The sequence below is a fragment of the Salmo salar genome, chromosome 17, assembly GCF_965601325.2.
Source record: "Salmo salar chromosome 17, fSalSal1, whole genome shotgun sequence".
Classification (NCBI taxonomy): domain Eukaryota; kingdom Metazoa; phylum Chordata; class Actinopteri; order Salmoniformes; family Salmonidae; genus Salmo; species Salmo salar.
The window spans coordinates 83,450,141-83,594,319 of record NC_138307.1 but is presented as its reverse complement, the minus strand read 5'-3'; the positions used below and the strand labels follow the sequence as shown (position 1 = coordinate 83,594,319).

Below are 144,179 nucleotides of genomic sequence, written 5' to 3'. Positions count from 1 at the left end.
ACAGCTGATTAAACCGAGGAGTATTTCTGTCTGTAATATACCCCTTTTATTGGGAAAACATAATTCTGATTGGCTGGGCCTGTCTCCCCAGAGGGTTGGCCTGGCTCCCAGGTGGGTGGGCCTATGCCCTCCCAGGCCCATCCATGCCTGCGCCCCTGCCGAGGCATGTGAAATCCAAAGATTAGGGCCTAATGAATTCATTTCAATTGACTGATTTCCTTATATGAACTGTAACTCAGTAAAATCGTTATATATATATATATTATTTTTTGATATTGCTATATGAATGGATTAACTTTTTAAATGTTAGCTAACTAACTCAAGCTTGTTAGCTAGCTAGCTAGCTCAAAGGACAATCAAACTCCCTCCATAGAAGCAGCTCATTCTAGGTATAACTCTATGGACCTAATTCAGATAATGCATGTCATAAAGATTTCCTAACGCTTCAAGCCTCCTCCTCAACCCTCTCTCGCTCTCTCCCAACCTGCAAAATTTCAGTCACATGCCTTCCCAGATATAATTTCTTGATGTGATCACAACAGTCTTGTGTTTTCTTTGAAAAGATGGGCCTTGCTGAGAATAGAACATTCAGTTTTCTGCCTCAGTGTGGCGCTGTTTAACGCAAAAATCTTGGTTATTTTGTGACCAGAAGAAAACAACTTATTTTACTCCACTAGAGATTGAAATAAATGTTGTTTCTTTAAAAAAAGATGGGCCTGGCTGACAACAAAATACATTAAGGGCACATCTCTTTATTTACAATGTCGGTTGTCATGGTTAACACAAAGGCAGGACAATATGGCAGCCAGCATTGTAAATAAAGAGATGTGCAGAAAGGTAATCAGCCTCCGTGTCCGTGGATCCTTTCCCCTTAATGTAGTTGTAATGTTAGCCAGGCACATCTTTTCAAAGACCATTTATTTAAATCTGTAGTTGAGTAAGGAGTCTTGCTTCAGTCCTTGTATAGTTTCCACTTGTTGTTACCTGGTTAGTAACCAACCACCATGGATAACCACATGGAGAATAACGTGAGGAAACAGTCAAGGTCAGACAGAGACATCTTTTTAAATATATATATTTTTTTTCAATCTCTAGGTACAGGTGTCTTCTTTTTTTAAAGCCCATAACCATCTGTGAGAGGTGGATACTTTTGTTTCAACGTAGATTTGTTTAAGACGACCCAGAATCACTCTGTGTGACCCTGATTTAGCCCACTGTAAAAATTCACATGGGAGAGTCCGTATATAACTGAAAGCAAACAAAAAAATTGTCCTTGAAAAAACTGAAAGCTTGCAAAACAAAGAACACGGACAAAAGGTCAAGTTTCAATTGACTGTTTCAACAGCTCTGGAACTTTTAGTGTCCAGTAGATTAGAAGGAGAACATTTGGTTCATGCTGCGATTTGGATGTAATTCCATCCTTTAAAGGCCCAATGTATCTGTTTTTATATCAACATCAAATAATATCTGGGTAACAATTGAGTACCTTACTGTAATAGATTACCATTAAAATGCGCAAAAATAGCATTATAGCAAATGTCTGGGTTTTGGCCCGAGTGGGGAGTGGAAAATGGAAAACTAGTTGTTATTGGCAGAGGGGTTTTGATCTCTCTTTGTTATTGGTCTACTAATCAGTTTACTGCATGGTGATGTCACCATGGGAAGCTAAAAGTCCCGCCCATGCAAACCTGCTGATTAGAAGGTCCTGTGTAGATTGTATTTTCAACCTGCAACTATCAGGAAATAAAACGGATTAAAAAAATACAACTTTTACAGTGTTAGTTTCATCAGCTGTTGTACAATATGATCCAAAACACAGGAAAACTGCTTTTTGACTGCACACAAACGTTCTCTTCACACCTCACACTCGCTTCACCTTTTCACACTAATCTTCCTTATCAACAGGTTGTCTTTGATTCTCCATAAGTCTGTTTGACAGAGTTATGGAGAATCAAAGCCTCAGGCAGCCTTAGGGCCATGTGGCACAGTGGTCTAAGACACTGCACAATTAGCCCAGCGTTGGCTGGGGTAGGCCGTCATTGTAAACAAGAATTTGTTCTTAACTGACTTGCCTAGTTAAATAAATAAAAAACATTTAAAAATATGACACAGTTGATGTCTCTCTGGCCTCAGACAGCCTTATGACATCGTTGACGTCTCTCTGGCCCCTCAGACAGCCTTATGACACAGTTGACGTCTCTCTGGCCCCTCAGACAGCCTTATGACATCGTTGACGTCTCTCTGGCCCCTCAGACAGCCTTATGACACAGTTGACATCTCTCTGGCCCCTCAGACAGCCTTATGACACAGTTGACATCTCTCTGGCCCCTCAGACAGCCTTATGACACAGTTGACGTCTCTCTGGCCCCTCAGACAGCCTTATGACACAGTTGACATCTCTCTGGCCCCTCAGGCAGCCTTATGACACAGTTGACATCTCTCTGGCCCCTCAGACAGCCTTATGACACAGTTGACGTCTCTCTGGCCCCTCAGGCAGCCTTATGACACAGTTGACATCTCTCTAGCCCCTCAGGCAGCCTTATGACACAGTTGACATCTCTCTGGCCCCTCAGACAGCCTTATGACATCGTTGACGTCTCTCTGGCCCCTCAGACAGCCTTATGACACAGTTGACGTCTCTCTGGCCCCTCAGACAGCCTTATGACATCGTTGACGTCTCTCTGGCCCCTCAGGCAGCCTTATGACACAGTTGACGTCTCTCTGGCCCCTCAGACAGCCTTATGACACAGTTGACATCTCTCTGGCCCCTCCGGCAGCCTTATGACACAGTTGACGTCTCTCTGGCCCCTCAGACAGCCTTATGACACAGTTGACGTCGCTCTGGCCCCTCAGACAGCCTTATGACACAGTTGACATCTCTCTGGCCCCTCAGGCAGCCTTATGACACAGTTGACATCTCTCTGGCCCCTCAGACAGCCTTATGACATCGTTGACGTCTCTCTGGCCCCTCAGACAGCCTAATGACATTATTGACGTCTCTCTGGCCTCTGAGGCAGACTTATCACATCGTTTACGTCTCTCTGGCCTCTCAGGCAGACTTATGACATCGTTGTCGTCATCAATCGTCGTCAGTAGGACAAGACATATCATATCCTTCAACCTTCAGACACCTGTCACACAGAGACCTGTGGGACTGGGACCATCAGCCATGGGAGAACTGCATGTGACTGTGGCCCAAATGTCTCTGGTCAGAAGTAGTGGATTATATAGTCACATAGGGCTCTGGTCAAAAGTAGTGGATTATATAGTCCCATAGGGTTCTGGTCAAAAGTAGTGGATTATATAGTCCCATAGGGCTCTGGTCTAAAGTAGTGGATTATATAGTCCCTTAGTGCTCTGGTTAAAAGTAGTGGATTATATAGTCCCATAGAGCTCTGGTCAAAAGTAGTGGATTATATAGTCCCATAGGGTTCTGGTCAAAAGTAGTGGATTATATAGTCCCATAGGGCTCTGGTCTAAAGTAGTGGATTATATAGTCCCTTAGTGCTCTGGTTAAAAGTAGTGGATTATATAGTCCCATAGAGCTCTGGTCAAAAGTAGTGGATTATATAGTCCCATAGGGCTCTGGTCAAAAGTAGTGGATTATATAGTCCCTTAGGGCTCTGGTCAAATGTAGTAGATTATATAGTCCCTTAGGGCTCTGGTTAAAAGTAGTGGATTATATAGTCCCATAGGGTTCTGGTTAAAAGTAGTGGATTATATAGTCCCTTAGGGCTCTGGTCAAAAGTAGTGGATTATATAGTCCCATAGGGCTCTGGTCAAAAGTAGTAGATTGTATAGTCCCATAGGGCTCTGGTCTAAAGTAGTGGATTATATAGTCCCATAGGGCTCTGGTCAAAAGTAGTAGATTGTATAATCCCATAGGGCTCTGGTCAAAAGTAGTGGATTATATAGTCCCATAGGGCTCTGGTCAAAAGTAGTAGATTATATAGTCCCATAGGGCTCTGGTCAAAAGTAGTGCACCATATATGGAATAGGCTGCCATTTGGGATGAAGCCAGTGGTTTACCTGATACACACCCAACTCAAATTGAAGGTCGGGGCTGTGCAGCCCTTAGGGCTAGCAGCAGTTAGCCTGGTATGTATCCATACTGAATGCACTCACTGTTGTTAGTAGTGAAACAGAGTGAGGTTTCAGGCTAGACCAGTATAGCAGTGTGAAGAGGAACAGAGTGATGTTCAGTCTGGGTTTCAGGCTAGACCAGTATAGCAGTGTGAAGAGGAACATAGTGATGTTCAGTCTGGGTTTCAGGCTAGACCAGTATAGCAGTGTGAAGGGGAACATAGTGATGTTCAGTCTGGGTTTCAGACTAGACCAGTATAGCAGTGTGAAGAGGAACATAGTGATGTTCAGTCTGGGTTTCAGACTAGACCAGTATAGCAGTGTGAAGAGGAACATAGTGATGTTCAGTCTGGGTTTCAGGCTAGACCAGTATAGCAGTGTGAAGAGGAACAGAGTGATGTTCAGTCTGGGTTTCAGGCTAGACCAGTATAGCAGTGTGAAGAGGAACATAGTGATGTTCAGTCTGGGTTTCAGACTAGACCAGTATAGCAGTGTGAAGAGGAACATAGTGATGTTCAGTCTGGGTTTCAGGCTAGACCAGTATAGCAGTGTGAAGAGGAACAGAGTGATGTTCAGTCTGGGTTTCAGGCTAGACCAGTATAGCAGTGTGAAGAGGAACAGAGTGATGTTCAGTCTGGGTTTCAGGCTAGACCAGTATAGCAGTGTGAAGAGGAACAGAGTGATGTTCAGTCTGGGTTTCAGGCTAGACCAGTATAGCAGTGTGAAGGGGAACATAGTGATGTTCAGTCTGGGTTTCAGGCTAGACCAGTAGAGCAGTGTGAAGGGGAACATAGTGATGTTCAGTCTGGGTTTCAGGCTAGACCAGTATAGCAGTGTGAAGGGGAACATAGTGATGTTCAGTCTGGGTTTCAGGCTAGACCAGTATAGCAGTGTGAAGGGGAACATAGTGATGTTCAGTCTGGGTTTCAGACTAGACCAGTATAGCAGTGTGAAGAGGAACAGAGTGATGTTCAGTCTGGGTTTCAGGCTAGACCAGTATAGCAGTGTGAAGAGGAACATAGTGATGTTCAGTCTGGGTTTCAGGCTAGACCAGTAGAGCAGTGTGAAGGGGAACATAGGGTGTGACCCCTTTTACTGGCAACATAGGACGTACCCCCACTCTGAATATTCCACTGATTAATTCAGTGTACATTCACAAAGTACAACAGCACTGGGACAAAACCAATTTCAACACCCTGAACTAACACACTGGAACCACAGTATGTATTGATAAGGGCAACACATCAGACAATATAAATGACTGCACCGCACCAGTATCTCTAAGGATTTTAACCGGACGCTGAGATGCTTCGTCATTCGCTATGGACACAAACCCCTCGAAAATGAACGGTTCGTAACTGCGGTTGGGTACTGAGACTTTCAAACTACATTTACCCTGAGGCACCTGTTTCGTTTCAGACCTCACAACCGTACGAATTAGCCCAACACCTGTTGGCGGCTTGGCACGAAGAGGCATCCCTTGTTTTGCGTTTTAGCAGGAAGCAATCATTAATCATATGTCCCACTTTATGACAGTAGAAACAGGGACGCTCATTTTTCTGGCGTGCTTGATGTACTGCTGGTCGACTAGGACTAAAAGTAGGCAACTCAGTGGCTCTACTCTCAGTATGAGCCGAAAACACGCTCTTGTGCGTCAACACAAACTGGTCTGCCAACACAAACGCTTCTGACAGGGTGGATACTTTCTGTTCGTTTAGGTAAACTACCATGCGTTCGGGTAAGCAATTTTTAAACTCTTCCAACCAGATTAACTCCCGGAGAGAGTTGAAATCAGTTACCTTGCTAGCAGCAGGCCATTTATCAAACAGATGTCCCTTGTCTCTAGCAAATTCCGCATAAGTCTTACTAGAAGACTTTCTATGAGACCTACATTTCTGTCTGTATGCCTCAGGAACAAGCTCATAGGCACGAAGAACAGTAGCTTTGACCACTTCATAATTCAAACTGTCTTCAAGAGGTAGCGCTGACAAAACCTCTTGGGCTTTACCAGTTAATTTACACTGAAGTAATAAGCACCACACCTCTTCAGGCCATTTCAATGCTACGGCTATTCGCTCAAACACACAAAAATAGGAGTCAACCTCTGACTCTCTGAACAAAGTTACCAAGGCAATTCGCCTAGTAATGTCAAACGTGTTTACAGCTGGTGAGGACGGCTCACTAACAGGCACAGCAGGAACAGAGGCTAGCCTCACTGTCTCTGCCTCCAGTTCCATCTGGCGCATTTTGAAATCCATCTGCCGCTATTCTCTTTCTGCCTCAATTTTACACATCTCCAACTGGAGATTCTCTCGCCTAATTTGGGCTCTCTCTTCTGCCTCCAGTTGGAACTGTATCGCTCGGACATCCCTCCTGGCATCACCGGTTGACAGTGGGCAGAGGGGATCAAAACGGGGCAATGTGGCTGGAGCTTTAGCCTCGCCCTCAGACACCGAGGGGCTTACCGGAGCCACCACATCCCTTACAGGGGTAGTAGGATCAGGCAGCGGTAACACCAGCACCTGCTCTTCTAACAAAATATGTAACACTAGTTTCTTAACCTCCGCCTTAACTAAACTGTGAGAAATAGATAATGAATAATGGTCTGCCAAGGTCATTAAATCAATTTTACGACACTTGTCAAACACCTCCCAGGAAGGGTTATCCAAAGAGGATTTCACATCAAAAGTAGCCATCTTGAACTACTACACCAAAACACAAGAGCTAACCAATAGCAAACACTAATGCTATGACGCTCAACACTGAACTAACCACTATAACAATCTGCACGAGCAGTATGGGCGTCAGTAATGACAGATCCCGGATGAGCCCCCACTTATGTTACCAATCCCTTTGGCCCTGCAGTCTAGGGGGGATGGCAACGAGACCCGTAACATAAATCAATGCAAATTATAACAGTGAAAAAGTAACAGTGAGAACAAATAACCACAGACAATTACAGTCTACCGTCAAACTCGAATGGTTTATTTATAAACACACGGTAATGGTGTGTGAGAAAAGGGGCTGAGCTGGACCCAAGCAAAGAAACAATCATCCAAAAACACCCCTAAACTAGACTAGCCTACTTCAGTACAGCTAACTAACTATCCAAAAATACAGAGGGTGGTCCGCCCAGTTCTAACTAGGGTACTTAGACAAAGTATTCCTACGGGTAATGTATGCCCATGGGCGATATGTTCAGTCTGGGTTTCAGACTAGACTAGTAGAGCAGTGTGAAGGGGAACAGAGTGATGTTCAGTCTGGGTTTCAGACTAGACCAGTATAGCAGTGTGAAGAGGAACAGAGTGATGTTCAGTCTGGGTTTCAGGCTAGACCAGTATAGCAGTGTGAAGAGGAACATAGTGATGTTCAGTCTGGGTTTCAGGCTAGACCAGTAGAGCAGTGTGAAGAGGAACATAGTGATGTTCAGTCTGGGTTTCAGGCTAGACCAGTATAGCAGTGTGAAGAGGAACAGAGTGATGTTCAGTCTGGGTTTCAGACTAGACCAGTATAGCAGTGTGAAGAGGAACATAGTGAGTCTGGGTTTCAGGCTAGACCAGTATAGCAGTGTGAAGAGGAACAGAGTGATGTTCAGTCTGGGTTTCAGACTAGACCAGTATAGCAGTGTGAAGAGGAACAGAGTGATGTTCAGTCTGGGTTTCAGGCTAGACCAGTATAGCAGTGTGAAGAGGTACAGAGTGATGTTCAGTCTGGGTTTCAGACTAGACCAGTAGAGCAGTGTGAAGAGGAACATAGTGATGTTCAGTCTGGGTTTCAGGCTAGACCAGTATAGCAGTGTGAAGAGGAACAGAGTGATGTTCAGTCTGGGTTTCAGACTAGACCAGTATAGCAGTGTGAAGGGGAACAGAGTGATGTTCAGTCTGGGTTTCAGACTAGACCAGTATAGCAGTGTGAAGAGGAACATAGTGATGTTCAGTCTGGGTTTCAGACTAGACCAGTATAGCAGTGTGAAGACGAACATAGTGATGTTCAGTCTGGGTTTCAGACTAGACCAGTATAGCAGTGTGAAGAGGAACAGAGTGATGTTCAGTCTGGGTTTCAGGCTAGACCAGTATAGCAGTGTGAAGAGGAACAGAGTGATGTTCAGTCTGGGTTTCAGGCTAGACCAGTATAGCAGTGTGAAGAGGAACATAGTGATGTTCAGTCTGGGTTTCAGGCTAGACCAGTAGAGCAGTGTGAAGGGGAACAGAGTGATGTTCAGCCTGGGTTTCAGGCTAAACCAGTAGAGCAGTGTGAAGGGGAACAGAATGATGTAGAGCTGTCACGTCCTGACCAGTAGAGGGTGTAGTTGGGTCAGGACGTGGCAGAAGGGAGTGTGTGTTTTATTGTTTCATTGATTTTGGCCGTGTGACTTCCAATCAGGCACAGCTGTAGAGGGTTGTGGTTGATTGGGAGTCACACATAAGTTGCCTACGTGTCCTTTGTGTTTCGTGGGTAATTGTTCTTGTCACTGTGGTTGCACCTGACAGGACTGTGTTGGCTGTCAGTTTTTGTTGTTTTTGTAAATGCATAGTGTTCGTGTATTAAATATGACGAACCCTAACTCCGCCGCATTTTGGTCCACTTCTTCCATAGACAGCCGTTACAGAATTACCCACCAACACAGGACCAAGCAGCGGAAGAAGGCTGGCGAGGTAAGGGAGACCGAGAGGCACCCCCAAGAATTTTTTTGGGGGGGGCACAAGGGGAGTTTTGCGGGGCAAGAATGGAGCCCCAGGCCAGCTCCCCGCACTAGCATGGGGGTGCGTGTTCACAATCTGGTACGCCCAGTACCAGCACCACGCACCAGGCTTCAAGTGCGTGAACCCAGCCTCGCCAGTCAACAGTCGCCAGAGCTGCCCGCCAGTCAACAGTTGTCAGTGCTGCCCGCCAGTCAACAGTCGTCAGAGCTGCCAGCCAGTCAACAGTCGTCAGTGCTGCCCGCCAGTCAACAGTCACCAGAGCTGCCCACCAGTCAACAGTCGTCAGAGCTGCCTGCCAGTCAACAGTCGTCAGAGCTGCCTGCCAGTCAACAGTCGCCAGAGAGGTCAGACTGCGCTGAACTGCCGGAGTGGCCAGACTGCGCTGAACTGCCGGAGTGGCCAGACTGCGCTGAACTGCCGGAGTGGCCAGACTGCGCTGAACTGCCGGAGTGGCCAGACTTCGCTGAACTGCCGGAGTGGCGAGACTGCGCTGAACTGCCGGAGTGGCCAGACTGCGCTGAACTGCCGGAGTGGCCAGACTGCGCTGAACTGCCGGAGTGGCCAGACTGCGCTGAACTGCCGGAGTGGCCAGACTGCCCTGAACAGCCGGAGCGGCCAGCCTGCCCTGAACAGCCGGAGCGGCCAGCCTGCCCTGAACTGCCGGAGCGGCCAGCCTGCCCTGAACTGCCGGAGCGGCCAGCCTGCACTGAACTGCCGGAGCGGCCAGCCTGCCCTGAACTGCCGGAGCGGCCAGCCTGCCCTGAACTGCCGGAGCGGCCAGCCTGCCCTGAACTGCCGGAGCGGCCAGCCTGCCCTGAACTGCCGGAGCGGCCAGCCTGCCCTGAACTGCCGGAGCGGCCAGCCTGCCCTGAACTGCCGGAGCGGCCAGCCTGCCCTGAACTGCCGGAGCGGCCAGACTGCCCTGAACTGCCGGAGCGGCCAGACTGCCCTGACTGTCCGGAGCGGCCAGACTGCCCTGACTGTCCGGAGCGGCCAGACTGCCCTGACTGTCCGGAGCGGCCAGACTGCCCTGACTGTCCGGAGCGGCCAGACTGCCCTGACTGTCCGGAGCGGCCAGACTGCCCTGACTGTCCGGAGCGGCCAGACAGCCCTGACTGTCCGGAGCTGCCAGACTGCCCTGACTGTTCCGAGCTGCCAGACTGCCCTGACTGTCCCGAGCTGCCAGACTGCCCAGACTGCCCAGACTGTCCCGAGCTGCGACTGCCCAGACTGTCCCGAGCTGCCAGACTGCCCAGACTGTCCCGAGCTGCCAGACTGCCCAGACTGTCCCGAGCTGCCAGACTGCCCAGACTGTCCCGAGCTGCCAGAGTGGCCCGACTGCCTGGAACGGCCAGAGCCTGAGCCGCCTCCAGGATAGGTGGGTTGGGGAGGGAGGGTGTAGCACAGTGCCGTCGGTGACGGCAGCCACCCTCCCTTCCCTCCCTTATTGTTTAGGTGTTCTTTTTTGTTGGGGATTTTCTTGTGTTTTCCTTTTTTAGGTGCATCCCGGGGTCTGCACCTTGAGGGGGGGGGGGTACTGTCACGTCCTGACCAGTAGAGGGTGTAGTTGGGTCAGGACGTGACAGAAGGGAGTGTGTGTTTTATTGTTTCATTGATTTTGGCCGTGTGACTTCCAATCAGGCACAGCTGTAGAGGGTTGTGGTTGATTGGGAGTCACACATAAGTTGCCTACGTGTCCTTTGTGTTTCGTGGGTAATTGTGCTTGTCACTGTGGTTGCACCTGACAGGACTGTGTTGGCTGTCAGTTTTTGTCGTTTTTGTAAATGCATAGTGTTCGTGTATTAAATATGACGAACCCTAACTCCGCCGCATTTTGGTCCACTTCTTCCATAGACAGCCGTTACAGAATTACCCAGAGGCACCCCCAAGGTCTGGGTTTCAGGCTCGACCAGTATAGCAGTGTGAAGAGGAACATAGTGATGTTCAGTCTGGGTTTCAGGCTAGACCAGTATAGCAGTGTGAAGGGGAACATAGTGATGTTCAGTCTGGGTTTCAGACTAGACCAGTATAGCAGTGTGAAGAGGAACATAGTGATGTTCAGTCTGGGTTTCAGGCTAGACCAGTATAGCAGTGTGAAGAGGAACAGAGTGATGTTCAGTCTGGGTTTCAGGCTAGACCAGTATAGCAGTGTGAAGAGGAACAGAGTGATGTTCAGTCTGGGTTTCAGGCTAGACCAGTATAGCAGTGTGAAGAGGAACATAGTGATGTTCAGTCTGGGTTTCAGGCTAGACCAGTATAGCAGTGTGAAGACGAACATAGTGATGTTCAGTCTGGGTTTCAGGCTAGACCAGTAGAGCAGTGTGAAGGGGAACAGAGTGATGTGCAGTCTGGGTTTCAGGCTAGACCAGTATAGCAGTGTGAAGAGGAACAGAGTGATGTTCAGTCTGGGTTTCAGGCTAGACCAGTATAGCAGTGTGAAGAGGAACAGAGTGATGTTCAGTCTGGGTTTCAGGCTAGACCAGTATAGCAGTGTGAAGAGGAACATAGTGATGTTCAGTCTGGGTTTCAGGCTAGATCAGTGTGTGATATGTGATTGTGGCAAATCATATCAAATTGTATTAGTCACATGCGCCGAATTCAACAGGTGTAGACCTTACAGTGAAATGCTGAATACAACAGATGTAGACCTTATAGTGAAATGCTGAATACAAACCCTGAACCAATAATGCAGTTTTAAGAAAAAAATAAGTGTTAAGTAAGAAATAGATAAGTTAAAGATAAAAGTAACAAATAAGGCAGGGAGGAAGGACACACACTCTGCCTGTCTGTCTCTCTCTCTACATCTCACACACACACACACACACACACACACACACACACACACACACACACACACACACACACACACACACACACACACACACACACACACACACACGTCATGGTTCCAACGAAAGAGAAAACACAGGCATGGCATGTGGTTTGGCCTGATGGTAATCCAGTGGTTAATTACAGTAAAAGTTTACAGAGATTCTGGATCAGGGAAACAATAGGTACTCTAATGCAGTGGGACTTTTCTCTGCCAGCGAACGGCTCAGTTCATTATGACAGGATACAGAGCTGGCCTTCTATATCAGTTCATCATGACAGGATACAGAGCTGGTCTTCTATATCAGTTCATTATGACAGGATACAGAGCTGGCCTTCTATATCAGTTCATTATGACAGGATACAGAGCTGGCCTTCTATATCAGTTCATCATGACAGGATACAGAGCTGGCCTTCTATATCAGTTCATTATGACAGGATACAGAGCTGGCCTTCTATATCAGTTCATTATGACAGGATACAGAGCTGGCCTTCTATATCAGTTCATTATGACAGGATACAGAGCTGGCCTTCTATATCAGTTCATCATGACAGGATACAGAGCTGGCCTTCTATATCAGTTCATTATGACAGGATACAGAGCTGGCCTTCTATATCAGTTCATCATGACAGGATACAGAGCTGGCCTTCTATATCAGTTCATTATGACAGGATACAGAGCTGGCCTTCTATATCAGTTCATTATGACAGGATACAGAGCTGGCCTTCTATATCAGTTCATTATGACAGGATACAGAGCTGGCCTTCTATATCAGTTCATTATGACAGGATACAGAGCTGGCCTTCTATATCAGTTCATTATGACAGGATACAGAGCTGGCCTTCTATATCAGTTCATTATGACAGGATACAGAGCTGGCCTTCTATATCAGTTCATCATGACAGGATACAGAGCTGGCCTTCTATATCAGTTCATCATGACAGGATACAGAGCTGGCCTTCTATATCAGTTCATTATGACAGGATACAGAGCTGGCCTTCTATATCAGTTCATCATGACAGGATACAGAGCTGGCCTTCTATATCAGTTCATTATGACAGGATACAGAGCTGGCCTTCTATATCAGTTCATCATGACAGGATACAGAGCTGGCCTTCTATATCAGTTCATCATGACAGGATACAGAGCTGGACTTCTATATCAGTTCATTATGACAGGATACAGAGCTGGCCTTCTATATCAGTTCATTATGACAGGATACAGAGCTGGCCTTCTATATCAGTTCATTATGACAGGATACAGAGCTGGCCTTCTATATCAGTTCATTATGACAGGATACAGAGCTGGCCTTCTATATCAGTTCATTATGACAGGATACAGAGCTGGCCTTCTATATCAGTTCATTATGACAGGATACAGAGCTGGCCTTCTATATCAGTTCATTATGACAGGATACAGAGCTGGCCTTCTATATCAGTTCATTATGACAGGATACAGAGCTGGCCTTCTATATCAGTTCATCATGACAGGATACAGAGCTGGCCTTCTATATCAGTTCATTATGACAGGATACAGAGCTGGCCTTCTATATCAGTTCATCATGACAGGATACAGAGCTGGCCTTCTATATCAGTTCATTATGACAGGATACAGAGCTGGCCTTCTATATCAGTTCATTATGACAGGATACAGAGCTGGCCTTCTATATCAGTTCATTATGACAGGATACAGAGCTGGCCTTCTATATCAGTTCATTATGACAGGATACAGAGCTGGCCTTCTATATCAGTTCATTATGACAGGATACAGAGCTGGCCTTCTATATCAGTTCCTTATGACAGGATACAGAGCTGGCCTTCTATATCAGTTCATTATGACAGGATACAGAGCTGGCCTTCTATATCAGTTCATTATGACAGGATACAGAGCTGGCCTTCTATATCAGTTCATTATGACAGGATACAGAGCTGGCCTTCTATATCAGTTCATTATGACAGGATACAGAGCTGGCCTTCTATATCAGTTCATCATGACAGGATACAGAGCTGGCCTTCTATATCAGTTCATTATGACAGGATACAGAGCTGGCCTTCTATATCAGTTCATTATGACAGGATACAGAGCTGGCCTTCTATATCAGTTCATCATGACAGGATACAGAGCTGGCCTTCTATATCAGTTCATCATGACAGGATACAGAGCTGGCCTTCTATATCAGTTCATCATGACAGGATACAGAGCTGGCCTTCTATATCAGTTCATTATGACAGGATACAGAGCTGGCCTTCTATATCAGTTCATCATGACAGGATACAGAGCTGGCCTTCTATATCAGTTCATTATGACAGGATACAGAGCTGGCCTTCTATATCAGTTCATCATGACAGGATACAGAGCTGGCCTTCTATATCAGTTCATTATGACAGGATACAGAGCTGGCCTTCTATATCAGTTCATTATGACAGGATACAGAGCTGGCCTTCTATATCAGTTCATTATGACAGGATACAGAGCTGGCCTTCTATATCAGTTCATTATGACAGGATACAGAGCTGGCCTTCTATATCAGTTCATCATGACAGGATACAGAGCTGGCCTTCTATATCAGTTCATCATGACAGGATACAGAGCTGGCCTTCTATATCAGTTCATTATGACAGGATACAGAGCTGGCCTTCTATATCAGTTCATTATGACAGGATACAGAGCTGGCCTTCTATATCAGTTCATTATGACAGGATACAGAGCTGGCCTTCTATATCAGTTCATTATGACAGGATACAGAGCTGGCCTTCTATATCAGTTCATTATGACAGGATACAGAGCTGGCCTTCTATATCAGTTCATTATGACAGGATACAGAGCTGGTCTTCTATATCAGTTCATCATGACAGGATACAGAGCTGGCCTTCTATATCAGTTCATCATGACAGGATACAGAGCTGGCCTTCTATATCAGTTCATCATGACAGGATACAGAGCTGGCCTTCTATATCAGTTCATTATGACAGGATACAGAGCTGGCCTTCTATATCAGTTCATCATGACAGGATACAGAGCTGGCCTTCTATATCAGTTCATTATGACAGGATACAGAGCTGGCCTTCTATATCAGTTCATCATGACAGGATACAGAGCTGGCCTTCTATATCAGTTCATTATGACAGGATACAGAGCTGGCCTTCTATATCAGTTCATTATGACAGGATACAGAGCTGGCCTTCTATATCAGTTCATTATGACAGGATACAGAGCTGGCCTTCTATATCAGTTCATTATGACAGGATACAGAGCTGGCCTTCTATATCAGTTCATCATGACAGGATACAGAGCTGGCCTTCTATATCAGTTCATCATGACAGGATACAGAGCTGGCCTTCTATATCAGTTCATTATGACAGGATACAGAGCTGGCCTTCTATATCAGTTCATTATGACAGGATACAGAGCTGGCCTTCTATATCAGTTCATTATGACAGGATACAGAGCTGGCCTTCTATATCAGTTCATTATGACAGGATACAGAGATGGCCTTCTATATCAGTTCATTATGACAGGATACAGAGCTGGCCTTCTATATCAGTTCATTATGACAGGATACAGAGCTGGTCTTCTATATCAGTTCATTATGACAGGATACAGAGCTGGCCTTCTATATCAGTTCATCATGACAGGATACAGAGCTGGCCTTCTATATCAGTTCATCATGAGAAAATCCAGAGCCTTCTTCACAAATTATTCCCTCACTGCCTGAGTTTAGGCCCTCTGGTTACAGAATTCATACTTGTGTTGGGGGACAATAAAAAGGGGGGAAATTAGCAATTCTTTCAAAAGCTAGGATTCAATCCAATTGGCGATAGATTTTCATACAAATATTCTCAAATCTGCATAAAGAAAATATGCCCATTTTCCCACCAGTGGTGTGTTTCCACCAAACTGACTTGTTGTGGATAAACTTCAGTGTGTGATGAGGTAGTGCACCAAACTGACAGCTCCTGACATGGTGATATATTCTCTCTGTTGTCTGCTTGTTAGAAGGAACCTGACATGGTGATGGAGTATCTCTGTTGTCTACTTGTTAGAAGGAACCTGACATGGTGATATAGTATCTCTGTTGTCTGCTTGTTAGAAGGAAGCTGACATGGTGATATATTCTCTCTGTTGTCTGCTTGTTAGAAGGAACCTGACATGGTGATATATTCTCTCTGTTGTCTGCTTGTTAGAAGGAACCTGACATGGTGATATATTCTCTCTGTTGTCTGCTTGTTAGAAGGAACCTGACATGGTGATATATTCTCTCTGTTGTCTGCTTGTTAGAAGGAACCTGACATGGTGATGGAGTATCTCTGTTGTCTGCTTGTTAGAAGGAACCTGACATGGTGATGGAGTATCTCTGTTGTCTGCTTGTTAGAAGGAACCTGACATGGTGATGGAGTATCTCTGTTGTCTGCTTGTTAGAAGGAACCTGACATGGTGATGGAGTATCTCTGTTGTCTGCTTGTTAGAAGGAACCTGACATAGTGATGGAGTCTCTCTGTTGTCTGCTTGTTAGAAGGAACCTGACATAGTGATGGAGTATCTCTGTTGTCTGCTTGTTAGAAGGAACCTGACATGGTGATGGAGTATCTCTGTTGTCTGCTTGTTAGAAGGAACCTGACATGGTGATGGAGTCTCTCTGTTGTCTGCTTGTTAGAAGGAACCTGACATGGTGATATATTCTCTCTGTTGTCTGCTTGTTAGAAGGAACCTGACATAGTGATGGAGTATCTCTGTTGTCTGCTTGTTAGAAGGAACCTGACATGGTGATGGAGTATCTCTGTTGTCTGCTTGTTAGAAGGAACCTGACATGGTGATGGAGTATCTCTGTTGTCTGCTTGTTAGAAGGAACCTGACATGGTGATGGAGTCGCTCTGTTGTCTGCTTGTTAGAAGGAACCTGACATGGTGATGGAGTATCTCTGTTGTCTGCTTGTTAGAAGGAACCTGACATGGTGATGGAGTATCTCTGTTGTCTGCTTGTTAGAAGGAACCTGACATGGTGATATAGTATCTCTGTTGTCTGCTTGTTAGAAGGAGCCTGACATGGTGATGGAGTATCTCTGTTGTCTGCTTGTTAGAAGGAGCCTGACATGGTGATGGAGTATCTCTGTTGTCTACTTGTTAGAAGGAACCTGACATGGTGATGGAGTATCTCTGTTGTCTGCTTGTTAGAAGGAACCTGACATGGTGATGGAGTATCTCTGTTGTCTGCTTGTTAGAAGGAACCTGACATGGTGATATAGTCTCTCTGTTGTCTGCTTGTTAGAAGGAACCTGACATAGTGATGGAGTATCTCTGTTGTCTGCTTGTTAGAAGGAACCTGACATGGTGATGGAGTATCTCTGTTGTCTGCTTGTTAGAAGGAACCTGACATGGTGATATATTCTCTCTGTTGTCTGCTTGTTAGAAGGAACCTGACATGGTGATGGAGTATCTCTGTTGTCTACTTGTTAGAAGGAACCTGACATGGTGATGGAGTATCTCTGTTGTCTGCTTGTTAGAAGGAACCTGACATGGTGATATAGTCTCTCTGTTGTCTGCTTGTTAGAAGGAACCTGACATGGTGATATATTCTCTCTGTTGTCTGCTTGTTAGAAGGAACCTGACATGGTGATGGAGTCTCTCTGTTGTCTGCTTGTTAGAAGGAACCTGACATGGTGATATATTCTCTCTGTTGTCTGCTTGTTAGAAGGAACCTGACATGGTGATATATTCTCTCTGTTGTCTGCTTGTTAGAAGGAACCTGACATGGTGTTGGAGTATCTCTGTTGTCTGCTTGTTAGAAGGAACCTGACATGGTGTTGGAGTATCTCTGTTGTCTGCTTGTTAGAAGGAACCTGACATGGTGATATAGTCTCTCTGTTGTCTGCTTGTTAGAAGGAACCTGACATGGTGATGGAGTATCTCTGTTGTCTGCTTGTTAGAAGGAACCTGACATGGTGATGGAGTATCTCTGTTGTCTGCTTGTTAGAAGGAACCTGACATGGTGATGGAGTCGCTCTGTTGTCTGCTTGTTAGAAGGAACCTGACATGGTGATGGAGTATCTCTGTTGTCTGCTTGTTAGAAGGAACCTGACATGGTGATGGAGTATCTCTGTTGTCTGCTTGTTAGAAGGAACCTGACATGGTGATGGAGTCTCTCTGTTGTCTGCTTGTTAGAAGGAACCTGACATGGTGATGGAGTATCTCTGTTGTCTGCTTGTTAGAAGGAACCTGACATGGTGATGGAGTATCTCTGTTGTCTGCTTGTTAGAAGGAACCTGACATAGTGATGGAGTATCTCTGTTGTCTGCTTGTTAGAAGGAACCTGACATGGTGATGGAGTATCTCTGTTGTCTGCTTGTGAGACGGAGCCTGACATACTGATAGAGTCCTGGCTTCAACATTCTCTTTGATGTCAGAATCTTTGTCTTCAGCCTTCTTCTCATTAGCAGTTGTGCAGGAGAGATACCTACTCCATCCAGGGGTGTGTTTCTGTACTCAAGGAGAGCTGTGTTAGGATCTCCGTTGCTGTCTCGTGCTTTTTTCAACAGGTTCTTCACAGTCTGAACTGCTCTCTCAGCTTGGCCGTTTGACTGTGGAAATCTAGGGCTCAACGTGACTCACCAACTGTCTTCTGTTGTCGGAGCACAAAACGTCGGTCACCCCATGCCTTGCTGAGATCGACTTTAGTGATGTAATGATGTGTTAACTTGTTGTTCCACTGAGCTTGGAGATTTCTGGGTATTTGTGAGTAGTAATCCACACATAGTATATATTCTGTGTCGTTGTAATGGAAGAGGTCCACTCCAACTTTGGCTCAAACTCTCTCTGGGACTGGATGAGATATGAGCGGTTCTCTTTGATTGTTGTTTTTTGTGTGTTGCAGACTGCACATTTTGTTACAACATCTTCAATCTGTTTAGCCTTGCCTGGCCAGAACAGAACATCCCTTGCTTGGTCCTTACATTTTACGATTCCCATGTGTGCTTCATGGATTTTTTTTCCATCATTTATTCTCTCATTATCTGAGGAACAACAAGTTTTGAACTTTTGAACAGCAGTCCATCTGAGTATGTCAAGTCCTCTCTGAAGGTCTGGTAGTGCTGTATTTTCTTTGCAACTTTCCCTCTCGTGTCTGGCCATCCTTTTTTAATTGTTTCTGTGACCAGTTTTAACTCTTCATCTTCTGCTGTTGCTGTTTTGAATTGCTGCAGTTACTCTTCTGAAACATGAAGTTGATGAACGATGTAGTTTACATCCAGCTCACCATCTAGCAATTTCTCTCTCTGTTCCTTCAGGTATGCTCGGCTCAGTGCATCAGCGATCTGCATCTCGTTTCCCTGGTTTGTATGTCACATATAGGCTGTATCTCTTTAGTCTCATCAGCATTCTCTGCAGTCTGACTGGTGCTTTCTGGAGCGACTTCTTGAAGATTGTTTCCAAGGGTTTGTGGTCTGACTCCACCTGGATCTGGTTTCTATACAGGTATTGATGAAACTTCTCGCAGCTAAACACAATCGCCAGAAGCTCTTTTTCCATTTGAGCGTCTCTCTTTTGACAGTCCGTGAGGGATCTTGACTCATGTGTGATTGGCTGACCATCTTGCAGGATCACAGCTCCCAAGCCTTCTGAGCTTGCATCCACAGAGAGAGTCAGTGTTTTTTTTCTTCACGTCGTAGTACTTTAACACTGGCTTATTGCTGACGAGTGTTTTCAAGCTTCTGAAGCTCTGTTCCTGTGCAGACTCCCAGTGCCACTGAATGTCTCTTTCCAGCAGTTGTGTCAGTGGTGCGCTGACATCTGAGAGATACTGCAACATTCCCATGGAACCTCTGACGTGCATTGTCCTCTGGCTTGTATTTCTCGGACCTTCTGGGAGTCTGGTTTCAGGCCTTCTTTGCTAAACACATGTCCACTGTAGCGAAATTCTTTTCATTCTGATTTTGCTCTTATCCTTATTCAGTTTCAAGTTGAGGCTTCTCAGTCTGACTGGTAGCTGTCTCAGTCTCCGGTCGTGCTGATCTGTGTCATCACCCCAGACAAGAATGTCATCCATGATGTTCACGACACCTTCCAGACCTTCCAAATGCTGTGCGAGGCACCTCTGGAACACCTCTGGAGCGGGACGCGATTCCGAACGGCAGCCTCTTGAATGAATACCTCCCAAACGGCGTATTGAACGTGCAGAGTCGGGAGCTCCCTTCATCCAGTTGGATTTGTCAGAATCCTTGGTTTGCATCAACTACTGAAAATACCTTGGCGTTAGGCATTTCAGCAACTATCTCTTCAATGGTACGTAAAGGATCATGCTCTCTCTTGATCGCTTTGTTTAGATCCTGTGGTTCCATGCATACCCGTATTTACATTTTTTTGCTTGCTGATTGTCACCAAGCTGTTTACCCATTCAGGAGGCTCAGTCTGCCTGACGACAACATCCATGTTTTCCATGCGGTTCAGTGTAATAAGCCTGTGTGTAGCTGGTGTAGAGGAGTCAGGCGCAGGACAGCAGATATGAGTAATAAACGTAATTTACTCAAACAATCAATAATACAACGCAATAATCTAGCCCACAATAACGGACCGTATTACATAACAAGCAATCACTCACAAACAAACATGGGGGAGAAGAGGGTTAAATAATTAACAAGTAATTGGGGGAATGAAACCAGGTGTGTAAGACAAGGACAAAACAAATGGAAAATGAAAAGTGGATCGGCGATGGCTAGAGGCCGGTGACGTCGACCGCCGAACGCCGCCCGAACAAGGAGAGGGACCGACTTCGGCGGAAGTCGTGACATTCAGTTCCTTTTCACGTTTTTCCTTTTAGTGCTACAGGCACTTTTCATGGGTGAGCGAACCACTGGTGTGACTTCTGGATCTATTTGTATATGATGAACTCCTGACGCACATCCAGGTCCTGTGTATACATCTTCATATTCAAAATGGCCGTCTCTGTCTTTTGTTCAAGCTTTAATATTCTCTCTATTAATCCCATTTCTTCCAAGTATCTACAGGTGCATCTTGTTCTATCACTTGAAATTCCATTTCAAACACTTTCTCTTTGTATCGACGTTTGAGCGTTTTCTTGCCTTTTGTCTCCATCTGGTGGCCAGAATACATCACTAGCGTTCAGTTGGATTTTTGCATGGAATCGCCACTCACTTTCATTTCCAGCATTTTCAAGTCTCTCAAGGACAAGACACTACACTCAGCTCATGTATCCAGCTTAACAGGAAGTTTCTGATTGTTTATTTTCAGTGTTTCTGTCCACTGCTCTTTCTCAGTGTTTTTTTCTCATTGACATTCACTAGCTGAGCTGCACACTTTACCTTCACTCTGCTTCACTTCCATTGTCCCAATGTCCCAATGTTCCCATTTCCTGCTGTCCTCTCCCTGTCAATGTCGTGGATCCTCCGGTTTTCTGTCTGTGTGTGAGGAGCACATTTTGGCGTAGTGATTTTTTCTGTGACATGCTTTTGCATACCGTATGCTGGACACTTGTTTGATTTGTGTTTGTACCCACAACGTGAGCATTCTCCCTATGACCTCTCTTTTACTAGCTGTTGCACGGTCTTTGTCTTTTTGCCATTTCTGTGTTTTCTTTTGCTTCTGCACCTTGTGAACGGTCACCTCGACTTCATCATGAAGCATTTTCTAGCTGGCTCATTTCAATAGCACGGAAAATGTATATTGCTCTAGCTAGCAGGAGATCTGGTTCTCTGAGTAATCTGCTTGGTCATGTTTCGATTCCATACGAAATTCTATCCCTTTGTCAATGACTCTGTAAGTTGTTGAAACTCAGTCTTTTGCTTTATGTTTTAGATCACATAAGCATCAATTGTTCTAAAAAAGATATGTCTCAGGTACGTCAGATTTGTTTCTTGGCTCAGAGTAAGTTCGGGAAAAACTTTTTTTTTTTAATACATCCAAGTCAAAAGTATTGAATGCCTTGATTGCATCATCTCTGGCTATGTGGCACATTTAACTTTTTTTGGATTTCTCTGAGATGCCACTGGCTGATGATATACAGGTTGAATTTCTGGATCCACACTCTCCAATTTTCGGCTACATTTCTCTCTAGGTTCAGAGTAGTTGGTGGTCTCATTTGGGCTAAATTTCCCTCTAGGTTCAGAGTAGTTGGAGGTCTCATTTGGGATAGATTTCTCTCTAGGTTCAGAGTAGTTGGAGGTCTCATTTGGGATAGATTTCTCTCTAGGTTCAGAGTAGTTGGAGGTCTCATTTGGGATAGATTTCTCTCTAGGTTCAGAGTAGTTGGAGGTCTCATTTGGGATAGATTTCTCTCTAGGTTCAGAGTAGTTGGAGGTCTCATTTGGGATAGATTTCTCTCTAGGTTCAGAGTAGTTGGAGATCTCATTTGGGATAGATTTCCCACTAGGTTCAGAGTAGTTGGAGATCTCATTTGGGATAGATTTCTCTCTAGGTTCAGAGTAGTTGGAGATCTCATTTGGGATAGATTTCCCACTAGGTTCAGAGTAGTTGGAGATCTCATTTGGGATAGATTTCTCTCTAGGTTCAGAGTAGTTGGAGGTCTCATTTGGGATAGATTTCTCTCTAGGTTCAGAGTAGTTGGAGATCTCATTTGGGATAGATTTCCCACTAGGTTCAGAGTAGTTGGAGATCTCATTTGGGATAGATTTCCCACTAGGTTCAGAGTAGTTGGAGATCTCATTTGGGATAGATTTCCCACTAGGTTCAGAGTAGTTGGAGGTCTCATTTGTTCCATGTTTCGTAATGTTGAGCTTTCCTTGTATAACTTTTTAACTTCTGACACCATGTAATATAATAGCCTGCTGAGGCAGGACTGCGGGTAGAAGAACCACGTTTATCAGATGTCATGGGTCAAGTGCAAGTACAGATGATCACATGAAGTAATTAGTAACAGCGCCACCCTCAGGCGCTCCAGGTAAGTACATGTACATACATACATACATACATACATACATACATACCATTGAACTACCTTGTCGATGAAAACAGGAAGTAATGACATCGCACCTAAAAAAAAAAAAACATTTTTCGTAAAAACCAACAGTGCAGAGTAAAAATGTAGTGGTTGAAATGTTTCCAATACCATTTAGACAAATTGTGCATTAATAAATTGGCGATAGCCTGTATGCCCTCCCACCTCTGTTTTATGTCTAAGATAGCCTGCGAAAACCAGCATTGATAGAATGCAATAATTGACTAATATTTGCCATATTCTAATAATTCTCATGTGCCGACGTATCGCCAAGGTCCGTGGTCGCCATGGTGAACCTTGGAATAATTGGAATGGCGAAAACTTTCCAGCCAATCAGAAAAGCAAGGCGAAGCAATTCAGGCATTCTTGAAAGTCAGGACAATCCTTGTTCTGCAAAGAAACATTATTGTTATAGTTAAAAACATTTATATTGCAAGATGTAGGCATTTAGAATGAAATGTGGAGTGGAGCATTATAGTGCCCCTCTTACCTTCAAAATGATTCGGCAATCATCATTTATTAATTTATTCGAAGTTTCCATCATCATTTGTTGCAATAAAGAAAGTTTGACAGCAGAAAACAATCCACTCCTGTCAAATGGATCATTTTTTTTGTCAATCTTTACAAAAATTATCCTGTATGTAAAGTATAAGTAGTTTTCATATACAAACGTCATATGTCCAAACTCAGAATCAAATATTCTTCCCCAAAAATAACATGGTTACTGTGGTAGAACGTTTATTTTGATTGGAGATTTTCTGCATTTATTAGAGTCCCATCAGGAAGCCTGGTTTCAGATGTGTCCATGTAAACAAGATTATTAGGGGATTTGTTACTTTTTCAAAGATTGAAAACTGTTTTAATCGAACTATTATATTAATCAGACTATCCACAATAACCGCATTACTGTGTGCATGTAACCCTACTCATTGCTTTTGTCTATTAAACCTGGGTCAATGGAAACCTGCCTGGTGTCTCTGAATAAAAATGTAGGATAAAGTCTGCTAGAATTTGTTAGAATTAACCTATAAAGCTTTTGTAGTTGTAGGCTAGATAATGTAGAGATGTGTTTCTCCATTTAGTAAGTGTATGTGATCTGGATAATCATGTTCTGTAGCCTATTGATCAGCAACTGATCATGGAGAGAAAGGTAGTGGCGTCAAATTCACCGACCTGCAGGGGAAGCCCACAGGGATCCCACCTTCTAATCTCCCAAATGGCATCTTATTAGTAGACCATTTTTATGCTATATATATATATGTTTTTAAACCCTATCAAACCTTAACACTTACCTTAACCTTCACTTCAAAATGTGACAACTTCTACATTTGACAACTTCCAAATTTGCATTTGGAGCAACTTCCAAATTGTACGTTTGGACAAATGTGGATAAACGTCCAAATGGTAAAACCGTGAGATCATGTTGAGTTGAGAAGTGTTTAGCTCCGCCTCGCCTCTGCTGCTACTGTATAAAACCTGCCGTGTTAATATAGTGATAATGCCATACAGGGCGGTGTGCAGGCAGGCAGGGGACCTAACGGTGTAATGTGGTCGGGGGGAGGGTTGATCTATCGACTAAGATACCAAACGAGCGATTTGGACTTTAAAGAGTTGTTATGAATGCGGTCGGACAGACGAGGGTGACCGCGGTGTGACTTCCAGAGACGTCTTCACAGAAGAAGTTGCGCGCACACAGCGAGCTGCAGAAAATATACATTGGGCAATAAGGTAATTTAGAATGTCATGTGAATAAGTTATAAGTTATTTGGGGGGGAATTTAGTATAATTTGATGTATTTTAGACATGTTTATTGATGGCCTAGTCTACACTTCTATATACACGTTTTATTCCGGCCTAAAAATAGGAATTGCTTACAAAATGTTGTCATTTAGATATCCATGAAATGTATAATATGGTTATCATTTTAGATAAATGCTAAACCTAGTGTAATGTGAATTGAGAACCGTAACGCCAGGTAACCGCACACGGCGCTGTCCGTTGACGTTATTACTGACTTCAGTGTGGTGCGCGTGGCTACTATGTCCTCGTGAGTTTTTCGTTCATATTTGACGGTGTATTTATTTTAAATCCGCTTAACCTTTTTTTCCCCCCTTAAACTTCGTTTTGTGGGTTAGGTTGTCACTGTCCCGTACGAGACGATGTTTATTTTGGCGCTCTGCCTGTACCTCGGGAAGTTGGTGTCGTCCGGTGTCAGTTTGGAGTTCCGTTATCACAACACCGTGGAGGTGGAGAGATACCTGCGGGACGTTAACAACACCTTCCAGTTCACACACCTGCACAGTATCGGGAAATCTGTCGAAGGTGAGAACACAGACTATATGTTGTCTTGAAATGTAATATTGGAAATTGTAATTCACTATTTGATATGCCTCAGTTTAGATTAGATTTTGTCACCGGTGAGAGCCCAGGACAATTTCAACTTTAATAACAACATTTTGAAAGTGTGTGGAGCTCTTTGTAAGCACACTGGAGATTTATTTTGATGATATAGATTTATTATAGATTTATTTTGATGATATACCAGAACTTTTTTGGAATCATTCAGCAGTGTTTACCAGATTAAGTAAAATACCGTTGGAAATTAATGTGGACAATTTATATTCCTAAAATGTAATTTGAAAATGATGCTGTCGCTGCTTCCTGTTGACCAGACATATTGATAAATAGCCCAATGTCAAAATACAGTTTTAAAGTGTCCAAATCAATAACCAATGTGCATAAACGGTTAGTACATTTTATGTTTTCAGTATATCACTATCTACACATACAACAATAGTAATCATATTACTTCCATATATTTTTTGAATGGGGACCTTATAAACTGTACATGCATCCAAAAGCCCTGTTTTGTCAAGTCACTCATTGATTAGGGAGGGATATGCACTGTTGAAACTACCACAACTCAAAAAACACATGACAACTGGATATATATTTTACATCACTGGTTAGAGGACAACCAGCAGAAGAAGTCAGCTACATTTTGGAAATGTTGTTAACTATATTTGTAAGTCGCTCTGGATAAGAGCGTCTGCTAAATGACTTAAATGTAAATGTAAATATTGTGTTATGCCATTACATGTTATACAGATGTATGTAACAGGTTCATAGGCTGCGACGGAATCAGTCTTCCCCTCTCACAAGAGGACTCTTTGTAAACCGGGTCCCTGCCTGCCTGCCAGCCAGCGACTGCAGCTGGCAATTTAAATGCTCGTGAAGACTAGCCTAAACAGACTGTTAATATATCATCCTGACCACTGCTCCCAGCATCCTGCTCCCAGCCTCCCAGCGGCTAGTCCTCCCCCCCCCCAGCGGCTAGTCCTCCACCTCCCCAGCCTCCCAGCGGCTAGTCCTCCACCTCCCCAGCCTCCCAGCGGCTAGTCCTCCACCTCCCCAGCCTCCCAGCGGCTAGTCCTCCACCCCCCCAGCAGCTAGTCCTCCACCCTCCCAGCGGCTAGTCCTCCACCTCCCCAGCGGCTAGTCCTCCACCCCCCCAGCGGCTAGTCCTCCACCTCCCCAGCGGCTAGTCCTCCACCCCCCCAGCGGCTAGGTCCTCCACCCCCCCAGCGGCTAGGCCTCCACCCCCCCAGCGGCTAGTCCTCCACCCCCCCAGCGGCTAGTCCTCCACCTCCCCAGCGGATAGTCCTCCACCTCCCCAGCGGCTAGTCCTCCACCTCCCCAGCGGATAGTCCTCCACCTCCCCAGCGGCTAGTCCTCCACCTCCCCAGCGGATAGTCCTCCACCTCCCCAGCGGCTAGTCCTCCACCTCCCCAGCGGCTAGTCCTCCTTCTCCCCAGCGGATAGTCCTCCACCTCCCCAGCGGCTAGTCCTCCACCTCCCCAGCGGCTAGTCCTCCACCTCCCCAGCGGCTAGTCCTCCACCCCCCCAGCGGCTAGTCCTCCACCCCCCCCAGCGGCTAGTCCTCCACCCCCCCAGCGGCTAGTCCTCCACCTCCCCAGCGGCTAGTCCTCCACCTCCCCAGCGACCTGCTCCCTAGTCCTCCCTCTGGTCCTACTCCCTAGTCCTCCTACTCCCACGGAAGTGAGGAAGACATGTTGTGGATTTCAAAGAACAAGCCTGTCTAGAATGCAGGGTTTTTAACCATGGGTCTGGATGGATGCTTTCTGGACCCCAGAGACAATAGGACAGAGACTGCTCAATGGTCATCATGCCATGTCTGCAGTGGTGGCACCAGGAATTCTTCACTGGGCTAGCTATGGGGCAGCTTGGTAGTTGCATAGGGGTGCTTGCAACTCACGGTTACGGCCGCGAGTTGAGACGGTAGCAGAGTGATGTCGACCTTGACAACCACATAACGTGTATGCTGGCTTGCTGAGCAGTCGGAGCTGGTTCCTGACAACAGGGTTTTGAGAGAAATAAATGTGTCAACTCATCGCTATATACACTGAGTCTACAAAATATTAGGAACACCTGCTCTTTCCATGACATAAACTGACCAGGTGACAGTTATAGGATCCCTTATTGTTATCACCTGTTAAATCCGCTCCTCCCCTTCTACAGGGGCTGGTATCGTAGACCCTGTAGATGAAGGGGAGGAGACCGGATAAAGAAGGATTTTTAAGCCTTGAGGCAATTGAGACATGGATTGTGTATATGTGCCATTCAGAGAATGGGCAAGATAAAATATTTATGTGCCTTTGACCGGAATGTGGTAGTAGGTGCCAGGCACACCGGTTTGTGTGTCAAGAACTACAAAGCTGCTGGTTATTTCACGCTCAGGTTTCCTGTATCTATCAAGAATGGTCCACCACCCAAAGGACATCCAGCCAACTTGACACAACTGTGGGAACAACTGGCGTCAACATGGGTCAGCATCCCTGTGGATGCTTTGGACACCTTGTAGAGTCCACGCCCCAAAGAATTGAGGCTGTTCTGAGGGCCAGCTGGGGGATAGCAACTCAAAATTAGGCAGATGTTCTTAATGTTTTGTACACTTAGTGTATATTGAAGGTCAGGATGCTATCGCAGCCCCTGTAGGTCAGGATGCTATCGCAGCCCCTGTAGGTCAGGATGCTATCGCAGCCCCTGTAGGTCAGGATGCTATCGCAGCCCCTGTAGGTCAGGATGCTATCGCAGCCCCTGTAGGTCAGGATGCTATCGCAGCCCCTGTAGGTCAGGATGCTATCGCAGCCCCTGTAGGTCAGGATGCTATCGCAGCCCCTGTAGGTCAGGATGCTATCGCAGCCCCTGTAGGCCAGGATGCTATCGCAGCCCCTGTAGGTCAGGATGCTATGCTATAGTAGATGGTCATACATCAATACTAAGACCTCGGAGGAGGAGGAATGGGCTCCTCAGAATAATTGATCTTTCAACTGAGGAATTTGCACTTTTATGTGTTACAAGAAATCTATCACGAGTCCCAAATCGTTGACGTTATTGATTTTCATTTGAGTATTTCACTCTCAACCCATAACGGCTGAGTGGGGAAGAGGAATCAATGTGTTGTTGAGCCTGCATGTTATAATTCTATCCATACAGTATGGAGCTGAATCAGAAACCACATGACAAGGGAAGTACAGTCAGCACCATATATCACTGACATGTGGCACCACGGCATAATCATGGCCAGGGAATGTTCCAGAACACGTCACCTGACCAAGAGAAACTCTGGGCTAGAGCCAGGGAGTGTTCCAGAACACGTCACCTGACCAGGAGAAACTCTGGGCTAGAGCCAGGGAGTGTTCCAGAACACGTCACCTGACCAAGAGAAACTCTGGGCTAGAGCCGGGGAGTGTGCCAGAACACGTCACCTGACCAAGAGAAACTCTGGGCTAGAGCCAGGGAGTGTTCCAGAACACGTCACCTGACCAGGAGAAACTCTGGGCTAGAGCCAGGGAGTGTTCCAGAACACGTCACCTGACCAAGAGAAACTCTGGGCTAGAGCCAGGGAGTGTTCCAGAACACGTCACCTGACCAAGAGAAACTCTGGGCTAGAGCCAGGGAGTGTTCCAGAACACGTCACCTGACCAAGAGAAACTCTGGGCTAGAGCCAGGGAGTGTTCCAGAACACGTCACCTGACCAAGAGAAACTCTGGGCTAGAGCCAGGGAGTGTTCCAGAACACGTCACCTGACCAGGAGAAACTCTGGGCTAGAGCCAGGGAGTGTTCCAGAACACGTCACCTGACCAGGAGAAACTCTGGGCTAGAGCCAGGGAGTGTTCCAGAACACGTCACCTGACCGGGAGAAACTCTGGGCTAGAGCCAGGGAGTGTTCCAGAACACGTCACCTGACCAGGAGAAACTCTGGGCTAGAGCCAGGGAGTGTTCCAGAACACGTCACCTGACCAGGAGAAACTCTGGGCTAGAGCCAGGGAGTGTTCCAGAACACGTCACCTGACCAGGAGAAACTCTGGGCTAGAGCCAGGGAGTGTTCCAGAACACGTCACCTGACCAGGAGAAACTCTGGACTAGAGCCAGGGAGTGTTCCAGAACACGTCACCTGACCAGGAGAAACTCTGGGCTAGAGCCAGGGAGTGTTCCAGAACACGTCACCTGACCAGGAGAAACTCAGGGCCCTATAATGTAAGAACCAACCGACGGCCCATCCAGTCTCTTGGGTGTTAGCATACTGTATGTGCATACAGTGAAGCTCCAGAGGGAAGTGTGGTCCTGCTCTGTGGGTTCTGCCCAAACTGGACTAGAGGAATGTAACGCACCTCTCCTCTGAGTTTTGGCACTCTGCGTCCCAAATGGAGTCCTATTCCCTATGTAGTGCACTACTTTTGACCTGAGCCCTATGTGCACTACATAGAGAATAGGGTATAATTTGGGACATAGTCTTCCTCTTACAGAGTGTCACGGATACTTAGGGCAGGAGGAAAGAGCAGAGTCAAATGCAGGAGACTATTGTCCAATAGTGCCGAAGTTTATTCACACCCAAAACACTCGGTGGTCAAAAGGCACAGGGAGCGTATTCACACCCAAAACACTCGGTGGTCAAAAGGCACAGGGAGCGTATTCACACCCAAAACACTCGGTGGTCAAAAGGCACAGGGAGCGTATTCACACCCAAAACACTCGGTGGTCAAAAGGCACAGGGAGCGTATTCACACCCAAAACACTCGGTGGTCAAAAGGCACAGGGAGCGTATTCACACCCAAAACACTCGGTGGTCAAAAGGCACAGGGAGCGTATTCACACCCAAAACACTCGGTGGTCAAAAGGCACAGGGAGCGTATTCACACCCAAAACACTCGGTGGTCAAAAGGCACAGGGAGCGCACAATGCCCCAAAAGGGAAAACGGGTAATTCCACCAATGAAGAAAAATAGACACGGGGCGCAGCCCGGCAACAATAAATAATCCAATATAATACGCTGGAGGAAAACCCAGCAACAGCGTCAACCACCACTGCCCGCTGACAAACAATTAATCCCGCACAAAAAACAAACCCAAAGGAACAAACGAAATCCCCCCCCCCACTAATGACAGAAAAGGAAACGGGTGCGGACCTAGACAGACAAAACTCAACGAACACAGAAACATAGATCGGTGGCATCTAGTAGACCGGCGACGACGACCGCCGAGCGCGGGCCGAGGCGGGGCACCATTTTCTGTGGATACTGTGACACAGAGGCCCTATGCAGCTGGGCTGTACCACAATGCTGTCTGATGAAGACCTGTTTGGCTGAACAGCGTTGTAGTAGGTGACCTGCTGTAATATAACATGCTGATCAGCTCCTACCTGTATTTCTTTGTAAATATGTTTTTGTAGATAGTTCACTAAAGCTGATCTGCCTCATACTGGCTGATTGTGTTGTTTTTGTAGATAGTTCACTAAAGCTGATCTGCCTCATACTGGCTGAGTTGTTTTTGGGGCTGTACCATCACACACCGCTGGCTCCTCCTCCCCCTGGTCTACCACTACCACACAGAGGGGCAGGCTGGGTTGGTACCACACCCCTGGTTCTGGAGGCTGGGTTGGTGCCACACCCCTGGTTCTGGAGGCTGGGTTGGTGCCACACCCCTGGTTCTGAAGGCTGGGTTGATACTACACCCCTGGTTCTGGAGGCTGGGTTGGTGCCACACCCCTGGTTCTGGAGGCTGGGTTGGTACCGCACCCCTGGTTCTGGAGGCTGGGTTGGTTCCACACCCCTGGTTCTGAAGGCTGGGTTGATACTACACCCCTGGTTCTGGAGGCTGGGTTGGTGCCACACCCCTGGTTCTGGAAGCTGGGTTGATGCCACACCCCTGGTTCTGGAGGCTGGGTTGTTTCCACACCCCTGGTTCTGGAGGCTGGGTTGGTACCACACCCCTGGTTCTGGAGGCTGGGTTGGTACCGCACCCCTGGTTCTGGTGGCTGGGTTGGTTCCACACCCCTGGTTCTGAAGGCTGGGTTGATACTACACCCCTGGTTCTGGAGGCTGGGTTGGTGCCGCACCCCTGGTTCTGGTGGCTGGGTTGGTTCCACACCCCTGGTTCTGGAGGCTGGGTTGATACTACACCCCTGGTTCTGGAGAATGGGTTGGTGCCACACCCCTGGTTCTGGAGGCTGGGTTGGTACCGCACCCCTGGTTCTGGAGGCTGGGTTGGTACCGCACCCCTGGTTCTGGAGGCTGGGTTGGTACCACACCCCTGGTTCTGGAGGCTGGGTTGATGCCGCACCCCTGGTTCTGTGATGTGGCTGATTGTAGTTTTACCACATATACACCCATGTGGATTATTACAGTACATTCTGAGAGTATTCAGACCCTTTCACTTTTTCCACATTTTGTTATGTTACAGCCTTATTCTAAAATGGATTAAATAGTTTTTTCCCCTCATCAATCTACACACAATACCCCATAATGACAAAGCAAAAACAGGTTTTTAGAAATGTTGGCAAATGTATTACAAATATTTTTAAAACTATCACATTTACATAAGTATTCAGACCCTTCACTCAGTACTTTGGTGAAGAACCTTTGGCAGCAATTACAGCATCGAGTCTTCTTGGGTATGACGCTACAAGCTTGGTACACCTGTATTTGGGGAGTTTCTCCCATTCTTCTCTGCAGATCCTCTCATGCTCTGTCAGGTTGGATGGGGAGCGTCACTGCACAGCTATTTTCGGGTCTCTCCAGAGATGTTTGATCGGGTTTAAGTCCGGGCTCTGACTGGGTCACTCAAGGAAATTCAGAGACTTGTCCCAAAGCCCCTCCTGTGTTGTCTTGGCTATGGGCTTAGGGTCGTTGTCCTGTTGGAAGGTGAACCTTCGCCCCAGTCTGAGGTCCTGAGTGCTCTGGAGCAGGTTTTCATCAAGGATCTCTCTATTTTGCTCCATTCATCAATCTCTCGATCCTGACTATTCTCCTAGTCCCTGCTGCTGAAAAACATCCCCACAAGCTGATGCTGCCACCACCATGCTTCACCGTAGGGATGGTGCCAATTTTCCTCCAGATGTAACGCTTGACATTCAGACCAAAGAGTTTAATCTTGTAGAATTTTATTTCTCATGGTCTGAGAGTCCTTTAGGTGCCTTTTGGCAAACTCCAAGCAGGTTGTCATGTGCTTTTTTTTAAAAATGAGGAGTGACTTCTATTTGGCCACTCTACCATAAAGGCCTGATTGGTGGAGAGCTGCAAAGATGGTTCTCCCATCTCCACAGAGGAGCTCTGTCAGAATGACCATCGGGTTCTCGGTCAACTCCCTGACCAAGACCCTTCTCCCCTGACAGTAATCTGACCGTGCTCTGAGATGCGCTGTCAACTGTGGGACCTTAAATAGACGTGTGTGTGTGTGTGTGTGTGTGTGCCTTTCTAAATCATGCCCAATCAATAGAATTTACCAAAGGTGGACTCCAATCAAGTTGTAGAAACATCTCACGGATGATCAAAGGAAACAGGATGCACCTGAACTAAATTGAGTCTCATAGCAAAGGGTCTGAATGCTTATGTAATTAAGGTATTTCGGTTTTTAATTTGTAATACATTTGCAAAAATGTTTAAACCTGTTTTCACTTTGTCATTATGGGGTATTGTGTGTAGATTGAGGATTATTTGTTTTAATCCATTTTAGAATAAGGCAGTAACGTAACAACATGGAAAAAGGGAAGGGGCTTCTGCTGCAAAGTTACAGTTAGATATTCCTGTCTGTTGGTGTTGTAGAGATACAGGAGATATCCCTGTCTGTTGGTGTTGTAGATACAGGAGATATTCCTGTCTGTTGGTGTTGTAGAGATACAGGAGATATTCCTGTCTGTTGGTGTTGTAGATACAGGAGATATTCCTGTCTGTTGGTGTTGTAGAGATACAGGAGATATTCCTGTCTGTTGGTGTTGTAGATACAGGAGATATTCCTGTCTGTTGGTGTTGTAGAGATACAGGAGATATACCTCATGTTGGTGTTGTAGAGATACAGGAGATATTCCTGTCTGTTGGTGTTGTAGAGAGATACAGGAGATATTCCTGTCTGTTGGTGTTGTAGAGATACAGGAGATATTCCTGCCTGTTGGTGTTGTAGAGATACAGGAGATATTCCTGCCTGTTGGTGTTGTAGAGATACAGGAGATATTCCTGTCTGTTGGTGTTGTAGAGATACAGGAGATATTCCTCATGTTGGTGTTGTAGAGATACAGGAGATATTCCTGTCTGTTGGTGTTGTAGAGATACAGGAGATATTCCTGCCTGTTGGTGTTGTAGAGAGATATTCCTGTCTGTTGGCGTTGTAGAGAGATACAGGAGATATTCCTGTCTGTTGGTGTTGTAGAGAGATACAGGAGATATTCCTGTCTGTTGGTGTTGTAGAGATACAGGAGATATTCCTGTCTGTTGGTGTTGTAGAGATACAGGAGATATTCCTGTCTGTTGGTGTTGTAGAGATACAGGAGATATTCCTGCCTGTTGGTGTTGTAGAGATACAGGAGATATTCCTGTCTGTTGGTGTTGTAGAGATACAGGAGATATTCCTCCATGTTGGTGTTGTAGATACAGGAGATATTCCTCCATGTTGGTGTTGTAGAGATACAGGAGATATTCCTGCCTGTTGGTGTTGTAGAGATACAGGAGATATTCCTGTCTGTTGGTGTTGTAGAGATACAGGAGATATTCCTGTCTGTTGGTGTTGTAGAGATACAGGAGATATTCCTGTCTGTTGGTGTTGTAGAGATACAGGAGATATTCCTGTCTGTTGGTGTTGTAGAGATACAGGAGATATTCCTGTCTGTTGGTGTTGTAGAGATACAGGAGATATTCCTGTCTGTTGGTGTTGTAGAGATACAGGAGATATTCCTGTCTGTTGGTGTTGTAGAGATACAGGAGATATTCCTGTCTGTTGGTGTTGTAGAGTACAGGAGATATTCCTGTCTGTTGGTGTTGTAGAGATACAGGAGATATTCCTGTCATGTTGGTGTTGTAGAGATACAGGAGATATCCCTGTCTGTTGGTGTTGTAGAGATACAGGAGATATTTCCTGCCTGTTGGTGTTGTAGAGATACAGGAGATATTCCTGTCTGTTGGTGTTGTAGAGCGATACAGGAGATATTCCTGCCTGTTGGTGTTGTAGAGATACAGGAGATATACCTGCATGTTGGTGTTGTAGAGAGATACAGGAGATATTCCTGTCTGTTGGTGTTGTAGAGAGATACAGGATATATTTCTGTCTGTTGGTGTTGTAGAGATACAGGAGATATTCCTGCCTGTTGGTGTTGTAGAGATACAGGAGATATTCCTGCCTGTTGGTGTTGTAGAGATACAGGAGATATTCCTGTCTGTTGGTGTTGTAGAGAGATAAAGGATATATTTCTGTCTGTTGGTGTTGTAGAGATACAGGAGATATTCCTGCCTGTTGGTGTTGTAGAGATACAGGAGATATTCCTGTCTGTTGGTGTTGTAGAGATACAGGAGATATTCCTGTCTGTTGGTGTTGTAGAGATACAGGAGATATTCCTGTCTGTTGGTGTTGTAGAGATACAGGAGATATTCCTGCCTGTTGGTGTTGTAGAGATACAGGAGATATTCCTGTCTGTTGGTGTTGTAGAGTACAGGAGATATTCCTGTCTGTTGGTGTTGTAGAGATACAGGAGATATTCCTGTCTGTTGGTGTTGTAGAGATACAGGAGATATTCCTGCCTGTTGGTGTTGTAGAGATACAGGAGATATTCCTGTCTGTTGGTGTTGTAGAGATACAGGAGATATTCCTGCCTGTTGGTGTTGTAGAGATACAGGAGATATTCCTGTCTGTTGGTGTTGTAGAGATACAGGAGATATTCCTGTCTGTTGGTGTTGTAGAGATACAGGAGATATTCCTGCCTGTTGGTGTTGTAGAGATACAGGAGATATTCCTGTCTGTTGGTGTTGTAGAGAGATATTCCTGTCTGTTGGTGTTGTAGAGAGATAAAGGATATATTCCTGTCTGTTGGTGTTGTAGAGATACAGGAGATATTCCTGTCTGTTGGTGTTGTAGAGATACAGGAGATATTCCTGTCTGTTGGTGTTGTAGAGAGATACAGGAGATATACCTCATGTTGGTGTTGTAGATTCAGGAGACAGGATCAGAGAGGCCTGACACTTTCATGTCTGGTGAGAAACTCTCTATTTTGTAACATACAGTATGGGCTTTGTCCCAAATGGCACCCTATTCCCCCTGGTCAAAAGTTGTGCACTATAAAGGGTACCAGTTGGGACTTAGACACAACAGTTTGATAAGGATCTTGGCTGGGGTTCAGGACTGTCACGCAGGTTGCTGCCGAAGTAGAGTGAGTCTCTCTCTCTCTCTCTCTCATCGCTGCTGCAGCATGAACACAGAGCGGCCTCATTTTACGGTCTCTTGTTACTTTAAAACAATGAAGGTGGTTTTAAAGCCACAGTCAACGTGAATTGATGAAATGTAGCCGTCCCCCTGGGTTTTAACAAATAGGCTATCAATAAATCCTATCTAAATGGGCTTACAGCTGTCTGATCTTTCCTTATTGTAACAAGCTATGAACCTCTTGTGTTTTATTGTTGTAGGAGTCCCAGAGACGGATGGTTCTCTCAGAGCAGTACATCTTACAGAGTGTGACTTTAGAGAGAGAACCCACCAGTAGTGGTGATGTCCCTGGTCCAGAGACTGATGGTTCTCTCAGAGCAGTACATCTTACAGAGTGTGACTTTAGAGAGAGAACCCACCAGTAGTGGTGATGTCCCTGGTCCAGAGACTGACGGTTCTCTCAGAGCAGTACATCTTACAGAGTGTGACTTTAGAGAGAGATCCCACCAGTAGTGGTGATGTCCCTGGTCCAGAGACGGATGGTTCTCTCAGAGCAGTACATCTTACAGAGTGTGACTTTAGAGAGAGAACCCACCAGTAGTGGTGATGTCCCTGGTCCAGAGACTGACGGTTCTCTCAGAGCAGTACATCTTACAGAGTGTGACTTTAGAGAGAGAACCCACCAGTAGTGGTGATGTCCTCCTCAGCAACCCCTCTCAGATGTCAGAAGAAAAACCACAAGTCCTTTTTCCAACGACAACAGATCCCGTTGTCGTGACTACCATTCCATTTTGTTACAGATGCATTTAGTAGGGCTCACAGAGACGGATGGTTTGAGAGATGTTTATTCAGCTAGCATTGTCATGCAGGGAAGATGGTCCCAGGGTGTGAAAAGAAAAGGACTGTGTGTGTGTGTGTGTGTGTGTGTGTTCTCTCATCTCTGATTTGAAAGTGAAATCCACTCTAGTCAGGTCCTTGCTGCCTGCCAGTTGGTCTGTCTGTCTGTCTGTCTGCCTGCCAGTTGGTCTGTCTGTCTGTCTGCCTGCCTGCCAGTTGGTCTGTCTGCCTGCCTGCCAGTTGGTCTGTCTGTCTGCCTGCCTGCCTGTCAGTTGGTCTGTCTGCCTGCCTGCCTGTCAGTTGGTCTGTCTGTCTGCCTGCCTGCCAGTTGGTCTGTCTGCCTGCCTGCCAGTTGGTCTGTCTGCGCTGCCTGCCAGTTGGTCTGTCTGTCTGCCTGCCTGCCAGTTGGTCTGTCTGTCTGCCTGCCTGCCAGTTGGTCTGTCTGTCTGCCTGCCTGCCAGTTGGTCTGTCTGTCTGTCTGCCTGCCTGCCAGTTGGGGGGGGAGATCTGTCTGTCTGTCTGTCTGTCTGCGCTGCGCTGTGGCTGTCTGCGCTGCGCGAGTTGGTCTGTCTGTCTGCCTGCCTGCCTGCCTGCCAGTTAGTCTGTCTGTCGTTCTGTCTGTCTGCCTGCCTGCCAGTTGGTCTGTCTGTCTGTCGTTCTGTCTGTCTGCCTGCCTGCCAGTTGGTCTGTCTGTCTGTCTGTCTGCCTGCCAGTTGGTCTGTCTGTCTGTCTGCCTGCCAGTTGGTCTGTGTCTGTCTGTCTGTCTAACTGGCAGGCAGACAGTCTGTCTGTCTGTCTGCCTGCCTGCCTGTCTGTCTGCCTGCCAGTTGGTCTGTCTGTCTGTCTGCCTGCCAGTTGGTCTGTGTCTGTCTGTCTGTCTAACTAGCAGGCAGACAGTCTGTCTGTCTGTCTGCCTGCCTGCCTGTCTGTCTGCCTGCCAGTTGGTCTGTCTGTCTGTCTGTCTGTCTGCCTGCCAGTTGGTCTGTCTGTCTGCCTGCCTGCCTGCCTGCCAGTTAGTCTGTCTGTCGTTCTGTCTGTCTGCCTGCCTGCCAGTTGGTCTGTCTGTCTGTCGTTCTGTCTGTCTGCCTGCCTGCCAGTTGGTCTGTCTGTCTGTCTGTCTGCCTGCCAGTTGGTCTGTCTGTCTGTCTGCCTGCCAGTTGGTCTGTGTCTGTCTGTCTGTCTAACTGGCAGGCAGACAGTCTGTCTGTCTGTCTGCCTGCCTGCCTGTCTGCCTGCCAGTTGGTCTGTCTGTCTGTCTGTCTGTCTGCCTGCCTGTCTGTCTGCCTGCCAGTTGGTCTGTCTGTCTGTCTGCCTGCCAGTTGGTCTGTCTGTCTGTCTGTCTGTCTGCCTGCCAGTTGGTCTGTCTGTCTGCCTGCCTGCCTGCCTGCCAGTTAGTCTGTCTGTCTGTCTGTCTGTCTGCCTGCCTGTCTGTCTGTCTGCCAGTTGGTCTGTCTGTCTGTCTGTCTGTCTGCCTGCCTGCCAGTTGGTCTGTCTGCCTGCCAGTTGGTCTGTCTGTCTGTCTGCCTGCCAGTTGGTCTGTGTCTGTCTGTCTAACTAGCAGGCAGACAGTCTGTCTGTCAGTCTGTCTGTCTGTCTGTCTGTCTGTCTGTCTGTCTGTCTGTCTGTCTGTCTGTCTGTCTGTCTGTCTGTCTGTCTGTCTGTCTGTCTGTCTGTCTGTCTGTCTGTCTGTCTGCCAGTTGGTCTGTCTGTCTGTCTGTCTGCCTGCCAGTTGGTCTGTCTGTCTGCCTGCCTGCCTGCCAGTTAGTCTGTCTGTCTGTCTGTCTGTCTGCCAGTTGGTCTGTCTGTCTGTCTGTCTGTCTGCCTGCCTGCCAGTTGGTCTGTCTGCCTGCCAGTTGGTCTGTCTGTCTGTCTGCCTGCCAGTTGGTCTGTCTGTCTGTCTGCCTGCCAGTTGGTCTGTCTGCCTGCCTGCCTGCCAGTTGGTCTGCCTGCCAGTTGGTCTGTCTGCCTGCCAGTTGGTCTGTCTGTCTGTCTGTCTGTCTGTCTGTCAGTTGGTCTGTCTGCCTGCCTGCCTGTCAGTTGGTCTGTCTGTCTGCCTGCCTGCCAGTTGGTCTGTCTGCCTGCCTGCCAGTTGGTCTGTCTGTCTGCCTGTCTGCCAGTTGGTCTGTCTGTCTGCCTGCCAGTTGGTCTGTCTGCCTGCCTCAGACTCAATCAGAGAGAAAACAGGAGAGATGTACAGTGCTTCAATGCTATAGATGGACTAAACTACAACAATCACTGTTGGGAATGACTGTGACACATGGGAGGTGATGGAGGTGGAATTGGAGTCAATGGAGAGAGAGGTGGTGCAGACAGCCCCTGGATTTACAGTTCATTGTATCACAATGTATCTGCTCTGTGCTTCACTGTGTTGTGTTGGGAGATTGAAACATCTCCTTGTCACCCTCCCTGGGTTGCCTTGCCAGTTGGTGGCATTTCTGTGGCGACTGTGTCTGCTTTGCATGGCTGGACACAAAGCTGGCATTGAGGCACCCTCCTCCTCTTCCAGCTCTCTCTCTCTCTCTCTCTCTCTCTCTCTCGTTTCAGTCTGAGATTCAGATGCAAATTGAGACTCTCAACCTCTGGAGCAGCTTCCAAATGGCACCCTATTCCCTATATTGTTCACTACTTTAGACCAGGGCCCATATGTCTCAGGTCAAATGTAGTGCACTATGTAGGGAATAGGGTCGTAACCTATGTTATTACCATAGTTGACTCGCTGCTGCTTCCTGACTCTGTCCCTGTTCCCTTTGTTACTGAGAAGACAGACCAGACTATAGGACCTTTTGATGGCATCGCTCTGTTTGTTTTCGGATTTACTTTTTACTTTTTCCCTTTTATTTAACTTGGCAAGTCAGTTAAGAATTTGTTCTTATTTTACATTGACAGACTACCCCGGCCAAACCCTCCTCTAACCCGGACGACGCTGGGCCAATTGTGCGCCGCCCTATAGGACACCAGATCACGGCCGGTTGTGACACAGCCCAGGATCAAACCAGGGTCTGTGGTGATGCGTCACTCGAGAGCTGAAAAGACAGACCAGACTATAGAACCCTTTGATGGCATCTGTCTGTGCTCAGCCATTCACTTTAGATTGATTAGAACCTGGGAGGAATTCACTTTAGATTGATTAGAACCTGGGAGGAATTCACTTTAGATTGATTAGAACCTGGGAGGAATTCACTTTAGATTGATTAGAACCTGGGAGGAATTCACTTTAGATTGATTAGAACCTGGGAGGAATTCACTTTAGATTGATTAGAACCTGGGAGGAATTCACTTTAGATTGATTAGAACCTGGGAGGAATTCACTTTAGATTGATTAGAACCTGGGAGGAATTCACTTTAGATTGATTAGAACCTGGGAGGAATTCACTTTAGATTGATTAGAACCTGGGAGGAATTCACTTTAGATTGATTAGAACCTGGGAGGAATTCACTTTAGATTGATTAGAACCTGGGAGGAATTCACTTTAGATTGATTAGAACCTGGGAGGAATTCACTTTAGATTGGAGCCGTACGGATCCTGAGGCCTTAAGGGTTTAAAGTAAAGCAGGTGAAGAGAGGACAGAAGTCCTACAACACTGTAAAGATGACTCCCAAATGGTACCCTATTTCATGGCCAATATAGTGCCCTACTACTTATGACCAGAGCCCCATGAGGAATAAAGTGTTATTTGGGACACAGGCTAAGACAATACCCTCCGATGTAAAACTTTTTCAGACAGCCATTTGAATACAGTCACCCTTGCTGATATCCTAGAGTGTGAATGGTACAGATGTAGGCTCAGAATTTGAGCCAGTTTGCTACAGCAGAAAAATAATCCTGCAGCAACAGGAAATGTGGATTATAATGTACATTTTTTGTAGGGGTTGATACAAATCAAGTCTGAAACTTCAAAGTGGAAATTACAAACTGTAGAAGCCTTTTTAAAACTAAAATACACTACAAGTTTGCATTTCCTGTATTGCAGGAAAATTCCCAGCAACAATTGTGATCCAATTAAAATCCTACATCTGTAGTGTGTGTCTTGCACCTGTTGAGAGGTATTTAAGCAGTACTGTTAAGCACTAAGCAGTATCTTTAAGTAGTGTGTTTTAGGCAGTATCTTTAAGTAGTGTGTGTTTAGGCAGTATCTATCAGCGTTTTAACTACTTTGCAGATGTGGAACAGACAATCATAATATCAAATTCCCACTTTATACTACAAAACCAACTTCATAAGCAGTTCATTTTTAAAATGTATTTTACTCTAAATTCCAGAATAGATGGATGAAGTTCTATGCATGATTAATATCATTCACCAATACATTTCTTGATAGTCCAACAAATGTTGTTTTCAGGTTGTAAATCACACCTAGCCTGGGACATTGTTTGCTGCCTCCACCCATTCGCAATGACTCAATATTTTTGGACAAAGGCTGGGAATGTCAATACAATGATCCCAAGTCAGTGGTAGCGTGGCTAATAGGCTAGCGTATCTAGTTATGTAGCTGTTCATTTAGCAAGATAAAACCACGGAGCCTAACGTTAGCTACAGTAGCTGCTGGGAGGATGTCTTATCATTGGAGGAGTGGGTGAGAGTCCGACCTTTCCCCTCCTACAGCTAGAGATGCAGGTATCATTTTGGGGGGGGTCAGGTAGCCTAGTGGTTAGAGCGTTGGACTAGTAACGGTTGCTGGATCAAATCCCAGAGCTGACAAGGTAAAAACAAGGTAAAAGTATTTTTCTGCCCCAGAACAAGGCAGTTAACCCACTGTTAAGAACAGTTATTGAACTAGGCAAGTCAGTTAAGTCATTGGGTTAACTAGCAAGAAATGTGAATCGCTTTGCTAGCTATGCTTAACTTGAACGACTGTTATCCAGTTAGCATATCTCTTGCGTTCGCAAATTCACTCTAGCTATCTACTCTGATTTCAGAGTACTCTCGTCTGAGTGTGGCGGAATAACTGATGAATTTATGAATGTGCAACACCCGCTGAGTATGACCGGTGTCGGTAAATGTCTGCCCCACAAATTTTTTTAATTGTTGCCAGCAGCACAGTTACCGTCACCAACACTCTGGACAACATGAAAACAGCCTAACCAGCTCTGCTAGGGAGAGTACAATGATCAGAGTGAGGTGTTCTCTCATTTGTACTGGAAGTAGCTAGCCAACTATAGCCAGTTAGCTTGACTGCCGTTGTGAATAATCTCGGATCAACCCTACTCCTCGGCCAGAACGTCCAGGGTCTATAGTGCAGTATGCGCTCGGAGTTTACGAATGACCCAGAGCGCACTCTGACACACTGAAGGCACCTTTTAGTTGTCAATCAAATGTATTTGGCATCGATCAAATGGGAAGGCAAGCAAGTTCTCATTCAGATGTCAAAACGTGGGTTGGGAGAAACATTTTAATTAGCAGGCAAGCTGCAGAAGGACGAGCAGGCGACAATTTCCCCGGCGTTTATCAGTGCCATTTTGACGGACAGGTAGCTGAACATTTTGATAGGGTTTGTGTTTACGTTCCCTCGTTAGACTGTATGTAGCTCTTCTCATCTTGCTCTGCATTAGTTATTGATCTTGTTGATGTGTATAACTGAGGGAGAGATCCTACCGTTTATCCTGGTGGTTTTGATCAATAGGACTGTAAAGTTTCCAAATGTAAGAGGACTCACGTGGTATTGACATATTTGCAGAAATCCATTCAGGTGTATTTTGTGACTTTTGGCGAATGCTTTCTAATGATCTAAAGTCACGCTGTTGCTACTGTCTGTCAACACACAGTCCAGTTCATAGTGAATGATGGCAGGACCAACTGCCTGTCAACACACAGTCCAGTTCATAGTGAATGATGAGGCCCTACTGCCTGTCAACACACAGTCCAGTTCATAGTGAATGATGAGGCCCTACTGCCTGTAAACACACAGTCCAGTTCATAGTGAATGATGACAGGTCCTACTGCCTGTAAACACACAGTCCAGTTCATAGTGAATGATGGCAGGTCCTACTGTAAACACACAGTCCAGTTCATAGTGAATGATGACAGGTCCTACTGCCTGTAAACACACAGTCCAGTTCATAGTGAATGATGACAGGACCTACTTCCTGTCAACACACAGTCCAGTTCATAGTGAATGATGAGGCCCTACTTCCTGTAAACACAGTCCAGTTCATAGTGAATGATGACAGGTCCTACTGCCTGTAAACACACAGTCCAGTTCATAGTGAATGATGACAGGTCCTACTGCCTGTTAACACACAGTCCAGTTCATAGTGAATGATGACAGGTCCTACTGCCTGTAAACACACAGTCCAGTTCATAGTGAATGATGACAGGCCCTACTGCCTGTAAACACACAGTCCAGTTCATAGTGAATGATGACAGGTCCTACTGCCTGTAAACACACAGTCCAGTTCATAGTGAATGATGACAGGTCCTACTGCCTGTAAACACACAGTCCAGTTCATAGTGAATGATGACAGGTCCTACTGCCTGTAAACACACAGTCCAGTTCATAGTGAATGATGACAGGCCCTACTGCCTGTAAACACACAGTCCAGTTCATAGTGAATGATGGCAGGTCCTACTGCCTGTCAACACACAGTCCAGTTCATAGTGAATGATGGCAGGTCCTACTTCCTGTAAACACACAGTCCAGTTCATAGTGAATGATGGCAGGTCCTACTTCCTGTCAACACACAGTCCAGTTCATAGTGAATGATGACAGGTCCTACTGTAAACACACAGTCCAGTTCATAGTGAATGATGACAGGTCCTACTGTCTGTAAACACACAGTCCAGTTCATAGTGAATGATGGCAGGTCCTACTGTCTGTAAACACACAGTCCAGTTCATAGTGAATGATGAGAGGCCCTACTTCCTGTAAACACACAGTCCAGTTCATAGTGAATGATGAGAGGCCCTACTTCCTGTAAACACAGTCCAGTTCATAGTGAATGATGACAGGCCCTACTTCCTGTAAACACAGTCCAGTTCATAGTGAATGATGACAGGCCCTACTGTCTGTCAACACACAGTCCAGTTCAAAGTGAATGATGACAGGCCCTACTTCCTGTCAACACACAGTCCAGTTCATCGTGAATGATGGCAGGCCCTACTTCCTGTCAACATACAGTCCAGTTCATCGTGAATGATGGCAGGACCGACCAACTGCCTGTCAACACAGTCCAGTTGAAAGTGAATGATGGCTGGCCTGTGTACATGGCTTGTTTGCATAAAGGTCTACTGTAGCTCTGATTGGCTCTGCCGCACCGGTCTGCATAGACTCCGGTCCTGGATGAGACAGTGGTTTTTATCAGGTTTTATTTACAGCAGTGTCTATTAATTATCCAAACGCATGGCAGCTTTCCCACTTTATATTGCTATAGAATTTTCACAAATGTCTTACTCTGTCATTCCCAAACATTCCATGAATTTATGAAAACGTGAAAATGACCTTTTTATTTATTTATTTATATATATTTTTTTTAAGTGTCATTCTTCCAGGGTTGTATAGGAACAGATTTGAATGAGATTTCATGTTGCTAAACACTGTCAGTTCCACTTTAAGTAGCGTACAGTATCTTTAGGCCCTCCTCTGTCTACCTGCCTGGCTCCCTGCCTGCACTAAATCTCTGGCAGATTGTGAGGTCATCGTGTTTCAAGGCCTGTCGCCCGTCTTGGGCCGGCCCGTTTAATTTAACCTCCCTCCTCCTAATCTTCTGGTGCCGCTCGAGGTGAGAGACTCTTAGCTAATTACTGTTAATCTAGTACACCACCTGCCTCGTCCCGCTCCTCTGCTGACCCCCTCTCTGATCATTCCTCTACTGCCCCTCCTGGCGCTCTCCTTGCCCCGCTACACTCTTACCCCTCCCTGCTCTGCTGGCCCCCTCCTACTTGACCCCTCCCGTGTGTCTTTATGGCCTGTAGACACTTTGAGGGTTTTTGTCTTTAAGCCCCTGGACAGAAACAGCTGTGCTGAGATGACAGGCTTCTATGTACAACATTTCAGAAATAATTGGTCAGAAGTTTAAGTGGGGGTGGATGGAGGGGTGGGTGTGCTTGCATGCAAGTGTGTGATTGTGTGGAGAAATTGGTTCCATATAGACTTGTCTTAGAGCCATTAGAGAGTAAACAAACCCACTAGTTGTTATGATGAAAGGGGAACAGTTTCTATCCTGTAGTCTGCTACTCTAGTTGTTATGATGAAAGGGGAACAGAGTTTCTATCCTGTAGTCTGCTACTCTAGTTGTTGTGATGAAAGGGGAACAGTTTCTATCCTGTAGTCTGCTACTCTAGTTGTTGTGATGAAAGGGGAACAGAGTTTCTATCCTGTAGTCTGCTACTCTAGTTGTTGTGATGAAAGGGGAACAGAGTTTCTATCCTGTAGTCTGCTACTCTAGTTGTTATGATGAAAGGGGAACAGTTTCTATCCTGTAGTCTGCTACTCTAGTTGTTGTGATGAAAGGGAACAGAGTTTCTATCCTGTAGTCTGCTACTCTAGTTGTTATGATGAAAGGGGAACAGAGTTTCTATCCTGTAGTCTGCTACTCTAGTTGTTGTGATGAAAGGGGAACAGAGTTTCTATCCTGTAGTCTGCTACTCTAGTTGTTATGATGAAAGGGGAACAGTTTCTATCCTGTAGTCTGCTACTCTAGTTGTTGTGATGAAAGGGAACAGAGTTTCTATCCTGTAGTCTGCTACTCTAGTTGTTATAATGAAAGGGGAACAGAGTTTCTATCCTGTAGTCTGCTACTCTAGTTGTTATGATGAAAGGGGAACAGAGTTTCTATCCTGTAGTCTGCTACTCTAGTTGTTATGATGAAAGGGGAACAGTTTCTATCCTGTAGTCTGCTACTCTAGTTGTTATAATGAAAGGGGAACAGAGTTTCTATCCTGTAGTCTGCTACTCTAGTTGTTATGATGAAAGGGGAACAGTTTCTATCCTGTAGTCTGCTACTCTAGTTGTTATAATGAAAGGGGAACAGAGTTTCTATCCTGTAGTCTGCTACTCTAGTTGTTATAATGAAAGGGGAACAGAGTTTCTATCCTGTAGTCTGCTACTCTAGTTGTTATGATGAAAGGGGAACAGTTTCTATCCTGTAGTCTGCTACTCTAGTTGTTATGATGAAAGGGGAACAGAGTTTCTATCCTGTAGTCTGCTACTCTAGTTGTTATGATGAAAGGGGAACAGAGTTTCTATCCTGTAGTCTGCTACTCTAGTTGTTATGATTAAAGGGAACAGAGTTTCTATCCTGTAGTCTGCTACTCTAGTTGTTATAATGAAAGGGGAACAGAGTTTCTATCCTGTAGTCTGCTACTCTAGTTGTTATAATGAAAGGGGAACAGAGTTTCTATCCTGTATTCTGCTACTCTAGTTGTTATGATGAAAGGGGAACAGAGTTTCTACCCTGCGGCCAGAACCAGCTAGTCTTGAGGATTACTCACTGGTGACATACTGGCCACGGAGCAGGTTCAGACATGTTGTGTGGTAGAGCTCTGACATCCCTCTGACAAATACTGGAACACAGGAAGTCTCTCTCATACAGGACAATAATCTATACTAGCTCCTGAAGTGTACACTCCTTCACTATATCCCACAAAATGTAAAAGCATTGGATTGGTTGAGCTGGGACAGAGGGAGTTTCATTCTCTTCCTATTGAACGCTATTTGAGGCGAGGGGGAAGAGCGGAGGGGGGAGGCAGAGAGGAGAGGGGGCTGTGAGCTGACGTTGAGTTGCCAGGTGCCAGTCCACACAATCTAAAACACTATTTGAATAATGTTCTGTCCTGCTCTAGGGGCTGGTGGAAAAACCAGGCAGACAGGCAGTCACACGAACACACTGGTGCACAAGGTTGAATTCATTTGATAAGTAAATATCTTGGTGATTCCTCTGTATAATGGTGCTATTGTTTGTCGGCAGGGAGAGACCTCTGGGTGCTCATTCTGGGAAAGAATCCGTCTGAGCACCAGATGGGAATTCCTGAATTCAAATACGTTGGGAATATGCATGGAAACGAGGTAAGCTCATCATGGAAGCACCGACACACACACACACACACACACACACACGATGTGGTGTAGTAGCATTAAGTCATTTTACAAATGTGTTTCTAGTCAGCTGTCCAATCCAGGTCCAAACCATCTTCACCATTCCTGTTCACTAAAGCCCCCCCCACAAAGAGATACTGTTCACTAAAGCCCCCCCACAAAGAGAGATGATACTGTTCACTAAAGCCCCCCCACAAAGAGAGATGATACTGTTCACTAAAGCCCCCCCCCACAAAGAGATGATACTGTTCACTAAAGCCCCCCCCCACAAAGAGAAGAGATGATACTGTCCACTAAAGCCCCCCCACAAAGAGAGATGATACTGTTCACTAAAGCCCCCCCACAAAGAGAGATGATACTGTTCACTAAAGCCCCCCCCACAAAGAAAAGATACTGTTCACTAAAGCCCCCCCCACAAAGAGATACTGTTCACTAAAGCCCCCCCCACAAAGAGAAGAGATGATACTGTTCACTAAAGCCCCCCCACAAAGAGATACTGTTCACTAAAGCCCCCCCCACAAAGAGAGATGATACTGTTCACTAAAAGCCCCCCCCCACAAAGAGAAGAGATGATACTGTTCACTAAAGCCCCCCCACAAAGAGATGATACTGTTCACTAAAGCCCCCCCCACAAAGAGATGATACTGTTCACTAAAGCCCCCCCCACAAAGAGAGATGATACTGTTCACTAAAGCCCCCCCCACAAAGAGAGATGACTGTTCACTAAAGCCCCCCCCACAACGAGAAGAGATGATACTGTTCACTAAAGCCCCCCCCACAAAGAGAAGAGATGATACTGTTCACTAAAGCCCCCCCACAAAGAGATGATACTGTTCACTAAAGCCCCCCCACAAAGAGATACTGTTCACTAAAGCCCCCCCCCACAAAGAGAGATGATACTGTTCAATAAAGCCCCCCCCCACCCACAGAGAAGAGATGATACTGTTCACTAAAGCCCCCCCACAAAGAGAGATGATACTGTTCACTAAAGCCCCCCCCCCCCCACAAAGAGATGATACTGTTCACTAAAGCCCCCCCCACAAAGAGAGATGATACTGTTCACTAAAGCCCCCCCCCCACAAAGAGAGATGATACTGTTCACTAAAGCCCCCCCCCACAAAGAGATGATACTGTTCACTAAAGCCCCCCCCACAAAGAGAGATGATACTGTTCACTAAAGCCCCCCCCCACAAAGAGAAGAGATGATACTGTTCACTAAAGCCCCCCCACAAAGAGATGATACTGTTCACTAAAGCCCCCCCACAAAGAGAGATGATACTGTTCACTAAAGCCCCCCCACAAAGAAAGATGATACTGTTCACTAAAGCCCCCCCCACAAAGAGAGATGATACTGTTCACTAAAGCCCCCCCACAAAGAGAGATGATACTGTTCACTAAAGCCCCCCCCACAACGAGAAGAGATGATACTGTTCACTAAAGCCCCCCCACAAAGAGAGATGATACTGTTCACTAAAGCCCCCCCCACAAAGAGAGATGATACTGTTCACTAAAGCCCCCCCCACAAAGAGAGATGATACTGTTCACTAAAGCCCCCCCCCACAACGAGAAGAGATGATACTGTTCACTAAAGCCCCCCCACAAAGAGATACTGTTCACTAAAGCCCCCCCACAAAGAGAGATGATACTGTTCACTAAAGCCCCCCCACAAAGAGAAGAGATGATACTGTTCACTAAAGCCCCCCCCACAAAGAGAAGAGATGATACTGTTCACTAAAGCCCCCCCCCCACAAAGAGAGATGATACTGTTCACTAAAGCCCCCCCACAAAGAGAAGAAATGATACTGTTCACTAAAGCCCCCCCCACAAAGAGAAGAGATGATACTGTTCACTAAAGCCCCCCCCCACAAAGAGATGATACTGTTCACTAAAGCCCCCCCACAAAGAGAGATGATACTGTTCACTAAAGCCCCCCCACAAAGAGAGATGATACTGTTCACTAAAGCCCCCCCACAAAGAGATGATACTGTTCACTAAAGCCCCCCCACAAAGAGAGATGATACTGTTCACTAAAGCCCCCCCCCACAAAGAGATGATACTGTTCACTAAAGCCCCCCCCCACAAAGAGAAGAGATGATACTGTCCACTAAAGCCCCCCCACAAAGAGAGATGATACTGTTCACTAAAGCCCCCCCACAAAGAGAGATGATACTGTTCACTAAAGCCCCCCCCACAAAGAAAAGATACTGTTCACTAAAGCCCCCCCCACAAAGAGATACTGTTCACTAAAGCCCCCCCCACAAAGAGAAGAGATGATACTGTTCACTAAAGCCCCCCCACAAAGAGATACTGTTCACTAAAGCCCCCCCCACAAAGAGAGATGATACTGTTCACTAAAAGCCCCCCCCCACAAAGAGAAGAGATGATACTGTTCACTAAAGCCCCCCCACAAAGAGATGATACTGTTCACTAAAGCCCCCCCCACAAAGAGATGATACTGTTCACTAAAGCCCCCCCCACAAAGAGAGATGATACTGTTCACTAAAGCCCCCCCCACAAAGAGAGATGACTGTTCACTAAAGCCCCCCCCACAACGAGAAGAGATGATACTGTTCACTAAAGCCCCCCCCACAAAGAGAAGAGATGATACTGTTCACTAAAGCCCCCCCACAAAGAGATGATACTGTTCACTAAAGCCCCCCCACAAAGAGATACTGTTCACTAAAGCCCCCCCCCACAAAGAGAGATGATACTGTTCAATAAAGCCCCCCCCCACCCACAGAGAAGAGATGATACTGTTCACTAAAGCCCCCCCACAAAGAGAGATGATACTGTTCACTAAAGCCCCCCCCCCCCCACAAAGAGATGATACTGTTCACTAAAGCCCCCCCCACAAAGAGAGATGATACTGTTCACTAAAGCCCCCCCCCCACAAAGAGAGATGATACTGTTCACTAAAGCCCCCCCCCACAAAGAGATGATACTGTTCACTAAAGCCCCCCCCACAAAGAGAGATGATACTGTTCACTAAAGCCCCCCCCCACAAAGAGAAGAGATGATACTGTTCACTAAAGCCCCCCCACAAAGAGATGATACTGTTCACTAAAGCCCCCCCACAAAGAGAGATGATACTGTTCACTAAAGCCCCCCCACAAAGAAAGATGATACTGTTCACTAAAGCCCCCCCCACAAAGAGAGATGATACTGTTCACTAAAGCCCCCCCACAAAGAGAGATGATACTGTTCACTAAAGCCCCCCCCACAACGAGAAGAGATGATACTGTTCACTAAAGCCCCCCCACAAAGAGAGATGATACTGTTCACTAAAGCCCCCCCCACAAAGAGAGATGATACTGTTCACTAAAGCCCCCCCCACAAAGAGAGATGATACTGTTCACTAAAGCCCCCCCCCACAACGAGAAGAGATGATACTGTTCACTAAAGCCCCCCCACAAAGAGATACTGTTCACTAAAGCCCCCCCACAAAGAGAGATGATACTGTTCACTAAAGCCCCCCCACAAAGAGAAGAGATGATACTGTTCACTAAAGCCCCCCCCACAAAGAGAAGAGATGATACTGTTCACTAAAGCCCCCCCCCCACAAAGAGAGATGATACTGTTCACTAAAGCCCCCCCACAAAGAGAAGAAATGATACTGTTCACTAAAGCCCCCCCCACAAAGAGAAGAGATGATACTGTTCACTAAAGCCCCCCCCCACAAAGAGATGATACTGTTCACTAAAGCCCCCCCACAAAGAGAGATGATACTGTTCACTAAAGCCCCCCCACAAAGAGAGATGATACTGTTCACTAAAGCCCCCCCACAAAGAGATGATACTGTTCACTAAAGCCCCCCCCACAAAGAGATGATCTCTAAAGCTGTTCACTAAAGCCCCCCCCCCACAAAGAGAGATGATACTGTTCACTAAAGCCCCCCCCCACAAAGAGAAGAGATGACTGTTCACTAAAGCCCCCCCCCACAAAGAGAAGAGATGATACTGTTCACTAAAGCCCCCCCCCAAAGAGAGATGATACTGTTCACTAAAGCCCCCCCCTCACAAAGAGAAAAGATGATACTGTTCACTAAAGCCCCCCCCCCACAAAGAGAGATACTGTTCACTAAAGCCCCCCCCCACAAAGAGAAGAGATGATACTGTTCACTAAAGCCCCCCCCCCACAAAGAGAAGAGATGATACTGTTCACTAAAGCCCCCCCCCCCACAAAGAGAGATACTGTTCACTAAAGCCCCCCCCCACAAAGAGAGATGACTGTTCACTAAAGCCCCCCCCCACAAAGAGAAGAGATGATACTGTTCACTAAAGCCCCCCCCCCCACAAAGAGAAGAGATGATACTGTTCACTAAAGCCCCCCCCCAAAGAGAGATGATACTGTTCACTAAAGCCCCCCCACAAAGAGAAGAGATGATACTGTTCACTAAAGCCCCCCCACAAAGAGAAGAGATGATACTGTTCACTAAAGCCCCCCCCCCCCCCACAAAGAGAGATGATACTGTTCACTAAAGCCCCCCCACAAAGAGAAGAGATGATACTGTTCACTAAAGCCCCCCCCCCACAAAGAGAAGAGATGATACTGTTCACTAAAGCCCCCCCCCACAAAGAGAGATACTGTTCACTAAAGCCCCCCCCCACAAAGAGAAGGGATGATACTGTTCACTAAAGCCCCCCCACAAAGAGAAGAGATGATACTGTTCACTAAAGCCCCCCCCACAAAGAGAGATGATACTGTTCACTAAAGCCCCCCCCACAAAGAGAGATGATACTGTTCACTAAAGCCCCCCCCACAAAGAGAGATGATACTGTTCACTAAAGCCCCCCCCCCACAAAGAGAAGAGATGATACTGTTCACTAAAGCCCCCCCCCCACAAAGAGAAGAGATGATACTGTTCACTAAAGCCCCCCCCCCCACAAAGAGAAGAGATGATACTGTTCACTAAAGCCCCCCCCCCCCCCCACAAAGAGAAGAGATGATACTGTTCACTAAAGCCCCCCCCCCCCCACAAAGAGAAGAGATGATACTGTTCACTAAAGCCCCCCCACCCCCACAAAGAGAAGAGATGATACTGTTCACTAAAGCCCCCCCACAAAGAGAAGAGATGATACTGTTCACTAAAGCCCCCCCACCCCCACAAAGAGAAGAGATGATACTGTTCAACTAAAGCCCCCCCAGAGGAGGGAGGATATAGAGATGGTACTGGTCAGTGGTTTCCTCTTTCTTTACCAAACAGGAAATCAAATGAATGCAGACGCGGGGCCTCCCTCTCATATCAAAGAAAAACAACTCAGCCTTGCATGTCCTCCTCTTTCCTTTGGCCTTGCTAAATGTGGAGGCAGGGGTGGGCTGCTGTGGAGATGGATGGAGAGGTCCTTAAATAGAGATGTTTCATCGTCATGTCTGGAGGGACATGCTGTGTGTGTGTGTGTGTGTGTGTGTCGCCAGTGTGTCCGTGTGTATGTCCGTCCTTCAGTCCGTGGCCTGTGGGAAAGAGGGCGGGGGCTGGGACCACAAAGAGTTGTAGAAGCTGAGGGTTCTGGGGCCTGGAGGACCACGGAGGAGGAGCAGCTGACTGTGACCCCAGCAGGAGGAGGTTGAAGAGGGACTCTTTTCACACTGGTCCCTCCCCCTTCTTGATCTCCAGTCTTTCTCCCATCCCCTCCCTATCGCCCTCCATTCCTCCACTCTGGTTCCCTCGGTCTCCTCCTGTCTGGTTTCCCCCGGGGCTCCATTGTAAGTCCCATTCCTCCTCCAGGGGTCTGAATAAATCCCTCTTTGTAGGAGATAGCGACACCACTCTACTCTCGGACCGGAAAATCTGATGAAGATAAATGAGGTTGAGAAGACTCCGTCCAACGCACAGCAGATACACACATAGAGAGCTGCTCTTCAGCATTACTGTAGTAAATGAACACTAACAGGCTTCATTAGTAATAAGATAAACAACTACGTATCATGTTTTTTAAAACTAAAACGTGTTCATAATTTACTTCATTGTCCCCGTAGCAAAATGTGATTTTACGGTCAATTTATATACACTACCAGTCAAAAGTTTGGACACACCTACTCATTCCAGGGTTTTTATTTTATTTTTACAGTTTTCTACATTGTAGAATAATAGTGAAGACATCAAAACTATTAAATAACACATATAGTTGAGAGGATGCCAAGAATGTGCAAAGCGGTCAAGGCAAAGAGTAGCTACTTTGAAGAATCTGGAAGAAATATATATATTTTGATTTGTTTAATCAAAATGTATTCCAGATTCTTCAAAGTAGCTACTCTTTGCCTTGACAGCTTTGCACATTCTTGGCATCCTCTCAACTATGTGTGTTATTGCATAGTTTTGATGTCTTCACTATTATTCTACAATGTAGAACATGGTAAAAAGAGAGGGTCACACAGAGGGATTCTGGGTAGTCAGAAACAAATCTACTTTGAAACTAAAGTATCCACCTCACACACATGGTTATGGGCTTAAAGAAGAAGTCACCTGTATCATGTCAGATATAGAGTTGAAATGTATTACATTTTGAGTTTGCATCCCGATATTACACTTAATGTACATCACAGAAGACTGAAATATAAAAAAAAATATATATATATATATATATAAAAAAAAAAAAATTAATAAAAAATATGAATGACATTCTCGGTAGTCTAGAGGACAATTTTGTCATTTCATTGCAGGAAAAGGGTTTTAAAAGGCATGTTTCCTGTTTGTCAGCTTGAAGGACACCATCTTGAAATGTGTCAGTTGGAAGGGAATAAAATGTTTTAACTCTGTTGCACCATCCTGGAGTTCCACCTGTGAACGCCCAGTCAGAAGCTTCCTTCAGAACAGTGATGGCCGATCTCAACCGCAAAGACAATATGGGTGTATGTTTTTGATCCAGCCCAGCAGTAACACACCTGATTCAGATTATTGGCTTATCCCAGTCTTTTAATTAAAGGGATATTTCAGGATTTTGTCATTGAGGTCCTTTATCTACTTTCCCCAGAGTCAGATGAACTTGTGGATAAAATTTGTCTCAGCGTGTAGTTTGAAGGAAGTTGCTAACTAGTGCAGTTGCTAACTAGTGCTAGTGCAGTTGCTAGCTAGCTTTAGTTAGCGTTTGCTTGCGAAACTACAATAAGTTCTTTAATACTGGACATCGACGAGTTCATCTGACTTTTCCCTTTAAGACTGACTAGTTAAATCAGGTCAGGTGTGTTACTGCTTGGTTGGGACAAAAGCCTGCACCCACACCACGACACCTGCAGATAGAAATGGTTGACCCCTACTTTAGTGAGATGGAATGGACTTGTGAGAAAATGGAGGGTGTGGACTTGTGAGAAAATGGAGGGTGTGGATTTGTGAGAAAATGGAGGGTGTGGACTTGCAATAAGTGGTAATAAGACTTATTGTAAATAGACGTGACTCTGAGGAGTCTGCTGCTAGAAGACTTAAAGGCCCTAAGATAGCTAACGGCACTATGACTCAGACTGAGAGGCCCCAAGACAGCTAATGGTGGTGGAGGTAGTAGACTGAGAGGCCCCAAGACAGCTAGTGGTGGTGGTAGTAGTAGACTGAGATGCCCCAAGACAGCTAGTGGTGGTGGTGGTAGACTGAGATGCCCCAAGACAGCTAGTGGTGGTGGTACTAGACTGAGATGCCCCAAGACAGCTAGTAGTGGTAGTAGTAGACTGAGATGCCCCAAGACAGCTAGTGGTGGTGGTAGTAGACTGAGATGCCCCAAGACAGCTAGTGGTGGTGGTAGTAGACTGAGATGCCCCAAGACAGCTTGTGGTGGTGGTAGTAGTAGACTGAGATGCCCCAAGACAGCTAGTGGTGGTGGTGGTAGTAGACTGAGATGCCCCGAGACAGCTAGTGGTGGAGGTAGTAGACTGAGATGCCCCAAGACAGCTAGTGGTGGTGGTAGTAGTAGACTGAGATGCCCCAAGACAGCTAGTGGTGGTAGTAGTAGACTGAGAGGCCCCTAGACAGCTAGTGGTGGTGGTAGTAGTAGACTGAGATGCCCCAAGACAGCTAGTGGTGGTGGTAGACTGAGATGCCCCAAGACAGCTAGTGGTGGTGGTAGACTGAGATGCCCCAAGACAGCTAGTAGTGGTAGTAGTAGACTGAGATGCCCCAAGACAGCTAGTGGTGGTGGTAGTAGACTGAGATGCCCCAAGACAGCTTGTGGTGGTGGTAGTAGTAGACTGAGAGGCCCCAAGACAGCTAGTGGTGGTGGTAGTAGACTGAGAGGCCCCAAGACAGCTAGTGGTGGTGGTAGTAGACTGAGAGGCCCCAAGACAGCTAGTGGTGGTGGTAGTAGACTGAGAGGCCCCAAGACAGCTAGTGGTGGTAGTAGTAGACTGAGAGGCCCCAAGACAGCTAGTGGTGGTGGTAGTAGTAGAATGAGAGGCCCCAAGACAGCTAGTGGTGGTGGTGGTAGACTGAGAGGCCCCAAGACAGCTAGTGGTGGTGGTAGTAGTAGAATGAGAGGCCCCAAGACAGCTAGTGGTGGTGGTGGTAGACTGAGAGGCCCCAAGACAGCTAGTGGTGGTGGTGGTGGTAGTAGTAGACTGAGGCCCCAAGACAGCTAGTGGTGGTGGTGGTAGACTGAGAGGCCCCAAGACAGCTAGTGGTGGTAGTAGTAGACTGAGAGGCCCCAAGACAGCTAGTGGTGGTGGTAGTAGTAGACTGAGAGGCCCCTAGACAGCTAGTAGTGGAAGAAGGGTCGTACTCTACAGATGTTGTAGAGAATGAACCTGAAGTAGGGAGTCGCTGTTTTGATGTTTGCAGAGGTTGACTGGCTGTTGTCCAGGGTCACGCTAAGGTTCTTTACACTCTGGGAGGGGGACACCATGGAGTTGTCAACCGGGATGGAGAGGTCTTGGAGCGGGCAGGCCTTCCCCGGGAGGAAGAGCAGCTCCGTCTTGTTGAGCTTGAGGTAGTGGGCCGGCGTCCAAGCTGAGATGTCTGCCAGGTACGCAGAGATGCGTGTCGCCACCTGGGTGTCGGAAGGAGAAGAGTAGCTGAGTGTCATCCGCATAGCAGTGATAGGAGAGACCATGTGAGGATATGAGGGAGCAGAGTGACTTGGTTTATAGAGAGAAGAGGAGAGGGACTAGAACTAAACCCTAAACCTAGAACAAATGGCACCCTATTTCTCTTTTATAGTGCACTATTTTGTTTTTTACCAGATCCCTATCAAAAGTAGTGCACTGTATGGGGAATAGGGTGCTATTTGGGACGCGTAACGCCAGTAGACACAGCTAGCACACTGTGACCGACGGCTTCTTTTTCCACTTCCATCTTAAATTATGTGGCATCACGTCTGGCTGAGGGAAAAACACGGCTGTTAGAACAAGCTGTTAGCAAGGACTGTTGTGAATATTCTCTCTCTCAGTAGTAGTATTTCTGTTTTTACTCTCAACTTTACAACTTTATGAGGCGAGTCGGCGCTGCTTGGTTTGATTTCTGATGGTTTTATGAGGAGCGTGGCTGTGCCAGAGGTGGTTCTGAACCCTGATGTTAGAGCCACCCTAGGGCTGTCAACAGTTTAGGGGAGGGGTGGTTAGCCACCCTAGGGCTGTCAACAGTTTAGGGGAGGGGTGGTTAGAGCCACCCTAGGGCTGTCAACAGTTTAGGGGAGGGGTGGTTAGCCACCCTAGGGCTGTCAACAGTTTAGGGGAGGGTGTGGTTAGCCACCCTAGGGCTGTCAACAGTTTAGGGAGGGGTGGTTAGCCACCCTAGGGCTGTCAACAGTTTAGGGGAGGGGTGGTTAGCCACCCTAGGGCTGTCAACAGTTTAGGGGAGGGGTGTTGCCACCCTAGGGCTGTCAACAGTTTAGGGGAGGGGTGGTTTGCCACCCTAGGGCTGTCAACAGTTTAGGGGAGGGGTGGTTAGCCACCCTAGGGCTGTCAACAGTTTAGGGGAGGGGTGGTTAGCCACCCTAGGGCTGTCAACAGTTTAGGGGAGGGGTGGTTAGAGCCACCCTAGGGCTGTCAACAGTTTAGGGGAGGGGTGGTTAGCCACCCTAGGGCTGTCAACAGTTTAGGGGAGGGGTGGTTAGCCACCCTAGGGCTGTCAACAGTTTAGGGGAGGGGTGGTTAGAGCCACCCTAGGGCTGTCAACAGTTTAGGGGAGGGGTGGTTAGCCACCCTAGGGCTGTCAACAGTTTAGGGGAGGGGTGGTTAGAGCCACCCTAGGGCTGTCAACAGTTTAGGGGAGGGGTGGTTGCCACCCTAGGGCTGTCAACAGTTTAGGGGAGGGGTGGTTAGCCACCCTAGGGCTGTCAACAGTTTAGGAGAGGGGTGGTTAGCCACCCTAGGGCTGTCAACAGTTTAGGGGAGGGGTGGTTAGAGCCACCCTAGGCCTGTCAACAGTTTAGGGGAGGGGTGGTTAGCCACCCTAGGGCTGTCAACAGTTTAGGGGAGGGGTGGTTAGCCACCCTAGGGCTGTCAACAGTTTAGGGGAGGGGTGGTTAGAGCCACCCTAGGGCTGTCAACAGTTTAGGGGAGGGGTGGTTAGCCACCCTAGGGCTGTCAACAGTTTAGGGGAGGGGTGGTTAGAGCCACCCTAGGGCTGTCAACAGTTTAGGGGAGGGGTGGTTAGCCACCCTAGGGCTGTCAACAGTTTAGGGGAGGGGTGGTTAGCCACCCTAGGGCTGTCAACAGTTTAGGGGAGGGGTGGTTAGCCACCCTAGGGCTGTCAACAGTTTAGGGGAGGGGTGGTTAGCCACCCTAGGGCTGTCAACAGTTTAGGGGAGGGGTGGTTAGCCACCCTAGGGCTGTCAACAGTTTAGGGGAGGGGTGGAGGGCATGCTTCTGTTTCTAGAGTCCACTGTTGTACACCTGCCAGCTGCACTACAAAAACATACATTTATTAACTAACAGCACTGCTTCCCTGTGCACATATCTGACAGGGCCAACATTACTCCTATCTGACAGGGCCAGCACTACTGCTGCTGCTATCTGACAGGGCCAGCACTACTGCTGCTGCTATCTGCCTGGGCCAGCACTACTCCTGCTGCTATCTGACAGGGCCAGCACTACTGCTGCTGCTATCTGACAGGGCCAGCACTACTGCTGCTGCTATCTGACAGGGCCAACACTACTACTCCTGCTGCTATCTGACAGGGCCAACACTACTACTCCTGCTGCTATCTGACAGGGCCAGCACTACTGCTGCTGCTATCTGACAGGGCCAGCATTACTCCTATCTGACAGGGCCAGCACTACTGCTGCTGCTATCTGACAGGGCCAGCATTACTCCTATCAGACAGGGCCAGCATTACTCCTATCAGACAGGGCCAGCATTACTCCTATCAGACAGGGCCAGCATTACTCCTATCAGACAGGGCCAGCATTACTCCTATCTGACAGGGCCAGCATTACTCCTATCTGACAGGGCCAGCATTACTCCTATCTGACAGGGCCAGCATTACTCCTATCTGACAGGGCCAGCATTACTCCTATCTGACAGGGCCAGCACTACTGCTGCTGCTATCTGACAGGGCCAGCACTACTGCTGCTGCTATCTGACAGGGCCAGCACTACTGCTGCTGCTATCTGACAGGGCCAGCACTACTGCTGCTGCTATCTGACAGGGCCAGCACTACTGCTGCTGCTATCTGACAGGGCCAGCATTACTCCTATCTGACAGGGCCAGCATTACTCCTGCTGCTATCAGACAGGGCCAGCATTACTGCTGCTGCTATCTGACTGGGCCAGCATTACTCCTATCTGACTGGGCCAGCACTACTGCTGCTGCTATCTGACTGGGCCAGCACTACTGCTGCTGCTATCTGACAGGGCCAGCATTACTCCTATCTGACAGGGCCAGCACTACTGCTGCTGCTATCTGACTGGGCCAGCATTACTCCTATCTGACAGGGCAGCACTAAACCCCCCTCATCCATCCCCTCCAGGCTTCACTGTAAATAGACTTCCACATCCCAGCATGGATCAGTAGTCAGTCCCCAGGAGCAGCCTTAAGGATCGTCCCAAATAGCACCCTATCCACTATGTAGGGCACTACTGACCAGGACCCTGGGCTCTGCTCTAAAGTAGTGCCCTGTAGAGGGAATAGGATACTATTTTGGATGCAATATTACTGTAGCTCCCTGCTCTAAGCTGAATGGACATGGTTAAGCGATACCAGATGACACGCACACACCAGATGAGGGGGCCTTTCCTCTCATTTCCCCCCAGCTGGGATGTAGCAGAGCGATGTCACGGCGATGTCACAGTGCCTCTACTTCACCTGGGGGCATACAGGACATGTTCTGCTGCTCTGAGGGGTACACACACACACACACACACACACACACACACACACACACACACACACACACACACACACACACACACACACACACACACACACACACACACACACACACACACACACACACACACACACACACACACACACACACACACACACACCATCACACACACTCACACACTCATTCATTCATTCATTCATTCATTCATTCATTCATTCATTTTCTCTCTGACTGTCCATTCAGAAGACTAGGCCTCAGGGCTAGCCGTGCTCCACTGTTGTAGCCTGAATAGAATGGAGCATTCTAGAATACCACAGTGCTCAGTGGACTGAGACACAATGGAACTACAATGTGCTGGAGCTTAGGGATGGAACCATCTGAATTCCGTTGGCTCCCCTGATTCTAGTTCCAGAAGCTCTGGAGTTCTGGCCAATGTTTTCTATTTGTGACAATCATTACTAACTGGAGTTAACCTTCCTGTGTGTTGATCTTTGGACCAGTAGGTGAACTACTTTCCTTCTCCTTGGCAGATTGAGTAGAAATGAAAGAAATGAATCGTGCTCCTTTCTTCAAATGTTATTCAGCCTCTTCAAAACAGGTGACACTGCCCCCAAACTGGCATGTTTGACACAGAATGATTTGACTATAGACTCGGCGAACGAAACCCTCTAAAACGATGATGACTCGGCTTCAATCACACATGCAGTACTTCCAGTAATGGTGTTCCATCCACAATGTTTTAGCAAATCAAGAACAACTTGTATGGTGGCATTTTAACCTTGATCCAATGCCTCACCTGAGACTGAACCAAACTATTCACATCTCAGCTGTCTTCTAATGAGTTTCTCTTGGCTCTCATCATGCATGTAACACTATTATATCACAGTCCAGTACACCCTGTTTCTCTGTTTAGGAAGTTTGCCCCATCTATCTTGAGGGCTTGAACAGTTGAAATATGTTGTCAGGAATGAGGCTCTGTCACAGTTCTAACTACAGGTGACTCTCTGAGACTCCTTAAACTGTCTATTGCACGTGTAATGATGGTTTACTGCATCTATGGTGATTATGCTAATGATATAGAACTAACTGCACCCTATGATTGGAACTGTACTCTGTCTCTCTTTTCTGGTGTAAAACGTGTGGGCTTGGCAGAGATGGATGGTTCTAGACCGATCTGGAGGGAGGGTTCTAGACCGATCTGGAGGGAGGGTTCTAGACCGATCTGGAGGGAGGGTTCTAGACCGATCTGGAGGGAGGGTTCTAGACCAATCTTATTAAGCTGTGTGTTTCTTAAAGAAAGTGACGACCAGTCTGAGTGGTGAGGTGGTACTAGTCTGGTTAGTATGACTGTAGTGGTGGCGTACTAGTCTGGTTAGTATGACTGGGGTGGTGGCGTACTAGTCTGGTTAGTATGACTGGGGTGGTGAGGTGGTACTAGTCTGGTTAGTATGATTGTAGTGGTGGCGTACTAGTCTGGTTAGTATGACTGGGGTGGTGGCGTACTAGTCTGGTTAGTATGGCTGGGGTGGTGAGGTGGTACTAGTCTGGTTAGTATGGCTGGGGTGGTGAGGTGGTACTAGCCTGGTTAGTATGACTGAGGTGGTACTAGTCTGGTTAGTATGACTGGGGTGGTGAGGTGGTACTAGCCTGGTTAGTATGACTGGGGTGGTGAGGTGGTACTAGTCTGGTTAGTATGACTGGGGTGGTGAGGTGGTACTAGTCTGGTTAGTATGACTGGGGTGGTGAGGTGGTACTAGTCTGGTTAGTATGGCTAGGGTGGTGAGGTGGTACTAGTCTGGTTAGTATGGCTAGGGTGGTGAGGTGGTACTAGTCTGGTTAGTATGACTGGGTGGTGAGGTGGTACTAGTCTGGTTAGTATGACTGGGGTGGTGAGGTGGTACTAGTCTGGTTAGTATGGCTAGGGTGGTGAGGTGGTACTAGTCTGGTTAGTATGACTGGGTGGTGGCGTACTAGTCTGGTTAGTATGGTTGGGGTGGTGGTGGCGTACTAGTCTGGTTAGTATGGCTGGGGTGGTGAGGTGGTACTAGTCTGGTTAGTATGACTGGGGTGGTGAGGTGGTACTAGTCTGGTTAGTATGGCTGGGGTGGTGAGGTGGTACTAGTCTGGTTAGTATGGCTGGGGTGGTGAGGTGGTACTAGTCTGGTTAGTATGGCTGGGGTGGTGAGGTGGTACTAGTCTGGTTAGTATGGCTGGGGTGGTACTATTCTGGTTAGTATGAATGGGGTGGTGAGGTGGTACTAATCTGTAGAGGATTAGTTTAGCTGGTTGGTTAACAGCAGGACCACATTAACCATGTAGAGGATTAGTTTAGCTGGTTGGATAACAGCAGGACCACATTAACCATGTAGAGGATTAGTTTAGCTGGTTGGATAACAGCAGGACCACATTAACCATGTAGAGGATTAGTTTAGCTGGTTGGATAACAGCAGGACCACATTAACCATGTAGAGGATTAGTTTAGCTGGTTGGATAACAGCAGGACCACATTAACCATGTAGAGGATTAGTTTAGCTGGTTGGATAACAGCAGGACCACATTAACCATGTAGAGGATTAGTTTAGCTGGTTGGATAACAGCAGGACCACATTAACCATGTAGAGGATTAGTTTAGCTGGTTGGATAACAGCAGGACCACATTAACCATGTAGAGGATTAGTTTAGCTGGTTGGATAACAGCAGGACCACATTAACCATGTAGAGGATTAGTTTAGCTGGTTGGATAACAGCAGGACCACATTAACCATGTAGAGGATTAGTTTAGCTGGTTGGATAACAGCAGGACCACATTAACCATGTAGAGGATTAGTTTAGCTGGTTGGATAACAGCAGGACCACATTAACCATGTAGAGGATTAGTTTAGCTGGTTGGATAACAGCAGGACCACATTAACCATGTAGAGGATTAGTTTAGCTGGTTGGATAACAGCAGGACCACATTAACCATGTAGAGGATTAGTTTAGCTGGTTGGATAACAGCAGGACCACATTAACCATGTAGAGGATTAGTTTAGCTGGTTGGATAACAGCAGGACCACATTAACCATGTAGAGGATTAGTTTAGCTGGTTGGATAACAGCAGGACCACATTAACCATGTAGAGGATTAGTTTAGCTGGTTGGATAACAGCAGGACCACATTAACCATGTAGAGGATTAGTTTAGCTGGTTGGATAACAGCAGGACCACATTAACCATGTAGAGGATTAGTTTAGCTGGTTGGATAACAGCAGGACCACATTAACCATGTAGAGGATTAGTTTAGCTGGTTGGATAACAGCAGGACCACATTAACCATGTAGAGGATTAGTTTAGCTGGTTGGATAACAGCAGGACCACATTAACCATGTAGAGGATTAGTTTAGCTGGTTGGATAACAGCAGGACCACATTAACCATGTAGAGGATTAGTTTAGCTGGTTGGATAACAGCAGGACCACATTAACCATGTAGAGGATTAGTTTAGCTGGTTGGATAACAGCAGGACCACATTAACCATGTAGAGGATTAGTTTAGCTGGTTGGATAACAGCAGGACCACATTAACCATGTAGAGGATTAGTTTAGCTGGTTGGATAACAGCAGGACCACATTAACCATGTAGAGGATTAGTTTAGCTGGTTGGATAACAGCAGGACCACATTAACCATGTAGAGGATTAGTTTAGCTGGTTGGATAACAGCAGGACCACATTAACCATGTAGAGGATTAGTTTAGCTGGTTGGATAACAGCAGGACCACATTAACCATGTAGAGGATTAGTTTAGCTGGTTGGATAACAGCAGGACCACATTAACCATGTAGAGGATTAGTTTAGCTGGTTGGATAACAGCAGGACCACATTAACCATGTAGAGGATTAGTTTAGCTGGTTGGATAACAGCAGGACCACATTAACCATGTAGAGGATTAGTTTAGCTGGTTGGATAACAGCAGGACCACATTAACCATGTAGAGGATTAGTTTAGCTGGTTGGATAACAGCAGGACCACATTAACCATGTAGAGGATTAGTTTAGCTGGTTGGATAACAGCAGGACCACATTAACCATGTAGAGGATTAGTTTAGCTGGTTGGATAACAGCAGGACCACATTAACCATGTAGAGGATTAGTTTAGCTGGTTGGTTAACAGCAGGACCACATTAACCATGTAGAGGATTAGTTTAGCTGGTTGGTTAACAGCAGGACCACATTAACCATGTAGAGGATTAGTTTAGCTGGTTGGATAACAGCAGGACCACATTAACCATGTAGAGGATTAGTTTAGCTGGTTGGATAACAGCAGGACCACATTAACCATGTAGAGGATTAGTTTAGCTGGTTGGATAACAGCAGGACCACATTAACCATGTAGAGGATTAGTTTAGCTGGTTGGATAACAGCAGGACCACATTAACCATGTAGAGGATTAGTTTAGCTGGTTGGATAACAGCAGGACCACATTAACCATGTAGAGGATTAGTTTAGCTGGTTGGATAACAGCAGGACCACATTAACCATGTAGAGGATTAGTTTAGCTGGTTGGATAACAGCAGGACCACATTAACCATGTAGAGGATTAGTTTAGCTGGTTGGATAACAGCAGGACCACATTAACCATGTAGAGGATTAGTTTAGCTGGTTGGATAACAGCAGGACCACATTAACCATGTAGAGGATTAGTTTAGCTGGTTGGATAACAGCAGGACCACATTAACCATGTAGAGGATTAGTTTAGCTGGTTGGATAACAGCAGGACCACATTAACCATGTAGAGGATTAGTTTAGCTGGTTGGATAACAGCAGGACCACATTAACCATGTAGAGGATTAGTTTAGCTGGTTGGATAACAGCAGGACCACATTAACCATGTAGAGGATTAGTTTAGCTGGTTGGATAACAGCAGGACCACATTAACCATGTAGAGGATTAGTTTAGCTGGTTGGATAACAGCAGGACCACATTAACCATGTAGAGGATTAGTTTAGCTGGTTGGTTAACAGCAGGACCACATTAACCATGTAGAGGATTAGTTTAGCTGGTTGGTTAACAGCAGGACCACATTAACCATGTAGAGGATTAGTTTAGCTGGTTGGATAACAGCAGGACCACATTAACCATGTAGAGGATTAGTTTAGCTGGTTGGATAACAGCAGGACCACATTAACCATGTAGAGGATTAGTTTAGCTGGTTGGATAACAGCAGGACCACATTAACCATGTAGAGGATTAGTTTAGCTGGTTGGATAACAGCAGGACCACATTAACCATGTAGAGGATTAGTTTAGCTGGTTGGATAACAGCAGGACCACATTAACCATGTAGAGGATTAGTTTAGCTGGTTGGATAACAGCAGGACCACATTAACCATGTAGAGGATTAGTTTAGCTGGTTGGATAACAGCAGGACCACATTAACCATGTAGAGGATTAGTTTAGCTGGTTGGATAACAGCAGGACCACATTAACCATGTAGAGGATTAGTTTAGCTGGTTGGATAACAGCAGGACCACATTAACCATGTAGAGGATTAGTTTAGCTGGTTGGATAACAGCAGGACCACATTAACCATGTAGAGGATTAGTTTAGCTGGTTGGATAACAGCAGGACCACATTAACCATGTAGAGGATTAGTTTAGCTGGTTGGATAACAGCAGGACCACATTAACCATGTAGAGGATTAGTTTAGCTGGTTGGATAACAGCAGGACCACATTAACCATGTAGAGGATTAGTTTAGCTGGTTGGATAACAGCAGGACCACATTAACCATGTAGAGGATTAGTTTAGCTGGTTGGATAACAGCAGGACCACATTAACCATGTAGAGGATTAGTTTAGCTGGTTGGATAACAGCAGGACCACATTAACCATGTAGAGGATTAGTTTAGCTGGTTGGATAACAGCAGGACCACATTAACCATGTAGAGGATTAGTTTAGCTGGTTGGATAACAGCAGGACCACATTAACCATGTAGAGGATTAGTTTAGCTGGTTGGATAACAGCAGGACCACATTAACCATGTAGAGGATTAGTTTAGCTGGTTGGATAACAGCAGGACCACATTAACCATGTAGAGGATTAGTTTAGCTGGTTGGTTAACAGCAGGACCACATTAACCATGTAGAGGATTAGTTTAGCTGGTTGGATAACAGCAGGACCACATTAACCATGTAGAGGATTAGTTTAGCTGGTTGGATAACAGCAGGACCACATTAACCATGTAGAGGATTAGTTTAGCTGGTTGGATAACAGCAGGACCACATTAACCATGTAGAGGATTAGTTTAGCTGGTTGGATAACAGCAGGACCACATTAACCATGTAGAGGATTAGTTTAGCTGGTTGGATAACAGCAGGACCACATTAACCATGTAGAGGATTAGTTTAGCTGGTTGGATAACAGCAGGACCACATTAACCATGTAGAGGATTAGTTTAGCTGGTTGGATAACAGCAGGACCACATTAACCATGTAGAGGATTAGTTTAGCTGGTTGGATAACAGCAGGACCACATTAACCATGTAGAGGATTAGTTTAGCTGGTTGGATAACAGCAGGACCACATTAACCATGTAGAGGATTAGTTTAGCTGGTTGGATAACAGCAGGACCACATTAACCATGTAGAGGATTAGTTTAGCTGGTTGGATAACAGCAGGACCACATTAACCATGTAGAGGATTAGTTTAGCTGGTTGGATAACAGCAGGACCACATTAACCATGTAGAGGATTAGTTTAGCTGGTTGGTTAACAGCAGGACCACATTAACCATGTAGAGGATTAGTTTAGCTGGTTGGATAACAGCAGGACCACATTAACCATGTAGAGGATTAGTTTAGCTGGTTGGATAACAGCAGGACCACATTAACCATGTAGAGGATTAGTTTAGCTGGTTGGATAACAGCAGGACCACATTAACCATGTAGAGGATTAGTTTAGCTGGTTGGATAACAGCAGGACCACATTAACCATGTAGAGGATTAGTTTAGCTGGTTGGTTAACAGCAGGACCACATTAACCATGTAGAGGATTAGTTTAGCTGGTTGGTTAACAGCAGGACCACATTAACCATGTAGAGGATTAGTTTAGCTGGTTGGATAACAGCAGGACCACATTAACCATGTAGAGGATTAGTTTAGCTGGTTGGATAACAGCAGGACCACATTAACCATGTAGAGGATTAGTTTAGCTGGTTGGTTAACAGCAGGACCACATTAACCATGTAGAGGATTAGTTTAGCTGGTTGGATAACAGCAGGACCACATTAACCATGTAGAGGATTAGTTTAGCTGGTTGGATAACAGCAGGACCACATTAACCATGTAGAGGATTAGTTTAGCTGGTTGGATAACAGCAGGACCACATTAACCATGTAGAGGATTAGTTTAGCTGGTTGGTTAACAGCAGGACCACATTAACCATGTAGAGGATTAGTTTAGCTGGTTGGATAACAGCAGGACCACATTAACCATGTAGAGGATTAGTTTAGCTGGTTGGATAACAGCAGGACCACATTAACCATGTAGAGGATTAGTTTAGCTGGTTGGATAACAGCAGGACCACATTAACCATGTAGAGGATTAGTTTAGCTGGTTGGATAACAGCAGGACCACATTAACCATGTAGAGGATTAGTTTAGCTGGTTGGATAACAGCAGGACCACATTAACCATGTAGAGGATTAGTTTAGCTGGTTGGTTAACAGCAGGACCACATTAACCATGTAGAGGATTAGTTTAGCTGGTTGGTTAACAGCAGGACCACATTAACCATGTAGAGGATTAGTTTAGCTGGTTGGTTAACAGCAGGACCACATTAACCATGTAGAGGATTAGTTTAGCTGGTTGGATAACAGCAGGACCACATTAACCATGTAGAGGATTAGTTTAGCTGGTTGGTTAACAGCAGGACCACATTAACCATGTAGAGGATTAGTTTAGCTGGTTGGATAACAGCAGGACCACATTAACCATGTAGAGGATTAGTTTAGCTGGTTGGATAACAGCAGGACCACATTAACCATGTAGAGGATTAGTTTAGCTGGTTGGATAACAGCAGGACCACATTAACCATGTAGAGGATTAGTTTAGCTGGTTGGATAACAGCAGGACCACATTAACCATGTAGAGGATTAGTTTAGCTGGTTGGATAACAGCAGGACCACATTAACCATGTAGAGGATTAGTTTAGCTGGTTGGTTAACAGCAGGACCACATTAACCATGTAGAGGATTAGTTTAGCTGGTTGGATAACAGCAGGACCACATTAACCATGTAGAGGATTAGTTTAGCTGGTTGGATAACAGCAGGATCACATTAACCATGTAGAGGATTAGTTTAGCTGGTTGGTTAACAGCAGGACCACATTAACCATGTAGAGGATTAGTTTAGCTGGTTGGATAACAGCAGGACCTCATTAACCATGTAGAGGATTAGTTTAGCTGGTTGGTTAACAGCAGGACCACATTAACCATGTAGAGGATTAGTTTAGCTGGTTGGTTAACAGCAGGACCACATTAACCATGTAGAGGATTAGTTTAGCTGGTTGGATAACAGCAGGACCACATTAACCATGTAGAGGATTAGTTTAGCTGGTTGGTTAACAGCAGGACCACATTAACCATGTAGAGGATTAGTTTAGCTGGTTGGATAACAGCAGGATCACATTAACCATGTAGAGGATTAGTTTAGCTGGTTGGTTAACAGCAGGACCACATTAACCATGTAGAGGATTAGTTTAGCTGGTTGGATAACAGCAGGACCTCATTAACCATGTAGAGGATTAGTTTAGCTGGTTGGATAACAGCAGGACCACATTAACCATGTAGAGGATTAGTTTAGCTGGTTGGTTAACAGCAGGACCACATTAACCATGTAGAGGATTAGTTTAGCTGGTTAGATAACAGCAGGACCACATTAACCATGTAGAGGATTAGTTTAGCTGGTTGGATAACAGCAAGACCACATTAACCATGTAGAGGATTAGTTTAGCTGGTTGGATAACAGCAGGACCACATTAACCATGTAGAGGATTAGTTTAGCTGGTTGGATAACAGCAGGACCACATTAACCATGTAGAGGATTAGTTTAGCTGGTTGGATAACAGCAGGACCACATTAACCATGTAGAGGATTAGTTTAGCTGGTTGGATAACAGCAGGACCACATTAACCATGTAGAGGATTAGTTTAGCTGGTTGGATAACAGCAGGACCACATTAACCATGTAGAGGATTAGTTTAGCTGGTTGGTTAACAGCAGGACCACATTAACCATGTAGAGGATTAGTTTAGCTGGTTGGATAACAGCAGGACCACATTAACCATGTAGAGGATTAGTTTAGCTGGTTGGATAACAGCAGGACCACATTAACCATGTAGAGGATTAGTTTAGCTGGTTGGATAACAGCAGGACCACATTAACCATGTAGAGGATTAGTTTAGCTGGTTGGATAACAGCAGGACCACATTAACCATGTAGAGGATTAGTTTAGCTGGTTGGTTAACAGCAGGACCACATTAACCATGTAGAGGATTAGTTTAGCTGGTTGGATAACAGCAGGACCACGTTAACCATGTAGAGGATTAGTTTAGCTGGTTGGATAACAGCAGGACCACATTAACCATGTAGAGGATTAGTTTAGCTGGTTGGATAACAGCAGGACCACATTAACCATGTAGAGGATTAGTTTAGCTGGTTGGTTAACAGCAGGACCACATTAACCATGTAGAGGATTAGTTTAGCTGGTTGGATAACAGCAGGACCACATTAACCATGTAGAGGATTAGTTTAGCTGGTTGGATAACAGCAGGACCTCATTAACCATGTAGAGGATTAGTTTAGCTGGTTGGATAACAGCAGGACCACATTAACCATGTAGAGGATTAGTTTAGCTGGTTGGTTAACAGCAGGACCACATTAACCATGTAGAGGATTAGTTTAGCTGGTTGGATAACAGCAGGACCACATTAACCATGTAGAGGATTAGTTTAGCTGGTTGGATAACAGCAGGACCACATTAACCATGTAGAGGATTAGTTTAGCTGGTTGGATAACAGCAGGACCAGATTAACCATGTAGAGGATTAGTTTAGCTGGTTGGATAACAGCAGGACCACATTAACCATGTAGAGGATTAGTTTAGCTGGTTGGATAACAGCAGGACCACATTAACCATGTAGAGGATTAGTTTAGCTGGTTGGATAACAGCAGGACCACATTAACCATGTAGAGGATTAGTTTAGCTGGTTGGATAACAGCAGGACCACATTAACCATGTAGAGGATTAGTTTAGCTGGTTGGATAACAGCAGGACCACATTAACCATGTAGAGGATTAGTTTAGCTGGTTGGTTAACAGCAGGACCACATTAACCATGTAGAGGATTAGTTTAGCTGGTTGGATAACAGCAGGACCACATTAACCATGTAGAGGATTAGTTTAGCTGGTTGGATAACAGCAGGACCACATTAACCATGTAGAGGATTAGTTTAGCTGGTTGGATAACAGCAGGACCACATTAACCATGTAGAGGATTAGTTTAGCTGGTTGGATAACAGCAGGACCACATTAACCATGTAGAGGATTAGTTTAGCTGGTTGGTTAACAGCAGGACCACATTAACCATGTAGAGGATTAGTTTAGCTGGTTGGATAACAGCAGGACCACATTAACCATGTAGAGGATTAGTTTAGCTGGTTAGATAACAGCAGGACCACATTAACCATGTAGAGGATTAGTTTAGCTGGTTGGTTAACAGCAGGACCACATTAACCATGTAGAGGATTAGTTTAGCTGGTTGGTTAACAGCAGGACCACATTAACCATGTAGAGGATTAGTTTAGCTGGTTGGATAACAGCAGGACCACATTAACCATGTAGAGGATTAGTTTAGCTGGTTGGTTAACAGCAGGACCACATTAACCATGTAGAGGATTAGTTTAGCTGGTTGGATAACAGCAGGACCACATTAACCATGTAGAGGATTAGTTTAGCTGGTTGCTTAGTAAGTAGCAGATCTTTTGAGAGGGCAGATTTGATAAATCTCAGACTAAATGGAAATACGTGCTGGTCTTAAGGTCAACAAGGATTAGTCATGCTAAGATCCAATCCGAGGGACGGAGGGAGGGGCGGATGGTGGGAGGGACGGAGGGAGGGGCGGATGGTGGGAGGGATGGATGGCGGGGTCTCAAGGGTTCATAAGAGTCTACATTTCTCAGACAGTACTGGGGGTTCACCAGTAGTGTGTGGGGGGGGGGGTAGTGTGTCTAGGGTTCGTTGACTACATTTTCTGAGACAGCATAAAGTATACCAGTATCTAACACACTGTTGTAACCATTAAATTAAGAATTACAATACTAGAATCTTATGACACAATTAAAGGTCAGATTGTCTACGTTCATGGTCTGTTTACATATATTTTATAGACTAATTATACAGACAATTGGTATAAAACCTCTATAAAAATGTATTTATAATTATATGACAATATTATAGAATTTCCGATATCGCATGCCTTTTATTTTCTTCCCGTTCTGGAACTTTGAGGGTTTATGACATGGCCCTCTAGTAAGTTAATAGGATCTCTATGGTTGTAACTGTATCAATGCATCTCTTTTTAGGTGGTGGGCAGAGTTCTCCTGCTCCAGCTGATCGATCACCTGACCCGTGGTTACCTTAGCGACCCGCTGGTGACCCGCCTCCTGAACAGCACCCGCGTCCACATCCTGGTTTCCATGAACCCAGACGGCTTCGAGTCCTCCAGCAGAGACTGCATGTACTCCCAGGGGAGGTGAGATAGTAAGGGACATCATGGGTTGTGTCTTACAGTCACCGTGGCTGGAGGAACATCATGGGTTGTGTCTTACAGTCACCGTGGCTGGAGGAACATCATGGGTTGTGTCTTACAGTCACCGTGGCTGGAGGAACATCATGGGTTGTGTCTTACAGTCACCGTGGCTGGAGGAACATCATGGGTTGTGTCTTACAGTCACCGTGGCTGGAGGAACATCATGGGTTGTGTCTTACAGTCACCGTGGCTGGAGGAACATCATGGGTTGTGTCTTACAGTCACCGTGGCTGGAGGAACATCAATCTGTCCCTTCTGACACTGTACAGTAACTTCAAAATCAACTCACAGCCTTGGTCCAGTCTGACTTGTGTTGTTGTAGAACTTTCCAATGTGTTTTGGTGTGAGTGAGTGAGTAGTTGATCTGCCCATCCTACTATGTGATGCCACTAACCTTTCCAGACAAAGTGCCTCAGTGTCTGTTTCAGAGTATCATGTTGATCTCCTAGATGGTCAGTCAGCATCTATAGCTCTGTCCATGGATTTAACAGTGGTTACATTTCTCCAGACCCATCACACAGCTGTTGTTTATTTCAAATCCCAGATTGCCCCTTTAAATGTACTTCTACTGTGTCTGAGTAGAGTTGTGACAGTGAGACTTAAGAAGATTATTGGCTGGATGGATGGAGTGGCTGGCTGGATGGAGTGGCTGGCTGGCTGGCTGGCTGGATGGATGGAGTGGCTGGCTGGCTGGATGGAGTGGCTGGCTGGATGGAGTGGCTGGCTGGCTGGATGGAGTAGCTGGATGGAGTGGCTGGATGGAGTGGCTGGCTGGCTGGATGGAGTGGCTGGCTGGATGGAGTGGCTGGCTGGATGGAGTGGCTGGCTGGATGGAGTGGCTGGAGTGGCTGGCTGGCTGGCTGGATGGAGTGGCTGGCTGGATGGATGGATGGAGTGGCTGGCTGGCTGGATGGATGGATGGAGTGGCTGGCTGGCTGGATGGAGTGGCTGGATCGAGTGGCTGGATCGAGTGGCTGGATGGAGACGCTGGCTGGCTGGATGGATGGATGGAGTGGCTGGATGGATGGATAAGTGGATGGATGCAGGTCTGGCTTGTTGTGTTGCTCAGTAGACCAGAACATAACAGCTGTAGGATGGTTCAGGGTGTAAACAGCAGAATGGTTACTGAGATCCCAGTGAGTCATCAGCTGGAATGGGGTTCCGTTGGCCCGCTACGTGGGGAATGGGGTTCCGTTGGCCCGCTACATGGGGAATGGGGTTCCGTTGGCCCGCTACATGGGGAATGGGGTTCCGTTGGCCCGCTACATGGGGAATGGGGTTCCGTTGGCCCGCTACATGGGGAATGGGGTTCCGTTGGCCCGCTACATAGGGAATGGGGTTCCGTTGGCCCGCTACATAGGGAATGGGGTTCCGTTGGCCCGCTACATAGGGAATGGGGTTCCGTTGACCCGCTACATGGGGAATGGGGTTCCGTTGACCCGCTACATGGGGAATGGGGTTCCGTTGACCCGCTACATAGGGAATGGGGTTCCGTTGGCCCGCTACATAGGGAATGGGGTTCCGTTGGCCCGCTACATAGGGAATGGGGTTCCGTTGGCCCGCTACATAGGGAATGGGGTTCCGTTGGCCCGCTACATGGGGAATGGGGTTCCGTTGGCCCGCTACATAGGGAATGGGGTTCCGTTGGCTCGCTACATGGGGAATGGGGTTCCGTTGACCCGCTACATAGGGAATGGGGTTCCGTTGGCCCGCTACATAGGGAATGGGGTTCCGTTGGCCCGCTACATAGGGAATGGGGTTCCGTTGGCCCGCTACATAGGGAATAGGGTTCCGTTTGGGAGGGAGGCAGTGACAGTCACACCCATTAACAGATCCTGGAGTTTTATCTGAGATGTTTGTAGACACAACACCTCTACAGCGCTCACCCACAACACTCTGATGTGGGCGAGTGGCAGGAAGCCACGGCCTGAAAACAGACTTATTTGTGCTGTCTCTCACACACACTAACACACACTCTCTTTCACTCACACACACTTGCATTTACACACACACTTGCATTTACACACTCACACATACACAGATCCCATTCACTGACCGTGGATTCCCCCCCTGATGGGACAGGACAGGACACACACACAGATCCCATTCCCCCCCCCCCCCACACACACTCTGATGTGGGCGAGTGGCAGGAAGCCACGGCCTGAAAACAGACTTATTTGTGCGTCTCTCATCTCTCTGACACACGCACTAACACACACTCTCTTTCACTCACACACACTTGCATTTACACACTCACACATACACAGATCCCATTCCCTGGCAGTGGATTCCCCCCCCCCCCCGGATGGGACAGGACACACACACACCCAGCCCCAAACAGTGACACACTCACATCGACTCACAGATGTTATTCCCATTCCATGGAAGTGGATTCCTCCCCGGATGGGACAGGACACTGACACCCACACACTCTGACACAGTCATCCCAGCCCCAAACAGTGGAAAAAACTCTCCCCTACTCTTCACCATAACAACTTTAAACAGGGAATGGTTCTTAGAACAACAGAGACGTCTCCTGGCCGGGAACAAAATATTATTAAGCAACAAGTTGGGTTTCCAAAGTTTTAGTGACTGGACGAGACGACAGCACCGACTTCCTGGAACTAAATGACTCGTCATGTTTTTGTTGTAATATGATAGATCAGTGGTCACCAGTTTAACTGAAACCACTGGCATTGAACACAACCTGTTTGGTGGTAAAGATCTGTCTGCACTGACCTGTTTGGTGGTAAATATCTGTCTGCACTGACCTGTTTGGTGGTAAATATCTGTCTGCACTGACCTGTTTGGTGGTAAATATCTGTCTGCACTGACCTGTTTGGTGGTAAATATCTGTCTGAACTGACCTGTTTGGTGGTAAATATCTGTCTGCACTGACCTGTTTGGTGGTAAATATCTGTCTGCACGGACCTGTTTGGTGGTAAATATCTGTCTGCACGGACCTGTTTGGTGGTAAATATCTGTCTGCACGGACCTGTTTGGTGGTAAATATCTGTCTGCACTGACCTGTTTGGTGGTAAATATCTGTCTGCACTGACCTGTTTGGTGGTGGTAAATATCTGTCTGCACTGACCTGTTTGGTGGTGGTAAATATCTGTCTGCACTGACCTGTTTGGTGGTGGTAAATATCTGTCTGCACTGACCTGTTTGGTGGTGGTAAATATCTGTCTGCACTGACCTGTTTGGTGGTGGTAAATATCTGTCTGCACTGACCTGTTTGGGGGTGGTAAATATCTGTCTGCACTGACCTGTTTGGGGGTGGTAAATATCTGTCTGCACTGACCTGTTTGGTGGTAGATCTGACATCTGTCTGCACTGACCTGTTTGGTGGTAGATCTGACATCTGTCTGCACTGACCTGTTTGGTGGTAGATCTGACATCTGTCTGCACTGACCTGTTTGGTGGTTATTTTGAAGACCCAATAGAAGTGAACCATTTGTACATTTCACTCTGCCTGTACCCGGCACTTTGCTGTCACTCATGTTTACCGTAAATACAGAGGCAGTAACACAGCCTCACAACCACAATACTGGCCTTCAGTCTTTTATTTGACTGACTGGAAACAGGAAGACTTCCTGAAGTCTCCAATTAGCCAGAGATGGGCCTGGAATGTTCTGGTTTAGGTCCAAAATGGCACCCTATTCCCTATGGGCCCTGGTCAAAAGTAGTATACTACATAGGGAATAGGGTTCCGTTTTGGGACGTAGATCCGGTCTTGACTCCATCTCTGTAATTAGCATTGTTCAACTGGAGAGTCTTTGGAGTGCGGCCTCATAGGAGGAAATGGGACCATTTCTGAACTTCTCCTTTAGCCTACACACACAAACACAGGCCTCTTGATGAGGTTGTGGTTCTTGGAAGTGGCAGGAAGTCCCTAGGAATAGATTGTTTCAAGAGACTCTACACATACACACACTGGCATGCATATAGATCTAAGCAATAAGGCACGAGGGGGTGTGGTATGAAGCTGGTTGAGAGAATGCCAATCACCTTTGTGATTGGAGGATAGCTATGAGGGTTATCGAATCAGGATCAAATCCTTTGATCTCCTCCCAGCTCATTAATGATATAATGTTCATATTTAAAGATAGTGTCTTTGGCAAATGACAGGAGTGGAATGTTAGTTAAATATACTGGTACCCAGACTATCACATCCCCTCTTCCTTACTGACATCCTGGACGCAGCTCTGGGCCTGCTCGTGTCCTGGACGCAGCTCGCGTCCTGGACGCTGCTCGCGTCCTGGACGCAGCTCGCGTCCTGGACGCAGCTCGCGTCCTGGACGCAGCTCGCGTCCTGGACGCTGCTCGCGGCCTGGACCCTGCTCGCTGCTCGCGTCCTGGACGCTGCTCGCGTCCTGGACGCTGCTCGCGGCCTGGACGCTGCTCGTGTCCTGGACGCTGCTCCAGGCCTGCTCATTATGGTGTTCCTTCCGCTTCTTTACAACTGAAACTTTTCTAGCATTGAAGAAAAAGTTATCAAAGTCTCCAACACCGCCGTCCAACTTTGCCACATCTGACTAGGGCAGTCTTTTTTTACTACTAAAACAGATGCTTTTCCTTGTCTTTAAGGCTTTTCATATTTTGAAGCCGAAGTTTATTGAAGTCTCTAATTAACACCTCCGCCCAACTCGGACCCATCGCATCTCGTGCTCCAACTGGGCCACAGTGGGTTGACGTTGAAACATCACACCTCAGACCAGACCAAGTCATCCACAAGTTACCGTTCTGTTATGCAATAAATCTGGATCCAATATGTCTGTGGGTCAACAGAGTTATTTTCTCTACACTGAGTTGCAACCCAAAGGGCACCCTATTCCCTATATAGTGCACTACTGTTGACCAGGGCACGGTTATACTATATAGGGAATGGAGTGCCCTGGTTAAAAGTAGTGCACTACATAGCAAAAAGAGGCCAATAGGGCTCTGGACAAAAGTAGTACTCCATATAGGAAATGGAGTTCCATTTGGGACGTAGCTGAATGACAGAGCGGTGGTGCACCGTAAACTGCTGTGGTATAACTACAGGAGATTACCGCCCTCCTGGTCTGTGGTATAACTACAGGAGGTTACCTCCCTTCTGGTCTGTGGTATAGCTACAGGAGGTTACCTCCCTTCTAGTCTGTGGTATAGCTACAGGAGGTTACCTCCCTTCTGGTCTGTGGTATAGCTACAGGAGGTTACCTCCCTTCTGGTCTGTGGTATAACTACAGGAGGTTACCTCCCTTCTGGTCTGTGGTATAGCTACAGGAGGTTACCTCCCTTCTGGTCTGTGGTATAACTACAGGAGGTTACCTCCCTTCTAGTCTGTGGTATAGCTACAGGAGGTTACCTCCCTTCTAGTCTGTGGTATAGCTACAGGAGGTTACCTCCCTTCTGGTCTGTGGTATAACTACAGGAGGTTACCTCCCTTCTGGTCTGTGGTATAACTACAGGAGGTTACCTCCCTTCTAGTCTGTGGTATAACTACAGGAGGTTACCTCCCTTCTGGTCTGTGGTATAGCTACAGGAGGTTACCTCCCTTCTGGTCTGTGGTATAACTACAGGAGGTTACCTCCCTTCTGGTCTGTGGTATAGCTACAGGAGGTTACCTCCCTTCTGGTCTGTGGTATAACTACAGGAGGTTACCTCCCTTCTGGTCTGTGGTATAGCTACAGGAGGTTACCTCCCTTCTGGTCTGTGGTATAACTACAGGAGGTTACCTCCCTTCTGGTCTGTGGTATAGCTACAGGAGGTTACCTCCCTTCTAGTCTGTGGTATAGCTACAGGAGGTTACCTCCCTTCTGGTCTGTGGTATAACTACAGGAGGTTACCTCCCTTCTGGTCTGTGGTATAGCTACAGGAGGTTACCTCCCTTCTGGTCTGTGGTATAGCTACAGGAGGTTACCTCCCTTCTGGTCTGTGGTATAACTACAGGAGGTTACCTCCCTTCTGGTCTGTGGTATAGCTACAGGAGGTTACCTCCCTTCTGGTCTGTGGTATAACTACAGGAGGTTACCTCCCTTCTGGTCTGTGGTATAGCTACAGGAGGTTACCTCCCTTCTGGTCTGTGGTATAGCTACAGGAGGTTACCTCCCTTCTGGTCTGTGGTATAACTACAGGAGGTTACCTCCCTTCTGGTCTGTGGTATAACTACAGGAGGTTACCTCCCTTCTGGTCTGTGGTATAGCTACAGGAGGTTACCTCCCTTCTGGTCTGTGGTATAGCTACAGGAGGTTACCTCCCTTCTGGTCTGTGGTATAACTACAGGAGGTTACCTCCCTTCTGGTCTGTGGTATAACTACAGGAGGTTACCTCCCTTCTGGTCTGTGGTATAACTACAGGAGGTTACCTCCCTTCTGGTCTGTGGTATAGCTACAGGAGGTTACCTCCCTTCTGGTCTGTGGTATAGCTACAGGAGGTTACCTCCCTTCTGGTCTGTGGTATAGCTACAGGAGGTTACCTCCCTTCTGGTCTGTGGTATAACTACAGGAGGTTACCTCCCTTCTGGTCTGTGGTATAACTACAGGAGGTTACCTCCCTTCTGGTCTGTGGTATAGCTACAGGAGGTTACCTCCCTTCTGGTCTGTGGTATAGCTACAGGAGGTTACCTCCCTTCTGGTCTGTGGTATAACTACAGGAGGTTACCTCCCTTCTAGTCTGTGGTATAGCTACAGGAGGTTACCTCCCTTCTGGTCTGTGGTATAACTACAGGAGGTTACCTCCCTTCTGGTCTGTGGTATAGCTACAGGAGGTTACCTCCCTTCTAGTCTGTGGTATAACTACAGGAGGTTACCTCCCTTCTGGTCTGTGGTATAACTACAGGAGGTTACCTCCCTCCTGGTCTGTGGTATAACTACAGGAGGTTACCTCCCTTCTGGTCTGTGGTATAACTACAGGAGGTTACCTCCCTTCTGGTCTGTGGTATAACTACAGGAGGTTACCTCCCTTCTGGTCTGTGGTATAACTACAGGAGGTTACCTCCCTTCTGGTCTGTGGTATAACTACAGGAGGTTACCTCCCTTCTGGTCTGTGGTATAGCTACAGGAGGTTACCTCCCTTCTGGTCTGTGGTATAACTACAGGAGGTTACCTCCCTTCTGGTCTGTGGTATAACTACAGGAGGTTACCTCCCTTCTGGTCTGTGGTATAACTACAGGAGGTTACCTCCCTTCTGGTCTGTGGTATAACTACAGGAGGTTACCTCCCTTCTGGTCTGTGGTATAACTACAGGAGGTTACCTCCCTTCTGGTCTGTGGTATAGCTACAGGAGGTTACCTCCCTTCTGGTCTGTGGTATAACTACAGGAGGTTACCTCCCTTCTAGTCTGTGGTATAACTACAGGAGGTTACCTCCCTTCTGGTCTGTGGTATAACTACAGGAGGTTACCTCCCTTCTAGTCTGTGGTATAACTACAGGAGGTTACCTCCCTTCTGGTCTGTGGTATAGCTACAGGAGGTTACCTCCCTTCTGGTCTGTGGTATAGCTACAGGAGGTTACCTCCCTTCTGGTCTGTGGTATAACTACAGGAGGTTACCTCCCTTCTGGTCTGTGGTATAGCTACAGGAGGTTACCTCCCTTCTGGTCTGTGGTATAACTACAGGAGGTTACCTCCCTTCTGGTCTGTGGTATAACTACAGGAGGTTACCTCCCTTCTGGTCTGTGGTATAACTACAGGAGGTTACCTCCCTTCTGGTCTGTGGTATAACTACAGGAGGTTACCTCCCTTCTAGTCTGTGGTATAACTACAGGAGGTTACCTCCCTTCTGGTCTGTGGTATAACTACAGGAGGTTACCTCCCTTCTGGTCTGTGGTATAACTACAGGAGGTTACCTCCCTTCTGGTCTGTGGTATAGCTACAGGAGGTTACCTCCCTTCTGGTCTGTGGTATAACTACAGGAGGTTACCTCCCTTCTAGTCTGTGGTATAACTACAGGAGAATACCTCCCTTCTGGTCTGTGGTATAACTACAGGAGGTTACCTCCCTTCTGGTCTGTGGTATAGTGGTTCTTTCTCTCTCTCTCCCTCCCTCTCGCTGCCTTTCTCTCTGCCTCTTTCTCTCTGCCTCTTTCTCTCTGCCTCTTTCTCTCTGCCTCTTTCTCTCTGCCTCTTTCTCTCTGCCTCTTTCTCTCTGCCTCTTTCTCAATGAATGTGGCTTCATTGGCATGAGTAACTTGTTTAACATTGCCAAAGCAAGTGAAATGAATAAACAGAAGTGAAAGAAACAATAAAAAGTGAACAGTAAACATTACACTCACAAGTTCCATGTTATGTCTATATACAGTGTTGTAGCGACGTGCAAATAGTTAAAGTTCGAAACAACATTAAATATGGGTTGTATTTACAATGGTGTCTGTTCTTCACTGCTTGCCCCTTTCGTGTGGCAACAGGTCACAAATATTGCTGCTGTGATGGCACACTGTGTTATTTCAGTGTGCCATCACACTGGGAGTCTATCAAAATTGGATTTGTTTTCAAATTCTTTGTGGGTCTGTGTAATCTGAGGGGAAATATGTCTTTCAACACAAACTCACTCACTCACTCTGCTCTGCGAAGCTCCAGCAGTATGACTACCCTGACTTCTGCTGAGGCCCTATCACCGTAAATGTTGTACCACCAATGCAGACGTCGGATTGACCATACAGCCCACATGCACAATACACTTCTCTCTCCAGAATGCACTGCTCTCTACCGCCAATTTGTGCACATTCATTGTTTCTTAACTTTATTGTGTGAATTGTTTGCGTTTTGATTGTTAGTGTATATCAATTCCCCCATTACATCACCAGTAGTATATTTACCGTTCATTTCCATCATTTATAATCTTGTGTTAATGCATTCAATATTATTATTCCAGTTTTACCGTTTTATCATTGTCTGATTGGACAGATTGTTTGCAGAGAACACAACCTATGCTTGTGAGAAACAACTTTTGGTCTATTTCATACTTGACAAAAAAATGTACAAAACTTTTTTTTAATTGTCTTTTGTTTTGGAGCGCTCCTGTCAATGTTGAGTAAGGACACACACGCATAGAAGTAGACCTATAGGCTGCCTGGCCTGATTTACACACAGAAGTAGGCCTATAGGCTACCTGGCCTGATTTACACACAGAAGTAGGCCTATAGGCTACCTGGCCTGATTTACACACAGAAGTAGACCTATAGGCTACCTGGCCTGATTTACACACAGAAGTAGGCCTATAGGCTACCTGGCCTGATTTACACACAGAAGTAGGCCTATAGGCTACCTGGCCTGATTTACACACAGAAGTAGGCCTATAGGCTACCTGGCCTGATTTACACACAGAAGTAGGCCTATAGGCTACCTGGCCTGATTTACACACAGAAGTAGGCCTATAGGCTACCTGGCCTGATTTACACACAGAAGTAGGCCTATAGGCTACCTGGCCTGATTTACACACAGAAGTAGGCCTATAGGCTACCTGGCCTGATTTACACACAGAAGTAGACCTATAGGCTACCTGGCCTGATTTACACACAGAAGTAGACCTATAGGCTACCTGGCCTGATTTACACACAGAAGTAGGCCTATAGGCTACCTGGCCTGATTTACACACAGAAGTAGGCCTATAGGCTACCTGGCCTGATTTACACACAGAAGTAGGCCTATAGGCTACCTGGCCTGATTTACACACAGAAGTAGACCTATAGGCTACCTGGCCTGATTTACCCATAGAAGTAGGCCTATAGGCTACCTGGCCTGATTTACACATAGAAGTAGGCCTATAGGCTACCTGGCCTGATTTACACACAGAAGTAGGCCTATAGGCTACCTGGCCTGATTTACACACAGAAGTAGGCCTATAGGCTACCTGGCCTGATTTACACACAGAAGTAGACCTATAGGCTGCCTGGCCTGATTTACACACAGAAGTAGGCCTATAGGCTGCCTGGCCTGATTTACACACAGAAGTAGGCCTATAGGCTACCTGGCCTGATTTACACATAGAAGTAGACCTATAGGCTACCTGGCCTGATTTACACATAGAAGTAGACCTATAGGCTACCTGACCTGCGCGCAAATGTAGGCATATAAATGTGCCCCTTTTGGGGATCTGATAGTATTTCTGATTGGCTTAACGCACCACCCCTAATGACCTGTGGAGCTTCAAAAAGTAACGTTTTCTACACCTCCAAACAGTAATCAAATCATCCATTGAGAATGGAGTGTCAGGGTAGCCTAGTGGTTAGAGCATTGGATTAGTAACCGAAAGGTTGCAAGTTCAAGTTGAGCTGACTAGGTACAAATCTGTTCTGCCCCTGAACAGGCAGTTAACCCACTGTTCCTAGGCCATCATTGTAAATAAGAATTTGTTCTTAACTGACTTGCCTAGTTAAATAAATGTAAAATAAAAAATGATGATAGTTCCTCAATGTATTGTACAAATCTTTCCATCTCTCCCTTTCCATAACCACTCAGTGTGAAAGGGAAACATGTTATGCTCTGATCCAGTGGAAATGTCATAAAATAGGCCTCTGATTACTTCTTATCAGTGCTGGACTTGGACTGAAATAGGTTCCAGTACTCATTTTGGGTGCCGGTACTGTTTATATTTAGGTGCAGGAACTCCACAATAGTTCTGAGCTAATATTCTATAAGAGGAACAGGAACTCAAGCAGTAGAACGTGTGAGGTGTCAGTACTCAGCTCTGGTGAGGTCCTGCCCAAGTCCACCACTGCTTCTTATCCCTGGTGCAAATAGTCTACAGCTGTGTCTGTCTGTCTGTCCCGAGCTCACTAGTGGGGAAACTCTGAGGGACCAAAATATTTTATACAATGTTGCAAGTTCTGGCCTGACCCAAGTTAATAGTTGAATCAAGGTTTCAAGTTTGTTGCAGACAGGCCAAGTGTAGCCAATGTGATTTTATAGGATTTTCATTATTTTTCTTTCTGGATATGTTCGAGCTGCAGACTGCAATGTTTTAATATGTTGGCTTTATGTTGACTATTTTGACATAGATGGCAATAGAAGTTACTTTTTTAGGTTTTTATTGTTTTTAGATTTAGAATTTTGATTAACCACATGACAAGGATTTTGAGATATGAAGACATTATTATAAATTAAACTGTTTCACGGAAATGTGCATAAGAAAACCATAACTGGCACGTAGATGGGTAGAAATGGTAAGATAAATTGACATTCAACATGAGAGAGGTTCCTGGTGTAGCCTGTTACAGCAACTTCAGGAGAGTAACGGCAGAATCTGAGAAAGCCAGCAGGAGGTGAATAGTTGGGTCAGGTTATTTCGTTTTCTCCTTCTGGTTATCTAGATCTCTGGCGCCCTCTTGAGGCATTTGTCATATTTCATCAAACCGTAAACTTAAAGCATCAGAAAAGCTCACATACATCGGGTGTGTCTATATATGGAACAATACACGTAAAAACATTTTGACCAATCCATTGGTCCAAAGAACAGACGAGTTTTGGTCAACAAATATATATATATATCTTTTGTCGGGGACAGCCCTACTTCTACAGTCACAGTACTGTAGCTGTTGAAACACCTCAGAGAGGCTCTGATGCTGGGGGAGGAGGAGGGGGTGAGGATGGAGGAGGATATGACCTCAGAGAGGCTCTGATGCTGGGGGAGAAGGAGGGGGTGAGGATGGAGGAGGATATGACCTCAGAGAGGCTCTGATGCTGGGGGAGAAGGAGGGGGTGAGGATGGAGGAGGATATGACCTCAGAGAGGCTCTGATGCTGGGGGAGAAGGAGGGGGTGAGGATGGAGGAGGATATGACCTCAGAGAGGCTCTGATGCTGGGGGAGAAGGAGGGGGTGAGGATGGAGGAGGATATGACCTCAGAGAGGCTCTGATGCTGGGGGAGAAGGAGGGGGTGAGGATGGAGGAGGATATGACCTCAGAGAGGCTCTGATGCTGGGGGAGGAGGAGGGGGTGAGGATGGAGGAGGATATGACCTCAGAGAGGCTCTGATGCTGGGGGAGGAGGAGGGGGTGAGGATGGAGGAGGATATGACCTCAGAGGCTCTGATGCTGGGGGAGAAGGAGGGGGTGAGGATGGAGGAGGATATGACCTCAGAGAGGCTCTGATGCTGGGGGAGAAGGAGGGGGTGAGGATGGAGGAGGATATGACCTCAGAGAGGCTCTGATGCTGGGGGAGGAGGAGGGGGTGAGGATGGAGGAGGATATGACCTCAGAGGCTCTGATGCAGGGGGGTGAGGAGGGGGTGAGGATGGAGGAGGATATGACCTCAGAGAGGCTCTGATGCAGGGGGGTGAGGAGGGGGTGAGGATGGAGGAGGATATGACCTCAGAGAGGCTCTGATGCAGGGGGGTGAGGAGGGGGTGAGGATGGAGGAGGATATGACCTCAGAGGCTCTGATGCTGGGGGAGAAGGAGGGGGTGAGGATGGAGGAGGATATGACCTCAGAGAGGCTCTGATGCTGGGGGAGAAGGAGGGGGTGAGGATGGAGGAGGATATGACCTCAGAGAGGCTCTGATGCTGGGGGAGGAGGAGGGGGTGAGGATGGAGGAGGATATGACCTCAGAGAGGCTCTGATGCTGGGGGAGGAGGAGGGGGTGAGGATGGAGGAGGATATGACCTCAGAGAGGCTCTGATGCTGGGGGAGAAGGAGGGGGTGAGGATGGAGGAGGATATGACCTCAGAGAGGCTCTGATGCTGGGGGAGAAGGAGGGGGTGAGGATGGAGGAGGATATGACCTCAGAGAGGCTCTGATGCTGGGGGAGAAGGAGGGGGTGAGGATGGAGGAGGATATGACCTCAGAGAGGCTCTGATGCTGGGGGAGAAGGAGGGGGTGAGGATGGAGGAGGATATGACCTCAGAGAGGCTCTGATGCTGGGGGAGAAGGAGGGGGTGAGGATGGAGGAGGATATGACCTCAGAGAGGCTCTGATGCTGGGGGAGAAGGAGGGGGTGAGGATGGAGGAGGATATGACCTCAGAGAGGCTCTGATGCTGGGGGAGAAGGAGGGGGTGAGGATGGAGGAGGATATGACCTCAGAGAGGCTCTGATGCTGGGGGAGAAGGAGGGGGTGAGGATGGAGGAGGATATGACCTCAGAGAGGCTCTGATGCTGGGGGAGGAGGAGGGGGTGAGGATGGAGGAGGATATGACCTCAGAGAGGCTCTGATGCTGGGGGAGGAGGAGGGGGTGAGGATGGAGGAGGATATGACCTCAGAGGCTCTGATGCTGGGGGAGAAGGAGGGGGTGAGGATGGAGGAGGATATGACCTCAGAGAGGCTCTGATGCTGGGGGAGAAGGAGGGGGTGAGGATGGAGGAGGATATGACCTCAGAGAGGCTCTGATGCTGGGGGAGGAGGAGGGGGTGAGGATGGAGGAGGATATGACCTCAGAGGCTCTGATGCAGGGGGGTGAGGAGGGGGTGAGGATGGAGGAGGATATGACCTCAGAGAGGCTCTGATGCAGGGGGGTGAGGAGGGGGTGAGGATGGAGGAGGATATGACCTCAGAGAGGCTCTGATGCAGGGGGGTGAGGAGGGGGTGAGGATGGAGGAGGATATGACCTCAGAGGCTCTGATGCTGGGGGAGAAGGAGGGGGTGAGGATGGAGGAGGATATGACCTCAGAGAGGCTCTGATGCTGGGGGAGAAGGAGGGGGTGAGGATGGAGGAGGATATGACCTCAGAGAGGCTCTGATGCTGGGGGAGGAGGAGGGGGTGAGGATGGAGGAGGATATGACCTCAGAGAGGCTCTGATGCTGGGGGAGGAGGAGGGGGTGAGGATGGAGGAGGATATGACCTCAGAGAGGCTCTGATGCTGGGGGAGAAGGAGGGGGTGAGGATGGAGGAGGATATGACCTCAGAGAGGCTCTGATGCTGGGGGAGAAGGAGGGGGTGAGGATGGAGGAGGATATGACCTCAGAGAGGCTCTGATGCTGGGGGAGAAGGAGGGGGTGAGGATGGAGGAGGATATGACCTCAGAGAGGCTCTGATGCTGGGGGAGAAGGAGGGGGTGAGGATGGAGGAGGATATGACCTCAGAGGCTCTGATGCAGGGGGGTGAGGAGGATATGGGCAGGGTGAGGAAGGGTTGGGGAGGAGTAGGTTAGTGAGTAAGGTAAGACTGTCAAGCACCTGGAGGATACGCATTCACTTCACGAACAGAGACAGACCGACAGGCCTGCTCTCTCCCTTGCGTAAATCACCAATATTATGTGTTGTCAGGTCTGGTACACATCTGTTTCTGTCTGGGTATAAACACTACACAGCCCCGGTCCATTTACCAGGCCATCCATCTCCCTCCATAGTACCCCCGCCGGACCAGTGATGGCACCCCAGAGAGGGCACTCAGACAGGTGACCCACGTGCTCTGCCACAGCTTCTGCTGCTGGGGTATGGAGGCACTATGGAGTGTTTTAACAGGGGTCAACTGCAAGGACAGCTCTTCAAGGAGTATTCCTGGGTTGTTTTAAGGAATCTGTTTATAGTAACAGTGAGACGCTGTCTCTTGCCCACGCTCTCTCTTTCTCTGTCCCTCTACCTACTCTCTTTCTCTGTCCCTCTACCTACCCCTCTCTCTCTCTCTTTACCTCTGTCTCTCTGTCAATTCAATTTAAGAGCTTTATTGGCATGGGAAACATATATGTTTACATTGCCAAAGTAAGTGAAGTAGATAATAAACAAAAGTGAAATAAGCAAAAATGAACAGTAAACATTACACTCACAGAAGTTCCAAAAGAATAAATCAATTTCAAATGTCACACGTGCGAATAAGTACAAAAGGGACATATCTCTCTCTCTCTCTCTCTGCCCTGAGGGTGGACGGAATAGTATTTGATAAACACTATAAATGTCACATAGCTAGATAGATGAGAAGACATGAGGATGTTTCCTATCTCTGTGTGCCTCCCAAATGGAAGCCTATTCCCTACTGTATACAGTATAGAGCAGGACTAGTGTAATATATAGGAGACAGGTCCCTACTGTTTACAGTATAGAGCAGGACTAGTGTACTATAGAGGACAGGTCCCTACTGTATACAGTATAGAGCAGGACTAGTGTACTATAGAGGACAGGTCCCTACTGTATACAGTATAGAGCAGGACTAGTGTACTATAGAGGACAGGTCCCTACTGTATACAGTATAGAGCAGGACTAGTGTACTATAGAGGACAGGTCCCTACTGTATACAGTATAGAGCAGGACTAGTGCACTATAGAGGGGACAGGTCCCTACTGTATACAGTATAGAGCAGGACTAGTGTACTATAGAGGACAGGTCCCTACTGTATACAGTATAGAGCAGGACTAGTGTACTATAGAGGACAGGTCCCTACTGTATACAGTATAGAGCAGGACTAGTCTACTATAGAGGCGACAGGTGTCATTTGGAAGGCAGTTTGTAAATATCAGGTACCTGACTGTGGTAACAAAGAGAACAACATTATGATGTCATCATTATTATTATAATAAATAATAATAATAATAATAAGTGATTGACTATGATTATACATAATAAGACAAAGGAATATTCCACCTGACTGGTTTAGGATCAGCTGTGTAGTATTTTCCACAGACTCCTTGTCACGCTCGTCTAAAGGTGTAGACCAAGGCGCAGCGTGCTTAGAGTTCCACATGTTTAATAAATATGAACTCACCAAACAATACAAATGAAAACGAAGCGTGACGTTCTGGGCTGCTCACAGGCAGCTACACAAACACAAGATCCCACAAAGCACAGGTGGGGAAAAGGCTGCCTAAGTATGATTCCTAATCAGAGACAACGATAGACAGCTGCCTCTGATTAGGAACCCTACTCGACCCAAAACATAGAAAAAGGAACATAGAACGCCCACCCCAGTCACACCCTGGCCTAACTAAAATAGAGAACAAAACCCTCTCTATGGCCAGGGCGAGACACTCCTACACTGTTTGAATCTCTATCCAGACACACTGTAGTGATTGTTGATGTGGATGATTCTCAACTTCCTGTGTACAACATCAAGACAAATTCCTGGCAACATTTCTTAATGGCAGTGATGTTTTCAGTAAAACAAGGTGGCAGCAGAAGGAGACCAGTCCAGCCTTCCTTTAGGAGAGTGTTTTATTTTATTTCCTAATGAGGATCAGCTGTATTGTGAGAGTCATAAACTGTTTGTGTTCCCCAAAACAAACAAGTGCAGCCAGCGGTATGATACTGTTAAAACACAGTGAAAGATTTGACCAGGCATCCTGTAGGTTTGTAGCCAGCGGTATGGTGGTGTTAAAACACAGTGAAGGATTTGACCAGGCATCCTGTAGGTTTGCAGCCAGCAATATGATACTGTTAAAACACAGTGAAGGATTTGACCAGGCATCCTGTAGGTTTGTAGCCAGCGGTATGATACTGTTAAAACACAGTGAAGGATTTGACCAGGCATCCTGTAGGTTTGTAGCCAGCGGTATGATACTGTTAAAACACAGTGAAGGATTTGACCAGGCATCCTGTAGGTTTGCAGCCAGCGGTATGGTGGTGTTAAAACACAGTGAAAGATTTGACCAGGCATCCTGTAGGTTTGTAGCCAGCGGTATGGTACTGTTAAAACACAGTGAAAGATTTGACCAGGCATCCTGTTGGTTTGCAGCCAGCGGTATGGTGGTGTTAAAACACAGTGAAGGATTTGACCAGGCATCCTGTAGGTTTGTAGCCAGCGGTATGGTGGTGTTAAAACACAGTGAAGGATTTGACCAGGCATCCTGTAGGTTTGCAGCCAGCGGTATGGTGGTGTTAAAACACAGTGAAGGATTTGACCAGGCATCCTGTAGGTTTGTAGCCAGCGGTATGGTACTGTTAAAACACAGTGAAGGATTTGACCAGGCATCCTGTAGGTTTGCAGCCAGCGGTATGATACTGTTAAAACACAGTGAAGGATTTGACCAGGCATCCTGTAGGTTTGCAGCCAGCGGTATGGTGGTGTTAAAACACAGTGAAAGATTTAACCAGGCATCCTGTAGGTTTGCAGCCAGCGGTATGGTGGTGTTAAAACACAGTGAAGGATTTGACCAGGCATCCTGTAGGTTTGCAGCCAGCGGTATGATACTGTTAAAACACAGTGAAGGATTTGACCAGGCATCCTGTAGGTTTGCAGCCAGCGGTATGGTGGTGTTAAAACACAGTGAAGGATTTGACCAGGCATCCTGTAGGTTTGCAGCCAGCGGTATGATACTGTTAAAACACAGTGAAGGATTTGACCAGGCATCCTGTAGGTTTGTAGCCAGCGGTATGGTGGTGTTAAAACACAGTGAAGGATTTGACCAGGCATCCTGTAGGTTTGTAGCCAGCGGTATGGTGGTGTTAAAACACAGTGAAGGATTTGACCAGACATCCTGTAGGTTTGCAGCCAGCGGTATGATACTGTTAAAACACAGTGAAGGATTTGACCAGGCATCCTGTAGGTTTGCAGCCAGCGGTATGGTGGTGTTAAAACACAGTGAAGGATTTGACCAGCCATCCTGTAGGTTTGCAGCCAGCGGTATGATACTGTTAAAACACAGTGAAGGATTTGACCAGGCATCCTGTAGGTTTGCAGCCAGCGGTATGATACTGTTAAAACACAGTGAAGGATTTGACCAGGCATCCTGTAGGTTTGTAGCCAGCGGTATGGTACTGTTAAAACACAGTGAAGGATTTGACCAGGCATCCTGTAGGTTTGCAGCCAGCGGTATGGTGGTGTTAAAACACAGTGAAGGATTTGACCAGGCATCCTGTTGGTTTGCAGCCAGCGGTATGATACTGTTAAAACACAGTGAAGGATTTGACCAGGCATCCTGTAGGTTTGTAGCCAGCGGTATGATACTGTTAAAACACAGTGAAGGATTTGACCAGGCATCCTGTAGGTTTGCAGCCAGCGGTATGGTGGTGTTAAAACACAGTGAAGGATTTGACCAGGCATCCTGTAGGTTTGTAGCCAGCGGTATGGTGGTGTTAAAACACAGTGAAGGATTTGACCAGGCATCCTGTAGGTTTGTAGCCAGCGGTATGGTGGTGTTAAAACACAGTGAAGGATTTGACCAGGCATCCTGTAGGTTTGTAGCCAGCGGTATGGTGGTGTTAAAACACAGTGAAGGATTTAACCAGGCATCCTGTTGGTTTGTAGCCAGCGGTATGATACTGTTGAATCACAGTGAAGGATTTGACCAGGCATCCTGTAGGTTTGTAGCCAGCGGTATGGTGGTGTTAAAACACAGTGAAGGATTTAACCAGGCATCCTGTTGGTTTGCAGCCAGCGGTATGGTGGTGTTAAAACACAGTGAAGGATTTGACCAGGCATCCTGTAGGTTTGCAGCCAGCGGTATGATACTGTTAAAACACAGTGAAGGATTTGACCAGGCATCCTGTTGGTTTGTAGCCAGCGGTATGGTGGTGTTAAAACACAGTGAAGGATTTGACCAGGCATCCTGTAGGTTTGTAGCCAGCGGTATGATACTGTTAAAACACAGTGAAGGATTTGACCAGGCATCCTGTTGGTTTGCAGCCAGCGGTATGATACTGTTAAAACACAGTGAAGGATTTGACCAGGCATCCTGTAGGTTTTGCGCCAGCGGTGTGGTGGTGTTAAAACACAGTGAAGGATTTGACCAGGCATCCTGTAGGTTTGCAGCCAGCGGTATGGTGGTGTTAAAACACAGTGAAGGATTTGACCTGGCATCCTGTAGGTTTGTAGCCAGCGGTATGGTGGTGTTAAAACACAGTGAAGGATTTGACCAGGCATCCTGTTGGTTTGCAGCCAGCGGTATGGTGGTGTTAAAACACAGTGAAGGATTTGACCAGGCATCCTGTAGGTTTGCAGCCAGCGGTATGGTGGTGTTAAAACACAGTGAAGGATTTGACCAGGCATCCTGTAGGTTTGTAGCCAGCGGTATGGTGGTGTTAAAACACAGTGAAGGATTTAACCAGGCATCCTGTTGGTTTGCAGCCAGCGGTATGATACTGTTAAAACACAGTGAAGGATTTGACCAGGCATCCTGTAGGTTTGTAGCCAGCGGTATGATACTGTTAAAACACAGTGAAGGATTTGACCAGGCATCCTGTTGGTTTGCAGCCAGCGGTATGATACTGTTAAAACACAGTGAAGGATTTGACCAGGCATCCTGTAGGTTTTGCGCCAGCGGTGTGGTGGTGTTAAAACACAGTGAAGGATTTGACCAGGCATCCTGTAGGTTTGCAGCCAGCGGTATGGTGGTGTTAAAACACAGTGAAGGATTTGACCAGGCATCCTGTAGGTTTGTAGCCAGCGGTATGGTGGTGTTAAAACACAGTGAAGGATTTGACCAGGCATCCTGTTGGTTTGCAGCCAGCGGTATGGTGGTGTTAAAACACAGTGAAGGATTTGACCAGGCATCCTGTTGGTTTGCAGCCAGCGGTATGGTGGTGTTAAAACACAGTGAAGGATTTGACCAGGCATCCTGTAGGTTTGTAGCCAGCGGTATGGTGGTGTTAAAACACAGTGAAGGATTTGACCAGGCATCCTGTAGGTTTGTAGCCAGCGGTATGGTGGTATTAAAACACAGTGAAGGATTTTACCAGGCATCCTGTAGGTTTGTAGCCAGCGGTATGGTACTGTTAAAACACAGTGAAGGATTTGACCAGGCATCCTGTAGGTTTGTAGCCAGCGGTATGGTGGTGTTAAAACACAGTGAAGGATTTGACCAGGCATCCTGTAGGTTTGTAGCCAGCGGTATGGTGGTGTTAAAACACAGTGAAGGATTTGACCAGGCATCCTGTAGGTTTGCAGCCAGCGGTATGGTGGTGTTAAAACACAGTGAAGGATTTGACCAGGCATCCTGTAGGTTTGTAGGCAGCGGTATGGTGGTGTTAAAACACAGTGAAGGATTTGACCAGGCATCCTGTAGGTTTGTACCCAGCGGTATGATACTGTTAAAACACAGTGAAGGATTTGACCAGGCATCCTGTTGGTTTGCAGCCAGCGGTATGGTGGTGTTAAAACACAGTGAAGGATTTGACCAGGCATCCTGTAGGTTTGCAGCCAGCGGTATGGTGGTGTTAAAACACAGTGAAGGATTTGACCAGGCATCCTGTAGGTTTGTAGCCAGCGGTATGGTGGTGTTAAAACACAGTGAAGGATTTGACCAGGCATCCTGTAGGTTTGTAGCCAGCGGTATGGTGGTATTAAAACACAGTGAAGGATTTTACCAGGCATCCTGTAGGTTTGTAGCCAGCGGTATGGTACTGTTAAAACACAGTGAAGGATTTGACCAGGCATCCTGTAGGTTTGTAGCCAGCGGTATGGTGGTGTTAAAACACAGTGAAGGATTTTACCAGGCATCCTGTAGGTTTGTAGCCAGCGGTATGGTGGTGTTAAAACACAGTGAAGGATTTGACCAGGCATCCTGTAGGTTTGTAGCCAGCGGTATGGTGGTGTTAAAACACAGTGAAGGATTTGACCAGGCATCCTGTAGGTTTGCAGCCAGCGGTATGGTGGTGTTAAAACACAGTGAAGGATTTGACCAGGCATCCTGTAGGTTTGTAGGCAGCGGTATGGTGGTGTTAAAACACAGTGAAGGATTTGACCAGGCATCCTGTAGGTTTGTACCCAGCGGTATGATACTGTTAAAACACAGTGAAGGATTTGACCAGGCATCCTGTAGGTTTGTAGCCAGCGGTATGGTGGTGTTAAAACACAGTGAAGGATTTGACCAGGCATCCTGTAGGTTTGCAGCCAGCGGTATGGTGGTGTTAAAACACAGTGAAGGATTTGACCAGGCATCCTGTTGGTTTGTAGCCAGCGGTATGGTACTGTTAAAACACAGTGAAGGATTTGACCAGGCATCCTGTAGGTTTGCAGCCAGCGGTATGATACTGTTAAAACACAGTGAAGGATTTGACCAGGCATCCTGTTGGTTTGTAGCCAGCGGTATGGTGGTGTTAAAACACAGTGAAGGATTTGACCAGGCATCCTGTAGGTTTGTAGCCAGCGGTATGGTGGTGTTAAAAGACAGTGAAGGATTTGACCAGGCATCCTGTAGGTTTGTAGCCAGCGGTATGATACTGTTAAAACACAGTGAAGGATTTGACCAGGCATCCTGTTGGTTTGCAGCCAGCGGTATGGTGGTGTTAAAAAACAGTGAAGGATTTGACCAGGCATCCTGTAGGTTTGTAGCCAGCGGTATGGTGGTGTTAAAACACAGTGAAGGATTTGACCAGGCATCCTGTAGGTTTGCAGCCAGCGGTATGATACTGTTAAAACACAGTGAAGGATTTGACCAGACATCCTGTAGGTTTGTAGCCAGCAATATGATACTGTTAAAACACAGTGAAGGATTTGACCAGGCATCCTGTAGGTTTGTAGCCAGCGGTATGGTGATGTTAAAACACAGTGAAGGATTTGACCAGGCATCCTGTAGGTTTGTAGCCAGCGGTATGATACTGTTAAAACACAGTGAAGGATTTGACCAGGCATCCTGTTGGTTTGCAGCCAGCGGTATGATACTGTTAAAACACAGTGAAGGATTTGACCAGGCATCCTGTAGGTTTTGCGCCAGCGGTGTGGTGGTGTTAAAACACAGTGAAGGATTTGACCAGGCATCCTGTAGGTTTGCAGCCAGCGGTATGGTGGTGTTAAAACACAGTGAAGGATTTGACCTGGCATCCTGTAGGTTTGTAGCCAGCGGTATGGTGGTGTTAAAACACAGTGAATGATTTGACCAGGCATCCTGTTGGTTTGCAGCCAGCGGTATGGTGGTGTTAAAACACAGTGAAGGATTTGACCAGGCATCCTGTAGGTTTGCAGCCAGCGGTATGGTGGTGTTAAAACACAGTGAAGGATTTGACCAGGCATCCTGTAGGTTTGTAGCCAGCGGTATGGTGGTGTTAAAACACAGTGAAGGATTTAACCAGGCATCCTGTTGGTTTGCAGCCAGCGGTATGATACTGTTAAAACACAGTGAAGGATTTGACCAGGCATCCTGTAGGTTTGTAGCCAGCGGTATGATACTGTTAAAACACAGTGAAGGATTTGACCAGGCATCCTGTTGGTTTGCAGCCAGCGGTATGATACTGTTAAAACACAGTGAAGGATTTGACCAGGCATCCTGTAGGTTTTGCGCCAGCGGTGTGGTGGTGTTAAAACACAGTGAAGGATTTGACCAGGCATCCTGTAGGTTTGCAGCCAGCGGTATGGTGGTGTTAAAACACAGTGAAGGATTTGACCAGGCATCCTGTAGGTTTGTAGCCAGCGGTATGGTGGTGTTAAAACACAGTGAAGGATTTGACCAGGCATCCTGTTGGTTTGCAGCCAGCGGTATGGTGGTGTTAAAACACAGTGAAGGATTTGACCAGGCATCCTGTAGGTTTGCAGCCAGCGGTATGGTGGTGTTAAAACACAGTGAAGGATTTGACCAGGCATCCTGTAGGTTTGTAGCCAGCGGTATGGTGGTGTTAAAACACAGTGAAGGATTTGACCAGGCATCCTGTAGGTTTGTAGCCAGCGGTATGGTGGTATTAAAACACAGTGAAGGATTTTACCAGGCATCCTGTAGGTTTGTAGCCAGCGGTATGGTACTGTTAAAACACAGTGAAGGATTTGACCAGGCATCCTGTAGGTTTGTAGCCAGCGGTATGGTGGTGTTAAAACGCAGTGAAGGATTTTACCAGGCATCCTGTAGGTTTGTAGCCAGCGGTATGGTGGTGTTAAAACACAGTGAAGGATTTGACCAGGCATCCTGTAGGTTTGTAGCCAGCGGTATGGTGGTGTTAAAACACAGTGAAGGATTTGACCAGGCATCCTGTAGGTTTGCAGCCAGCGGTATGGTGGTGTTAAAACACAGTGAAGGATTTGACCAGGCATCCTGTAGGTTTGTAGGCAGCGGTATGGTGGTGTTAAAACACAGTGAAGGATTTGACCAGGCATCCTGTAGGTTTGTACCCAGCGGTATGATACTGTTAAAACACAGTGAAGGATTTGACCAGGCATCCTGTTGGTTTGTAGCCAGCGGTATGATACTGTTAAAACACAGTGAAGGATTTGACCAGGCATCCTGTAGGTTTGCAGCCAGCGGTATGGTGGTGTTAAAACACAGTGAAGGATTTGACCAGGCATCCTGTTGGTTTGTAGCCAGCGGTATGGTACTGTTAAAACACAGTGAAGGATTTGACCAGGCATCCTGTAGGTTTGCAGCCAGCGGTATGATACTGTTAAAACACAGTGAAGGATTTGACCAGGCATCCTGTAGGTTTGCAGCCAGCGGTATGGTGGTGTTAAAACACAGTGAAGGATTTGACCAGGCATCCTGTAGGTTTGTAGCCAGCGGTATGGTGGTGTTAAAACACAGTGAAGGATTTGACCAGGCATCCTGTAGGTTTGTAGCCAGCGGTATGATACTGTTAAAACACAGTGAAGGATTTGACCAGGCATCCTGTAGGTTTGTAGCCAGCGGTATGGTGGTGTTAAAACACAGTGAAGGATTTGACCAGGCATCCTGTAGGTTTGCAGCCAGCGGTATGGTGGTGTTAAAACACAGTGAAGGATTTGACCAGGCATCCTGTTGGTTTGTAGCCAGCGGTATGGTACTGTTAAAACACAGTGAAGGATTTGACCAGGCATCCTGTAGGTTTGCAGCCAGCGGTATGATACTGTTAAAACACAGTGAAGGATTTGACCAGGCATCCTGTAGGTTTGCAGCCAGCGGTATGGTGGTGTTAAAACACAGTGAAGGATTTGACCAGGCATCCTGTAGGTTTGTAGCCAGCGGTATGGTGGTGTTAAAACACAGTGAAGGATTTGACCAGGCATCCTGTAGGTTTGTAGCCAGCGGTATGGTGGTGTTAAAACACAGTGAAGGATTTGACCAGGCATCCTGTTGGTTTGCAGCCAGCGGTATGGTGGTGTTAAAACACAGTGAAGGATTTGACCAGGCATCCTGTAGGTTTGCAGCCAGCGGTATGGTGGTGTTAAAACACAGTGAAGGATTTGACCAGGCATCCTGTAGGTTTGTAGCCAGCGGTATGGTGGTGTTAAAACACAGTGAAGGATTTAACCAGGCATCCTGTTGGTTTGCAGCCAGCGGTATGATACTGTTAAAACACAGTGAAGGATTTGACCAGGCATCCTGTAGGTTTGTAGCCAGCGGTATGATACTGTTAAAACACAGTGAAGGATTTGACCAGGCATCCTGTTGGTTTGCAGCCAGCGGTATGATACTGTTAAAACACAGTGAAGGATTTGACCAGGCATCCTGTAGGTTTTGCGCCAGCGGTGTGGTGGTGTTAAAACACAGTGAAGGATTTGACCAGGCATCCTGTAGGTTTGCAGCCAGCGGTATGGTGGTGTTAAAACACAGTGAAGGATTTGACCAGGCATCCTGTAGGTTTGTAGCCAGCGGTATGGTGGTGTTAAAACACAGTGAAGGATTTGACCAGGCATCCTGTTGGTTTGCAGCCAGCGGTATGGTGGTGTTAAAACACAGTGAAGGATTTGACCAGGCATCCTGTAGGTTTGCAGCCAGCGGTATGGTGGTGTTAAAACACAGTGAAGGATTTGACCAGGCATCCTGTAGGTTTGTAGCCAGCGGTATGGTGGTGTTAAAACACAGTGAAGGATTTGACCAGGCATCCTGTAGGTTTGTAGCCAGCGGTATGGTGGTATTAAAACACAGTGAAGGATTTTACCAGGCATCCTGTAGGTTTGTAGCCAGCGGTATGGTACTGTTAAAACACAGTGAAGGATTTGACCAGGCATCCTGTAGGTTTGTAGCCAGCGGTATGGTGGTGTTAAAACACAGTGAAGGATTTTACCAGGCATCCTGTAGGTTTGTAGCCAGCGGTATGGTGGTGTTAAAACACAGTGAAGGATTTGACCAGGCATCCTGTAGGTTTGTAGCCAGCGGTATGGTGGTGTTAAAACACAGTGAAGGATTTGACCAGGCATCCTGTAGGTTTGCAGCCAGCGGTATGGTGGTGTTAAAACACAGTGAAGGATTTGACCAGGCATCCTGTAGGTTTGTAGGCAGCGGTATGGTGGTGTTAAAACACAGTGAAGGATTTGACCAGGCATCCTGTAGGTTTGTACCCAGCGGTATGATACTGTTAAAACACAGTGAAGGATTTGACCAGGCATCCTGTAGGTTTGTAGCCAGCGGTATGGTGGTGTTAAAACACAGTGAAGGATTTGACCAGGCATCCTGTAGGTTTGTAGCCAGCGGTATGGTGGTGTTAAAACACAGTGAAGGATTTGACCAGGCATCCTGTAGGTTTGCAGCCAGCGGTATGGTGGTGTTAAAACACAGTGAAGGATTTGACCAGGCATCCTGTTGGTTTGTAGCCAGCGGTATGGTACTGTTAAAACACAGTGAAGGATTTGACCAGGCATCCTGTAGGTTTGCAGCCAGCGGTATGATACTGTTAAAACACAGTGAAGGATTTGACCAGGCATCCTGTAGGTTTGCAGCCAGCGGTATGGTGGTGTTAAAACACAGTGAAGGATTTGACCAGGCATCCTGTAGGTTTGTAGCCAGCGGTATGGTGGTGTTAAAACACAGTGAAGGATTTGACCAGGCATCCTGTAGGTTTGTAGCCAGCGGTATGATACTGTTAAAACACAGTGAAGGATTTGACCAGGCATCCTGTAGGTTTGTAGCCAGCGGTATGGTGGTGTTAAAACACAGTGAAGGATTTGACCAGGCATCCTGTAGGTTTGCAGCCAGCGGTATGGTGGTGTTAAAACACAGTGAAGGATTTGACCAGGCATCCTGTTGGTTTGTAGCCAGCGGTATGGTACTGTTAAAACACAGTGAAGGATTTGACCAGGCATCCTGTAGGTTTGCAGCCAGCGGTATGATACTGTTAAAACACAGTGAAGGATTTGACCAGGCATCCTGTAGGTTTGCAGCCAGCGGTATGGTGGTGTTAAAACACAGTGAAGGATTTGACCAGGCATCCTGTAGGTTTGTAGCCAGCGGTATGGTGGTGTTAAAACACAGTGAAGGATTTGACCAGGCATCCTGTAGGTTTGTAGCCAGCGGTATGGTGGTGTTAAAACACAGTGAAGGATTTGACCAGGCATCCTGTTGGTTTGCAGCCAGCGGTATGGTGGTGTTAAAACACAGTGAAGGATTTGACCAGGCATCCTGTAGGTTTGCAGCCAGCGGTATGGTGGTGTTAAAACACAGTGAAGGATTTGACCAGGCATCCTGTAGGTTTGCAGCCAGCGGTATGGTGGTGTTAAAACACAGTGAAGGATTTGACCAGGCATCCTGTTGGTTTGCAGCCAGCGGTATGGTGGTGTTAAAACACAGTGAAGGATTTGACCAGGCATCCTGTAGGTTTGTAGCCAGCGGTATGGTGGTGTTAAAAGACAGTGAAGGATTTGACCAGGCATCCTGTAGGTTTGTAGCCAGCGGTATGATACTGTTAAAACACAGTGAAGGATTTGACCAGGCATCCTGTTGGTTTGCAGCCAGCGGTATGGTGGTGTTAAAACACAGTGAAGGATTTGACCAGGCATCCTGTAGGTTTGTAGCCAGCGTTATGGTGGTGTTAAAACACAGTGAAGGATTTGACCAGGCATCCTGTAGGTTTGCAGCCAGCGGTATGATACTGTTAAAACACAGTGAAGGATTTGACCAGACATCCTGTAGGTTTGTAGCCAGCAATATGATACTGTTAAAACACAGTGAAGGATTTGACCAGGCATCCTGTAGGTTTGTAGCCAGCGGTATGGTGGTGTTAAAACACAGTGAAGGATTTGACCAGGCATCCTGTAGGTTTGTAGCCAGCGGTATGATACTGTTAAAACACAGTGAAGGATTTGACCAGGCATCCTGTTGGTTTGCAGCCAGCGGTATGATACTGTTAAAACACAGTGAAGGATTTGACCAGGCATCCTGTAGGTTTTGCGCCAGCGGTGTGGTGGTGTTAAAACACAGTGAAGGATTTGACCAGGCATCCTGTAGGTTTGCAGCCAGCGGTATGGTGGTGTTAAAACACAGTGAAGGATTTGACCAGGCATCCTGTAGGTTTGTAGCCAGCGGTATGGTGGTGTTAAAACACAGTGAAGGATTTGACCAGGCATCCTGTTGGTTTGCAGCCAGCGGTATGGTGGTGTTAAAACACAGTGAAGGATTTAACCAGGCATCCTGTAGGTTTGCAGCCAGCGGTATGATACTGTTAAAACACAGTGAAGGATTTGACCAGGCATCCTGTTGGTTTGTAGCCAGCGGTATGGTGGTGTTAAAACACAGTGAAGGATTTGACCAGGCATCCTGTAGGTTTGTAGCCAGCGGTATGGTGGTGTTAAAACACAGTGAAGGATTTTACCAGGCATCCTGTAGGTTTGTAGCCAGCGGTATGGTGGTGTTAAAACACAGTGAAGGATTTGACCAGGCATCCTGTAGGTTTGCAGCCAGCGGTATGGTGGTGTTAAAACACAGTGAAGGATTTGACCAGGCATCCTGTAGGTTTGTAGCCAGCGGTATGGTGGTGTTAAAACACAGTGAAGGATTTGACCAGGCATCCTGTAGGTTTGTAGCCAGCGGTATGGTGGTGTTAAAACACAGTGAAGGATTTTACCAGGCATCCTGTAGGTTTGTAGCCAGCGGTATGGTACTGTTAAAACACAGTGAAGGATTTGACCAGGCATCCTGTAGGTTTGTAGCCAGCGGTATGGTGGTGTTAAAACACAGTGAAGGATTTTACCAGGCATCCTGTAGGTTTGTAGCCAGCGGTATGGTGGTGTTAAAACACAGTGAAGGATTTGACCAGGCATCCTGTAGGTTTGTAGCCAGCGGTATGGTGGTGTTAAAACACAGTGAAGGATTTGACCAGGCATCCTGTAGGTTTGCAGCCAGCAGTATGGTGGTGTTAAAACACAGTGAAGGATTTGACCAGGCATCCTGTAGGTTTGTAGCCAGCGGTATGGTGGTGTTAAAACACAGTGAAGGATTTGACCAGGCATCCTGTAGGTTTGTAGCCAGCGGTATGGTGGTGTTAAAACACAGTGAAGGATTTGACCAGGCATCCTGTAGGTTTGTAGCCAGCGGTATGATACTGTTGAAACACAGTGAAGGATTTGACCAGGCATCCTGTTGGTTTGTAGCCAGCGGTATGGTGGTGTTAAAACACAGTGAAGGATTTGACCAGGCATCCTGTAGGTTTGCAGCCAGCGGTATGGTGGTGTTAAAACACAGTGAAGGATTTGACCAGGCATCCTGTAGGTTTGCAGCCAGCGGTATGGTGGTGTTAAAACACAGTGAAGGATTTGACCAGGCATCCTGTAGGTTTCTTAACTGTTGAGTTTTTCAAACCTTCGACCACCCAGAGATACGTATGTTTTTACTCAATTCTGATTCTTGGAAGTTAAAAGCCATTGGAGTGAGCTCTCCCCCCCGTAATGAAGATGAGTTAAAAGCCATTGGAGTGAGCTCTCCCCCCCCCCCCCGTAATGAAGATGAGTTAAAAGCCATTGGAGTGAGCTCCCCCCCCCCCCCCCCCCGTAATGAAGATGAGTTAAAAGCCATTGGAGTGAGCTCTCCCACCCCCCCCCCCGTAATGAAGATGAGTTAAAAGCCATTGGAGTGAGCTCTCCCCCCCCTGTAATGAAGATGAGTAAAAAGCCATTGGAGTGAGCTCTCCCCCCCCGTAATGAAGATGAGTTAAAAGCCATTGGAGTGAGCTCTCCCCCCCCCCCATAATGAAGATGAGTTAAAAGCCATTGGAGTCAGCTCTCCCCCCCCGTAATGAAGATGAGTTAAAAGCCATTGGAGTGAGCTCTCCCCCCCCCCCCCCCCCCCCCCGTAATGAAGATGAGTTAAAAGCCATTGGAGTGAGCTCTCCCCCCCCCCCGTAATGAAGATGAGTTAAAAGCCATTAGAGTGAGCTCTCCCCCGTAATGAAGATGCTGTTGAAGATATGTTGATGATAAAGAGATGTCTGTTGTGTAGTGGATGACGAGCATTAGCAGACCACAAACTCTCAACATCAAAGCGTTGTAAACATCTAAGCTCATAGGAATTCCTGCAGGGGATCATTTGTTTCTCTGTGGTCTGGGGTAAACCGACCTGATCGTGTGTGTGAGACCTGGTCGTGCTGTGTTTGAAGCACTGTTAAAGGCACAATCTGGGATATTTCCTACTGGTCATTTGCTGAAAGGTCAGGCAGCCTGTGCTGACCCGCTGCTGCAGTGTTTTTAAAAGCATTGGGTTGAAATAGGAATTAAAATATACTTGACTCAATATTTATGCCAAGACAATGCTTTTTACATCCTTGAGAGGTAGTGAACAAGTGTACACTTGGAGGATAAGGAATGATTGCACTACCTCCTTGAGAGGTAGTGAACCAGGCAGTCAGCCACATGGCAGACAGCTATACCAGGCAGTCAGCCACAGGCCAGACAGATATACCAGGCAGTCAGCCACAGGCCAGACAGATATACCAGGCAGTCAGCCACAGGCCAGACAGATATACCAGGCAGTCAGCCACAGGGCAGACAGCTATACCAGGCAGTCAGCCACAGGGCAGACAGCTATACCAGGCAGTCAGCCACAGGGCAGACAGCTATACCAGGCAGTCAGCCACAGGCCAGACAGATATACCAGACAGTCAGCCACAGGGCAGACAGCTATACCAGTCAGTCAGCCACAGGCCAGACAGATATACCAGGCAGTCAGCCACAGGCCAGACAGATAAACCAGGCAATCAGCCACAGACCAGACAGATAAACCAGGCATCACCAGAGTACCATACGGGCTGCACCAGAGGCAGCTCTGTAAATGTTTTTACTCTAATATACTGTCCATTTTTGAACGTTGGACTCCCTGGAAAGCAGTGGCGATTGTTACTGAGTAGATAAATAAAACCCAAGTGCTGCTGGTAAGCTTTCTTGACTTGGACATAATGTTTTCCAACACATTTAACCAGCTAAACAGCTGCTCTTAGTGAATATGTTAAGAGTTTTGGATTGTTCAGAATGAGTACAGGTGACTGATGTTTCCACATCAAGCAGATGTCTTCTTCAGAGTGTAGAAACGTCAGTCCCCTGTACTCATCCTGAACAATGGAATAAAGTGAGCTGAATTATTCTCCAAATCCTTTCTGCCTTGAATCAGTTTCTTGGTAAGCCCTTTTCATGGTTTTTGTCATTGCTGTCCAGCACCCCTCCTTTCCTGCGTTTGCTGAAGCCAAGGTCCACCTGAACTCTAATCTACCTAAATAGATTCATTATATAATGTTGATTAATTCTCCACGACATTGTCATTCACCTGATGAGATGTGAAGAAAAAAACCAAGTTTTTGTTAACGTATGATAGGGGCCCCCGGGTCGCCAGTTTTCCTGGAAGGGGGTCCCTGGTCAAAAAAAGGTTGAAGACCCCTGATGAAGAGACTCGGCCTGAGAGGGAATCAAACTGCAATGTGGTCTTCTTCCCTTGACTGTAGCAGAGCTGTGATTCCTCCTTGAGAGGCAGCGTGGGGATAAAGAGCTCTCTGTGCTCTGGGGAGAGGTGGAGGGGAGGGGAGGCAGAGAGGGGGGGGGGGGGGTTGAGATAGCCTTATAATGTTTACCTAATGCACCTCACATCCCGGCCCGGTCACGCACTGACGAGTTCCGCAAACATCCTGGCACTTCCTCCTCCTCCGCTCTGAGCCTCCTTCTTTCTCCTTTTCTCCTGGCTTGTGTCACAAATGGCACCCTATTCCTGTCACGTCTACTCCTGCTCCTCCCCTCCGGTGTTCGACGTCGCCAGAATACTAACCACCGGTCCTTGGATTCTTCATTACGCACACCTGTAGATCATTATGATTCACACCTGGACTCTATTATCTCTCCTTTATCTGTCCCTCCATTACCTCCCCTTTATCTGTCCCTCCATGACCTCCCCTTTATCTGTCCCTCCATTACCTATCCTTTATCTGTCCCTCCATGACCTCCCCTTTATCTGTCCCTCCATTACCTATCCTTTATCTGTCCCTCCATGACCTCCCCTTTATCTGTCCCTCCATGACCTCCCCTTTATCTGTCCCTCCATGACCTCCCCTTTATCTGTCCCTCCATGACCTCCCCTTTATCTGTCCCTCCATGACCTCCCCTTTATCTGTCCCTCCATGACCTCCCCTTTATCTGTCCCTCCATGACCTCCCCTTTATCTGTCCCTCCATTAGCTATCCTTTATCTGTCCCTCCATTACCTCCCCTTTATCTGTCCCTCCATTACCTATCCTTTATCTGTCCCTCCATGACCTCCCCTTTATCTGTCCCTCCATTACCTATCCTTTGGCTGTGGCTGACTGTCCCTCCATGACCTCCCCTTTATCTGTCCCTCCATGACCTCCCCTTTATCTGTCCCTCCATTACCTATCCTTTATCTGTCCCTCCATTACCTATCCTTTGGCTGTGGCTGACTGTCCCTCCATGACCTCCCCTTTATCTGTCCCTCCATGACCTCCCCTTTATATGTTTTTCCATTACCTCCCCTTTATATGTTTTTCCATTACCTCCCCTTTATCTGTCCCTCCATGACCTCCCCTTTATCTGTCCCTCCATTACCTCCCCTTTATCTGTCCCTTCATTACCTCCCCTTTATCTGTCCCTCCATTACCTATCCTTTATCTGTCCCTCCATGACCTCCCCTTTATCTGTCCCTCCATTACCTCCCCTTTATCTGTCCCTTCATTACCTCCCCTTTATCTGTCCCTCCATTACCTCCCCTTTATCTGTCCCTCCATTACCTCCCCTTTATCTGTCCCTCCTTTACCTCCCCTTTATCTGTCCCTCCATGACCTCCCCTTTATCTGTCCCTCCATTACCTCCCCTTTATCTGTCCCTTCATTACCTCCCCTTTATCTGTCCCTCCATTACCTCCCCTTTATCTGTCCCTCCATTACCTCCCCTTTATCTGTCCCTCCATGACCTCCCCTTTATCTGTCCCTCCATTACCTCCCCTTTATCTGTCCCTCCATTACCTCCGCTTTATCTGTCCCTCCATTACCTCCCCTTTATCTGTCCCTCCATTACCTCCCCTTTATCTGTCCCTCCTTTACGTTCATTCCTCAGTCGGTATTGTTCCTGTGTTTAATGCCATATCGCCACTGTTACGCTGTCTCGTTTGTTGTTCTATTAAACGTTTCACCTGCTTCTTGACTCACAGCGTCATCGTTACAATTCCCTATATACAGTTGAAGTCGGAAGTTTACATACACTTAGGTTGGAGTCATTAAAACTCGTTTTTCAACCACTCCACCAATTTCTTGTTGACAAACTATAGTTTTGGCAGTGGGTCAGATGTTTACATACACTAAGTTGACTGTGCCTTTAAACAGCTTGGAAAATTCCCGAAAATGATGGCATGGCTTTAGAAGCTTCTGATAGGCTAATTGACATCATTTGTCATTTGGAGGTGTACCTGTGGATGTATTTCAAGGCCTACCTTCAAACTCAGTGCCTCTTTGTTTGACATCATGGGAAAATCAAAAGAAATCAGCTAAGATCTCAGAAAAAAAATCTGGTTCATCCTTGGGAGCAATTTCCAAACGCCTGAAGGTACCACGTTCATCTGTACAAACAATAGTATGCAAGTATAAACACCATAGGACCACGCAGCCGTCATACCGCTCAGGAAGGAGACGCGTTCTGTCTCCTGGAGATGAACGTACTTTGGTGCAAAAAGTGCAAATCAATCCCAGAACAACAGCAAAGGACCTTGTGAAGATGCTGGAGGAAACAGGTACAAAAGTATCTATATCCACAGTAAAACGAGTCCTATATCGACATAACCTGAAAGGCCACTCAGCTAGGAAGAAGCCACTGCTCCAAAACCGCCATAAAAAAGACAGACTATGGTTTGCAACTGCACATGGGGACAAAGATCGTACTTTTTGGAGAAATGTCCTCTGGTCTGATGAAACAAAAATAGAACTGTTCGGCCATAATGACCATTGTTATGTTTGGAGGAAAAGGGGGGAGGCTTGCAAGCCGAAGAACACCATCCCAACCGTGAAGCACGGGGGTGGCAGCATCATGTTGTGGGGGTGCTTTGCTGCAGGAGGGACTGGTGCACTTCACAAAATAGATGGCTTCATGAGGAAGGACAATTATGTGGACATATTGAAGCAACATCTCAAGACATCAGTCAGAAAGTTAAAGCTTGGTCGCAAATGGGTCTTCCAAATGGACAATGACCCCAAGCATACTTCCAAAGTTGTGGCAAAATGGCTTAAGGACAACAAAGTCAAGGTATTGGAGCGGCCATCACAAAGCCCTGACCTCAATCCTATAGAAAATTTGTGGGCAGAACTGAAAAAGTGTGTGCGAGCAAGGAGGCCTACAAACCTGACTCAGTTACACCAGCTCTGTCAGGAGGAATGGGCCAAAATTCACCCAACTTATTGTGGGAAGCTTGTGGAAGGCTACCCGAAACATTTGACCCAAGTTAAACAATTTAAAAGCAATGCTACCAAATACTATTTGAGTGTATGTAAACTTCTGACCCACTGGGAATGTGATGAAAGAAATAAAAGCTGAAATAAATAATTCTCTCTACTATTATTCTGACATTTCACATTCTTAAAATAAAGTGGTGATCCTAACTGACCTAAGATAGGGAAATGTTACTAGGATTAAATGTCAGGAATTGTGAAACTGAGTTTAAATGTATTTGACTTTAACTGTAGTGCCCAGGCGCTGGTCAACAGTAGTGCACTGTATAGGGAATAGTGTGTTATTTGGGACGCAGGGCTGGATTCACAGCAGGAATTTTAATCAAGGCTGCGACTAGCCCTGAACCTCATGAATGGACCGACATGTGATTTATGTATCTCTTCACTAAGACCTGAAGACGCTCAAATTATGTTACTGGATGGTATTAGAGGTCTTAAGTCACTGTGAATGTCATCACAGAGCAGAGAGAGAGAGAACAGTAGAAAGACAGTGGTTTGGTATAGGTCCACCTTAGTCTGTACGGTTACTGACTGTTTGGTATAGGTCCACCTTAGTCTGTACGGTGAGTGACTGTTTGGTACAGGTCCACCTTAGTCTGTACGGTTACTGACTGTTTGGTATAGGTCCACCTTAGTCTGTACGGTGAGTGACTGTTTGGTACAGGTCCACCTTAGTCTGTACGGTTACTGACTGTTTGGTATAGGTCCACCTTAGTCTGTACGGTTACTGACTGTTTGGTACAGGTCCACCTTAGTCTGTACGGTACCTGACTGTTTGGTATAGGTCCACCTTAGTCTGTACGGTTACTGACTGTTTGGTATAGGTCCACCTTAGTCTGTACGGTTACTGACTGTTTGGTATAGGTCCACCTTAGTCTGTACGGTTACTGACTGTTTGGTATAGGTCCACCTTAGTCTGTACGGTTACTGACTGTTTGGGATAGGTCCACCTTAGTCTGTACGGTGACTGACTGTTTGGTATAGGTCCACCTTAGTCTGTACGGTTACTGACTGTTTGGTATAGGTCCACCTTAGTCTGTACGGTTACTGACTGTTTGGTATAGGTCCACCTTAGTCTGTACGGTGACTGACTGTTTGGTATCCTCGCTCGTCATCTTTCAATGCGGCAGGATGCCACTGGGTAAACAGCGACCACGGAATTTCAATCGAGCTCTCTGCCTGAATCTTATGAATGGACCAATGACTGTTTTTTAAATAAGGAATGGTCTGATGATAGTGAATGGGACATCAGTGCTCTGAATGTCTTCACAGAGCAAAGAGAGGGCAATAGAAAGAGAGAGGGAAACAATTCCACCAGCTGTTGGTGCTTCCAGACAGGTCCCCTTGTCTGTCCCTATTTTAACCCTCTTTATACATGTGGTTGTGTGTTTAGATGACGCCATTTGGCATGCCCCATGGATCTCAGTTTGTACTGATGGCTATGTGGGGGGGAATAAACCTGAACTAAAACATTCCATTCTGAAACAATACAAACATTAACGAGATCCATGGCTGAACGACGACATTAACATACAGCTGGCGGGTTAAACACTCTATCGTCAGAAGAGAACAGCATTAAGACACGGGGCCGGGGGCCTATGCATTTACGTAAACAACAGCTGGTGCACGATATCTAAGGAAGTCTCGAGGTTTTGCTCGCCTGAGGTAGAGTATCTCATGATAAGCTGTAGACCACACTATCCACCTAGAGAGTTTTCATCTGTATTTTTTGTAGCTGTCTACATACCACCACAAACCGATGCTGGCACTAAAACCACACTCAATGAGCTGTATACCGCCATAAGCTAACAGGAAAACACTCATCCAGAGGCAGCGCTCCTAGTGGCCGGGGACTTTAATGCACGGAAACTTCAATCAGTTTTACCTCATTTCTATCAGCATGTTAAATGTGCAACCAGAGGGAAAATAATTTTAGACCACCTTTACTCCACACACAGAGATGCGTACAAAGCTCTCCCTCGCCCTCATATGGTCAATCTGACCATAATTCTATCCTGCTGACAAGCAAAAATTAAAGCAGGAAGCATCAGTGACTCAGTCTATAAAAAAGTGGTCAGATGAAGCAGATGCTAATCTACAGGACTGTTTTGCTAGCACAGAGTGGAATATGTTCCAGGATTCTTCCAATGGCATTGAGGAGTACACCACATCAGTCACTGGCTTCATCAATAAGGGCATCGAGGACGTCATCCCCACAGTGACTGTACGTACATACACCAACCAGAAGCCATGGATTACAGGCAACATTCGCACTGAGCTAAAGGGTAGAGCTGCCTCTTTCAAGGAGCGGGACTCTAACCCGGAAGCTTATAAGAAATCCTGCTATTCCCTCCAACGAACCATCAAACAGGCAAAGCATCAATAGAGGACTAAGATTGAATCGTACTACACCGGCTCCAACTCTCGTCGGATGTGGCAGGGCCTGCAAACTATTACAGACTACAAAGGGAAGCACAGCCGAGAGCTGCCCAGTGACATGAGCCTACCAGACAAGCTAAATAAATTCTATGCTCGCTTCGAGGCAAGTAACATGCATGAGAGCCTCAGCTGTTCCGGATGACTGTGTGATCACGCTCCCCACAGCCAATGTGAGTAAGACCTTTTAAACAGGTCAACATTCACAAGGCCGCAAGGCCAGATGGATTACCAGGACTTGTACTCCGAGCATGCGCTGACCAACTGGCAAGTGTCTTCACTGACATTTTTAACCTCTCCCTGTCTGTAATACCAACATGTTTCAAGCAGATCACCATTGTCCCTGTGCCCAAGAACACTAAGGTAACCTGCCTTAATGACTACCGACCCGTAGCACTCACCTCCGTAGCCATGAAATACTTTGAAAGGCTGGTCATGGCTCACATCAACACCATTATCCCAGAAACCCTAGACCCACTCCAATTTGCATACCGCACCAACAGATCCACAGACGATGCAATCTCTATTGCACTCCACACTGCCTTTTCCCATCTAGACAAAAGGAACACCAATGTGAGAATGCTATTAATTGACTACAGCTCAGCGTTCAACACCATAGTTCCCTCAAAGCTCATCAATAAGCTAACAACCCTGGGACTAAACACCTCCCTCTGCAACTGGATCCTGGACTTCCTGACGGGCTGCCCCCAGGTGGTAAGGGTAGGTAACAACACATCCGCCACCCTGGTCCTCAACACTGGAGCCCCTCAGGGGTGCGTGCTCAGTCCCCTTCTGTACTCCCTGTTCACTCATGACTGCATGGCCAGACACGACTCCAACACCATCATTAAGTTTGCTGATGACACAACAGTGGTAGGCCTGATCACCGACAGCTATGAGACAGCCTATTGGGAGGAGGTCAGATACCTGGCCGTGTGGTGCAAGGACAACATCCTCTCCCTCAATGTGATCAAGACAAAGGAGATGATTGTGGACTACAGGAAAAAGAGGGCCGAGCACGCCTCCATTCTCATCGACGGGCTGCAGTGGAGCAGGTTGAGAGCTTCAAGTTCCTTGGCGTCCACATCACCAACAAACTAACATGGTCCAAGCACACCAAGACAGTCGTGAAGAGGGCACGACAAAATCTACTCCCCCTCAGGAGACTAAAAAGATTTGGCATGGGTCCTCAGATCCTCAAAAGGTTTTACAGCTGCACCATCGAGAGCATCCTGACGGGTTGCATCACTGCCTGGTATGGCAACTGCTTGGCATCCGACCGCAAGGCATTACAGAGGGTAGTGCGTACGGTCCAGTACATCACTGGGGCTGAGCTTCCTGCCATCCAGGACCTCTATACCAGGCGGTGTCAGAGGAAGGCCCTAAAAATTGTCAAAGACTCCAGGCACCCTAGTCATAGACTGTTCTCTCTGCTACCGCACAGCAAGTGGTACCTGAGCGCCAAGTCTAGGTCCAAGAGGCTCCTTAATAGCTTCCACCCCCAGACTATTTGCATTGTACCCCCCCCGAACGCTGCTGCTACTCTCTGTTATTATCTATGCATATTTACATTAATAACTCTACCTACATGTACATAATTACCTCAACACCGGTGCCCCCGCACACTGACTCTGTACCGGTACCCTCTGTATATAGCCCCGCTATTGTTATTTACTGCTGCTCTTTAACCATTTGTTATTCTTATCTCTTACTCTTTTTTTGGTATTTTCTTAACTGCATTGTTGGTTAAGGGCTTGTAAGTAAGCATTTCACTAAGGTCTACCTACACCTAAGGTCTACCTACATCTGTTGCATGTGACAAATGAAATTGTATTTTATTTGGTCAGTACCTAGTGAACTTAATATTCTGTATTTTGTCATATGGTTCCCTGACAGGTTCAATAAGAACGGCATCGATCTGAACAGGAACTTCCCAGATGCCTTCTCTAAGAAGGAGAGTGGAATGAGAGAGATGGAGGTGAGAGCCATTATGGACTGGCTGAAGACTGAGAGCTTCGTCCTGTCAGCCAACCTGCACGGTGGGGCTGTGGTGGCCAGCTACCCCTACGACAACAGCAATGGAGGTATGTTACACCGTCACACACAGAGAGAGAGAGAGAGGCTGAGTGATAACCAATATAGAGACTACTAGAATGACTACAGAGCAGAGGAACAATATAGACTACAGAGTAGAGTAACAATATAGAGACTACTAGAATGACTACAGAGTAGAGTAACAATATAGAGACTACTAGAATGACTACAGAGCAGAGTAACAATATAGACTACAGAGTAGAGTAACAATATAGAGACTACTAGAATGACTACAGAGTAGAGTAACACTATAGAGACTACTAGAATGACTATAGAGTAGAGTAACAATATAGACTACAGAGTAGAGTAACAATATAGACTACAGAGCAGAGTAACAATATAGACTACAGAGTAGAGTAACAATATAGAGACTACTAGAATGACTACAGAGTAGAGTAACAATATAGACTACAGAGTAGAGTAACAATATAGAGACTACTAGAATGACTACAGAGTAGAGTAACAATATAGACTACAGAGTAGAGTAACAATATAGAGACTACTAGAATGACTACAGAGCAGAGGAACAATATAGAGACTACTAGAATGACTACAGAGCAGTGTAACAATATAGAGACTACTAGAATGACTACAGAGTAGAGTAACAATATAGAGACTACTAGAATGACTACAGAGCAGAGTAACAATATAGACTACAGAGTAGAGTAACAATATAGAGACTACTAGAATGACTACAGAGCAGAGTAACAATATAGACTACAGAGTAGAGTAACAATATAGAGACTACTAGAATGACTACAGAACAGAGTAACAATATAGAGACTACTAGAATGACTACAGAGCAGAGTAACAATATAGACTACAGAGTAGAGTAACAATATAGAGACTACTAGAATGACTACAGAGTAGAGTAACAATATAGAGACTACTAGAATGACTACAGAGCAGAGTAACAATATAGACTACAGAGTAGAGTAACAATATAGAGACTACTAGAATGACTACAGAGTAGAGTAACACTATAGAGACTACTAGAATGACTATAGAGTAGAGTAACAATATAGACTACAGAGTAGAGTAACAATATAGACTACAGAGCAGAGTAACAATATAGACTACAGAGTAGAGTAACAATATAGAGACTACTAGAATGACTACAGAGCAGAGTAACAATATAGACTACAGAGTAGAGTAACAATATAGAGACTACTAGAATGACTACAGAGTAGAGTAACAATATAGACTACAGAGTAGAGTAACAATATAGAGACTACTAGAATGACTACAGAGCAGAGGAACAATATAGAGACTACTAGAATGACTACAGAGCAGAGTAACAATATAGAGACTACTAGAATGACTACAGAGTAGAGTAACAATATAGAGACTACTAGAATGACTACAGAGCAGAGTAACAATATAGAGACTACTAGAATGACTACAGAGCAGAGTAACAATATAGAGACTACTAGAATGACTACAGAGCAGAGTAACAATATAGACTACAGAGTAGAGTAACAATATAGAGACTACTAGAATGACTACAGAGTAGAGTAACAATATAGAGACTACTAGAATGACTACGGAGTAGAGTAACAATATAGAGACTACTAGAATGACTACAGAGCAGAGTAACAATATAGACTACAGAGTAGAGTAACAATATAGAGACTACTAGAATGACTACAGAGCAGAGTAACAACAGGTGTCCTTGTGAAGAGATCAATAAGTCAATCACGTCAATATTGGTTGTTTCCACTGTGTCCCAAATAGCCCAGGGCCCTGGTCAAAAGTAGTGTACTATATAGGGAATAGGGCTCTGGTCTAAAGTAGTGCACTATATAGGGAATAGGGCTCTGGTCTAAAGTAGTATACTATATAGGGAATAGGGCTCTGGTCTAAAGTAGTGCACTATATAGGGAATAGGGCTCTGGTCTAAAGTAGTATACTATATAGGGAATAGGTTGACATGTTATGTTGTCACCCAGGTAGTGAGCTGCAGAGTGGATCCAGTGTTGCCCCTGACAACGACGTGTTGATCCAGCTGGCTAAGACCTACTCCTACACCCACAGCAAGATGCACAAGGGAGACCACTGTTACGACTCCAAGGACTTTAAGGAGGGCATCACCAACGGTTACTACTGGTACCCTCTACCAGGTCAGTCAGTAAATCTATCAGTTTACAGATCTGGGGTACTACTGGTACCCTCTACCAGGTCAGTCAGTAAATCTATCAGCTTACAGATCTGGGGTACTACTGGTACCCTCTACCAGGTCAGTCAGTAAATCTATCAGCTTACAGATCTGGGGTACTACTGGTACCCTCTACCAGGTCAGTAAATCTATCAGCTTACAGATCTGGGGTACTACTGGCACCCTCTACCAGGTCAGTCAGTAAATCTATCAGCTTACAGATCTGGGGTACTACTGGTACCCTCTACCAGGTCAGTCAGTAAATCTATCAGTTTACAGATCTGGGGTACTACTGGTACCCTCTACCAGGTCAGTCAGTAAATCTATCAGTTTACAGATCTGGGGTACTACTGGTACCCTCTACCAGGTCAGTCAGTAAATCTATCAGCTTACAGATCTGGGGTACTACTGGTATCCTCTACCAGGTCAGTAAATCTATCAGCTTACAGATCTGGGGTACTACTGGTATCCTCTACCAGGTCAGTCAGTAAATCTATCAGCTTACAGATCTGGGGTACTACTGGTACCCTCTACCAGGTCAGTCAGTAAATCTATCAGCTTACAGATCTGGGGTACTACTAGTATCCTCTACCAGGTCAGTCAGTAAATCTATCAGCTTACAGATCTGGGGTACTACTGGTACCCTCTACCAGGTCAGTCAGTAAATCTATCAGCTTACAGATCTGGGGTACTACTAGTATCCTCTACCAGGTCAGTCAGTAAATCTATCAGCTTACAGATCTGGGGTACTACTGGTATCCTCTACCAGGTCAGTCAGTAAATCTATCAGCTTACAGATCTGGGGTACTACTGGTACCCTCTACCAGGTCAGTCAGTAAATCTATCAGCTTACAGATCTGGGGTACTACTGGTATCCTCTACCAGGTCAGTAAATCTATCAGTTTACAGATCTGGGGTACTACTGGTACCCTCTACCAGGTCAGTCAGTAAATCTATCAGCTTACAGATCTGGGGTACTACTGGTACCCTCTACCAGGTCAGTCAGTAAATCTATCAGCTTACAGATCTGGGGTACTACTGGTATCCTCTACCAGGTCAGTAAATCTATCAGTTTACAGATCTGGGGTACTACTGGTACCCTCTACCAGGTCAGTCAGTAAATCTATCAGCTTACAGATCTGGGGTACTACTGGTACCCTCTACCAGGTCAGTCAGTAAATCTATCAGCTTACAGATCTGGGGTACTACTGGTACCCTCTACCAGGTCAGTCAGTAAATCTATCAGTTTACAGATCTGGGGTACTACTGGTACCCTCTACCAGGTCAGTCAGTAAATCTATCAGCTTACAGATCTGGGGTACTACTGGTACCCTCTACCAGGTCAGTCAGTAAATCTATCAGCTTACAGATCTGGGGTACTACTGGTATCCTCTACCAGGTCAGTCAGTAAATCTATCAGCTTACAGATCTGGGGTACTACTGGTATCCTCTACCAGGTCAGTAAATCTATCAGCTTACAGATCTGGGGTACTACTGGTATCCTCTACCAGGACAGTAAATCTATCAGTTTACAGATCTGGGGTAATAGCTAAGGGTGATGGGTTGACAGTTGCAAGCCCCCCCCCCCCCCCCCCTCTGTCGGGTTCAAAGTTCAAACCACGGGACTAATTTGCTACAATACTAATACTAGAGGTCACGTGTACAGACATGACCTTTCACTGGGGGAACCTGTCAGTGTTGTCATCACCCTGGAGATGTTGGGTTAAGATTTAGCAGAGTTAATAACACATCCAAGTCAGAACTGAAGTCCGTCTTGTCTAAAATAGAACGTTCTCGTAAATCATTCATGTCAATGGGAGATTTATGTAAATATTCCGGTATGTTCCACATCATCTCAGTGTAGATACATATAGAACTGCATACGGCCGTTCAGCCTTTCCCTTCACCCTATAGATACTGGTCTAATAGACTACAGTGACTGGTAGAGTGACGACCGTTCAGCCTTTCCCTTCACCCTATAGATACTGGTCTAATAGACTACAGTGACTGGTAGAGTGACGACCGTTCAGCCTTTCCCTTCACCCTATAGATACTGGTCTAATAGACTACAGTGACTGGTAGAGTGACGTCCGTTCAGCCTTTCCCTTCACCCTATAGATACTGGTCTAATAGACTACAGTGACTGGTAGAGTGACGACCGTTCAGCCTTTCCCTTCACCCTATAGATACTGGTCTAATAGACTACAGTGACTGGTAGAGTGACGACCGTTCAGCCTTTCCCTTCACCCTATAGATACTGGTCTAATAGACTACAGTGACTGGTAGAGTGACGTCCGTTCAGCCTTTCCCTTCACCCTATAGATACTGGTCTAATAGACTACAGTGACTGGTAGAGTGACGTCCGTTCAGCCTTTCCCTTCACCCTATAGATACTGGTCTAATAGACTACAGTGACTGGTAGAGTGACGTCCGTTCAGCCTTTCCCTTCACCCTATAGATACTGGTCTAATAGACTACAGTGACTGGTAGAGTGACGACCGTTCAGCCTTTCCCTTCACCCTATAGATACTGGTCTAATAGACTACAGTGACTGGTAGAGTGACGACCGTTCAGCCTTTCCCTTCACCCTATAGATACTGGTCTAATAGACTACAGTGACTGGTAGAGTGACGGCCGTTCAGCCTTTCCCTTCACCCTATAGATACTGGTCTAATAGACTACAGTGACTGGTAGAGTGACGACCGTTCAGCCTTTCCCTTCACCCTATAGATACTGGTCTAATAGACTACAGTGACTGGTAGAGTGACGACCGTTCAGCCTTTCCCTTCACCCTATAGATACTGGTCTAATAGACTACAGTGACTGGTAGAGTGACGACCGTTCAGCCTTTCCCTTCACCCTATAGATACTGGTCTAATAGACTACAGTGACTGGTAGAGTGACGTCCGTTCAGCCTTTCCCTTCACCCTATAGATACTGGTCTAATAGACTACAGTGACTGGTAGAGTGACGTCCGTTCAGCCTTTCCCTTCACCCTATAGATACTGGTCTAATAGACTACAGTGACTGGTAGAGTGACGACCGTTCAGCCTTTCCCTTCACCCTATAGATACTGGTCTAATAGACTACAGTGACTGGTAGAGTGACGACCGTTCAGCCTTTCCCTTCACCCTATAGATACTGGTCTAATAGACTACAGTGACTGGTAGAGTGACGACCGTTCAGCCTTTCCCTTCACCCTATAGATACTGGTCTAATAGACTACAGTGACTGGTAGAGTGACGACCGTTCAGCCTTTCCCTTCACCCTATAGATACTGGTCTAATAGACTACAGTGACTGGTAGAGTGACGTCCGTTCAGCCTTTCCCTTCACCCTATAGATACTGGTCTAATAGACTACAGTGACTGGTAGAGTGACGACCGTTCAGCCTTTCCCTTCACCCTATAGATACTGGTCTAATAGACTACAGTGACTGGTAGAGTGACGACCGTTCAGCCTTTCCCTTCACCCTATAGATACTGGTCTAATAGACTACAGTGACTGGTAGAGTGACGACCGTTCAGCCTTTCCCTTCACCCTATAGATACTGGTCTAATAGACTACAGTGACTGGTAGAGTGACGACCGTTCAGCCTTTCCCTTCACCCTATAGATACTGGTCTAATAGACTACAGTGACTGGTAGAGTGACGACCGTTCAGCCTTTCCCTTCACCCTATAGATACTGGTCTAATAGACTACAGTGACTGGTAGAGTGACGTCCGTTCAGCCTTTCCCTTCACCCTATAGATACTGGTCTAATAGACTACAGTGACTGGTAGAGTGACGTCCGTTCAGCCTTTCCCTTCACCCTATAGATACTGGTCTAATAGACTACAGTGACTGGTAGAGTGACGACCGTTCAGCCTTTCCCTTCACCCTATAGATACTGGTCTGATAGACTACAGTGACTGGTAGAGTGACGACCGTTCAGCCTTTCCCTTCACCCTATAGATACTGGTCTAATAGACTACAGTGACTGGTAGAGTGACGACCGTTCAGCCTTTCCCTTCACCCTATAGATACTGGTCTAATAGACTACAGTGACTGGTAGAGTGACGTCCGTTCAGCCTTTCCCTTCACCCTATAGATACTGGTCTAATAGACTACAGTGACTGGTAGAGTGACGACCGTTCAGCCTTTCCCTTCACCCTATAGATACTGGTCTAATAGACTACAGTGACTGGTAGAGTGACGACCGTTCAGCCTTTCCCTTCACCCTATAGATACTGGTCTAATAGACTACAGTGACTGGTAGAGTGACGACCGTTCAGCCTTTCCCTTCACCCTATAGATACTGGTCTAATAGACTACAGTGACTGGTAGAGTGACGAGCACCATTATGGCTCTAGTCTGGCTCAGTTTCATGTTTTTCTATCCGTTTCCTAGGAGGGATGCAGGACTATAACTACGTGTGGGGCCAGTGTCTAGAGATCACCTTGGAGCTGTCCTGTTGTAAATTCCCTCCAGAGAGTGATCTGCCTGGGCTCTGGGATGCCAACCGGGCCGCGCTGCTGGCATACATGCAACAGGTCCATCTGGGTAAGTACCATGCTGTCTGTCGTGGGTTAGTACCACGCTGTCTGTCGTGGGTTAGTACCACGCTGTCTGTCGTGGGTTAGTACCACGCTGTCTGTCGTGGGTTAGTACCACGCTGTCTGTCGTGGGTTAGTACCACGCTGTCTGTCGTGGGTTAGTACCACGCTGCCTGTCGTGGGTTAGTACCACGCTGTCTGTCGTGGGTTAGTACCACGCTGTCTGTCGTGGGTTAGTACCACGCTGTCTGTCGTGGGTTAGTACATTTACATTTACATTTAAGTCATTTAGCAGACGCTCTTATCCAGAGCGACTTACAAATTGGTGCATTCACCTTATGATATCTAGTGGAACAACCACTTTACAATAGTGCATCAAATCTTTTAAGGGGGGGGGGGGGGGGTTAGAAGGATTACTTTATCCTATCCTAGGTATTCCTTAAAGAGGTGGGGTTTCAGGTGTCTCCGGAAGGTGGTGACTGACTCCGCTGTCCTGGCGTCGTGAGGGAGCTTGTTCCACCATTGGGGTGCCAGAGCAGCGAACAGTTTTGACTGGGCTGAGCGGGAACTGTGCTTCCTCAGAGGTAGGGGGGCCAGCAGGCCAGAGGTGGATGAACGCAGTGCCCTTGTTTGGGTGTAGGGCCTGATCAGAGCCTGAAGGTATGGAGGTGCCGTTCCCTTCACAGCTCCGTAGGCAATCACCATGGTCTTGTAGCGGATGCGAGCTTCAACTGGAAGCCAGTGGAGAAAGCGGAGGAGCGGGGCGACGTGAGAGAACTTGGGAAGGTTGAACACCAGACGGGCTGCGGCGTTCTGGATGAGTTGTAGGGGTTTAATGGCACAGGCAGGGAGCCCAGCCAACAGCGAGTTGCAGTAATCCAGACGGGAGATGACAAGTGCCTGGATTAGGACCTGCGCCGCTTCCTGTGTGAGGCAGGGTCGTACTCTGCGAATGTTGTAGAGCATGAACCTACAGGATCGGGTCACCGCCTTGATGTTAGTGGAGAATGACAGGGTGTTGTCCAGGATCACGCCAAGGTTCTTAGCACTCTGGGAGGAGGACACAAGGGAGTTGTCAACCGTGATGGCGAGATCATGGAACGGGCAGTCCTTCCCCGGGAGGAAGAGCAGCTCCGTCTTGCCGAGGTTTAGCTTGAGCTGGTGATCTGTCATCCACACTGATATGTCTGACAGACATGCAGAGATGCGATTCGCCGCCTGGTTATCAGAAGGGGGAAAGGAGAAGATTAATTGTGTGTCGTCTGCATAGCAATGATAGGAGAGACCATGTGAAGATATGACAGAGCCAAGTGACTTGGTGTATAGCGAGAATAGGAGAGGGCCTAGAACAGAGCCCTGGGGGACACCAGTGGTGAGAGCGCATGGTGCGGAGACAGATTCTCGCCACGCCACCTGGTAGGAGCGACCTGTCAGGTAGGACGCAATCCAAGCGTGGGCCGCGCCGGAGATGCCCAACTCGGAGAGGGTGGAGAGGAGGATCTGATGGTTCACAGTATCAAAGGCAGCAGATAGGTCTAGAGGGATGAGAGCAGAGGAGAGAGAGTTAGCTTTAGCAGTGCGGAGAGCCTCCGTGACACAGAGAAGAGCAGTCTCAGTTGAATGCCCAGTCTTGAAACCTGACTGATTAGGATCAAGAAGGTCATTCTGAGAGAGATAGCAGGAGAGCTGGCCAAGGACGGCACGTTCAAGAGTTTTGGAGAGAAAAGAAAGAAGGGATACTGGTCTGTAGTTGTTGACATCGGAGGGATCGAGTGTAGGTTTTTTCAGAAGGGGTGCAACTCTCGCTCTCTTGAAGACGGAAGGGACGTAGCCAGCGGTCAAGGATGAGTTGATGAGCGAGGTGAGGAAGGGGAGAAGGTCTCCGGAAATGGTCTGGAGAAGAGAGGAGGGGATAGGGTCAAGTGGGCAGGTTGTTGGGCGGCCGGCCGTCACAAGACGCGAGATTTCATCTGGAGAGAGAGGGAAGAAAGAGGTCAAAGCACAGGGTAGAGCAGTGTGAGCAGGACCAGCGGCGTCGTTTGACTTAGCAAACGAGGATCGGATATCGTCAACCTTCTTTTCAAAATGGTTGACGAAGTCATCCGCAGAGAGGGAGGGGGGGGGGGGAGGGGGAGGAGGATTCAGGAGGGAGGGTTAGTACCACGCTGTCTGTCGTGGGTTAGTACCACGCTGTCTGTCGTGGGTTAGTACCACGCTGTCTGTCGTGGGTTAGTACCACGCTGTCTGTCGTGGGTTAGTACCACGCGGTCTGTCGTGGGTTAGTACCACGCTGTCTGTCGTGGGTTAGTACCACGCTGTCTGTCGTGGGTTAGTACCACGCTGTCTGTCGTGGGTTAGTACCACGCTGTCTGTCGTGGGTTAGTACCACGCTGTCTGTTGTGGGTTAGTACCACGCTGTCTGTCGTGGGTTAGTACCACGCTGTCTGTCGTGGGTTAGTACCACGCTGTCTGTCGTGGGTTAGTACCACGCTGTCTGTCGTGGGTTAGTACCACGCTGTCTATCATAAATACAATCACATCAATCAATACTTCTGTACAGTGTTTCACTACCAAGTGGTGGCTTGATCATTTCAATGGTAGAATGATTCATTTAGGTATGAATCGTTTAGGTAGTACGATTCATTTAGGTAAGAATCGGTAAGGTAAAACAATTCATTCAAGAGATGTGGATATTGAATGTAAGCTCAAGGTAATTCTGTAATAACAAAAAAAAATCACGACGTTATGTCACATGCTGAAAAGCCCCCAGGCACTAAAATAGATCTCCAGATCAGGAAGCACGACAAGATCTCATAACAATGGTCTACCCTGGGATGACTCCTGGTCCAGGTCAGTCATCACGGTCTACCCTGGGATGACTCCTGGTCCTGGTCAGTCATCACGGTCTACCCTGGGATGACTCCTGGTCCTGGTCAGTCATCACGGTCTACCCTGGGATGACTCCTGGTCCTGGTCAGTCATCATGGTCTACCCTGGGATGACTCCTGGTCCAGGTCAGTCATCACGGTCTACCCTGGGATGACTCCTGGTCCTGGTCAGTCATCACGGTCTACCCTGGGATGACTCCTGGTCCTGGTCAGTCATCACGGTCTACCCTGGGATGACTCCTGGTCCTGGTCAGTCATCACGGTCTACCCTGGGATGACTCCTGGTCCTGGTCAGTCATCACGGTCTACCCTGGGATGACTCCTGGTCCTGGTCAGTCATCACGGTCTACCCTGGGATGACTCCTGGTCCTGGTCAGTCATCACGGTCTACCCTGGGATGACTCCTGGTCCTGGTCAGTCATCACGGTCTACCCTGGGATGACTCCTGGTCCTGGTCAGTCATCACGGTCTACCCTGGGATGACTCCTGGTCCTGGTCAGTCATCACGGTCTACCCTGGGATGACTCCTGGTCCAGGTCAGTCATCACGGTCTACCCTGGGATGACTCCTGGTCCTGGTCAGTCATCACGGTCTACCCTGGGATGACTCCTGGTCCTGGTCAGTCATCACGGTCTACCCTGGGATGACTCCTGGTCCTGGTCAGTCATCACGGTCTACCCTGGGATGACTCCTGGTCCTGGTCAGTCATCACGGTCTACCCTGGGATGACTCCTGGTCCTGGTCAGTCATCACGGTCTACCCTGGGATGACTCCTGGTCCTGGTCAGTCATCACGGTCTACCCTGGGATGACTCCTGGTCCTGGTCAGTCATCATGGTCTACCCTGGGATGACTCCTGGTCCTGGTCAGTCATCACGGTCTACCCTGGGATGACTCCTGGTCCTGGTCAGTCATCACGGTCTACCCTGGGATGACTCCTGGTCCAGGTCAGTCATCACGGTCTACCCTGGGATGACTCCTGGTCCTGGTCAGTCATCACGGTCTACCCTGGGATGACTCCTGGTCCTGGTCAGTCATCACGGTCTACCCTGGGATGACTCCTGGTCCTGGTCAGTCATCACGGTCTACCCTGGGATGACTCCTGGTCCTGGTCAGTCATCACGGTCTACCCTGGGATGACTCCTGGTCCAGGTCAGTCATCACGGTCTACCCTGGGATGACTCCTGGTCCTGGTCAGTCATCACGGTCTACCCTGGGATGACTCCTGGTCCAGGTCAGTCATCACGGTCTACCCTGGGATGACTCCTGGTCCTGGTCAGTCATCACGGTCTACCCTGGGATGACTCCTGGTCCTGGTCAGTCATCATGGTCTACCCTGGGATGACTCCTGGTCCTGGTCAGTCATCACGGTCTACCCTGGGATGACTCCTGGTCCTGGTCAGTCATCACGGTCTACCCTGGGATGACTCCTGGTCCTGGTCAGTCATCATGGTCTACCCTGGGATGACTCCTGGTCCTGGTCAGTCATCACGGTCTACCCTGGGATGACTCCTGGTCCTGGTCAGTCATCACGGTCTACCCTGGGATGACTCCTGGTCCTGGTCAGTCATCACGGTCTACCCTGGGATGACTCCTGGTCCTGGTCAGTCATCACGGTCTACCCTGGGATGACTCCTGGTCCTGGTCAGTCATCATGGTCTACCCTGGGATGACTCCTGGTCCTGGTCAGTCATCACGGTCTACCCTGGGATGACTCCTGGTCCTGGTCAGTCATCACGGTCTACCCTGGGATGACTCCTGGTCCAGGTCAGTCATCACGGTCTACCCTGGGATGACTCCTGGTCCTGGTCAGTCATCACGGTCTACCCTGGGATGACTCCTGGTCCTGGTCAGTCATCACGGTCTACCCTGGGATGACTCCTGGTCCTGGTCAGTCATCACGGTCTACCCTGGGATGACTCCTGGTCCTGGTCAGTCATCACGGTCTACCCTGGGATGACTCCTGGTCCTGGTCAGTCATCACGGTCTACCCTGGGATGACTCCTGGTCCTGGTCAGTCATCACGGTCTACCCTGGGATGACTCCTGGTCCTGGTCAGTCATCACGGTCTACCCTGGGATGACTCCTGGTCCTGGTCAGTCATCACGGTCTACCCTGGGATGACTCCTGGTCCTGGTCAGTCATCATGGTCTACCCTGGGATGACTCCTGGTCCTGGTCAGTCATCACGGTCTACCCTGGGATGACTCCTGGTCCTGGTCAGTCATCACGGTCTACCCTGGGATGACTCCTGGTCCTGGTCAGTCATCACGGTCTACCCTGGGATGACTCCTGGTCCTGGTCAGTCATCATGGTCTACCCTGGGATGACTCCTGGTCCAGGTCAGTCATCACGGTCTACCCTGGGATGACTCCTGGTCCAGGTCAGTCATCACGGTCAAAAGTAGTGTCCTATATAGGGAATATTGTGCCATTTGGGATGCGGACCCTGGTCAAAAGTAGTGCACTATATAGGTATTAGGGTGCCATTTGGGATGCACAGGAGAGTCAGTGTGATGCTTGGTGCCTCAACTGACATCACAACAATCACCACTATAAAAGGTTATATTTAATGACCAACAGAAGCTACCCCTGTATTCCAGTCAAAAGCTTTTCCAGAATAGTCTTACTGTTCTCCTGTGTTGTGTTGAGGTTAACACAGAATAGTCTTACTGTTCTCCTGTGTTGTGTTGAGGTTAACACAGAATAGTCTTACTGTTCTCCTGTGTTGTGTTGAGGTTAACACAGAATAGTCTTACTGTTCTCCTGTGTTGTGTTGAGGTTAACACAGAATAGTCTTACTGTTCTCCTGTGTTGTGTTGAGGTTAACACAGAATAGTCTTACTGTTCTCCTGTGTTGTGTTGAGGTAAACACAGAATAGGGCGACGAAGGGTTCATTCACTCCAGTAAAGTTAAGAAGGGGGAAACTCCACCCCTTCTGAATAGTTAATGGGGTATCGTCTAATTAACAACCGGATAATTGAGTAGCAGCGCGCATGCTCCGCCCACCTGAGGATCTGTCTTTTTCTGTCATCTATTTCCTGTGTTTGAAGGGGGGGGAGGCAAAATCCACTTGACATTTAAATCTCGCTGGATTGATTCATTTTACTCCTGCGAATCTTTCATACTCTTGCTTGTGCCTGTCGTTTTTTTAACGTTTACAAATTAGATGCGCTGAAATGAAAGAAACTTCCTGAAAATGAACACTGGGATGATAGTGATATTATGTCTGATCTCACAAACAATGTAAAGTCTGTTTAGATAGATGTGATCTAGAGCCGAGCTGTCGGTCTTTAATCTGAGGGTTTCCTGCTAGTGATGCAACATGTTGAATTATGCAACACAACTTAACATCAGTAATTAATGAGGCTGTCTGGACCGAGCAGGTAGGCCTAGACAGAGCTAGTTTTTGGTGGTTGTAGGCCAGTTCCACTTATGTTCATTTATTCATATATGCATATTACCTAGTGTGTTTATGCAAATGAGGCATATATACTTTTCTTTATTTTAACACATATTTTTTTTAAATACTTGATACCATTACAAAATGTAGATATGAGTCCATTCTAAGAAAATAAAAGTGAAATTTGACAAATTGAGTACCAAAATCCCAGAAGTCCAGGTATTATTTGTCCGTGCCAGTAAAATGTTTTATGTGCTATAATCCAGTCAGTACCTGGAGGATCTTCATACGTTGTTCAACTGTTGCATTTATTAGAATGTTTTTTAAAAACTTTTAACAATTTGGATGACAGTAAATTGAGAACCAATTGGCTTTGGTTGGTTGGTGTTGATTGTCCTGCTCTCCTTCCGTCCCGCCGTGTGTGTGTGTGTGTGTGTGTGTGTGTGTGTCTAGGTGTGAAAGGGCAGGTGTTGGACGCGGAGGGAAACCCATTACAGAATGCTTTGGTGGAGGTGGAGGGGAGACGGAACCTCTGTCCCTTCAGAACGGACCTCCATGGAGAGTACTACAGACTGCTGTTGCCAGGCAACTACACCTTTATGGTGAGACAGCACCCTCTGGTGGTAGTATTGATACTTTAGGATTGTTTATTCAAATGGCACCCTATTCCCAATGTAGTGCACTACTTTTGACCAGAGCCCTATTCCACTATATAGGGAATAGGGTGCCATTTGGGACCGGTCTGTGTATCTGGGTGGTAGTTATTTATTTGGACAGTGAAGCTAAAACATTTAATTTGGCTCTATTACTCCCAGCAATTTGGATTTGAGATAAAATGTTTCACATGAGGCGAATGTACAAAAATGTCACTTTTTTATTTGAGGGTATTTTCATACATATCTGTTTTAACGTTTAGAAATGAAAGCACTTTTATTAGGGTCTGATTTAAAAATCTGTGATGCGAAGAAAGCTGAATCACGGAATCTAGACAATAAAACGGAATTCAACACTATTCAAAAATATATGGAACATAGTAGGAAATCAACTTTGCCCGAAGTTTATTATAAAACATGAACAGAATGCGTCAGTGATTCGTATTTCTTTCAACTTTCTAAACGGGCATCGAGAATCCCCGTCTGTGTATGTTCCCGTCGTCTACCACTCTGTGTAGCTGTTAGCGGTGATGCTAATCAAATACAGTCTTCTGGCAGATGGAAAGCCTTTCACAAAACCCCTTCTCAATTAAATGTTAACTACAAAGTAGCCTTTGCCTACCTGGCAGAATTATATTGGGATTATTTGCATCAGTCCAGTGGGTCATTTGTTTTGCCAACTCTACCATCACACGTGTGCTACAAAAACACCAGTGAACAGCAGCCTCTTGCTGGGTGCAGTGGAGTTAAAGGGAAACTATGCCCAAAACTTGACATTTCAACAACAACAACAAATCCCAGACCTCAAAAGTGGTCTCCTGGTGTGGTTTAAGCATTGTTGTGGATTTAGAAAATCAAATTTATATATAAAAAATATATATATATATATATATATATATATATATATATGGATTTCTTAGGGCTCTGCTTTATGTATCGTTGAAGGTATCATAAGCATTTGGACAAATGTACCTCTATGTGTATTAAAGTAGTTGAGTGTAGTATTTGTTCCCATATTCCTAGCAAGCAATGACGTCATTAAACTTTTGACTCTACAAACTTGTTGGATGCATGTTTGCTGTTTGACCCCCCCTCCCTAAATACAACACTGAGATTGGACTGGGACTGATAGGAATGATTTAACTGCTCTCAAATAAACCAAGAGGGTGGAGGGTAAACTTCCTCTAAGTGGCATGGGGAGGACATGGGGCTCGGGTCAAACTAGTGCACTATATATGGATTAGGGTGCTGTTTCAGACACAGTCTAGAGTGAGACAATCCTATGGGCTCTAGTCAAAAGTAGTGCAGTATATAGGGAATAGGGTGCCATTTTGGACACAACCTCAATGAATGTTTGTCAGTGTTTTTTATTTTGACCCAGCTCATACAAAGCCATGTGGGTGGTCCTGCTGGGTTGGGTGGGACAGTAGCACGTATGAGGTCCCACATCTCCCACAGTCTCCAGTAAATATCTGATCAACTAACAGATAACAACCATCCCTCTGCAGTATGAGGTCCCACATCTCCCACAGTCTCCAGTAAACATCTGATCAACTAACAGATAACTGTCCCTCCGCAGACAGAGCAGAGAAAGCACCAGAACATTCTCGACAACAGAGATATTGTGAAACCATGACAATAAAAATGTTTCACCCTTTATTACATTCATCTGTTCAGACGGAATAGATACTTGATCTACAGTACAATACTGTATATTTAGTTGGTATACATCTGGGTATGAATCAATCCTCTACAGTACAATACTGTATATTTAGTTGGTATACAACTGGGTATGAATCAAGCCTCTACAGTACAATACTGTATATTTAGTTGGTATACAACTGGGTATGAATCAATCCTCTACAGTACAATACTGTATATTTAGTTGGTATACATCTGGGTATGAATCAATCCTCTACAGTACAATACTGTATATTTAGTTGGTATACAACTGGGTATGAATCAATACTCTACAGTACAATACTGTATATTTAGTTAGTATACAACTGGGTATGAATCAATCCTCTACAGTACAATACTGTATATTTAGTTGGTATACATCTGGGTATGAATCAACCCTCTACAGTACAATACTGTATATTTAGTTGGTATACAACTGGGTATGAATCAATCCTCTACAGTACAATACTGTATATTTAGTTGGTATACAACTGGGTATGAATCAATCCTCTACAGTACAATACTGTATATTTAGTTGGTATACATCTGGGTATGAATCAATCCTCTACAGTACAATACTGTATATTTAGTTGGTATACAACTGGGTATGAATCAATCCTCTACAGTACAATACTGTATATTTAGTTGGTATACAACTGGGTATGAATCAATCCTCTACAGTACAATACTGTATATTTAGTTGGTATACAACTGGGTATGAATCAATCAATCAATAGTATCAAATCAATCAATGTGATTGACATATTTGCCTGTGTGTCAAGTTTACTCAACAGTGTAATAACTGATCAATACATGAACTGATGGATAAATGTGATTGACAGGTAACGTTCCCGGGTCACCAGGTGTTGATGGAGACGTTAACGGTCCCGTACGGTCCCGACTCATTCTCCGCCCTCGTCCACAACTTCCAGCTGCAGAGGACCGCAGCCACCACCCCTGGCCCCAGCCACCCCACCCAGTCCTGCACCCCACCCCAGGTCTGGAGGCCCCTGGATGGCCACTCTCCCAGCCTGGGCCCCTCGGGTGTCACCATCCTCCTGGTTCTCCAGGTTCTCTGGAATACCATGTTACTGTGACTGAGAGATGGGTCGCGTCTCAAATGGAACCTTATTTCCTGTATAGTGTAGGGCTCTAGTCAAAAATAGTGCACTATATAGGGGATAGGATGCCATTTGGGACGTATCCATGGAGATAGACTGACTGAGATGGGATCTCCCAGTCCAGAGACATTGTCTTTTTTTCAGTATTTTTGTACAAACAAAAAAATCCGATATATATTTTCTTGTAACACTTTGCATTGCTCTACCTTGCACAAACATGTGAGCCATTTTGTGTTTTTAAAAATTGTATGTTTTGTATTGATGCTTTTTAGTAGTTTTTTTACATTGTGCTGAAAGAAAGTACTGCCAGCCAGCAATCTGCCATGCCAAGCTAAGAAGAAGAGACGAAGGACAAGGGGTAAGGAAGGGATGGAGGGAAGGGTGTTGAGAAGGACAAGGGGTAAGGAAGGGATGGAGGGAAGGGTGTTGAGAAGGACAAGGGGTAAGGAAGGGATCGAGGGAAGGGTGTTGAGAAGGACAAGGGGTAAGGAAGGGATGGAGGGAAGGGTGTTGAGAAGGACAAGGGGTAAGGAAGGGATGGAGGGAAGGGTGTTGAGAAGGACAAGGGGTAAGGAAGGGATAGAGGGAAGGGTGTTGAGAAGGACAAGGGGTAAGGAAGGGATGGAGGGAAGGGTGTTGAGAAGGACAAGGGGTAAGGAAGGGATGGAGGGAAGGGTGTTGAGAAGGACAAGGGGTAAGGAAGGGATGGAGGGAAGGGTGTTGAGAAGGACAAGGGGTAAGGAAGGGATGGAGGGAAGGGTGTTGAGAAGGTCTAGAAGTGCCTCTAAGAACGCCTACCAGTCAACGTGATACCTGGAATCACACCTCCACCTGCAAACATGACAAGACTTGCTTTTAGACAGAGACTACCTGCCTGAGCTCACTGCACAGCAGAGAGAACACCCAGCAGAGAGAGAACACCCAGCAGAGAGAGAACACCCAGCAGAGAGAACACCCAGCAGAGAGAGAACACCCAGCAGAGAGAGAACACCCAGCAGAGAGAGAACACCCAGCAGAGAGAGAACACCCAGCAGAGAGAGAACACCCAGCAGAGAGAGAACACCCAGCAGAGAGAGAACACCCAGCAGAGAGAGAACACCCAGCAGAGAGAGAACACCCAGCAGAGAGAGACACCCAGCAGAGAGAGAACACCCAGCAGAGAGAGAACACCCAGCAGAGAGAACACCCAGCAGAGAGAACACCCAGCGGAGAGAGAACACCCAGCGGAGAGAGAACACCCAGCAGAGAGAACACCCAGCAGAGAGAGAACACCCAGCAGAGAGAGAACACCCAGCAGAGAGAGAACACCCAGCAGAGAGAACACCCAGCAGAGAGAGAACACCCAGCAGAGAGAGAACACCCAGCAGAGAGAGAACACCCAGCAGAGAGAGAACACCCAGCAGAGAGAACACCCAGCAGAGAGAACACCCAGCGGAGAGAGAACACCCAGCAGAGAGAGAACACCCAGCAGAGAGAGAACACCCAGCAGAGAGAGAACACCCAGCAGAGAGAGAACACCCAGCAGAGAGAGAACACCCAGCAGAGAGAGAACACCCAGCAGAGAGAGAACACCCAGCAGAGAGAGAACACCCAGCAGAGAGAGAACACCCAGCGGAGAGAGAACACCCAGCAGGAGAGAGAACACCCAGCGGAGAGAGAACACCCAGCGGAGAGAGAACACCCAGCGGAGAGAGAACACCCAGCAGAGAGAGAACACCCAGCAGAGAGAGAACACCCAGCAGAGAGAGAACACCCAGCAGAGAGAGAACACCCAGCGGAGAGAGAACACCCAGCAGAGAGAGAACACCCAGCAGAGAGAGAACACCCAGCAGAGAGAACACCCAGCAGAGAGAACACCCAGCGGAGAGAGAACACCCAGCAGAGCGAGAACACCCAGCAGAGCGAGAACACCCAGCAGAGAGAGAACACCCTGTATCACAATACCTGTACTGGTGGACTGTATCACAATACCTGTACTAGTGGACTGTAGACTGTATAACAATACCTGTACTGGTGGACTGTAGACTATATCACAATACCTGTACTGGTGGACTGTAGACTGTATCACAATACCTGTACTGGTGGACTGTAGACTGTATCACAATACCTGTACTGGTGGACTGTAGACTATATCACAATACCTGTACTGGTGGACTGTAGACTATATCACAATACCTGTACTAGTGGACTGTAGACTATATCACAATACCTGTACTGGTGGACTGTAGACTATATCACAATACCTGTACTGGTGGACTGTATCACAATACCTGTACTGGTGGACTGTATCACAATACCTGTACTAGTGGACTGTAGACTGTATCACAATACCTGTACTGGTGGATTGTAGACTATATCACAATACCTGTACTGGTGGACTGTATCACAATACCTGTACTGGTGGACTGTATCACAATACCTGTACTAGTGGACTGTAGACTGTATCACAATACCTGTACTGGTGGACTGTAGACTATATCACAATACCTGTACTAGTGGACTGTAGACTATATCACAATACCTGTACTGGTGGACTGTAGACTATATCACAATACCTGTACTGGTGGACTGTAGACTGTATCACAATACCTGTACTGGTGGACTGTAGACTGTATCACAATACCTGTACTGGTGGACTGTAACACAATACCTGTACTGGTGGACTGTAGACTATATCACAATACCTGTACTGGTGGACTGTAGAACAATACCTGTACTGGTGGACTGTAAACTATCACTATAGTTATTGTCAAAAACAGAACCTTCCTGAAGCATTATGGGTAATGATGGATGGTAGACCCATAAATGGCACCCTATTCCCTACCTAGTGCACTACGTTAGACCAAAATCCTATAGACCCTGGTTAAAAGTAGTGCACTATATAGGGAATAGTTTGGGTTCCATTTGGGACACAGATGATATTGTCCATAGATGCCTCTCATGTTGTTCTACCTCATCTAACAACTTACCTTTGACCTTTCAGATGACAATGATTGTTGTGCCTTGATGATTAAATCTGTCTCAATTTATGTTTTAGGATCAGTCATTTTTTTCCACGTCTGTGGTCACATTGTTCATGTGTGGGCTATGTCTTAAGGTCTTATGTCAAAGTTAACCAATATAATGTACATTTACATTACATTTACATTACATTTAAGTCATTTAGCAGACGCTCTTATCCAGAGCGACTTACAAAATGGTGCATTCACCTTATGATATCCAGTGGAACAACCACTTTACAATAGTGCATCTAAATCTTTTAAGGGGGGGGGGGGGGGGGGTTAGAAGGATTACTTTATCCTATCCTAGGTATTCCTTAAAGAGGTGGGGTTTCAGGTGTCTCCGGAAGGTGGTGATTGACTCCGCTGTCCTGGCGTCGTGAGGGAGCTTGTTCCACCATTGGGGTGCCAGAGCAGCGAACAGTTTTGACTGGGCTGAGCGGGAACTGTGCTTCCTCAGAGGTAGGGGGGCCAGCAGGCCAGTGGTGGATGAACGCAGTGCCCTTGTTTGGGTGTAGGGCCTGATCAGAGCCTGAAGGTATGGAGGTGCCGTTCCCTTCACAGCTCCGTAGGCAATCACCATGGTCTTGTAGCGGATGCGAGCTTCAACTGGAAGCCAGTGGAGAGAGCGGAGGAGCGGGGTGACGTGAGAGAACTTGGGAAGGTTGAACACCAGACGGGCTGCGGCGTTCTGGATGAGTTGTAGGGGTTTAATGGCACAGGCAGGGAGCCCAGCCAACAGCGAGTTGCAGTAATCCAGACGGGAGATGACAAGTGCCTGGATTAGGACCTGCGCCGCTTCCTGTGTGAAGCAGGGTCGTACTCTGCGAATGTTGTAGAGCATGAACCTACAGGATCGGGTCACCGCCTTGATGTTAGTGGAGAACGACAGGGTGTTGTCCAGGATCACGCCAAGGTTCTTAGCACTCTGGGAGGAGGACACAAGGGAGTTGTCAACCGTGATGGCGAGATCATGGAAGGGGCAGTCCTTCCCCGGGAGGAAGAGCAGCTCCGTCTTGCCGAGGTTCAGCTTGAGCTGGTGATCCGTCATCCACACTGATATGTCTGACAGACATGCAGAGATGCGATTCGCCGCCTGGTTATCAGAAGGGGGAAAGGAGAAGATTAATTGTGTGTCGTCTGCATAGCAATGATAGGAGAGACCATGTGAGGATATGACAGAGCCAAGTGACTTGGTGTATAGCGAGAATAGGAGAGGGCCTAGAACAGAGCCCTGGGGGACACCAGTGGTGAGAGCGCATGGTGCGGAGACAGATTCTCGCCACGCCACCTGGTAGGAGCGACCTGTCAGGTAGGATGCAATCCAAGCGTGGGCCGCGCCGGAGATGCCCAACTCGGAGAGGGTGGAGAGGAGGATCTGATGGTTCACAGTATCAAAGGCAGCAGATAGGTCTAGAAGGATGAGAGCAGAGGAGAGAGAGTTAGCTTTAGCAGTGCGGAGAGCCTCCGTGACACAGAGAAGAGCAGTCTCAGTTGAATGCCCAGTCTTGAAACCTGACTGATTAGGATCAAGAAGGTCATTCTGAGAGAGATAGCAGGAGAGCTGGCCAAGGACGGCACGTTCAAGAGTTTTGGAGAGAAAAGAAAGAAGGGATACTGGTCTGTAGTTGTTGACATCGGAGGGATCGAGTGTAGGTTTTTTCAGAAGGGGTGCAACTCTCGCTCTCTTGAAGACGGAAGGGACGTAGCCAGCGGTCAAGGATGAGTTGATGAGCGAGGTGAGGAAGGGGAGAAGGTCTCCGGAAATGGTCTGGAGAAGAGAGGAGGGGATAGGGTCAAGTGGGCAGGTTGTTGGGCGGCCGGCCGTCACAAGACGCGAGATTTCATCTGGAGAGAGAGGGGAGAAAGAGGTCAAAGCACAGGGTAGGGCAGTGTGAGCAGGACCAGCGGTGTCGTTTGACTTAGCAAACGAGGATCGGATATCGTCAACCTTCTTTTCAAAATGGTTGACGAAGTCATCCGCAGAGAGGGAGGAGGGGGGGGGGGGAGGGGGAGGAGGATTCAGGAGGGAGGAGAAGGTAGCAAAGAGCTTCCTAGGGTTAGAGGCAGATGCTTGGAATTTAGAGTGGTAGAAAGTGGCTTTAGCAGCAGAGACAGAAGAGGAGAATGTAGAGAGGAGTGAGTGAAAGGATGCCAGGTCCGCAGGGAGGCGAGTTTTCCTCCATTTCCGCTCGGCTGCCCGGAGCCTTGTTCTGTGAGCTCGTAGTGAGTCGTCGAGCCACGGAGCAGGAGGGGAGGACCGAGCCGGCCTGGAGGATAGGGGACAGAGAAAATCAAAGGATGCAGAAAGGGAGGAGAGGAGGGTTGAGGAGGCAGAATCAGGAGATAGGTTGGAGAAGGTTTGAGCAGAGGGAAGAGATGATAGGATGGAAGAGGAGAGAGTAGCGGGAGAGAGAGAGCGAAGGTTGGGACGGCGCAATACCATCCGAGTAGGGGCAGAGTGAGAAGTGTTGGATGAGAGCAAGAGGGAAAAGGATACAAGGTAGTGGTCGGAGATTTGGAGGGGAGTTGCAATGAGATTAGTGGAAGAACAGCATCTAGTAAAGATGAGGTCAAGCGTATTGCCTGCCTTGTGAGTAGGGGGGGAAGGTGAGAGGGTGAGGTCAAAAGAGGAGAGGAGTGGAAAGAAGGAGGCAGAGAGGAATGAGTCAAAGGTAGACGTGGGGAGGTTAAAGTCACCCAGAACTGTGAGAGGTGAGCCATCCTCAGGAAAGGAACTTATCAAGGCGTCAAGCTCATTGATGAACTCTCCAAGGGAACCTGGAGGGCGATAAATGATAAGGATGTTAAGCTTGAAAGGGCTGGTAACTGTGACAGCATGGAATTCAAATGAGGAGATAGACAGATGGGTCAGGGGAGAAAGCGAGAATGTCCACTTGGGAGAGATGAGGATTCCAGTGCCACCACCCCGCTGGCTCGATGCTCTAGGGGTATGCGAGAACACGTGGGCAGACGAAGAGAGAGCAGTAGGAGTAGCAGTGTTATCTGTGGTAATCCATGTTTCCGTCAGCGCCAGGAAGTCTAGGGACTGGAGGGTAGCATAGGCTGAGATGAACTCAGCCTTGTTGGCTGCAGACCGGCAGTTCCAGAGGCTGCCGGAGACCTGGAACTCCACGTGGGTCGTGCGCGCTGGGACCACCAGGTTAGAGTGGCAATGGCCACGCGGTGTGAAGCGTTTGTATGGCCTGTGCAGAGAGGAGAGAACAGGGATAGACAGACACATAGTTGACAAGCTACAGAAGTGTTGTTTCTTGTATTATTGTCTCCTGTGTCTTTAGAGAACTGTTTCACTTTGATATCCTTTTTCTTCTGTCCTGATTTTCTCTTTCTTTTCTTCTGTTAACTAGATATTCTTTGTTGTTCTTCGTTAGCTAGCTAGCTTCTTCCAAAAGAGTCCCTAGCAACTGCTTAGCAACTGGTAAACAATTCAGCTTGCTAAGATAACTACAATTTTATGAAAAATAGTTATTTTGAAAAGCCTATCTTCTTTGTTTGTTGCTTGTTTTTTCTCCTATTCAGTATTGCAGTTTTCTTTTGCTTTTTTCCGATGTACTTCACTCTAAAAACCATGTAAATTTCAATATTTGTAGGAGCTCATTTTTCAGCTGCTGCTGCTCAAATTGGAGTTCCGGAACTCTGTTGTATATGTAGCGATTCATGTGTTGGCTTGATAGTCGCTGGACCCGGGATCGAGTCCCGGGTTACACCTTCAATATATGTAGCTTAAATCATGACGCTACACATTAACCTTGCTTGAGAGGTGATGATGGGTAGTGGATGGAGGAAGATTCTGATAATAGTTATGAGCTTTTTACCAGCAGGTGGAGTCCTGTCTCTACTATGACTAAAGATCTGCAGGTCAGGGATAGGTCTACTGTAGTCAGCCACCTGGGCACCCAGCCAGATCCACACCACCATAAACCCAGACCTGTCATTGTATTTATTTATTCAGGGAAAACCATTGAGACCAGGGTCTCATTCCCCAGGGTGCCCTGATTTACAGTACTACAACAATCAAAAACGATGTGAAACCAAACAGCAATCAATACAATGTCAAATCAAATGTAAAAACAGCACAGCAGCATTCCATTCCTCAGCTACCTGGTCCCCAACACCCTAAACTGGAGCTACTAGGTCCCCAACACCCTAAACTGGAGCTACTAGGTCCCCAACACCCTAAACTGGAGCTACTAGGTCCCCAACACCCTAAACTGAAGCTACTAGGTCCCCAACACCCTAAACTGGAGCTACTAGGACCCCAACACCCTAAACTGGAGCTACTAGGTCCCCAACACCCTAAACTGGAGCTACTAGGTCCCCAACACCCTAGACTGGAGCTACTAGGTCCCCAACACCCTAAACTGGAGCTACTAGGTCCCCAACACCCTAAACTGGAGCTACCAGGTCCCCAACACCCTAAACTGGAGCTACTAGGTCCCCAACACCCTAAACTGGAGCTACTAGGTCCCCAACACCCTAAACTGGAGCTACTAGGTCCCCAACACCCTAAACTGGAGCTACTAGGTCCCCAACACCCTAAACTGGAGCTACCTGGTCCCCAACACCCTAAACTGGAGCTACTAGGTCCCCAACACCCTAAACTGGAGCTACCTGGTCCCCAACACCCTAAACTGGAGCTACTAGGTCCCCAACACCCTAAACTGGAGCTACCTGGTCCCCAACACCCTAAACTGGAGCTACTAGGTCCCCAACACCCTAAACTGGAGCTACTAGGTCCCCAACACCCTAAACTGGAGCTACCTGGTCCCCCAACACCCTAAACTGGAGCTACTAGGTCCCCAACACCCTAAACTGGAGCTACTAGGTCCCCAACACCCTAAACTGGAGCTACTAGGTCCCCAACACCCTAAACTGGAGCTACTAGGTCCCCAACACCCTAAACTGGAGCTACCTAGTCCCCAACACCCTAAACTGGAGCTACTAGGTCCCCAACACCCTAGACTGGAGCTACCTGGTCCCCAACACCCTAAACGGGAGCTACTAGGTCCCCAACACCCTAAACTGGAGCTACCTGGTCCCCAACACCCTAAACTGGAGCTACTAGGCCCCCAACACCCTAAACTGGAGCTACTAGGTCCCCAACACCCTAAACTGGAGCTACTAGGTCCCCAACACCCTCAACTGGAGCTACTAGGACCCCAACACCCTAAACTGGAGCTACTAGGACCCCAACACCCTAAACTGGAGCTACCTGGTCCCCAACACCCTAAACTGGAGCTACTAGGACCCCAACACCCTAAACTGGATCTACTAGGACCCCAACACCCTAAACTGGAGCTACTAGGTCCCCAACACCCTAAACTGGAGCTACTAGGTCCCCAACACCCTAAACTGGAGCTACTAGGTCCCCAACACCCTAAACTGGAGCTACTAGGCCCCCAACACCCTAAACTGGAGCTACTAGGTCCCCAACACCCTAAACTGGAGCTACTAGGTCCCCAACACCCTAAACTGGAGCTACCTGGTCCCCAACACCCTAAACTGGAGCTACTAGGTCCCCAACACCCTAAACTGGAGCTACTAGGTCCCCAACACCCTAAACTGGAGCTACTAGGTCCCCAACACCCTAAACTGGAGGTACTAGGTCCCCAACACCCTAAACTGGAGCTACCTGGTCCCCAACACCCTAAACTGGAGCTACTAGGACCCCAACACCCTAAACTGGAGCTACCTGGTCCCCAACACCCTAAACTGGAGCTACTAGGTCCCCAACACCCTAAACTGGAGCTACTAGGACCCCAACACCCTAAACTGGAGCTACTAGGTCCCCAACATCCTAAACTGGAGCTACTAGGTCCCCAACACCCTAAACTGGAGCTACCTGGTCCCCAACACCCTAAACTGGAGCTACTAGGTCCCCAACACCCTAAACTGGAGCTACTAGGTCCCCAACACCCTAAACTGCACCAGAACATCCAACTGTTATGACTTCTGAAAATTGTTCCAGCAATTAAAACTAAAAGCGGATTCTCCTAATTCGGTGGCGACCCGAGAACCTCAAAGAGTTAACCAACCTTGTGTAGTAGAGCTATGTAAACAAAAAGGGAATAAGGAAGTGATCTACGGGACTTTAATGAGGACCAGACAACCTTTTGATACAGGATGTAGTGATGAGTATTAAAACTGTCACCATTGATAAAATGAATGGCGCTACAGTGGACTGCATCCAAAGGTTTAATAGTGGCTGTTGCATTCTGGTAAATGATGTCACCATAGTCAACAACTGTTAGTCTTGTCCCATCGCTGTTACTCCCGTACGGACTCAGGAGAGGCGAAGGTCGAGAGCCACGAGTCCTCCGAAACACGACCCCGCCAAGCCACACTGCTTCTTGACACACTGCTCGCTAACCCGGAAGCCAGCCGCACCAATGTGTGGGAGGAAACACTGTACCACAGATCGATGACAACATCTTTGACTGTACGGCTGACAACCGAAGTCAGCGTGCACTGCGCCCGGCCGCCACAAGAACTCGCTAGAGCGCAATGGGACAAGGACATCCCAGCCGGCCAAACCCTCCCCTAACCCGGACGACGCTGGGCCAAACCCTCCCCCTAACCCGGACAACACTGGGCCAAACCCTCCCCTAACCCGGACGACGCTGGGCCAAACCCTCCCCTAACCCTGACGACACTGGGCCAAACCCTCCCCTAACCCGGACGACACTGGGCCAAACCCTCCCCTAACCCGGACGACACTGGGCCAAACCCTCCCCTAACCCGGACGACACTGGGCCAAACCCTCCCCTAACCCGGACGACACTGGGCCAAACCCTCCCCTAACCCGGACGACACTGGGCCAAACCCTCCCCTAACCCGGACGACGCTGGGCCAAACCCTCCCCTAACCCGGACGACACTGGGCCAAACCCTCCCCTAACCCGGACGACACTGGGCCAAACCCTCCCCTAACCCGGACGACACTGGGCCAAACCCTCCCCTAACCCGGACGACACTGGGCCAAACCCCGCTCCTGGAGGGATAATACCTGGAGGGAAATCCTACTCCACCGCAAGGGATCCTAGAAGACAGAATGTAATATATATTGTCTAGTCCTAACATGTATTAACCAGTCAGAATGTAATATATATTGTCTAGTCCCAACATGTATTAACCAGTCAGAATGTAATATATATCGTCTAGTCCTAACATGTATTAACCAGTCAGAATGTAATATATATTGTATAGTCCCAACATTAACCAGTCAGAATGTAATATATATTGTCTAGTCCCAACATTAACCAGTCAGAATGTAATATATATTGTCTAGTCCCAACATTAACCAGTCAGAATGTAATATATATTGTCTAGTCCCAACATTAACTAGTCAGAATGTAATATATATTGTCTAGTCCCAACATGTATTAACCAGTCAGAATGTAATATATATTGTCTAGTCCCAACATTAACCAGTCAGAATGTAATATATATTGTCTAGTCCTAACATTAACCAGTCAGAATGTAATATATATTGTCTAGTCCCAACATTAACCAGTCAGAATGTAATATATATTGTCTCGTCACAACATTAACCAGTCAGAATGTAATATATATTGTCTAGTCCCAACATTAACCAGTCAGAATATAATATATATTGTCTAGTCCCAACATGTATTAACCAGTCAGAATGTAATATATATTGTCTAGTCCCAACATTAACCAGTCAGAATGTAATATATATTGTCTCGTCACAACATTAACCAGTCAGAATGTAATATATATTGTCTAGTCCCAACATTAACCAGTCAGAATGTAATATATATTGTCTAGTCCCAACATGTATTAACCAGTCAGAATGTAATATATATTGTCTAGTCCCAACATTAACCAGTCAGAATGTAATATATATTGTCTCGTCACAACATTAACCAGTCAGAATGTAATATATATTGTCTAGTCCCAACATGTATTAACCAGTCAGAATGTAATATATATTGTCTCGTCACAACATTAACCAGTCAGAATGTAATATATATTGTCTAGTCCCAACATTAACCAGTCAGAATGTAATATATATTGTCTAGTCCCAACATGTATTAACCAGTCAGAATGTAATATATATTGTCTAGTCCCAACATTAACCAGTCAGAATGTAATATATATTGTCTCGTCACAACATTAACCAGTCAGAATGTAATATATATTGTCTAGTCCCAACATTAACCAGTCAGAATGTAATATATATTGTCTAGTCCCAACATGTATTAACCAGTCAGAATGTAATATATATTGTCTAGTCCCAACATTAACCAGTCAGAATGTAATATATATTGTCTCGTCACAACATTAACCAGTCAGAATGTAATATATATTGTCTAGTCCCAACATGTATTAACCAGTCAGAATGTAATATATATTGTCTCGTCACAACATTAACCAGTCAGAATGTAATATATATTGTCTAGTCCCAACATTAACCAGTCAGAATGTAATATATATTGTCTAGTCCCAACATGTATTAACCAGTCAGAATGTAATATATATTGTCTAGTCCCAACATTAACCAGTCAGAATGTAATATATATTGTCTCGTCACAACATTAACCAGTCAGAATGTAATATATATTGTGTAGTCCCAACATTAACCAGTCAGAATGTAATATATATTGTCTAGTCCCAACATGTATTAACCAGTCAGAATGTAATATATATTGTCTAGTCCCAACATTAACCAGTCAGAATGTAATATATATTGTCTCGTCACAACATTAACCAGTCAGAATGTAATATATATTGTCTAGTCCCAACATTAACCAGTCAGAATGTAATATATATTGTCTAGTCCCAACATGTATTAACCAGTCAGAATGTAATATATATTGTCTAGTCCCAACATTAACCAGTCAGAATGTAATATATATTGTCTAGTCCCAACATGTATTAACCAGTCAGAATGTAATATATATTGTCTAGTCCCAACATGTATTAACCAGTCAGAATGTAATATATATTGTCTAGTCCCAACATTAACCAGTCAGAATGTAATATATATTGTCTAGTCCCAACATTAACCAGTCAGAATGTAATATATATTGTCTAGTCCCAACATTAACCAGTCAGAATGTAATATATATTGTCTAGTCCCAACATTAACCAATCAGAATGTAATATATATTGTCTAGTCCCAACATTAACCAGTCAGAATGTAATATATATTGTCTAGTCCCAACATTAACCAGTCAGAATGTAATATATATTGTCTAGTCCCAACATTAACCAGTCAGAATGTAATATATATTGTCTAGTCCCAACATTAACCAGTCAGAATGTAATATATATTGTCTAGTCCCAACATGTATTAACCAGTCAGAATGTAATATATATTGTCTAGTCCCAACATTAACCAGTCAGAATGTAATATATATTGTCTAGTCCCAACATGTATTAACCAGTCAGAATGTAATATATATTGTCTAGTCCCAACATTAACCAGTCAGAATGTAATATATATTGTCTACTCCCAACATTAACCAGTCAGAATGTAATATATATTGTCTAGTCCCAACATTAACCAGTCAGAATGTAATATATATTGTCTAGTCCCAACATTAACCAGTCAGAATGTAATATATATTGTCTAGTCCCAACATTAACCAGTCAGAATGTAATATATATTGTCTAGTCCCAACATTAACCAGTCAGAATGTAATATATATTGTCTAGTCCCAACATTAACCAGTCAGAATGTAATATATATTGTCTAGTCCCAACATTAACCAGTCAGAATGTAATATATATTGTCTAGTCCCAACATTAACCAGTCAGAATGTAATATATATTGTCTAGTCCCAACATGTATTAACCAGTCAGAATGTAATATATATTGTCTAGTCCCAACATTAACCAGTCAGAATGTAATATATATTGTCTAGTCCCAACATTAACCAGTCAGAATGTAATATATATTGTCTAGTCCCAACATTAACCAGTCAGAATGTAATATATATTGTCTAGTCCCAACATTAACCAGTCAGAATGTAATATATATTGTCTAGTCACAACATGTATTAACCAGTCAGAATGTAATATATATTGTCTAGTCCCAACATTAACCAGTCAGAATGTAATATATATTGTCTAGTCCCAACATTAACCAGTCAGAATGTAATATATATTGTCTAGTCCCAACATGTATTAACCAGTCAGAATGTAATATATATTGTCTAGTCCCAACATTAACCAGTCAGAATGTAATATATATTGTCTAGTCCCAACATGTATTAACCAGTCAGAATGTAATATATATTGTCTAGTCCCAACATGTATTAACCAGTCAGAATGTAATATATATTGTCTAGTCCCAACATTAACCAGTCAGAATGTAATATATATTGTCTAGTCCCAACATTAACCAGTCAGAATGTAATATATATTGTCTAGTCCCAACATTAACCAGTCAGAATGTAATATATATTGTCTAGTCCCAACATTAACCAGTCAGAATGTAATATATATTGTCTAGTCCCAACATTAACCAGTCAGAATGTAATATATATTGTCTAGTCCCAACATGTATTAACCAGTCAGAATGTAATATATATTGTCTAGTCCCAACATTAACCAGTCAGAATGTAATATATATTGTCTAGTCCCAACATTAACCAGTCAGAATATAATATATATTGTCTAGTCCCAACATGTATTAACCAGTCAGAATGTAATATATATTGTCTAGTCCCAACATTAACCAGTCAGAATGTAATATATATTGTCTCGTCACAACATTAACCAGTCAGAATGTAATATATATTGTCTAGTCCCAACATTAACCAGTCAGAATGTAATATATATTGTCTAGTCCCAACATGTATTAACCAGTCAGAATGTAATATATATTGTCTAGTCCCAACATTAACCAGTCAGAATGTAATATATATTGTCTCGTCACAACATTAACCAGTCAGAATGTAATATATATTGTCTAGTCCCAACATGTATTAACCAGTCAGAATGTAATATATATTGTCTCGTCACAACATTAACCAGTCAGAATGTAATATATATTGTCTAGTCCCAACATTAACCAGTCAGAATGTAATATATATTGTCTAGTCCCAACATGTATTAACCAGTCAGAATGTAATATATATTGTCTAGTCCCAACATTAACCAGTCAGAATGTAATATATATTGTCTCGTCACAACATTAACCAGTCAGAATGTAATATATATTGTCTAGTCCCAACATTAACCAGTCAGAATGTAATATATATTGTCTAGTCCCAACATGTATTAACCAGTCAGAATGTAATATATATTGTCTAGTCCCAACATTAACCAGTCAGAATGTAATATATATTGTCTCGTCACAACATTAACCAGTCAGAATGTAATATATATTGTCTAGTCCCAACATGTATTAACCAGTCAGAATGTAATATATATTGTCTAGTCCCAACATTAACCAGTCAGAATGTAATATATATTGTCTCGTCACAACATTAACCAGTCAGAATGTAATATATATTGTGTAGTCCCAACATTAACCAGTCAGAATGTAATATATATTGTCTAGTCCCAACATGTATTAACCAGTCAGAATGTAATATATATTGTCTAGTCCCAACATTAACCAGTCAGAATGTAATATATATTGTCTCGTCACAACATTAACCAGTCAGAATGTAATATATATTGTCTAGTCCCAACATTAACCAGTCAGAATGTAATATATATTGTCTAGTCCCAACATGTATTAACCAGTCAGAATGTAATATATATTGTCTAGTCCCAACATTAACCAGTCAGAATGTAATATATATTGTCTAGTCCCAACATGTATTAACCAGTCAGAATGTAATATATATTGTCTAGTCCCAACATGTATTAACCAGTCAGAATGTAATATATATTGTCTAGTCCCAACATTAACCAGTCAGAATGTAATATATATTGTCTAGTCCCAACATTAACCAGTCAGAATGTAATATATATTGTCTAGTCCCAACATTAACCAGTCAGAATGTAATATATATTGTCTAGTCCCAACATTAACCAATCAGAATGTAATATATATTGTCTAGTCCCAACATGTATTAACCAGTCAGAATGTAATATATATTGTCTAGTCCCAACATTAACCAGTCAGAATGTAATATATATTGTCTCGTCACAACATTAACCAGTCAGAATGTAATATATATTGTGTAGTCCCAACATTAACCAGTCAGAATGTAATATATATTGTCTAGTCCCAACATTAACCAGTCAGAATGTAATATATATTGTCTCGTCACAACATTAACCAGTCAGAATGTAATATATATTGTGTAGTCCCAACATTAACCAGTCAGAATGTAATATATATTGTCTAGTCCCAACATGTATTAACCAGTCAGAATGTAATATATATTGTCTAGTCCCAACATTAACCAGTCAGAATGTAATATATATTGTCTCGTCACAACATTAACCAGTCAGAATGTAATATATATTGTCTAGTCCCAACATTAACCAGTCAGAATGTAATATATATTGTCTAGTCCCAACATGTATTAACCAGTCAGAATGTAATATATATTGTCTAGTCCCAACATTAACCAGTCAGAATGTAATATATATTGTCTAGTCCCAACATGTATTAACCAGTCAGAATGTAATATATATTGTCTAGTCCCAACATGTATTAACCAGTCAGAATGTAATATATATTGTCTAGTCCCAACATTAACCAGTCAGAATGTAATATATATTGTCTAGTCCCAACATTAACCAGTCAGAATGTAATATATATTGTCTAGTCCCAACATTAACCAGTCAGAATGTAATATATATTGTCTAGTCCCAACATTAACCAATCAGAATGTAATATATATTGTCTAGTCCCAACATTAACCAGTCAGAATGTAATATATATTGTCTAGTCCCAACATTAACCAGTCAGAATGTAATATATATTGTCTAGTCCCAACATTAACCAGTCAGAATGTAATATATATTGTCTAGTCCCAACATTAACCAGTCAGAATGTAATATATATTGTCTAGTCCCAACATGTATTAACCAGTCAGAATGTAATATATATTGTCTAGTCCCAACATTAACCAGTCAGAATGTAATATATATTGTCTAGTCCCAACATGTATTAACCAGTCAGAATGTAATATATATTGTCTAGTCCCAACATTAACCAGTCAGAATGTAATATATATTGTCTAGTCCCAACATTAACCAGTCAGAATGTAATATATATTGTCTAGTCCCAACATTAACCAGTCAGAATGTAATATATATTGTCTAGTCCCAACATTAACCAGTCAGAATGTAATATATATTGTCTAGTCCCAACATTAACCAGTCAGAATGTAATATATATTGTCTAGTCCCAACATTAACCAGTCAGAATGTAATATATATTGTCTAGTCCCAACATTAACCAGTCAGAATGTAATATATATTGTCTAGTCCCAACATTAACCAGTCAGAATGTAATATATATTGTCTAGTCCCAACATTAACCAGTCAGAATGTAATATATATTGTCTAGTCCCAACATGTATTAACCAGTCAGAATGTAATATATATTGTCTAGTCCCAACATTAACCAGTCAGAATGTAATATATATTGTCTAGTCCCAACATTAACCAGTCAGAATGTAATATATATTGTCTAGTCCCAACATTAACCAGTCAGAATGTAATATATATTGTCTAGTCCCAACATTAACCAGTCAGAATGTAATATATATTGTCTAGTCCCAACATGTATTAACCAGTCAGAATGTAATATATATTGTCTAGTCCCAACATTAACCAGTCAGAATGTAATATATATTGTCTAGTCCCAACATTAACCAGTCAGAATGTAATATATATTGTCTAGTCCCAACATGTATTAACCAGTCAGAATGTAATATATATTGTCTAGTCCCAACATTAACCAGTCAGAATGTAATATATATTGTCTAGTCCCAACATGTATTAACCAGTCAGAATGTAATATATATTGTCTAGTCCCAACATGTATTAACCAGTCAGAATGTAATATATATTGTCTAGTCCCAACATTAACCAGTCAGAATGTAATATATATTGTCTAGTCCCAACATTAACCAGTCAGAATGTAATATATATTGTCTAGTCCCAACATTAACCAGTCAGAATGTAATATATATTGTCTAGTCCCAACATTAACCAGTCAGAATGTAATATATATTGTCTAGTCCCAACATGTATTAACCAGTCAGAATGTAATATATATTGTCTAGTCCCAACATGTATTAACCAGTCAGAATGTAATATATATTGTCTAGTCCCAACATTAACCAGTCAGAATGTAATATATATTGTCTAGTCCCAACATGTATTAACCAGTCAGAATGTAATATATATTGTCTAGTCCCAACATTAACCAGTCAGAATGTAATATATATTGTCTCGTCACAACATTAACCAGTCAGAATGTAATATATATTGTCTAGTCCCAACATTAACCAGTCAGAATGTAATATATATTGTCTAGTCCCAACATGTATTAACCAGTCAGAATGTAATATATATTGTCTAGTCCCAACATTAACCAGTCAGAATGTAATATATATTGTCTCGTCACAACATTAACCAGTCAGAATGTAATATATATTGTCTAGTCCCAACATGTATTAACCAGTCAGAATGTAATATATATTGTCTCGTCACAACATTAACCAGTCAGAATGTAATATATATTGTCTAGTCCCAACATTAACCAGTCAGAATGTAATATATATTGTCTAGTCCCAACATGTATTAACCAGTCAGAATGTAATATATATTGTCTAGTCCCAACATTAACCAGTCAGAATGTAATATATATTGTCTCGTCACAACATTAACCAGTCAGAATGTAATATATATTGTCTAGTCCCAACATTAACCAGTCAGAATGTAATATATATTGTCTAGTCCCAACATGTATTAACCAGTCAGAATGTAATATATATTGTCTAGTCCCAACATTAACCAGTCAGAATGTAATATATATTGTCTCGTCACAACATTAACCAGTCAGAATGTAATATATATTGTCTAGTCCCAACATGTATTAACCAGTCAGAATGTAATATATATTGTCTCGTCACAACATTAACCAGTCAGAATGTAATATATATTGTCTAGTCCCAACATTAACCAGTCAGAATGTAATATATATTGTCTAGTCCCAACATGTATTAACCAGTCAGAATGTAATATATATTGTCTAGTCCCAACATTAACCAGTCAGAATGTAATATATATTGTCTCGTCACAACATTAACCAGTCAGAATGTAATATATATTGTGTAGTCCCAACATTAACCAGTCAGAATGTAATATATATTGTCTAGTCCCAACATGTATTAACCAGTCAGAATGTAATATATATTGTCTAGTCCCAACATTAACCAGTCAGAATGTAATATATATTGTCTCGTCACAACATTAACCAGTCAGAATGTAATATATATTGTCTAGTCCCAACATTAACCAGTCAGAATGTAATATATATTGTCTAGTCCCAACATGTATTAACCAGTCAGAATGTAATATATATTGTCTAGTCCCAACATTAACCAGTCAGAATGTAATATATATTGTCTAGTCCCAACATGTATTAACCAGTCAGAATGTAATATATATTGTCTAGTCCCAACATGTATTAACCAGTCAGAATGTAATATATATTGTCTAGTCCCAACATTAACCAGTCAGAATGTAATATATATTGTCTAGTCCCAACATTAACCAGTCAGAATGTAATATATATTGTCTAGTCCCAACATTAACCAGTCAGAATGTAATATATATTGTCTAGTCCCAACATTAACCAATCAGAATGTAATATATATTGTCTAGTCCCAACATTAACCAGTCAGAATGTAATATATATTGTCTAGTCCCAACATTAACCAGTCAGAATGTAATATATATTGTCTAGTCCCAACATTAACCAGTCAGAATGTAATATATATTGTCTAGTCCCAACATTAACCAGTCAGAATGTAATATATATTGTCTAGTCCCAACATGTATTAACCAGTCAGAATGTAATATATATTGTCTAGTCCCAACATTAACCAGTCAGAATGTAATATATATTGTCTAGTCCCAACATGTATTAACCAGTCAGAATGTAATATATATTGTCTAGTCCCAACATTAACCAGTCAGAATGTAATATATATTGTCTAGTCCCAACATTAACCAGTCAGAATGTAATATATATTGTCTAGTCCCAACATTAACCAGTCAGAATGTAATATATATTGTCTAGTCCCAACATTAACCAGTCAGAATGTAATATATATTGTCTAGTCCCAACATTAACCAGTCAGAATGTAATATATATTGTCTAGTCCCAACATTAACCAGTCAGAATGTAATATATATTGTCTAGTCCCAACATTAACCAGTCAGAATGTAATATATATTGTCTAGTCCCAACATTAACCAGTCAGAATGTAATATATATTGTCTAGTCCCAACATTAACCAGTCAGAATGTAATATATATTGTCTAGTCCCAACATGTATTAACCAGTCAGAATGTAATATATATTGTCTAGTCCCAACATTAACCAGTCAGAATGTAATATATATTGTCTAGTCCCAAC

At 46.0% G+C, this 144,179-nt stretch overlaps 1 protein-coding gene across 2 annotated transcripts; it reads left to right on the top strand.

The window, feature by feature from the left end:
- The first annotated feature begins 24,024 nt into the window (after nt 1–24,024).
- On the top strand, nt 24,025–127,601 carry LOC123731977 (carboxypeptidase M). Of its 2 annotated transcripts, XM_082964276.1 has the most exons (9): nt 24,025–24,306; nt 24,714–24,900; nt 46,024–46,121; nt 70,009–70,178; nt 107,942–108,129; nt 110,089–110,259; nt 114,684–114,836; nt 121,572–121,720; nt 124,294–127,601. In XM_082964276.1, the coding sequence occupies exons 2-9, from the start codon at nt 24,738–24,740 to the stop codon at nt 124,546–124,548; spliced, it is 1,347 nt and encodes a 448-aa protein (XP_082820402.1). In that variant the 5' UTR covers nt 24,025–24,306; nt 24,714–24,737; the 3' UTR covers nt 124,549–127,601. The 2 variants fall into 2 exon arrangements, with proteins under 2 accessions (XP_082820402.1, XP_082820403.1); XM_082964277.1 differs by lacking the exons at nt 24,025–24,306; nt 46,024–46,121 and having other exon boundaries at nt 24,757–24,900.
- Nucleotides 127,602–144,179: the final 16,578 nt, after the last annotated feature.

Coding starts and splice junctions, on each gene's coding strand:
- LOC123731977 (XM_082964276.1), top strand. CDS start 24,738: ATGTTTATTTTGGCGCTCTGCCTGTACCTCGGGAAGTTGGTGTCGTCC. Junction 70,179..107,941: donor TGCATGTACTCCCAGGGGAG/GTGAGATAGTAA, acceptor GTTCCCTGACAG/GTTCAATAAGAACGGCATCG. Junction 110,260..114,683: donor CTACTGGTACCCTCTACCAG/GTCAGTCAGTAA, acceptor TCCGTTTCCTAG/GAGGGATGCAGGACTATAAC.